This window comes from Carassius carassius, chromosome 1 (genome assembly GCF_963082965.1).
Source record: "Carassius carassius chromosome 1, fCarCar2.1, whole genome shotgun sequence".
NCBI lineage: Eukaryota > Metazoa > Chordata > Actinopteri > Cypriniformes > Cyprinidae > Carassius > Carassius carassius.
This window is the reverse complement of record NC_081755.1, coordinates 3547353-3691531: the sequence shown is the minus strand read 5'-3', so window position 1 is coordinate 3691531 and position 144179 is coordinate 3547353. Positions and strand designations below refer to the sequence as shown.

The following is a 144179-nucleotide window of genomic DNA, read 5'->3' as shown; positions in this document are numbered from 1 at the left end:
TATTGTCATGTGACCACGATAATATAGAGATGGTTTTTGCTAATGTGATATCACAATATTAGTACCCATTTGGTCTTGTGTTATTTAAATTGTTTTTTTCCGCCCTTTTTTCTTACTAAAGTGTTGATGGCAATAACAAAACAGGAAAATCAGTGCAGGAACAGATCGATAAATTCAGTATCATCCAAAGTGGCACTGCTTACTCACCATCTTCCATGCTATACCACATGGAAAACTTCATCAAAACAGAGGCGAGTTGTCTTTACTTTATTTAAAGTTGTCTTTATTATAGTTGTGTTTTATTTTATTCTATTTTATACTTACTTTCATCTACAGGTAACTATATTCCAATGAATGATTACTAATGTTCAAGCAACAGAATTTGTTATCTTTATAAATCTTTTTCATTGTCTCCAAAAATATCATTGTCAAGTTTCAAATGTCAAAATACAAAGGTCTTCTGAAAGCATAAAAGCTCTTTTCTGCTAAATAATTTCCTCTAACAGGTCACCCACTTCTACTGTGTTTCCAGTTCTCTATCTGTTGTTTTTTTCCTACTAAAATGGGATACTGTTTTAAATCTCATGTGAATTATTTTAATTAAAACAACAATGACAATGGCATTTATACTTACTAATATATTAAGCACATAATAATAATATGTATATGTATATGTATAACCTCCTCATAAGGAAACCAAAGTGAAGGCATTGCTCAAAAGAGAAGTTGTTGCGAGAAAGAAGGAAATCTACTCCTCAATCCAGAAAACAATTCAGAATCAAATGACTGCTGGCTATGAAAGTAAGGAAGCATTTAAAACAACACACACAGTTTTTCTCTCAGAGACATTCGATGTGTGTATTGTAATGTTAATGAATATCAAATATTAACAGAATATTGATGAATATTAAATGTAACCTATTACAGAAGCTGCAAAGTTGACAGGAGATAAAGCAATGGAGAGGAGGGAGAAACAAATAACAGACACAATTGAATTGTTAAAACACAGCATGTTCGAAGATGCAAAAATGGAAGTTCTGAATCAGTTCAAGGATTTAAAAGTATTTGTATTTCACAAATTCTCAATATTTTTAAACATATTTGCCACTTCTTTCTGAAGATACTTAAAGCAAGTCTTCTTTTCCTATACCTTTTCTGTTGTTTCTTTCTAAAGGAGCATATATGCAAGACCCTTGAATCTGAGCTCAAGAGATCAGTGGAACGCTCACTTTCACAAACCAGCAGAACCCCTCTGATGGGTAAGAGAGAATAAAATAACAAAATATTAAGACTTACTTTAAAATCAGGCTGAACACCCAGTGATATTTATTTTCTAGATGTCACTGGAAAGATTGAAAGGATGGAGAGTCTGTCAAGATCTGTCATCTGACTCGTCGTTTAAAAGCAGCATCTCAGCATTTTACAGTGAAAGTTCTTTTTAAGATAAATTGATTTCTATTATAAAGCATGCTTAAAGCTCTATTATTATTAATATTATTATTATTATTTCTAGTTCTTTAAATTGTTCAACTAAACTTTTGATTGTGTAACTAATAGTCTAAGAAAAACTATTTTTAGGTGTAGACTAATGCTGTTATTAATGAATACAACTAAACGTAGGCTGAAGTAGAATATGTTAGTTGTTAGGTCAGTGGACCCAATAAATATGGTGCACTCCCTTGACCAATCCCCAACAAGAAGCCTAAACAAAGAACCAGGTAAACTAGAAATTCATCTTGGATGATTTACATGTACAAGTTGTACAAAGAAAATGGGACAAACAAGAAACAAAAGACGGAAACATTAAGAAAGAAGAAGGACAAACCAGGACCATCAGGAGATCACTTCTAAAATAAGAAGAATGATAAGATTAATTAGACCACAAGAAAGAATAAATAATAAATTAATGAAAATGTTAAAAGGAATGACTGTGTGTAGTAGATTGTATTTTGAGATGGGAAGACGAGATTGACAAGATTTGTTAGATGAGATCGAGGCCCCAATGCGGTCTCTGGAAATAGCACTTCTTACCAGACCTCCAGTCAAAGTGAGAAAGAGAATAGGTGTCTCTGGCTTGAGGCTAACAATGGTTATAGAAAAATATGATTAAATGTATGTCTTGCTTTACAAGTAGTTAGGTGTTGAATTTGCAAAATGAAAGCCTTTGAAATTCCAACCTGCATATATATCTTGTGTTCTGGTGACTATAGCATCCAAGAGGTTACTGCAGAGTTAAAACTTAGTGGGTGTGTGTTAATCTTCTCTTTTATGTACATGTATGTGTCACGAGGTGACAAAATTCCAACTGTCAAGGCGGAACTAATGTTCGCCGCGATTGCCTCCCGCCGGACCAATAACAACGGAACACCGGGCTAGTTCCAGGTTAGCGAAAAATCCCCGCGAATGGGGTGATCAGCCGAAATCGCCGGCAGCTGTGCACGTTGGGACACGTTGCCATTAGGGTAGGATAAAAGGAGAGAGTATGGACCAAAGAGGGGGCTGTTTTTGGGGACTGTGTATCTCGGAGGAAGCGTGAGCGGTGGAGAAGAGGAAATGGGGCTGGCAAACGGGCACGCCGGATGTCCATTACTTACCTGAGTTTTCTATCACGTTCTAAGACGTAAGAAGAGGCTAACACTGTGTTACGACCACTAGGGGTCAGCCGTAACAGGACAAGGAAGAGAGTCTCAGAACCAGAGAGATGTTGAATAAACAGAAATTTATTTACAAGTTGGGGCTTAGCGTCAGGGGCAGACAAGGCCAAAATAACAAACAAAAATCCTCTTTGTTAACCCTCTACACTTCCTTAATCAAAATTAGAGAAACCAAAAGAAATAAAATACAGTTTCAACTTACCTGACTCCCTAAACCCAAAACAATGTGAAAAGTGATATCAAAATAAAATGGCGTCTAACCCCCTACGTCCCTCAACTTAACAAAAACTAAGATTAACAAAATGTTTACAAGATATATATACACGAGTTAACAGCAAACAATTTACAATCAGAATCCAAAATCGTAGTCAATCAGGCTTAGGTCAAGTTAACCGGGAATATCACAGAATTTAGGCAAAGAAAAAAACAATACAATATAATTATCACAGAACACAATCGCAATCTTATACACCAACACACTATCTCTCTGGTAAGACACTCAAAAATTCAAACAAACAACAATAACGAGGCAAACAGCAAACTATGGAGTCACACGCGATGGCACAATCATGGCCCCGATTGAGTATTTGGGGCAGTCCTTATATCTGGATCAGGTGAAGAGGAGAACCAATCGCAGCCTTCAATAAATTATCTCCAGGAACCGCCCATCTGAAACAAACATACACAGAGACTACAAGAGGGCAGAATGGAAACAACCAACAAATGACTTTAGCTCATAACTTGTACTCCACATATATTTGAGTGTATTACCTGACAGTCCATTGTGAAGAGGGACACATAGGTGAATGCTTTAACCGACTGCTTTGCAGTAAATTCCTCCAGCCGTAAGTTCTCTGTCTGTCATTCTGAAGAAGAGGATTACATACCTGTGTATTCACCTGTCTGCAGCGAATTTCTCCAGCCGTAAGTTCTCTGTCTGTCATCTGTAGAAGAGGATTACGTGCCTGTATACTTACCTGACTGCTTTGCAGTGAAGCTCCTCCAGCCGTAAGTTCTCTGTCTGTCATTTCTGAAGAAGATTACATACCTGTGTATTCACCTGTCTGCTTTGCAGCGAAGTTCTCCCGTCGTAAGCTCTGTGTCCGCCAGCCCTTCAAGAGGATTTCGTACCTGTATACTCACCTGACTGCTTTGCAGTAAAACCCTCCAGCCGTACGTTCTCTGCCTGTCATTTCTGAAGAAGAGGATTACATACCTGTGTATTCACCTGTCTGCTTTGCAGCGAAGTTCTCCCATCGTAAGCTCTGTGTCCGCCAGCCCTTCAAGAGGATTTCGTACCTGTATACTCACCTGACTGCTTTGCAGTGAAGCTCCTTCAGCCGTAAGTTCTCTGTCTGTTACTGGTAGAAGAAGATGATTAAGTGTCTGTATACTCACCTGACTGCTTGCAGTGTGGCTCCTCAGCCGTCAGTTCTCTGCCTGTCACCTGTAGAAGAGGAGGAGTGCCCGAAACACGCACCTTAACTGTTCCACCACAGTCCCTCTGGTCGTAAGTCCCGACCCGTCCTTCCTCTGGGAAGAAGGGAGTAGTACGTCACCCGAAAAGCGCACCTGAACGGTCCTATAGCAGCCTCCTCCCAGTCGTGAGTTCCGACTCGTCCCTTCCATTGGAAGACAGCGAAGCCACTCACCGGAGCACCCCCCTACATTGCACTCTGTGGGCCTCTCGCCGGGTCCGCTGGACGGAACGACCCTGCCCAGAAGACTCCCCATTTTAGATCCCCTTATTCATTTTTATACTCAATAAAATACTGTTACTTGAAGCCTTGTTGTCTGTCATCCTTGCCTGGCTTCTGTCCGACTCCCCAAGGGTGGTACGGGTCTTAGGGATGGGTGCAGCCTGATTGGCCCGCCCCAATCAGATGATGGTAAAGCGGTTAATAGGAACTGAAGTGAAAGTGTGAGCAGGCTAGAGAACACCTGTAAAAAGAGAAAAGACCATCAGAACAGCGTGAATTAGAAAAAGAAAGAAAAAAACTTAAAAAGCTAAAAGTGAGATATATAATTGGCCAATGGTTACTATTGATCTAGTTTCTCAGGATATGGGGGGGGGGGGACTATAATGGATTAATGGCATGCAGTGTAGATGCGGGTCCAGTCAGATACCCTGGAGAGAGGTCAGGGTGATCGCTTCCATAGTACATCTCAGAATGAGGGAAGGGGCAGAGGTCCCAACCTTCATTTACTCTAATAAAGGAGGCAAAGATGGATCTCCCAAAGTAAAAGATTTTGACAAAGCAGGGAGAGAATTATAAGGCATGCTAACAAGAGATTCGGCCACCTAAGCTGCAGTTGACCAGGGAGAAGGATCTGACAGGGGCTCAATAACTCCTATTGTTATACCTTGGAGAAAGGAAAACGAATATGCTGTGGATTCAAGTGCACCAGCAACTGATAACCCCAATAACTGATAACCCCAAGTGATGAATTTTCTCCAGAGGATGAAGAGCCACTAAGGATTCATTTTGAAAATGGAAACAAATGTATTATCCTAAAAGAAGAGTGTGTAGAGCAGGAGGAGGAAGCTTGTGTTTGGGTAAATCGCGTTAACGTAACGATGCATCTAGCTCAGGGAGTCCTGTACATTGGTTGGTTCCGGTAACAGATCCCCCGCAGCAGGGCAACTGGGTGACAGTGAGGCGGCATCGGCTCATTATTGTTATTCATGCCGGCGCTAATGATGTTCGACTTCGCCAGTCGGAGATCACTAAAAATATCATTAAAGAGGTGTGTGAACTTGCAAGCATGATGTCAGACACTGTAATATGCTCTGGTCCCCTCCCTGCTTACCGTGGTGATGAGATGCATAGCAGATTGTCATCACTCAATGGCTGGATGTCTAAGTGGTGCCCACAGAATAACATAGGTTTCATAGACAATTGGACGCCCAATTGTCACCCTCCTGGGGTGGCGCCACTCTTCTCTCTAGAAATATGGCACATAGTCTTTGAGTTTACACTTGACCAACTGAGGCCCAGGTCATGAAGCAGACAGACTGGCTAAACCGACCGTCTGCTAGCTGCCTCATGTCACAGAGGTCAATTAATACTTAGCACATAGAGACTCTTTCACTTAGATATCACACTATAGAGACTGTGTCTGTTCCCCGAACTAGAAAATACAAAAGACGTCCAAACCAATTTAAGAGTAACAATTTAATTGAGGCTCAACAAATAGAAAACAGATGCAATATGGATAAACAAATGTTAAAGCTTGGCTTATTGAATATCAGGTCCCTTTCTACGAAAGCACTTTTTGTAAATAATATGATCACTGATCTAGATGTGCTTTGTTTGACAGAAACCTGGCTAAAACCTAATGATTAAATTATTTTAAATGAGTCCACCCCCCAAGATTACTGTTATAAACATGAGCCACGTCTAAAAGGCAAAGGTGGAGGTGTTGCTTCAATTTATAACAATGTTTTCAGGATTTCTCAGAGGGCAGGCTTCAAGTATAACTCGTTTGAAGTAATGGTGCTTCATATAACATTATCCAGAGAAACAAATGTTAATGATAAATCCCCTTTTATGTTTGTACTGGCCAGGGCCGGCCCTGACCAATTTGCTGCCCTAGGCAAGATTTTACCTGGCGCCCCATGCATCACAGCCCATTTCACCCTGTCATTGTGTTCATGATTTAGCATATATATATATATATATATATATATATATATATATATATATATACAGTGTTGGGGAGTAACTAGTTACATGTAACGGCGTTACGTAATTTAATTACAAAATAAATGTAACAGTAATCAGTTACAGTTACTAAGAAAAAATGAGTAATTAAATTACGGTTACTTATGAAAATTTTAACGATTACAAAGAGGATTACATTTTAATATTTACATACATCCACATACAGCTTATTTCTTTATAATAAGACATATGGCCCATAATCTCCGAGACGCGGAAAACACATTCGTAGAATCGAGTCATAAAAATGGAATTCAGCCTATAACGCGGACGCAATATGCCACATTTTGGTCGAATAAATCAAAAGTAGGTCAGTACACTTGAATCAAAACCCGACATGGACTGATGTCTGTGAATATTAAGCCGCAAAAAAGACTGAATATGAATCCTGCACGTTCTGCGTGTCTGTGGAAATCAGGCGCTGACTGGACATCGGGAGAACCGGGACTATTCCCGGTGGCCTGGCAGACGATTTGGCCTTCTACTTTAATATTGTTGCAGGCCGAATATACTAAATCGATTATTTCCGAATCCGCCATTCGATTATTAAATCGATAATAAATCATGAATCGGTTAGTCGTGACTGGCAATGGTTGGGCTCGCGCGCTCTCCGCGCCTCCGCCGAACGGTTTGGATCAGACTCTGAGTAATCAATGCGAGAGAGAGACCGGAGTGAACTGTGTAAGCGCACAGCTGGAGCAGAGAAGCGACACTTCTGTTCAGGGTTTCAGGTGCAGGTCAGTTTCATCTGTAAATATGCTAATGTAGTTTTGTCTTTGTTTACTTAGTCAAGCAGCAGCAGCACATTGCTCGCAATCACTCAAAATACTGTATAAACGACGTCATTATTATCTTTTGTAATGTTACAGTAGTAATTTAGCAGACAAATCATCATATTTTATCTTAGGTTTAGGGGGAGCTAGTGGATACAAAAACACAACCCTTAGGAAAATTAATGTAGCCTATGATATGGCACTAACCGTGGTTTAACTATGGAATTTGTAGTAAAAATAAATACAAGTGGTAATTCATTTGCCAAAAAACAAAAACAAAATTGCACTAACAAAACATGGTAAAAGTCAAATAAAAATCTTCAGTATTAAAGTCATGAGAGAGATGGGTGGATAATGGAAGTGAAGGTGCAGTTCAGGAGAGAACTCTTAATTACGTTGCATGTCCCCCAACCTAAGGATTCAAATCTTTTTCATGTCAGGTCCAAAAAAAAATAGGGTTGTCCATGTTTCAGAATGGGTTGTGGGTGTATGAGTGTGAGATTTCCCAGCCTATTTTTTCCCCAGTCCGCCCCTCATGGAAATTAATCTCTAGAACAGTCACTTCATGAGCATTTTTTACTTATTTTGAGAAACTATCATCATATCATATACAAAGAGACAGCAGTGTTTCAAAAAGACACCAATGTTTCAGGAGTTTAGTACACAAAATAGGACACATGCTTATTAGATAACCGTATTTGAGTTGATGTATATGCTTTTATTTTTTTATTAACTATTTTCCCCAAACCATTGTTAGATGCAGTTAGATGCCTGTAGTTATGCAAAAATTTGGTTTCAAAAACAGTATCTATAAACTATTTCTTTTGATTTTAAATCTGCTTTGAACTTCAGATCAATCTCTAAGTAAAGTCTGATTGTGTGGTGGATGTGTTCAAATTTGATCATCTTAATTCAGGTGATGAAGGATGGTGAAAGTCTGACAGTATTGAGCACTACTGTAAGGTTAAACCTGCATGGTGTAAAATAGTTGAAGATGATTAACAGTTGCAAATTAACATTCATTAGAAATTTATAAAAGTAATCAAAATGTACTCAAAAGTAATTATTTACATTACTTTATTAAAGTAATTAAAAAAGTTACACTACTATTACATTTTAAATAGGGTAACTTGTAATCTGTAACCTATTACATTTCCAAAGTAACCTTCCCAACACTGTATATATATATATATATATATATACACACACACACACACACACACACACATTACAGCAGAACTGTTTCCAACACTCATAATAAATCATCATATTTGAATGATTTCTAAAGGATCATGTGATAGACCGGATGTCACATGTGACACTGAAGGCTGGAGTAATGATGCTGAAAATTCAGCTTTGCATACCAGAAATAAATTATAATTTAAAGTATAATAAATTGAAAACAAATTATTTTAAATTATAATAATATATAACAATATTACACTTTTTTCTGTATTTTTGATCAAATAAATGCAGGCTTGATGAGCAGAAGAAACTTCTTTCAAAAACATAAAAAATAGTAATGTTTCCAAACTTTTGGCCTGTACCGTATCCCCCCAAAACTGCACAACTGTAGAGTAAAACATTAATAAAAAAGTGATAATAAAAAATGCATCTTAAAACTGACATGATTGTACAAAATCACAGTCTGGGGACTCAGAACTCTATATATAGAATAGAATAACTGCTAACATTAAGTTTAAGGTAAAAATAACTGCCATGAAATTGTCATGTCCGCTGTCTGATCACCCCGTTCTTCGGTGTGTGCGTGTGTTTCTGTATAGGTCTGCAGCTCGTGTGCACATGGTGTTTTGTTTTGGTTTTGATCGTTCGTCTTGCACCTATCTGTGGCGTTCATCCCTCCCCCTCATCACTACTGTTTCCGCTTCTAATTGTTTGACTCCGCTCACCTGAATTCAATGTCTGTTCATCTCTTGCTCTATTTATTCTCGTCTGTCGCGCATATCGGTGCCAGATCGTTGTTCGTCAATAGTCCCGGTGTAGTCTTTCTGTCTGATCCTGTCAAGCCTTGTTCTGTCGTGCCATTGTTTGCTGCTACTGGTTTTGTTTTGTTTTGCTATTTTTCCCCTCCCTCATTTCCTAGACCGGGCACCGGCATACTTCTGAAGAGTTTTGTTTGCTCCGTCACTGGCTCTCTCGTGGCTTCCTCCCCTCACCGCTCTCTACGCGGCCGCGCCGTTGGGTGCCCCCTGCCGGGCATTTTTGCAAGGACATTGAAGTCTCTTATTTTTGTTGGACCTTTTTCCTCATTTCCCGGCCTGTTTTTGTTCGTTGGAGGGAGCTTTTCTTTTGACTTTTTGAATAAATTGGTCTCTCACTGTAAACCTGCATCTGTGTCCAGTTGTGTTCCTGACAGAAATTATAGTATCTTACTCCTATGCAATAAATTGTTCATTCACTACATCTCTTTACCTCTGTCTTTATCCTCTTCTCTTCTATTTTGGCACTGTATCTATCGCAGACTATGCTCATTTATAATGTGTCATGTAAATTCGGCCTTCCGTCACAATCAGGAAACTTTCACTGTGTCTAGAACTGGCGCGAGCTGCCAGGCCCGTTTCTACGAGCTGTGTGTTAACAAAAGCAGTGCTATCTACATTGGAGGTGGCGTCGGGCACGCTACACAACAAATTACCAACAACTGATCACGCGTGCTCTGTTTCTGACGCACTTCAAGCACTCGATGGGCGGGGGAAGATTGAAGAGCCGGACTTTTTTTTTTTTTTTTGCTTTATTTGTAAGTATTTCGAATTAATGGTTTTTAAATAGTAGCCTATTATTAAAAAAAATATGTAAAAAAAAAAAAAAATTCACTCGTTCACTCATTCTGGCGCCCCTATGGATGAGTGGCGCCCTTAGCATTTGCCTATACCGCCTATGCCGCGGGCCGGCCCTGATACTGGCTACTGTATACAGGCCACTAGGGCACCATGCAGACTTTATTAAAGAGTTTGGTGATTTTACATCCGAGTTAGTTCTGGCTGCAGATAAAGTCTTAATAGTTGGTGATTTTAATTTTCATGTTGATAATGAAAAAGATGCATTGGGATCAGCATTTATAGACATTCTGAACTCTATTGGTGTTAGACAACACGTTTCAGGACCTACTCATTGTCAATATCATACTCTAGATTTAATACTGTCACATGGAATTGATGTTGATGGTGTTGAAATTATGCAGCCTGTGATGATATCTCAGATCATTATTTAGTTTTGTGCAAACTTCATATAGCCAAAATTGTAAATTCTACTTCTTGTTACAAGTATGGTAGAACCATCACTTCTACCGCAAAAGACCGCTTTTTAAGTTATCTTCCTGATGTATCCGAATTCCTTAGGATATCCAAAACCTCAGAACAACTTGATGATGTAACAGAAACTATGGACTGTACTGTATAAACTTGTTAAATCATCTAAACCAACAACATGTATGTTAGACCCTATACCATCTAAGCTCCTAAAAGAGGTGCTTCCAGAAGTCATAGATCCTCTTCTGACTATTATTAATTCCTCATTGTCATTAGGAAATGTCCTCAAAACTTTCAAACTGGCTGTTATTAAGCCTCTAATCAAAAAACCACAACTTGACCCCAAAGAACTAGTTAATTATAAACCAGTCTCGAATCTCGCCCTTTTCTGTCCAAGATCCTAGAAAAGGTGGTATCCCCACAATTATATTCCTTCTTAGAGAAAAATGGTATATGTGAGGATTTCCAGTCAGGATTTAGACCATATCATAGTACTGAGACTGCTCTCCTTAGAGTTACAAATGATCTGCTCTTATCATCTGATCATGGGTGTATCTCTCTATTAGTGCTATTGCATCTTAGTGCTGCGTTCGACACTATTGACCACAACATTCTTTTGCAAAGACTTGAACACTTTGTTGGTATTAATGGAAGTGCATTAGCATGGTTTAAATCGTACTTATGTCATTAAAATTAACTGTAACTCGGTGAATACTCAACGAAAAGACATGAGAGATAAATCTATAGAAACCATGACATGTGTACTTTTAAACTAAGCAAGTGCTGCCAAAAACAATTATTCTGTGATAAAGTAAGCCATATGAAAAAAACGCGATGTCCAGTCTTTCACATCTCCCTTCATTATATCTAATGAGACCACGACCACGCGCTAAACACGCTATTGAGATTATAATGTTTCACTGCTTGTAAACGCTACAGAAAACAAAGCAGCGAGACTGTTCTTCAGGTTTTTTTATTTTACTGCTTGCTTCACGATGAGAGGAATAAGAAATAATTCACCCCAAGAAGATGTGATGTGGATTACCTCAGGATTTGAGTTTTGGATTTCCTCAGAAAAAAGAATGAAGCGCTTTATTCAGCAGAGATCATAAACATGAGTAAGTTTCTTTTTATTTATTTATATACTTGTATTAGGTTTTACATAATTTGTAAACATTTTACTAATTAGATTTTTTCAAACTATATTTTCTGACTAAAGGTATAATCAAGTGAAACATTATGAAGTTTCAATAACAATATACACTACTATACCATTCAAAGCTTGATGTAAATAATATTAATGTAGCAAATAAATATAAATGTAGAAAATATAACAAACAATGCTGTTCTTTCAATTTATAAAAAAAATATTCTCAGCTCTTTTCCACGCTAATAATAATAATAATGATGATGATACTAATAACAATAAATGTTTTTCTTTTTTTTTTGTAGAAAATCAGTGTGTGACTGGAGTAATCAGGTTATAAATTCAGCTTTGAAAGTCAGCTTGGATTGTTCCTAATAAACTGTTTAACTGCATTCACAAGTAAATATTACATTATTTTGTGGGATAATTAAATATATTTTAAATAAACATAACATAACATAACAACAACATAACAAACATAAAAATATATAGATTAATTTTGTCCTCACATTCTCTCTTGTAACTCTTCCCTCTCAGTCACAAACCTGACTGATCGGTTCATTATGCAGCTCATTATGCGGGTCTTTGTCTCCTTAGGTGTAAATCGCGACAAAATGCACGATAGTTCACGCCCTCTCGCACAGACCCTTTCTACATAAAAAGTGTCCTAGAAAAGTTAGATCAGTATATTGTTTTCTTTGAGTGGGGAAAACAAGATGATTTTCACATAATTTAGAAAGAAAAATTCTAGGCGACAAGATCCAGTTCTCAATAACCACGTATAAACCTACCTAACATTGTTCAGGAGGCAGACACACTCTTGCAGTTTAAATCTAGATTAAATCCAAATCTCTTTAACATGGCTTACACATAACATACTAATACACTTTTAATATTCAAATCCGTTCAAGGATTTTTAGGAGAAGAATGGCATCTACGCTAATATTAGTCTGTTTCTCTCTTATTCCGAGGTCACCGTAGCCACCAGATCCAGTCTGTATCCAGATCAGAGGGTCACTGCAGTCACCCGGATCCAGTACATATCCAGACCAGATGGTGGATCGCCACCTAGAAAGGACCTCTACATCCCTGAAAGACAGCGGAGACCAGGACAACTAGAGCCCCAGATACAGATCCCCTGTAAAGACCTTGTCTCAGAGGAGCACCAGGACAAGACCACAGGAAACAGATGATTCTTCTGCACAATCTGACTTTGCTGCAGCCTGGAATTGAACTACTGGTTTCGTCTGGTCAGAGGAGAACTGGCCCCCCAACTGAGCCTGGTTTCTCCCAAGGTTTTTTTCTCCATTCTGTCACCGATGGACTTTTGGCTCCTTGCCGCTGTCGCCTCTGGCTTGTTTAGATGGTGACACTTCATTTACAGCAATATTGTTGACTTGATTGCACAGATACTAATTTAAACTAAACTGAGATGATGACATCACTGAATTCAATGATGAAATCGAGCACAGCGTTAGTTCAGTCAGGCCACAGAGGCAAGGCTGTGAACAGCTGATGCGGTCAGCTGTCAAATCGCTCCAGTCACCACCTCTCTCCTATTAGACATGGGACATATATGTACGTGGCACTACTGGTATGCTCAATGACTCGCAACTTTGCGATACAGCTAAAACTGCATGAGAGTTAAGTTTATGTCATTCTTTTCACTTCTTACTTGCTGCTTCCTGGTCATGGATACTTCGTCATTTTAGTACAAATCTTTTCCGAAGAATCTCCGGACGAAAAAAAAAAGAGCAATTGCCTCTTTAGCTCCAGTACAAGGAGAAGAAGATTCTCTCAGCGCTGCTCTCAATTCAAGGAACCCTTTCCACCATGGACAACAGGAACCAGGCGCTGGAATCACAGCGCTCTTCTCCTGCACCTCAGGCGGCGGTCGACGGACAGACTTCCAGCTCAACATCTAACCGCGCTATTACCCCCGACTTAGCGCTTCCTAGTAGATCTCTTGGATCAGCGTTACCTACCGCTTCCACTGGACTGCCCTTCTTCCCCCCAGCAGCTGCTGTCTCTCCTCATCTGCATGCTCAAATCCTGTCAGGTAACGACATTAACGTGGCACCTTTTCGGGGTCAGGTGGCGAGAAAAAATTTATTTTTCAGTCAGACTCACCTTAGGGTGTAAAAGTAGTCCAAAGATTTTTGATACACTAATGGAAGCACTTTGGTGGATCCTACTAAATAATTTCAAACTACCATTCGTTCTTCACCTGCTGCATGACTTCCTGCTTATAGACTTCCCAGATGCCAACCCATCGTGCAGCATCAATTCCCTGGTCAAAGCATTCAACAAATTCGGCATTCCTCTCGCAGAGGAAAAAACAAAAGGCTCTTTTCGCGTACTCGATTTCCTTGGCATCACGCTAGATTCAGTGAAAATGCAAGCATCTCTTCCGCTAGACAAACTAGAAAGGATTATTCCTGTTCACCTACCCTTACAAAAAGGGATCTTCTTTCCTTGTTGGGCCATCTCAATTTTGCCATGAGGATTATTCCCCAAGGTCGTTCCTTCATTTCCAGACTTCTAGATCTGTCTTAAACAGTAGAGAGTGTGCATGACACGGTAACGTTAGACGAAGTATGCAGGTCCGATTTAAAATTCTGTTCAAAATTCTGAGACAATTTGAACGGTATTTTCTTCTACGAAGAAGATATCGAAACCTCAGTTAAACTGCAGTTCTTCACTGACGCAGCTCCTTCCGTTGGGTTCGGGGGAATTTTTAATAATCAATGGTTCGCAGAAAGATGGCCAAAAGAACTTAAGGAACTGGCTCCCTCTATTCAGTCGACAGCGCTTTTGGAACTATATCCTATAGTGATTGATTGTTTATTATGGGCAGATCAATGGTCTAGAAAAAACATCCTCGTGTTTTGTGATAACGAAGCCGCAGTCAACATCATTAACAAAGGTCGCTCCTGCCTTTCATTAACCGCTTCATTAGGCGTTTAACCTGGATCTCAATCATGAACAATTTTACTATTAAAGCTGCTCATATACCTGGGCTGGATAATAAAATAGCTGCTCTTTGTCTCTGTTTAATTTCCAGGAATTCAGACGCCTGTGTCCGGGGAGGTGCTCCTTCACGGCTGGGCTGCCCGAACTTCAGTCAAACAGTCCTAGAATGAATACATTATTGAAAAAATACCTTAATTCAGCCGCACTCTACATGAGAGCAGGGCTAGCAAAAACGACACTTAAAACCTACGACTCGGCGTGGTCGTCTTTTTCAGACTTCTGCAAAGCGTTCTCGGTGCCTAATCTTCCAGTTAACATACCAATTCTATGTGCTTTCATTACGCACTGCTTCGAATCCAGGAAACTTCAGCCTTCCACCATCAAGATATTGATATCAGGCATCCAATTTCACATTAAATGTTTAGATCCCTCCTGTTACAAAATCCTTCCATATGCCTTCTCCTCAATGGATTAAAAAAGGAAAGCCCCGCAATTCCTGACAAACGACTACCGCTCTCTCGCGCGCAAGTGCACACGATGGTAGATAAATAAAGATCAGGTCTGTCTACTCCACACTCAAACCTGAGATCACCCCTTGCCGCGAGGGACGAACTCCCCCCTCAGAAGAAAGGGACCTGCTGTTCTCTCCAGCTGGAGAGAACACTCTTTGCTACTATAGCTGGAGGAGACTGCTGTTCATTCTACAGCAGAGGATGAGCACCCCTGCTAATTTAATGGAGTAGAGAAAGTGGAATGTGGAGGATATATATATATTTTTTTTAAAAATTTAAAGGAAAAGGGGCTGCTGTTTTCTCTTGGGGGAGATCAACCCTTGCCGCGATACCTGAGGGGGCTGCTGTTATCCCTCAAGCGAGGGACGAACTCCCCTTCAGAAGAAAGGGACTTGCTGTTCTCTCCAGCTGGAGAGAACACCTTTTGCTGCTATAGCTGCAGGGGACTGCTGTTCATCCTTCGGCAGAGGATGCACACCCCTGCTACTTAAATGGAGATGGAGAAGGTAAAGTTGATTGAAAAAAAAAAATTAAAGGAAAAGGGGCTGCTGTTTTCTCTTGCGGGAGATCACCCCTTGACGCGATACCTGAGGGGACCGCTGTTATCCCTCAAGCGAGGGACGAACTCCCACTCAGAAGAAAGGGACTGCTGTTTAGGGCTGGGTACCGAAACCCAGTATTAAACTGGCCCCGGGGCTAAATTATGAAAGACCGTAGTATCAGTAAGATCTGACGCTATCGATTCTGCTTTTGGTAGGGGGAAAAAAATTATTTACTATATATTTTTGCTTAATAATGTTATTGTGCACATTTTATCTCACCAAACATTTCTAATGTGCGATCATATTAAAATGTTTGTCTGTGAGATCTGCGAGATCTCTCATGCACACCGCGGAGGCTGTCTGTCAGTCACACACACACACCACAACGAGCGCGGCGCACGCACACGCACAACAGTACGAAAACTCCCGCTTAATAATAAAGAGTGACGATGGCGAAGAGATTTGCTTAATAATGTTATTGTGCACATTTTATCTTACCAAACATTTTTAATTTGCGATATTATTAACCCTGGAGAACCCACGGGGTCAAATTTGGCTGCTATTAATTGCTGCTACCCATAATGAACCAACAAATTTTTTTTTGTCAAATTTAACTTCAAAAGCCCAGAGTGCCACTTCTGACCCCTGCATAGAGACACCTAGTGGATCAATATTGAACTCACAAGTGCCAGAGTGGTAGTAACAAGATGGCTGACCACATGCTGTTTTGTTGAGCTGGAAACCTAGCAAAAGAAAATCGTCTTCTCAGCAATCCAACGGTTGGTAAAATTGTGTATTTTTTGTTAATCTATTTAGTATTAGCTTGCAGAATGCCTAGAAGTAAGTTTAATATTGTTTTTGGTTAAATTAGGGACTCTGAGCTAGTTAAAAAAATGATGGGCCAAAAATGAGCCTCTGGGTGAACGGGTTAAAAAAATGTCGGGTCAAAAATGACCCTTTGGTTCTTTGAGTGACTTTGATGGAGAATGGTGACAGTCCTGTATTTGGCTAAAGCCTTGAAATAATTTCATTTGTATAATATATTCTAATAAGTAACCTCAGTAGTACAGGGCCAGAGACTAATAAAGTAGTATATCTTTTCAGGGAGTATGGCCACTCCCTTTTCAGGACAGGGAAAGCAACCGAGAAAGATCACTCTAAGACAGGTATTGGAGCAACTTGAAGCTGATGATAGTGACTTTGGCCTTTCTCTAGCAGAACACATTTTTGGATAAGCAAAGACCCATGTTGTTAGTTTTTTTCAGTTGTGATTTTGGCCCTGTGTTCTTGTTTCCATTGGCCAAAGTGTTTGTACATTTGAAATCCAGTTCTAATATGCAACAAATAAAGCAAAAAAACAAAAAACAAAAAAAACATTGTTAAATGTAGTTGTGTGGTTGACTGATTATTTCCTAAATTTAAAATAGTTTGCATTGACCGTGTTTGTTATTGTGATTCTTTGAAATGAAAGCCCAATGGGTCAAGTTTGGCCCTAATCCTAAATTAGGGAATAAAGGGTTAAAATTGAAAAAGTGGATATTTTGGTGTTCAGTGAACTTGTAGCAGTAATTTAATGCATAGTTCATAATTTTCCAAAGAAGAAAAAGGTTCTTGGGTTCTCCAGGGTTAAGGCGTTTGTCTGTGAGATCTGCGAGATCTCTCATGCGCGCCACGGAGGCTGTCTGTCAGTCACACACACACACAACAAGAACGAACGCGGCGCACGCACACGTATAACAGTATGAAAACTCCCGCTTAATATAAAGAGTGACGATGGCGGAGAGAGCAAAACGTTCCAAAGTGTGGTTATACTTCACTAGAGTTGATGCAGACAATGCTCGTTGTCATAAGTGCAAAAATAATTTTTGCATGTAAGGGCGGAAACACAAGCAATCTGTCAAAGCATCTTTCAAAAGTGCATTATGTGCAGACAGAGAAATGCAAAGTTTTCGACTGCCTAACTGCCAACTCTGGTTGTTGCCCCATCTACGTCAGGTATGTATACTAAAATCATGTTGAATCAACATTGTTAACGTCATTTAAAATAAATATTAAATGGTATGCTAACCTTACATAGAAATTCTGTTTTTTTCTTTTGGGAGAAATGAGAGAATGAAATCAACATATTTTCTACTTGTTTTTATAATTCCAAATAAAGAAAAATCAGTATGTAAATGTAAACATTTATTTGGCTAACTTAAATGCACAGCAGTTCAAGTTAGTTTACAAAATAGCCAATTATATATATATTATAAACACACACAACACAAAGTACCGTTAAGAATACCGTTAAATTACCGGACTGTTAAGCAGTATCGTAAGAGTAGAAATACTGTTAAAACCTTAACGATACCCATCCCTACTGCTGTTCCAGTTGGAGAGAACACCCTTTGCTGCTATGGCTGCAGGGGACTGCTGTTCATTCTATAGCAGAGAATGAACACCCCTGTTACTTAAAATAAGAGTGGACTTGCTATTCTCTCCCTCGCTTTTAGAGGGGAGAACACCCCTCTCCTACCATAGGCTGCTTAAGGACATCTCTATAACATTATCTTTCTCTTTTGCAGGAATGAAACAAGGAAACGCTACTCTCCTACCACTCATACCAAGCTCAGGGACATGCTGCTCGTTTACGGTTGTCCTGCTGGAGAAAATACCCTCGTTGCTTTTACCAGCTACCTTAATTATAGAGAGGCCCGCTATTTTCTGCCTCATTAGAAGGGAGAATACCCCTTCGCTAGCCAGTAGGTTACATTAAGGATATCTCAATAACACTGTCTTTTCTCTTGCAGGACTGGAACAAGTTTGATTTTGGGGGTTCTTCTTCAGGAAGTAATACTTCTCATTATGTTTTGGGGGTTAATTTTTAAAGCTCTTGTATGTCAATTATTCTGGGAGCAAGAACCCCCATAAGGAACCATACCGCCAAAGATAAATTGTGTTCAATAAACTCAAGTAAACTTGCCAAAGTGGTTCCTGTCTGAAATCGAGCGCAGCGTTAGTTCAGTTAGGCCACGGAGGCATAGGCTGTGAACAGCTGATGAAAAAGGAGAGGAGTGGGACAAGTACCAGGACGAGGGAGAAAGTGGCGCAAAGAAGAGGAAGACCAGTACCAGGGCCAGAGCTAGGGTTAACGATGAAATAAGAACTACTATAATAGATCATGTCACTCCATCGCCAATATATCCAGGTAAGGTTATGGAATAGTCATTACTGTACACTACATAGTGTTTTGCAGTGAACTACTCTATAAACCTGGAGTACAGTTGGACATACAGTAAAGTATTTACACACGCTGTGTCTGACTACTTTTTGAAAGTCATGGAGTTGTAAGCCAATCGAGTCCCTCTTGAAATGATCTACATTGACAAGGCTGGCTTGAACTTGGCGAAAAGGCATTGGTATGGAAGAAACATAATTGGCAAAAGGGCCACAGTTACTGTGCCGGGCCTGAGAGCAGCCAACATCATCATGTGCACCGCAATCTCCAACATTAGTGCACTCCTGAATAAATGTGCGATTGACCCATACAACACAGACAGGCTTCTCCTGTTTTTAGAAGACCTGCATAAAAGACTTGTGCCAGAGTTAGAAAGGGGACAGGTAGGAGACCGGTCAATATATGGGATCACATGGAACAATGTGGCATTCCACCATTCCTGTGGAGTCACAGCCTGGTTTGAGGCCCATCTGAGGATGATTGTCCCTTACTCCCCTTTCCTCAACCCCATTGAGGAGTTTTTCTCAGCCTGGAGATAGAAGGTTTTTGCCTGGAAGCCTTGGATGCTGCATGCCAAGACATCACAGCCGAACACTGCCAGGGGTGGACAAAGGCATACCGAAAGATTCTTCCCAAGATCCTTCCCAAGAAGATATCTGGTGTGATGTGCATGAGAACGTGGTCAAATGCAGAAAACTGTGCAGATTAGATTTTTTTTTCTTATTCTTCACTGGCTTTTTCTGTGTATATATTTTGCATTTCCACTTAATAAATGACAGCTATATTGCTTTTTTTTCTTGCAGTCAAGTTTTCTTTCTTGTTGTCTAATGTCCTTTTGCAAATTAAGCTTTTACTGCAGCAATTCTCTCTCTCCTCTTTTCTTTCATAAACCATTCTACAAAGCTACTCTGAGATGTGTCATTCAATTTTTGTATTGAACTTCTGCAGCAACATAAAAATTTAGTTACTAAACCCAACAAAACAAAAATGTAGAGAAGCTTCAAAAAGAAACTGTGGTGTAAAACACAATCTATGATCAATGATATGGTCAGACCTAACACCTAAAATAATGCAGTTTCTTTAATTCCATTTGATGTTAATGTTTTTATGATTTTGTGCTATGATTGACTAAATGTTACTGTTGGAAAAGCTCATAGGAAAGAAAAATCAAAAGTGAGATCTCTTTAAATGTTTGCTTCATGCAGGAACAAAACACTGTCATTTTGCTCAGACATGCAAAATAGATTGGCAACAAGATCTGGTGTAGGTGCCGGCGACTGTCATTTTCTTTTCATTGACTTTCACGCCTTGGAATTTTCCAACTGAACGCTGGGGGTAGCACTGGGCACGTCACTAGCCCCAGAGGTCGTGATGTCATTGAACACCAAAATTTAATTGGCTGATGATTCTTGTCACTAATGCTCATTTTGCGGACATTACACAAATGAAAATGATAACTAAATAATAATAAAAACATTTTTCACACAATTTTATGTTTATAGGGCCAGCAGAGAAGGCCCTGCTGACCCTGACAGCCCACCAATGATCATCAGTCAGACTCCCAAATGATCATCTTCTTTTGAAAGAGACACCGATTACAAATGTCTTTTATATGGAGTCAATATAATGCCACCTGTGTGTATATATATATATATATATATATATATATATATATATATATATATATATATATATATATAAAGAAAATATACAAACAAAAATAAAGAATTGCAAAATATAAATCAAACTGCGCAAAAGCAATGCTTTTGCAATACATATTTTTCCTGGCCATATCTATTAATTTCTTTGCAACAGTGCTTATATTTTGCATTTCATGTTGGATAATAATTAAATAATGGATCATAATGAAATAAATGTTTTCTCTAATACACATTGGCCACAATTAACGGCACTGTTTTATTCAATGCTTTTTGAAACCTCTTTTGCCAGTTTAACAGCTTTGAGTTTTCTCCTATAAAGCCTGATGAGGTAAGATTACACCTGACAAGAGATCAGAGACCATTCCTTCATCCAGAATCACTCCAGACCCTTTAGATTCCCAGCTCCATGTTGGTGCTTCTCCACTTCAGTTCACTCCTCTCATTTTCTGTAGGGTTCAGGTCAGAGGACTGGAATGGCCATAGCAGAAGCTTGGTTTTGAGCTTAGTGACCCATTTCTCTGTTGTTTTTGAGGTTTGTGTTTGGATTATTGTACGGTTGGAAGATCCAAACATGGCCCATTATAAGATTTCTAACAGAGTCAGTCCCTTTTTTTATTTTTATCTGTTGGTATTTGATAGAATCAAAGATGCCATGCATTTCTCCAGCAGAAATATAGGCCCAGAATATAAAAAATACAGCAGTATATTTCATTGTACACACGGGGTACTTTTTATCTCTTTGTACACCAAACCCATCTTGAATGTTTGCTGCTAGAAAGCTCATTTTTAGTTTAATCTGATCATAGAAGCCAGTCCCATTTGAAGTTCCAGTCATGGCTGATAAATGAATATGCTTTAGTTGGTTTTTGGATGAGCTAAGAGAAATTTTCTTGAAACCCTCCCAAACAACATGTGTCCTGACGTAGGTTCTGATGATCTTATGATCTGATCTGATGGTGAACATTACATAACAATATTTAAACCCATTTTAAATTCTTATTATCCAATGAATTTTTTTAATAATAGAACAAAAGGATTAATAATGCAGATTATTTTTCACAGCTTTTTTTGATTGTATTTAACAAGGGTGCCAATATTTTTGTCCATGACTATTGTCACTAAAACAAATTGTATGCACAAGCATACTTGACAATAAAGCTCTTTCTGATTCTGATAATACCAATGTAGTAAGTTCGTGGGAGGAAAGGAAGAGGACAAAGGGGTCGGCTGGACTGCTGACGAATTTATTAACTCAAAATAAAACTTAAACTTTACAAACACCAATGGTGGTGACTTTTACTCTGACATCAACACAGACATGATCGCACAACACTTCCGGTTTACTCGTTCCGTTTCCGGTTCACGTCAGCAGTCCGTCTCTCTCTCGACTGCTTCAGTCTCTCCTGGCGTTTTATACTCTCTCCGCGCCAATTACTGAAACAAGAAACAGGTGTTGATAGTTTTTGCCCAAACCACTCACTTACCGCTCGTCTCCTGGTTCTCTCTCCCGCAGCAGACTTCGCTAAACCACGCCCCCCCTACCACATACCCCCACCGCCCGTCTCAGGCCGGGGAGTCATCCGGCCTGCAGCCCCCCCCCCCCCCCCCCATTTCTGGAGAGGAAGTTGGCCACCGCCATCTGAACACCCGGCCTGTGGATCACCTTGAACTTAAAAGGCTGAAGAGCTAGATCACTCGTTGGTATCCTTCATGCGGTGGAGCCACTGCAGCGGAGCATGGTCCGAACAGAGGGTGAACTCCCGTCCCAGGAGATAATAGGGGAGGGTGAGGACGGCCCATCTGATGGCAAGGCACTCTTTCTCTATGGTGCTGTACTTAGCCTCTCTCTTCGAGAGCTTCCGGCTAATGTACAGCACCGGCCGTTCCTCCCCCTCTATCTCCTGGGACAGGACTGCACCCAGCCCCCTGTCCGACGCGTCTGTCTGCAACAGAAAAGGGAGAGAAAAATCAGGAGAGTGTAACAACGGCCTGCCACACAGGGCAGCCTTGACCTGGGTAAAGGCCTGCTGACACGGCTCCGTCCACTGGACCGTATCTGGCACCTCCTTTTTAGTAAGGTCAGTCAAAGAGCTGGTGAGGTCCGAATAATTAGGAATAAACCATCTATAATATCCCGCCAGCCCCAAGAACTGCCTTACCTCCTTTTTGGTCTTGGGACGTGGGCATGTCGCAATAGCGGCTGTCTTATCAATTTGGGGACGCACCTGTCCATGCCCCCACACGCCCAATCGCACACTTCTTTGGGTTGGCCGTGAGTCCCGCCCCCCTCAGCGATCTCAGGACAGCCCTCAGATGCTGCATATGCCGCTGCCAGTCATTACTAAATATAATGATATCATCTAAATAGGCAGCCGCATATGCAGCATGGGGCAGCAGAATCATATCCATGAGGCGCTGAAAGGTAGCTGGTGCCCCGAACAACCCAAATGGAAGGGTAACAAACTGGTGTAATCCAAACGGCATTGTGAAAGCTGTTTGTCCCAAATGGCCCGCCATAGGATTAGAATGAGCCGCATGGAAAAGCATTTCCCTGCAGCTCTTTGGAATCAACAACTGGGTTGTATTCACTTCTGTTCGAGAGTCTTGGGTCACTCGATACAACCGATCTTTTAAAATGGCAAAATACGGATAGGTGAGCGGGTGAGCAGGTTGGAGAGGCTGGCCATCGATGGAGTGGACCTGTTGAAACGCGAGTTTTAATATCTCATCCTGAGACTGCTCCAGAGGAAAGTCATCACGCTCCGAGAGAATCAGTCTCCCGATTTCGTTCGGTTCCTCTGAAGCAGAACCCAGCGGTCCTGGCTCAGTTTCTCCCACCTGCACCCGCGCGGTCTCCTTCCATGCCTTATTTCCCCAAGAGGCATCCGCACATAACGACCCCAATAAAGCCGTAAACGCGGGCCAATTCGTTCCCAAAATTATCAGATGCCGGAGGTGGGGACTAACCGCCACCTCCACACTGTGGGGACCCCGGAATTGAATAACAATTGGGACTACCGTATACTCCACCACATCCCCGTGTACGCACCGCACCTTAACCACGCGGCTTTATATCCAATGCCCCCAGTTGAATCAGGCTTTGATGGATTGAGGTTTGGTTACATCCTGAATCCACCAAGGCTGGATATGTACCCCCCTTGATACTCACAGGTATTTGGTACTCGCCAGCCTGACCGGGGGTGGCCTGTGGGACGGGGCCCTTGGATTCACAAAATGTCCTTGGTCAATGAGGAGGGCCGGGTGGACGGGACCTAGGGAGAGGGACAGGTCGAGAGAGAGAGAGATGTTAATGGTTCGCCGACCCCTGGGCACGCCACCATATGGTCCTCTGCTAGATGGATGGCCGAGTCCAGTGACGTGGGACGGTGGCACTGGACCCACTCGGCTGTCTTCTTCGGTAGCCGAGCGATGAATTGCTCCAGCACCACGAGGTCGATGACATGCTCCACGTCACTTCCCTCGGCCAGTAGCCACTTGCGGCAGGAGTCACGGAGCTGCTGGGCCATCACGAAGGGCCGACCGGATTCCCCCAGGTCCAGGGAACGGAAGCGCTGTTGTGCGGCCACCTGGGACTCGCCCAAGAGCAAGGGGATGAGACGGACTGGCCATTGGTCGCGGGGCCAGCCGCACGCTTCCGCTGATTTCTCAAACAGTTCTAGGAATACTTCTGGGTCGTCTTGTGGTCCCATCTTGTGGAGGGGTAAGTGAGTGGGAACCACGGGCGGTCCCGTGGCCTCGGCGCGAACCTCCTGGTCGATCCAGCTCCCGAACCTCTCGCGGATCCTCCTGCTGGGCTTGAAGGATGGCGTGGAATCGCCGCTCCTGATCCGTTCTCAAGTCCAGCAGGGCCTGGTGTTGCTCTTGATGTAGGGCCGCGAGGGGATGAAATAACGTCCGCAAATGGCGTAGAGGAAGGACTCTGCATAGTGGCGGCACTCCTTCTTCCTTTCCCGGGTTTCAGCACCAGTGTAGTAAGTTCGTGGGAGCAAAGGAAGAGGACAAAGGGGTCGGCTGGACTGCTGACGAATTTATTAACTCAAAATAAAACTTTACAAACACCAATGGTGACTTTTACTCTGACATCAACACAGAAACGATCGCACAACACTTCCGGTTTACTCGTTCCGGTTCTGGTTCACGTCAGCAGTCCGTCTCTCTCTCGACTGCTTCTGTCTCTCCTGGCGTTTTATACTCTCTCCGCGCCAATTACTGAAACAAGAAACAGGTGTTGATAGTTTTTGCCCAAACCACTCACTTACCGCTCGTCTCCTGATTCTCTCTCCTGCTGCAGACTTCGCTAAACCACGCCCCCCTGCCACAACCAATTCTAATAATAAGCACATTATGGATTCGTGAATATTAATCAGGTTGTGTGCATTCACTCCAACTGATTTGCTGAAATCAAAATATGGATGATAATAGGGAAGCACCAGCCAGTGAGATTGACGTTTGCGCATTAGCTCCATCCACTACCGGAAAACAGGACAGTTCTTAAGAGCTGAAAAAAAAATCATAGGAACTCTGTTATTTTGACATGAAAATAAATATATTGTTTACATGTAGCGCATCAATTCTGTATGCATGTAAGACTCTCGCACTCTCTCTGCTCTCACCAAAGCAATGGCGGGTGGTGTGCCTTTACACTAGAATTTACGGTACATCAAAGACAGGTAAGCTGTGCATCCATTGAAATGAACTGAAAAATATTACATCGCTTAGAGGAAAGAGAAACTCTGAAGTGCTCAGTCAGAGAGTGTTCAGCGAGTGAACATATATCTGAGCTAAACTTATACTTAGCCTCCAACTCACATACTGGTGAGTTCAATCTGAGAATTTATTAGCCATTGGCTAATATTAAACCTCATTTAGTCGCCCAGAGTGGAGATTTAGTCGTATATGCAATTGATTTACTCGCAATGTAGAGGTTTGTGCTTTGAGCTGCATGATAAACCAGTAACAGTCAGATGTTATAGAGATCTCTACTTTTCTCTTAATTACATTACAGTTTTTCTCGATTGCTTAGATAGTTATGGAAACAACTCAATTTTCAATTTTCTCAGATCTTCACACACACTTTCAAAATCTCACCCCCAATGGTCCAAACAGCAACAGACTACATGACTGTTTTTACACACTGGATTGATTCAGTCAATGACTGCAGCCACTAGCATCAGTCGCTAGTGCATGTCTTGAGATCAGGGGACTGCGGTTCACCTGCACAGCACCTAGTCGCTGGCCTCTGTTACACATAGGGGTTGCGGTCATACAATCTCCATCAAATTGCTAAGAAAAATTCCTGAGTCAGATTCAGAAATGGGGAATATGCTGGCAAAAAAAAGTATGGTGAGCCTGGGGTGTTCATTGAACCAGGTGTGAACCAGAGCAGCACGATGGAAACTTTTGAATGTCCCTCAAATGGATGGCATTATTTGCCGTTTGCAAATTCACCAGTCTCCAGCAAAGCTGTGAGAAGTCTTCACCTGTGTCCAATAGATGGCTGCCACTCAGTTCCGCAGGAATGAAGGCACTGGATACCGTGCCAGTGGGGTCCATCAAATTGGAAATCACAAATCAGGTCCTGTACCTAGTCAAAGACAGAACAATATGTTATAATGACATAAAGATAACTATTAAATTTGTTTCCAAAGAAAAGAAAAGTTTCAAAATAAACTTTTGAGACAAATATGAGAGATCCAGTGTCTTTAGGTAAGGAGAAAAATCTGACCACAGTGTGTGATGTTAAGATCTCTTCTAAAGCTTTAAAAGAGACCATTGTGAGAGTGTTGGAGTTTTTGTCTAAGGAGACAAGTTTGAGAAGCAGGAGACTCAAGCAAAAAATCTATATTCAATATTAAACTAACATCTTTTCTGTCTAGGAGAGATATTTGAGATGTTAAAAGATTCAGTTCAATCGCAATGACTTAACTTATTAACAGTGACTTGCTGCCATCTACTGGCGATTTTAATTTCACGTTTAAAGTACCTTCATATTATTTAAATAATTTTAAATATCAGTATTCATCGTTTTATGTTTAATATCTCAAAATATTATTTATGCATTTGTAAAAATAGGCTTTTGTGAAGGTAAATAAAAACACACATATTTGAGCATGTAAAAGCTGATAGAACAATTAGGAATATATTAATTTCATAATAAATTGTTACTGTAAATATGAAGATTGTACTGTATATTCAAGATTGTATTGTACAGTGTTGTATCTTCTGCCATAAATATGAAGATTTAATAATAAACAAGTTCTATTATGTGTTTTAACTACTTTTTGTATGTTGTATAAATAATATAATGACAGAATTTTCATTTTTGGGTGACCTTACCCTTTTAGTAGAATAATATAAACATATAATATAATGTATACATTCATTTCTACCCTGTCTCTGCTGTAGCTCCTGTGTCCTAATTTCCCAGAATGCACTGCTGCTGTGATGACACGTTCCGATTCTCTATACTGAAAAACTCTGACAAGGTAAACTTTAGGATGTGTAACAGCACTCTCTCTCTCTCTCTCTCTCTCTCTATACCAGAGATGGGACCAAGTCACACATGTGCAAGTCTCAAGTAAGTCCCAAGTATTTTTTTCTTGGGCAAGTCAAGTCAAGTCACAAGTTATGTCAAGTCAAGTCAAGTCAAGTCCTGTAGTAAGTCAAGTCAAGTCCAAGTCAAGTCACCTTATTATTGTAATTTTACCTGCAGAATCTGATCTTAATAAAGTTAAAAGACAAGATATAAGTAACTGTCAGTAAATTAAAATAATTTGGATTTGCATTGTAAATACTCATGTTCAGTAAACATGGAATAAAACAAAATTGTAACTTCATAAAATTATTTATTTTTCACTTCTGCCAACAGTGTTTGAAATGTTTTACATTTTCAACATTGAGTCCATAAAACAAATAACAGCTAAACATCCAACAGACTCCTCTCTGAACACCTCTCTCTCTTTCTCTCTCTCTCTGTAACACGACTGACATGACATTCAGCCAAGTATGGTGACCCATACTCAGAATTTGTGCTCTGCATTTAACCCATCCAAAGTGCACACACACAGAGCAGTGAACAAACACACACACACACACACACACTGTGAACACACACCCGGAAGCAGTGGGCAGCCATTTATGCTGCGGCGCCCGGGGAGTAGTTGGGGGTTCGATGCCTTGCTCAAGGGCACCTCGGTCGTGGTATTGAGGGAGAGAGCACTGTACATGCACTCCCCCCACCCACAATTCCTGCCGGCCCGGGACTCGAACTCACAACCCTTCGATTGCAAGTCTGACTCTCTAACCATTAGGCCACGACTTCCCCTCAAACACAGTTTACATACAACATTAAACTTTCTTACATTTCTCCTCTCTCTCTCTCTCTCTCAAGTTCAAGTTCAAGTTGCCTTATTGGCATGACATTTGAGTTACAGTATTGCCAAAGCATTTAGATACAGAATAAAATATAAAATATGATTACAATAAAATACAATCAAAATAGCAGCAGCAGATAATATTTCTAATATTAATAATAGTAATTATATAGAATTAAGAATATAAAATAAAACAGTTGAATACAATAAATGATCCCTTTCGTATGGTGTGTATGGTGTATAAATATTTAGCAGCTAGTGTGACTTCTGTCTCATTCTCTCCAAGTATATAGAGTAGTTTCTCTGAGACATTTAGAGACAAGAATGAACGATTCAAAGCTTCAAACTGTGGGAAGAATGTTTCTCTTGTAGTGCTGTATTTGTGTTTCTCATCCTCTGTTTGATTCAGCTCACAGTGTTTGCCTCTCTTCTCTCGGTAGCCAGGATCTTTTATGTCTACCAATCTCTATTTCCAAATCATGATCACTGAGTCGGTATTTTGAAAGGATTTGTCTTTCTTTTAATGGCTTTAGTGATAAGTAATTTGCCAGTTTTGTGGTTCTGTTTAGGGCCGAATAACACTGGAGTTTGGTTTGGAGCTCAAATTCATTTTTTCATTTTTCATCTCAATTATACTTCAGATTTTTGTCAATTAGTTTCTGAATGTTGGGGTTGTGATTGGAGTCAGACTCAGTTTGGGTTTCCTTTATCAGGTAAAGCACGAGTGTGTTTCTCTCTCTCTCACACACACACACACACACACACACACACAATCTCTCTCTCAGAGTATATCCGTAAGTCATTACCTCTATTACAAGGTATTGCACTTGCAAAATATAAGATTCGAGAGAGTCTTGTCTGCAAGCCGAGCACGATGTGGCCTATCCCACCATTTATGCGCCACCGGTATGCACGCTCATAATGGAAGCAACGCGGTCGCGATGCACACGCGGTGCGACACGCTCGTTTTTTCCAATCGCGTCCGCATCGCATCGAGTTAAAAACATCTCAACTTTTCAGAGAGCCGCGAGGGCACCGCTGGTCATGTGACAAGAACCAATCAAGCAGCTTCATCCTTTCCCGTAACAACGTTGAAAGCTCAGCCAAGATGAAGGAACTGCTGAACATAGCTGTATATGGATTGCCATTTTTAAATAAATTTAGTAGCAGAGCTACTGCAAGCGATTTTTAGTGCTGCAAATCCATTTATCCTTTGCTCGTCATGGAGAGAGCGCGTCATGGTTGCTTAGCAACGGCAGACGCCTCAGGGGCGCAACTGCCCGAGCGCTTTGGAAACAAGGAGAAAGCGGCGCGCCTAGCGATTTCCACGCGTTTTTAGGCGCGAATTATTGACGACAAAAGCGATGACCCTCGGTACCCCTCAAGCTGAGATGTTGATGTGATGTGATATCTGATCTAAGTGGATGTGGTGTGCGTAAGGTAGAGAGGGCATGACTGATGATAGTGTCCTGATCCAGTCATGACAACGCGATTCTCAGCCTGCGCTCCAGCTGAGTAATCAAATTTATTTTTAAAAATAATTTATATATTTTATATTCAAACTGAAAACATGATGTGATTAACACTCAAGTCATTCAAGTCATCCTGTCTCAAGTCAAGTCAAGTCCCGAGTCTTTAACTTCCAAGTCCGAGCCAAGTCTCAAGTATTTTATTTTTTGTCAAGTCAAGTCACAAGTCCTAAAAATAGCGACTCGAGTCGACTCGAGTCCAAGTCACCAAGTCACAAGTCCCCATGTCTGCTATATACTGTATATATATATATATATATATATATATATACATATACAGTACAGACCAAAAGTTTGGAAACATTACTATTTTTAATGTTTTCAAAAGAAGTTTCTTCTGCTCATCAAGCCTGCATTTATTTGATCAAAAATACAGAAAAAAATGTAATATTGTGAAATATTATTACAATTTAAAATAATTGTTTTTAAATTTATTATACTTTAAATTATCATTTATTTCTGTGATGCAAAGCTGAATTTTTAGGATCATTATCACATGATCCTTTAGAAATTATTCTAATATGACGATTCATTATCAAAGTTGGAAACAGTTCTGCTGCTTAATATTTTTTCAGAACATGTGATACTTTTTTAGGATACTTTGATGAAGAAAAAGTAAAGGAAAAAGAAGCTATGTTTTCAAAATATAAATATTTTGTAATAACAATATACACTACTGCTCAGTAATTTGGGGTCAGTAATTTTTTTTTCTTTCTTTTTAAATAAAATCAATACTTTTATTCAGCAAGGATGTGTTAAATTGATAAAAAGTGATAGTAAAGAAAATATATTATTAGAAATGTTTTTTTTATTTTGAATAAATGCAGTTCTTTTTAACCTTTTATTGATCAAATATATTAGACAGCAAAACTGTTTCCAACACTCATAATAAATCAGAATATTAGAATGATTTCTAAATGATCATGTGATAGACTGATGTTACATGTGACACTGAAGGCTGGAGTAATGATGCTGAAAACTCAGCTTTGCATCACAGGAATACATTTTTAAAAAAAAGTATGTTCAAATAGAAAACTATTATTTTATGTTGTAATAATATTTCACAATATTACTGTTCTTTCTGTACTGTATATATATATATATATATATATATATATATATATATATATATATATATATATATATATACAATTTACATATGATAAATGTATTTTCTGAGAAATGTAAGATTTAAAATTTGGAATATTTAAATGTATATTTTTAATTTTAAGTTAATATTTTATTTATATAATGAATTGTTATTTTATTCTTAGATAAAATCTGAATGATTTGAAACAAATCCTGGCAAGGACGTGTCCGGGGAAAATGGCACGTATTGTCACCTTAGGTAACAGCACCAAATAGCCTCTTAACAGCCTCTTATTCAGCTCTATCTAGATGAACATGCTGACATTCATTCAAATTTTTATCTTTGAATTAGATTCATCTAATGCAAACGGGGGACCGTGGTTGGGGACGTACCTTGGAGGTTTTCGTGTTAGTTTATTGGCTGGCTCATGGACTGTATTTGGGTGTTTTCACACACAGTCCTTTTCAATGGTCTGAGCGAGGTTCGCATGATTTTTGGTCCATATGTTGACACTCCAATCGATCTCAGACCCCTCAGAAGCAAACTGAACTGAGACCATCTCAGGAGGTGGTCGAGTATGGTTTGCTAATAATGTGCATTGTGAACACAACATCCCAGGATCGCTTAATTTTTCCATTCGCAAATTTCGATGTAGTTTGGTCATCATATGTCTTCGTTTGAATCAGCTCTTCATAATGGCTGCTGCTTCTGGCAGATCTCTACAAATTATTCACTTACAATGTACACTCGTTTATATTAACTTAAACTGCTTCCAAACTGGGTAAGAGAGAAACGACTCTGCGCCGTGCCAGTTTAAACTTTTTATGATGCAACGTTACGTTTTACGACCACACACTAAACTACACTCTCTTAAGCGTCTTTTGTGTTTAAAGTGTCAAAAACACCCATGGTTCACAAACAGTTGGTTTTGTCTCAATCATGTGAAAACATCATGGGAAAAATGCAAAATTACACTTCATCAGTCGCTTTGCGTATTTATGCTAAATCCCTTCTTATGCGCACCATTCAGTAGTGTCCTACATTGGCTACTCATGTGCTGGACTGTCATGATTTGGCTTATCCAATCGCTTTGATTAAAATAAATGCAGATATTTCCTAAAAACATCCAGTAAACACAGTGAAGTGGTCAGGACAGACAATAGTATCACTGAGACGTAAAAACTCTCATGCAGTGTATGTTTCATTCATTCGCAGACTTATCTGTGACTTATTCATTTCTAGACTTATCATTTATGACGTACAGAAATTCCTTAATATGGATAAAGACCTCCAGCTATCTGTAGTCAAAAGCTATCTCTGCTGTAGCTAAGCTGAATAAAAAGAAATGTGAAGACAGTAAACACATGATTGTGACAATAAATGGTTTATGAGTGTAATCTCCTGGTAACAAAAAAGCGTCTGAATAATTTAGCGCTAATTGACATAGCATTTATTACAGTTGACTGTATATACTATAAAATATAACTTCCGCCTTATAAAATTGCCACAAGGAAAATATGGGAAAATATTTGACAATACAAATTATTGGTTATTGTCCAGCAACGTATTTGATTTTTAATAGCCAAATGATTAAGAAACACAATTTTTTGTTTGTTTCAAATAGATATCACAATTCTCCCACTATTCTGAACAAACAGACAACTAAACAAAATAACATGTAATTTACTAAAATGTCAATTGCTGCAGTAAATGTATGGTGACAGCGCTCGTGTCCATTGTAGTCCGCAGTTTTCGTGTGGAATTGGGCTTCTTTTTCACTGTTGCCGGATGATGTTTTCATGTCCGCACTGTGGGTTGCGACCCCAGTAATTTGTATTTTAGCCCCCTACATATTTGTAATTAGGAATATAATATTACATACAACAAGAGTCATGACTTAACACTTAAGAGTTTAAAGTTTTTTTGTTTTTGCATACATGTAACATGTAAATAGTAAAAAAAACAAAAAAAAAACTTTTACACATTGAAATACAGTACTGAATACTGGTACTGATGTAAAAAGGTATATATATATATATATATATTTTTTTTTTTTACACTTTTACTCTTAATGGTTCACAACTTTATTTTGTAATAAGTGGTTACTTCAGTACTTTTTGTTCTTTTGTCTATCTCAAACAAGGTTATTGAACAATTAAACAACTAGCTATTATTTTAATTTGTCAACACATAATTGTTGCTAGTGTATCATGACACGCTGAATGATAAAAATATAAACTATAATTCGTATATAAATTATTCTATGAACACTATATATGCGCGTCTGTAATTTTCGCCGCGCGTTTGAACGGAACTTTTATTTTGGTGTGGCGCTGTGACGTCACAAGGCGGCGTCGCGCTCCTGCATTTGTTGTGATTCGACTGAAAAACGGTTTGTGGTTTTAAGCATTTAAACATTGTTTAAATCAATGCTACCCATACGGGTTTTTAAGGTGGTGTAAGATAGCTTAATAATTATTGCATGCAACACTGCAATGCTTTATCTAACATGTTTTAGCTTTACTCATGTGCGTAAACGCGTCTAATTTCGCTCCTTTAATCATGAATCATTATAATAAACACAAATTCAGACACCGGTAAGAGATGAATGAACAGCTTTCAGAAACTAAGAGGGAATTGAACCAAATGCACCGCGAAATGATTTAATGATTCAAACGACATTTGCTGCTCAAACCCTGTTAACACAATCAAACTGTAACGTTAGGTGTTTTTATTTAAAGTGTCAAATGCGTTCTACAAATGAATAAATGCCTAAAGCAAACCACTGCTGTGCGGATTGCTGAACACAGGAGCTGATTGAGAGTTTAATCTCGTTCAGACTGTCAGACCAAATCTGATTGTGTTTATCTAGAGTGAATCTGATTTGAGTGGCTGACTGTGCATTGCACCTTTTCATATCTGATCTGTGTGTCCAGAAGCGCTCTTTAGTTTTACAGAATGTACATTGGTTGCTTTATGCCTACCCTAAAACAACAATAACAGCAATACAGGGGTCTGTTTCATAAAACAAGTTTATCAAATATCCAGGCTTGAGTCTTAAGTTATTCTGACTTACTGTCACATGAATTGGTCTCATAAAGCATAATTACTATAGATCAAGATCAACAATGTTCTGTACAGATCTTTGCAAAGACGTTCATCATGTTTTCAAGTTTTACGAGGTGTGAGAATGTGAAAAAGCTTGTTCAGACTGAAACCGATTTCCAGGATTCGATTTGAATAGGACTCCAAACCACATACGAATGTAGCTCGAAACGGATTTGTACAAATCAGATTTCACTCCCATTCAAAATATCGTAATATGATCGGATTTAGATTGGATTAAATCTGACAGTGAGCAAGGCTTTAGTTTGGATTTATTTTTTATTTCTGTTAATTATTGTTATCTTAATCATGACAGAGTGTTGAAGAACACCGAAAGTAAAGATGGCGTCTATTAAAGAGGAGAGTGAAGACATTAAGATTGAAGATGCAATCAGTGTGAAACAAGAAGATACTGAGGAACAAACAGGTTGGTTTTCAGTCTCAAAGCTGAATGCACTTATTTGATCCTTATTAAAATGTTTCATTCTACAGAAATGAATGATAATTGAAAATAGGGCTGTGTGATTAATCAAAATCGTCATAAAATCACGATTTGGGCGTGCCCGTAGTATGCTATCTGATCCAATCAGAATGCAGCAACGCACCTAGCGCGAGAACAGAGCCGACTGGGCATCTGCCTAACTCCAGGTTCACACACTGTCTGTGATGCATCTTTTTCCGAGTCCATGTTAACGGATCAGAGCGTTCACACTGCACGCGGTAAAAGGCTAGAGATAAAAACATGGAAACATAATGAATATCTAGCACATGAGCGTAGAGAGAGTTGTGAGTGCACAAGACGCAGTTTAAGTGAGAGGAGACACGTTTTAAGTGCTATATATATATATATATTTACCATTAGTCTAAAAATTGTTACATTTTTACCTAGTGATTATTTTGACTTATGTCTGTTCCAGAGACATTACAACTTTTTGATAAAGCTCTAATTGGTTTTCTTTTGGAAATATGTTTCAAATTCATCCTGAATGCATTTATGACTGTAAAGCATATCTGTGTGTGTCACAATCGTGATTAAAATCGAAAAATTGATTAAAAGAAATCTCTTTTTTTTTTTTTTCGTCCATATCGCACAGTCCTAATTGAAAATTATCATGTGTGTGTTTTTTTTTATTAAAAAGTGGTTTTATTTGGTATGGAGTGGGTGGACAGACGTGTTGAGGTCACATGACCAGACAAACACTAATGCTGCCTTTGAGTACAGCTGAGATGATCCTACTGCCAGGTTAAAGGGATACTCCATCCTAACATTACAATTTAGTCATTAATCACTTACCCCCCATGTCGTTTCAAACCTGTAAAAGTCATTCGTCTTCGGAACACAATTTAAGATATTTTGGATGAAAACCGGGAGGCTTGTGATTGTCCGATTGACTGCCAACTAAATAACAGTGTCAAGATCCAGGAAAGTTTGAAAGACATCTTCAGAATACTCCATCTGCCATCAGTGATTCAACCGTAACGTTATGAAGCGATGAGAATACTTTTTCTACATGACAAATCTGAGCAGTACGCAGGCGGTTTACACTCTTCTGTATCAGACGCACCACAAGACACAGAAGAGCGTACGCCGCCTGTGTACTGCTCAGATGTGTCCAAATGGCGCTACGCTGGTTTGGAGAGAGACAGAAGAGAGGAACTGTTGAATAAAGTTATTTTTGTTTTCTTTGTGTACAAAAAGTATTCTTGTCGCTTCATAATGTTACGGTTGAATCACTGATGGCAGATGGACTATTCCGATGATGCTTGAAGCCTTGGTCCAAAATATCACATCACTAGTAGCAGGTATTTGCTCTGCATGAGCAACGATATACATTAGGGGTTCCCAAACCTTTCAGCCGACGACGCCCAAAATAACAGTCCCAATACCTCAGGACCCCCTCTTTCCTCTGAGGTGGTTAAAGTATACAAACGGTTTGGACGACGGCGCGCATAGACTTAAAGCATATGACAACACAAAGGAACACAACAGTCCAACAGCAACAATATTATTTTATTATAACTTAGTCATTACTTACATTTCAACATTAATCTTACCTAATTAGTTGGGCGGAATATGCAACTATATACGCAAAATACACAAGCTGCAAAGGGCCCCCGAAACACCAGGGGGCCACCTTGACCTCAAAGATGATTTCATTTCAGTTTCGTTTTTGAATTTGGCCAGGAAAACATCAATGATCATTTCTTTTAATGTGTTGAGCTGTCGCCTTTTCCACATAAAAATCAGTCAAATCATGTAGTGTGAATGTCGTACAGTCTTGGTCGAGACTAAAAAAGATTTGTTGAAAGTGTACCGAGATGCAGGAGTGACACATGTTTCTGTGAGCGCAATTCGAGACAAATGCCAAATGCCCTTCATTCATTTGTTCATAACCACTCATACCCCACTTCACTAGATTTGCATCTTTCTATTAACTTATTCCCTAATCAAACACCTGTATGTAAATTTCAAGCAGTTTTGAAGATATAGAGGCTGTTTACACCTGGTCATTTTCCGATCGTGAAAAGATCAGGGGTCTCATGTATAAAACTTGATTTAATCCTAAATGTGTGTGTGTGTGTGTGCACAGAAGCTAGATTTTGTGTACATACAAAAGTTTTCAGATTTATAAAGCCATGCGTACTTCAGAATCTGCGCAAAATTCCTTTTGTATTACCCAGTCAGCAGAAGATTGTGTGTGAATCTCCACCTCATCTCCTCCCCGAAATAACCATTTACGGAACTTACAACTCCTAGTTTTAATATGCATGTTTGTCACAATATTTGGAAGAGCACAAAAGGGCTGCTGACTGTGCGTGACACACCTGTGAACAGAGGTTTCAGACCTTTTCAAACCAGCTAATGGACTGTTTGATCAACGAGTGCATCCTTATGTCTGTCGTTACCATCTGTGTTTCAGAGCCATCAGACGAATAATGTTCACATCAGTGATTATTATTTGTGCAAAAATAGAAATTCTTAGAACATGAGTTTTGATATGTAGAAAACAATTTAAAGCGGAATTGTTATACACCAAGCAATCCTCACTGTGATTAAAACATTAAATCCCATACCACAGGAAAATAGTTCAAAAGCAGCTCATCCACTGCAAATATTTCTGTTAAAATGTATATAAATATATTGTAATTTCTAGATAATAATTCATGAAATTTCAATGCTTCATTATTCAAAGTGTTATATTAAATCTAAATGTGTGTCAAATGTAAAACACTGTAAAATCATTCCTTATTTGTTTCCTTATTTCGCTCGCTCCAGTAAAAGAGTGCGTACGCATGGCTTCGAGTGTCCGTATGATGTGCACATATTTAAGCCTAGTTTATTTTTTATAAATCCCAATATGTGCGTTGAAAATTGTGTATGCACATTTCCATGCCCATTTTGTGCGTATGAAACATTTACACATCAGGCCCCAGGTGTAAATAACCTCTGAAACGCATTTGAGATGGATATAAATCCGATCACTTAAACCACTTCAGAAGGTGGTCTGGGCCGCAATCCAGACAAAACTGGACAAGTGTAAATGCATCTGGTTGTTCAACCACAAATGTAAATTTTACTCCTCCAAAAATGTTAAAATATAATAATAATATTAATTAATAATACAAATTTCTTATAAATAATAAATGTGTGAGAGCGTGTTATAGGCTATATGGCATGTTATTGTCAGATATGACTGTGCTTATGCAACACGAATCACTGCCGACAAGTAGCTGAGCATCTTTTCAGCAAGCCGACGCGCAACCTGCCGCAAATGAAACAGAGTAAAATGCAGACGCTCAACACACAATCATCTTCATTGTAGTAAGACAAACTTATCTTGCCAGTGCTAATGCTATGCTCTCTCCTGTTGCGGCCTTTGATCTTGAAATGAGCTGATTAATTACTATTGTAGCATTTAGTTTTTGATTTCGTTGACTTGAATTATGTTAAACATAAAATTATTGTGGGAATTGAAGATCAGACTTTTATCCATTTTGCGACAACACATTTGTGTGGCCAAGTGTATATGGAAACATTTGAACAAATCAAGATATCTGATCAGCAAAAACGCATGAAATGACCAGGTATAAACAGGCCCATAGGCTGTGTTGATGGAGCTAAACTCATCCCTAAATCCCTCATGCTTTTTAAACACAATGGCCTGGGCCCGGTTTTTCAAAAGGTTTAATCCGGATAAAATTGATCCGGATTTAGTAATCCTTTTTTTTTTGCGATCCGTGATCACGTAATCCAGTTTACTTTTGGAGCCAGTTTTTTAAAGCAACATCGAATTGGATCAATCTGATCCGGATAGGAACTTTTCAGGATCACCAAATCTGGATAACCAGTGCTCAAAGATATGTAAAGAGCAACAAGTAGAATAGCCAGTGTGGGGTCAATATATACGTTTATTTTTATTTGAAATGAAAACCCACACATTTAAAAAAAAACTAAAAACAAGAAAAACCCCACCCCATCCTCTTCCAGCAGTCTGCTCATCTGAGACCTACAACACAAACACTACATTGAGGATATTTATAACAAGTATCAATTCTAGATGTATTGAATAAAAAAAAGACTTAATGTCAAATACTCCACAATAATTTCAGACTTCCTCATCTGATGTGGAGAGACCAGCTTGACTGAGCGTAGCCTTTAGGAGGCGGATCTCAAGTCTGGCCTTGGTTTGCTGCAGTTTGGTCAGAGTCAGTTGTTCCTCTGCCAGACGAAGCTGTGCTTCTGCCCTTTCAGTCTCTTTTTGCAAAAGTGCCTTGTAATCATCATCTTTGTTTGATGAAGGGTGCTTCAAGCCTTTCCTCAGAGATCCTGTGGCAACTACCACTGGCTCAACCAATGAGGATCCAGCTTCTTCCTCAGGAACAGAGCTCAGATTCAATATAAATACGCTCTCTGGATCAGCCTCATGAGGAACTGGCAGATTCTCCTCCTCCTCAATCCAAGGCTCGCCATCCCCTACAACACCTTGAACGCCATGGAAAGCTCGCGACTTCTCACCTCCAATGATGTCTAGGACCACATCTGTGTAATCTCCCCTCTTAAATGGCTTGTTGCCTGTTTGTGGCTTCAGCATGGTCCTTTGTTGCCCTGTGCCCGGTTGCATGAAACACCTTAAGTGAGGGTTTCCCTGAGGGAGAAAAAAATCCCTGAGGTAAGGGATTTCATTAAGAGCTTTGCAAGAAACCTCTTAACTGTCAACCTTACCTAAGTGTTTATACTAAGCGTTTCACAGTAGTTTCTGACAACATACGGCAAAGATCTACCTCTAACAGTAAACGGAACATAACAAACCACAAAGCCAAACCCTTGCTAAAATCACACCTGTATTAATATATTTTTGCTATGGAGAGTACAAACATAACAGAAAACCAAAAAATGTAAACCAAACTGGACAGAGGACAAAAAGGCAATTATTGTTTTCGTAAGTGGTTATAATAACAATACTTTTCAGCCTTACATCAACCATTCATCGTCTCCAAGGGATTATTACGATCATTAAAAACACGCCTTGGTATTTCCTACTCTTCAATTAACACTAAATCAGCCATCGTATTTTGAGTTTAAGTTGACTTAAAGGAGCTGTTTTGGTCCCTTAAATTTATTAAGGTGAAATGGTCACTAAGGACTTTGTAGAAACGCTTAAGGGAACACTTAGATAATTAAGGGGAAAAACTTAATAACAGCCTTAAGTTCCTTAAGGAAACCCTTAGGGTTTTTTCTTGCAACCCAAGTTTCACTAAGGGTATCCTTAACCTTATATCTAAGGGATTTCTTAGCTTAAGGAGTTTCATGCAACCGGGCACTGGCCTTAAGATTCTTCCACCGCAATTTGATTTGGTCTGTGGTCCTCCTCTGGCTAGACCCTATGGCATTCACATTTTCTGTGATTAAAATCCAAACATAATTTTTCTTTTTGTTGGTATCCTTAGCAGAATTAAACCTTCCCACTATTGTTCCATAATGGGACCGAACACCCTCTAGTAGTAGTGCATTGGTTTCAGCAGCAGTGAAGTTACAGCTTCTGGAGTCCATGGTTCCGTTGCTTTACTATAGTTAACAATGTTCATCAATTATAGGCCTTCGGTCCAATTGCCTCAATTGAACGCAAGCCAAAACTAATCAGTTGTAATAGGTGTGTTTGAAAAGACCAACTACACTGCCATATAAATCAGCCTTTCTCAGAGGATTCACAGAGAGACAGTGAAATGGCAGGTGTTGTCCACCGCCACCACCACTTTGCCAGGAGAGGATACCGTTAAAGGGTGTATGTTGAACGTACCAAGCCACTGGAGCAATACACCACTGAGGAGCTGTATGTCCGGTTTCGCTTTGGAAGGCTGATATAGAGTACCGTTTGAACCTTCTCAGGCCAAAACTTCAACACAGAACCCAAAGGAGTCACGGTCAATATGCCCAATACTATTGGAGCAATCGACTGCACACATGTGCATATACAAGCACCTCGTGAGAATGAATGGGAGTTTATAAACAGAAAGGGGAGGCACAGCATTAATGTCCAACTTGTGTGATGCTGACCTCATCATCACCTACTGCGTTGTCAAGTGGCCTGGGTCTGTCCATGATGCACGCATCCTGAGGGAGAGCGCTCTATATAGAGACCTCCAAACCAACCGACCGGATGGCATAATATTAGGAGACAGTGCCTACCCACTCCTACAATGGCTGATGACTCCTTTTCTAACAGCAAATACACCGGCGCAGGCACGCTTCAACACTGCTCATTGCAGAGCAAGATGTGCAATTGAGCGATTAAATGGAGTTCTTAAGAGGCGCTTTGCATGTCTCAACTACCTAAAGCATGCAACATAACCCTTGCCTGTATTGTCCCTCTCTGTGCTGACAATGATGCACCTGAGGCCCTTGGAGACCCTAACCAACCTCCTGCATTCTGCCAGAATGAGCAAACAGGCCGTGCAACAAGGGACGCAATAGTTAGACACTATTTCTGATTTGGATTTGTTTTGGATTTCAAAAAACAGTGATTGCCATTCTTTGCATTTTTTTGGTTATTCTGTAATCATTGCATGCATCACTAATAAATATTCTAAAAACAAAAATATTTTCGATTGTGATGAATATATATATCAATTAATTACAGAATAAAATTTGTTTTTGGTCAATTTTGACAGCTGTTTGGGGGATTATTTTATGAGGCCAAACTCTTTCTACTTTGCTGTAGGCCTATACAAAAAGGCTGAATATGTTAAAGCCTACCTAATCACTGTAGCCTGACAGATGAACAAATAAAATTAAAACCTTATGAATAAATAGGATATCTTGTAAGATACTGTATGATCCAAATATAGTATTGTTTGATACAGTACAGACCAAATTTTGGACACACCTTCTCATTCAAAGAGTTTTCTTTATTTTCATGATTATGAAAATTGTAGATTCACACTGAAGGCATCAAAACTATGAATTAACATATGTGGAATTATATATGTAACAAAAAAGTGTGAAACAACTGAAAATATGTCATTGTAGGTTCTTCAAAGTAAATGGTAAATGGATTGCATTTATATAGCGCTTTCAACAGACCACCCAAAGCGCTTTACAATTTGCCTCACATTAACCCATTCACTCACTCATTCACACACCGACTGCGGTGTCAGCCATTCAAGGCGCCATCCAGCTCGTTGGGAGCAGCTGGGGTTAGGTGTCTTGCTCAAGGACACCTCGACACTTGGTCAGGTGGAGCCGGGGATTGAACCACCAACCATCCGGTTTGTAGACACCCTACATGAACCACTGAGCCACTGCCAACAGTCTTGAAGGAGTTCCCCGAGAGATGCTTAGCACTTGTTGGCCCTTTTGCCTTCTGTCTCTGGTCCAGCTCACCCCAAAACCATCTCGATTGGGTTCAGGTCCGGTGACTGTGGAGGCCAGGTCATCTGGCGCAGCACCCCATTACTTTCCTTCTTGGTCAAATAGCCCTTGATGCCTTCAGTGTGCCTCTACAATTTTCATAGTCATGAAAATAAAGAAAACTTTTGGTCTGTACTGTACATTTTTAAAGTTTTCATTAAATTTTGGCCATGAAATCCACGCTGAATCCACCCTTCTGATGGGATCAGTTTAATCCAGATTTTTTGGATCAAAGTGATCCAAATCCTACAAAAAAGTTCTAAAAAAAAAAAAAAACTAAAGGTTTGATCTGGATCAAAACCAAGATTGGATTACGTGATCCGATTATGTAATCCTTTTTTCTTTTGAAAAACACATTTTCAAGATTTGATCCAATCCGTTATCCAAAATCCTAGTGGATTATTTTTGAAAAACCGGGCCCAGGTTTCACAGACAGGGCTTGGATTAAGCCAGGATTAGGACATAGTTCAATTAGGACATACAGGTCCATCTCAAAAAATTAGCATATTGTGATAAAGTTCATTATTTTCCTTAATGTAATGATAAAAATTTAACTTTCATATATTTTAGATTCATTGCACACCAACTGAAATATCGCAGGTCTTTTATTGTTTTAATACTGATGATTTTGGCATACAGCTCAAAAAATTAGCATATCATGAAAAGGTTCTCTAAACAAGCTATTAACCTAATCATCTGAATCAACTAATTAACTCTAAACACCTGCAAGAGATTCCTGAGGCTTTTAAAAACTCCCAGCCTGGTTCATTACACAAAACCGCAATCATGGGTAAGACTGCTGTCCAGAAGGCCATCATTGACACCCTCAAGAGAGAGGGTAAGATACAGAAAGAAATTTCTGAACGAACAGGCTGTTCCCAGAGTGTTGTATCAAGGCACCTCAGTGGGAATTCTGTGGGAAGGAAAAAGTGTGGCAAAAAAACGCTGCACAACGAGAAGAGGTGACCGGACCCTGAGGAAGATTGTGGAGAAGGACCGATTCCAGACCTTGGGGGACCTGCGGAAGCAGTGGACTGAGTCTGGAGTAGAAACATCCAGAGCCACCGTGCACAGGCGTGTGCAGGAAATGGGCTACAGGTGCCGCATTCCCCAGGTCATGCCACTTTTGAACCAGAAACAGCGGCAGAAGCGCCTGACCTGGGCTACAGAGAAGCAGCACTGGACTTTTGGACAAATTTTGCATGTCATTCGGAAATCAAGGTGCCAGAGTCTGGAGGAAGACTGGGGAGAAGGAAATGCCAAAATGCCTGAAGTCCAGTGTCAAGTACCCACAGTCAGTGATGGTCTGGGGTGCCATGTCAGCTGCTGGTGTTGGTCCACTGTGTTTTATCAAGGGCAGGGTCAATGCAGCTAGCTATCAGGAGATTTTGGAGCACTTCATGCTTCCATCTGCTGAAAAGCTTTATGGAGATGAAGATTTCATTTTTCAGCACGACCTGGCACCTGCTTACAGTGCCAAAACCACTGGTAAATGGTTTACTGACCATGGTATTACTGTGCTCAATTGACCTACCAACTCTCCTGACCTGAACCCCATAGAGAATCTGTGGGATATTGTGAAGAGAAAGTTGAGAGACGCAAGACCCAACACTCTGGATGAGCTTAAGGCCACTATCGAAGCATCCTGGGCCTCCATAACACCTCAGCAGTGCCACAGGCTGATTGCCTCCATGCCACGCCGCATTGAAGCAGTCATTTCTGCAAAAGGATTCCCGACCAAGTATTGAGTGCATAACTGAACATAATTATTTGAAGGTTGACTTTTTGTATTAAAAACACTTTTCTTTTATTGGTCAGATGAAATATGCTAATTTTTTGAGACAGGCATTTTGGGTTTTCATGAGCTGTATGGCAAAATCATCAGTATTAAAACAATAAAAGACCTGAAATAATTCAGTTGGTGTGCAATGAATCTAAAATATGTGACCAATCACGGAAAGTAGGGACACAAGTCGGTTCTAGGGCATTTTGAGTTATTCACAGATTCTGAAATTGTAGTCTCCAAGCTTTCCAACTATGTGTAACACATGGAAATCTGATAATATTTGGAGAAGTTGTGGCCATTTGAAGGTAGGCACTCAAAAAGCAGAAAATAGCCTCTAAAGATTTTGCAGTTCTCACCTGTTCCCACTGCTGCGAGTGACAATGGGGCTCATTTACATTTCATTTAAATAAGCCATACCCCCTGTAAAGCTCCCCCAATAAAGCTGCTTGGTTGCATGGCAACGACAGAATAGGACCGCATACTATTAATAATAAAGGAGAATGTGCATTGTAAATGTCAGTAATTTATCTTTTTTTGACTTTTATAAAAATGATTTAGAGGCTGAAATATGTGAGTTTTATCTTTTTATAAAAAAATCTTTAATCTTTAAAATGTGGGCATAATTTTTAATGTTATCATTTTAATGTTTATGTAAACAAAAAGTACATATTGATGCTAATTTTATTTGTTATTTGCTGGTTTTCTACATAAAACTTGGTGAATTGATTTCATTGTGTAGCATTAGGACTTTTTTAACAGGATTCTGTGATAACCGATGAGCTATGAGCTAGCTAATAACAATAGGTAGATATGGGAAGGTCTAAACATGGACTAAACATGAGATAAAGTGTACGTGTTCTTAGAATGAACACAAAATGACAAACTTTGATGTTTATGGAAACTCACCCCGGGGTCTTCTTTGTGGATGTAACCATCTCCGAAACCGAAGTTTGCACTGTCCGTCTGTTTGCCTCTAAATGTTACGGATTTTCCCCATTTCTCTGTCTTTATCCCCATCAAATGTTACTATCGATATAGCCTCTGATATCTTATGTCCGATATCTTACCTCTGATATCTCTGATATCTTACATACCTTACAGTCTTATTATGCCGCTTTCATCGTCGCTCAGATCGTCTTCAGGATCAGTGAGCGCTTGTTCATAAGCATCCGGCTTGTCGAAGAAGTACTTCAAAACATTTTCGTTGTAACGGCCACGGTTTAGCTCGTCTGCAATCATCTTTGCGGCGTACATCTTCATTGAATTTTGATATCAGCTAGAGCCGGCCAGAGCGCTGCATATTAAGTAGCCACGCGTCCCTCGGAGGGCGGGGGCAATAACAAAAGAAACAAAAGCCGGCTTATCCAGTATGGAAATACACAGACAATGAAACGCCCCTACTGCGTGCTAGAATCTCCGACAAACAAGCTGATTTCAACCTCAAAATGTACGCTTTTAAATATACCAATACTGCTATCTCAAACACGGAGAAGCTTCTTTGTGATCTCAACTAACAGATTCTGCAAAAAAACAAAAATCACCAATTTTGAAAAAAAAAACGCTTCTTTCTCATTTTGCTCGAAAGTTGTGGTGCCGACTTGTGTCACTGGTTTCCGTGACGGGTCACATATATGAAAGTTTTAATTTTTATCATTACATTATGGAAAATAATGAACTTTATGACAATATGCTAATTTTTTGAGAAGGACCTGTATAACTAGTTTTTATAAAACCAGACAAGACTTATGACAACTTTCACTCCACAATGTGACAGTGTTGGAACCCCAATCCACTCTGGGATCACGTTTGATTAACCAGGGGTGACCTAAAACAATGGGAGCTATAGGGGAGTCCATGAGGAAAAGGGATATGGTTTCACAGTGGTTGCCTGATGTGAGCAGAGTGATAGAATTTGTGCTCTGCATTTAACCCATCCGAAGTTCACACACACAGAGCAGTGAACACACACACACACTGTGAACACACACCCGGAGCAGTGGGCAGCCATTTACAGGGCTTAAAGTTCTCCGGCACCGTGCCGGATTTCCGGCGTGAAGCGTTTAATCCTACATTAAAAAAATAAATGAAATCTTGTTGATTGATATCACTTTTGAGTCCATGCGTTCGCTACCAATGTATGACATTAACTAACAGTAACTAACATTAGTAGCCAGTCAGAATGTTTTGCTTTTATAAACACGAGACGCGCATAATAGTATTCTATTGCAGAGTCGCAGCCCTGATGAATGGAGAAGCGCGACAAAAAGCTGTGAGGCGAAATGGTCAAATATATCCATCTAGCGCGTATTTACGTAGAAAAGCTCATTCTAAAGCAGCGGAGCTTTGTAAACAGCTCAGAGTAATCATGTCATCTCCATCTCCATACAGGCAGAAACTAAAATCAGCTAAACCTGTATTAAGGACTGTAAAAAGATGGGCTAATGAAACAGAGCAGGATTTACAATCTTGTTTTGACCTCACTGATTGGAGTGTTTTTGAAGCTGCTGCCACCGATCTGGATGAACTCACAGAGACCGTAACATCATATATCAGTTTCTGTGAGGATATGTGTATTCCTACCAAGACTCAACTAAATTACAACAATGACAAACCGTGGTTCACTGCAAAACTCAGACAGCTCCGTCAGGCCAAAGAAGATGCTTACGTGAAGGGGGACAATGTCTTGTATAAACAGGCTAAATACACACTGGAAAAGGAGATCAAAGTGGCAAAGAGGAATTATTCTGAAAAAATAAGGACTCAGTTCACTTCGAACGACTCCGCATCAGTGTGGAAAAGCCTAAAGAAGATCACCAATTACAAGACACCACCCCCCAGCACTGTGGAAAATCAACGACTGGCAGACGATCTGAACGAGTTTTACTGCAGGTTTGAAAGAACACCCATCACCTGCCCTGAACACCTCTCCACACAACCGTTCACACCAATAACAACTCCTGCAACCAACCCTGAATGCCTCTCCAAACAAACGTTCACACCATTCACAGCTCCTGCAACCAACCCTGAATGCCTCTCCACACAACCGTTCACACCATTAACAGCTCCTGCAACCCATCCTGATCACCTCTCCAATCAACCGCTCTCACCATTCACAACTCCTGCAACCAACCCTGAATGCCTCTCCAAACAACTGTTCACACCACTCACAACTCCTGCAACCCACCCTGAACACCTCTCCAATCAAGCGCTCTCACCATTCACACCTCCTGCATCCCCCCTCTCCCCCACACCTGCAATACAGATCAGCGAGGATGCGGTGCGCCAGGTCTTCAGGAAGCAGAAAAGGAAAAAAGCACCAGGCCCAGATTGTGTTACACCAGCCTGTCTGAAATCCTGTGCTGACCAGCTGGCCCCCATCTTCACAAAGATCTTCAACAGATCGCTGGAGCTGTGCGAAGTCCCTTCATGCTTCAAACGCTCCACCATCATCCCCATCCCAAAGAAACCCAAAATTACAGGACTAAATGACTACAGGCCTGTGGCTCTAACGTCTGTAGTCATGAAGTCATTTGAAAAACTGGTGCTGGCCCACCTGAAGGACATCACTGGACCCTTGCTGGATCCTCTTCAGTTTGCCTACAGAGCAAACAGGTCTGTGGACGATGCAGTAAACATCGGACTGCATTATGTTCTGCAACACCTAGACAGACCGGGGACCTATGTGAGGATCCTGTTTGTGGACTTCAGCTCTGCCTTCAACACGATCATCCCAAACCTCCTCCTGCCCAAACTAACTCAGCTCTCCGTGCCCACCTCCGTCTGTCAGTGGATCAACAGCTTCCTGACAGACAGGCAGCAGCTAGTGAGGCTGGGAAAATACACATCCAGCACCCGTACAATCAGCACCGGAGCTCCCCAGGGCTGTGTTCTCTCCCCACTGCTCTTCTCCCTGTACACTAATGACTGCACATCTAAGGACCCCTCTGTCAAGCTCCTGAAGTTTGCAGATGACACCACACTCATCGGCCTCATTCAGGACGGTGACGAGTCTGCTTACAGACAGGAGGTTAAAGAGCTGGCTGTCTGGTGCACTCTCAACAAGCTGGAGCTTAACACGCTCAAAACAGTGGAGATGATCGTGGACTTCAGGAGAAACCCCCCTGCACTCCCCCCACTCACCATCATGAACAGCACTGTGACTGCAGTGGAGTCATTCAGGTTCCTGGGCACCACTATCTCTCAGGACCTGAAGTGGGACATTCACATTGACTCCATTGTGAAAAAGGCCCAGCAGAGGTTGTACTTCCTTCGCCAGCTGAGGAAGTTTAACCTGCCACAGGATCTGCTGAAACAGTTCTACTCCACCATCATCGAATCCATCCTCTGCACTTCAGTAACTGTCTGGTTCAGCTCAGCTTCTAAATCGGACCTCAGAAGACTACAGAGGGTAGTCCGGACTGCTGAGCGAATTATCGGTACAACCCTCCCATCTATTCAAGAACTGTACTTATCCAGAGTGAGCAAAAGGGCTGTTAAAATCACTCTGGACCCCTCACATCCAGCACACTCCCTCTTTGAACTGTTGCCATCTGGTCGACGCTACAGAGCACTGAGCACCAGAACGACCACACACAGGAACAGTTTCTTCCCTCAGGCAATCCATCTTATGAACAGCTGATAATAACTGTGGGACACACTACACTATTTATATTTATATACACTACACTTTTTATCCAACACACATACTTAGCGTACACGTAAATCTTTTGCACATAATATACATGTACATACATGGAACACACTATACTACTTATATTTATATTTATATACACATACACTTATTTATCCAAACACACATACTTAGCGTACAGTTACAATTTTTCCACATAATATACACGTACATACATAAATGCTCTTTTAATATACCTGCCATACATTGTCAATTTGTATATTGTCAATCCTTACCCACCTATTTGTATTTTTTTGTATTTTTTATTCCTTATTGTGTTTTTTGTTCTGTCGCTGTTATGTTGCACTGCGGAGCTCTGTCACGAAAACAAATTCCTCGTATGTGTGAACATACCTGGCAATAAAGCTCATTCTGATTCTGATTCTGATAAGAATGATATGATTGCCAAACATATTTAAGGGGATTTCTGAAAAGGTCCTGTTCACACATGAGCTATTAATGATAACTTTACCAGTGAAGACTGTATGTGTGAAAGGGGCTGAACTCTTCCGCTGTGAATTTTTAATTGCTTAACGTAATCTGGAAAAACAGTGTGCATTATATCACTAGATCTGTAACGTAAATCATTAATAAACATTTGCCAACACAGAAGATATATCAACCTATGTCTAAATATGCCATTGTATTGTACATCGCGATTTCGAAATAAATGTTTCTGTACATGGCCAAATATTAAAATTTAATGGATCTAAACATTGTTTAATCAAGCTGTAAAGTGAAACGTCACCAGGCCGTTGGCGCCCTCTGCAGGTATTTGTTTTAATATATTAATGTACTTAAGTTATGTTCATGTTATATATGTAGGCATATTACATTATGTATTTTAACAGTTTTGTTCAATACAGTCTTGTTATTTCTTGGTTGTGATGTTTTATTTGAGCCAATTATTATTGCCTCATTGTTAGTTTATATATAAATAGTCATACTAAAGCCTGGTTTTCACTTAAGTCTGTTTGTGTTACAAAAAAAAAAAGGATTACTCAGTTGTCAAAATAATCAGTAGATTAATTGATTCACAAAAGAATCATTAGTTACAGCCCTAGATTAGTTAAAATATTTAGTTAAAAGAAAATCAGTTTGAATGAAGAAAGCAATAACTTTGCCATAGTATCCTTTAAAATGTTAAAGTTGTCACAGTCATTGCATGCTTTGCATGTGCTGCCCCGCCCCCGGAAAAAAGTTCAGGTTCAGGATTTTATTTTGCTTTAACCCCTGCATTTATGCTGCGGCGCCCAGGGAGCAGTTGGGGGTTCGATGCTTTGCTCAAGGGCACCTAAGTCGTGGTATTGAGGGTGGAGAGAGAACTGTCCATGCACTCCCCCCACCCACAATTCCTGCCGACCCGAGACTCGAACCCACAACCTTTTGGTTGCGAGTCCAACTCTCTAACCATTAGGCCACGACTTCCATTATGGAACATTATGATGCTGCCATCTTTCTAAAGTGAATGTACCCCAATGTAATTTGGCTCCAAATCCGAGATGCAGTATTACTCAGTAACTATGCATGACATTTAATATTCTGACGTTAATCACTTTGTCAATTTATGTTTGTCCTTCTTTAGAAAAAAAAATAAATAAATTCAAACATTTAAGCCTGGGTTGGTGTGACATGGAATGACCATTTTGAATGATTTAATCAAAAACTTGATTCAAAGTTAAAAATAAATATCTAATTAGAATAATGTTACCTTTATTTATTATTATAATATGGTTATTATACACTCACCTAAAGGATTATTAGGAACACCTGTTCAATTTCTCATTAATGCAATTATCTAATCAACCAATCACATGGCAGTTGCTTCAATGCATTTATTGGTGTGGTCCTGGTCAAGACAATCTCCTGAACTGAATGTCAGAATGGGAAAGAAAGGTTATTTAAGCAATTTTGAGCGTGGCATGGTTGTTGGTGCCAGACGGGCTGGTCTGAGTATTTTTACAATCTGCTCAGTTACTGGGATTTTCACGCACAACCATTTCTAGGGTTTACAAAGAATGGTGTGAAAAGGGAAAAACATCCAGTATACGGCAGTCCTGTGGGCTACAACAGCAGAAGACCCCACCGGGTACCATTCATCTCCACTACAAATAGGAAAAATAGGCTACAATTTGCACGAGCTCACCAAAATTGGACAGTTGAAGACTGGAAAAATGTTGCCTGGACTGATGAGTCTCGATTTCTGTTGAGACTTTCAGAATGTAAAGTCAGAATTTGGCGTAAACAGAATGAGAACATGGATCCATCATGCCTTGTTACCACTGTGCAGGCTGGTGGTGGTGGTGTAATGGTGTAGGGGATGTTTTCTTGGCACACTGGGGCTGTTTACACCTGGCCACTTCATGCGTTTTCTCAGATCGGATAGCTATCTGATTTATCAAAACGGTTCCATTTACACCTGGTCACATGAATGTGTTTTTGCGAAACGGATTTAAATCCGATCTTCAATTCCCGCGCTATATGCAGATTTAATGGAGTGCACGTCACCGAAAGCAACAGATATGAGCTGCATTTTATTGATCATCAGCTAAAATTTCAAAATCAAAGACTGTAATAAGAGAGAGCGGCAACAGCACTGGTAAGATCATTTCGTTTCTCTACTATTAATGATGATGATTGTGTGTTAAGCGTTCGCGACTTACTTTCACTTTGATTTGCGATAGTTTGCACGTTGGTTTAATGAATATATGCTCAGCTTCTCATCTGGTGGTGCGTGTTCCAGTAGCGTCGTCATATCTGGCTATAACATTACATATAGTTACACACGTTTATTTTTTTAGCATTTTGGGGAGGAGTACAATTTACATATGTGGTTTTAACAACCAGATGCATTTACACTTGTCTAGTTTTGTCTGGAATGCGGCCCAGACCACCTCCTGAAGTGGTTTGAGCGATCGGATTAAAATCCGTCTCAAATGCGTTTTGGAGGGCATTTACACCTGGTCTTTTCACGATCGGATAGCTATCCGATCTGAGAAAATGCATGAAGTGGCCAGGTGTAAACGGCCCCTTAGTGCCAATTGGGCACTTGGGCACAATTGTTTCTGACCATGTCCATCCCTTTATGACCACCATGTACTAGGGGTGTAACGGTACGCAAAAATCACGGTTCAGTACGTACCTCGGTTTTAAAGTCACGGTTGGTTCATTTTCGGTACAGTAAGGGAAAGAAATGCAAACATTAACTGCAGGTTGTTTATTACCATGAACTTTTTTTTACAATTTGTTTACACTTTTTTTAAATACTTTTTAAGAAAATATATATAAAATAAAAAAAGAATAAGAAATTAAATACTGCTGCAAAGTTCTCCACTAAATAAAATAATCTCAGTCTCAAACCAATATCATATAATAAAATATAATGAAAAATATAAATAAATAACTATGATTACAGTGCAGCATTACCAATCCCAGCTTCTAGGCCTGCTCATATTTAAAGAATATATATAACTTTTCCAAAGTGTAAAGTGCAGCATCAACAGTTTCAGTTGTTAGACCTGCTCAGATTTCGTTATTGCGTTGGCCCTATCAGAATTAAGAGCAAAGGTCTGTTTAAATGTCGACGGGAGCTGCGTTTCAATTACAATCGTTTTTTTTTCTTAGTTGTAGTGATGTTCACACTCGCGCGCTGCCTTTTGAAAACCTTAGGCCGGTGACACACTGGCATATTGCACCTGTCAAACATAGTCTATTTTGCCGTCAATACTGTTGACGGTGTCTTTTATCAGTAGGCTTTATATTTATGCTCAACATGAAGTATAGATATTGTTGTCGTGAAGACAAGAGCCTGGTCTGTCGACGGCCTCCCTCTATGTCACCTACAGTAGCAGCAGCGCGCTAGCGCTGCGTCAGGCACGATTCTGGTGTGTAAAGACACAGAAAACGCGAAGCAGCCGTCACGCAACTCACACGCAGCAGAAACGCCACGCTCACGCCACGCAGCCAGTGTGTCACCGGCCTTAGAATCAGCTGCAGAGCGGGATTTGCGCTGAACACGGAGACTTCCGCCACTTAACATGTTCGTTTGGAAACACGAAAATTTACCTATGTTCCGCACACAAAATATTGCATTCGGTCATTCGGTACACACTTGCACCATACCGAAAGTCCTGTACCGAAACGGTCCGGTACGAATACACGTACCGTTACACCCCTACCATGTACCCATCCTCTGATGGCTACTTCCAGGGGGATAATGCACCATGTCACAAAGCTCGAATTATTTCAAATTGGTTTCTTGAACATGACAATGAGTTCACTGTACTAAAATGGCCCCCACAGTCACCAGATCTCAACCCAATAGAGCATCTTTGGGATGTGGTGGAACGGGAGTTTCGTGCCCTGGATGAGCATCCCACAAATCTCCATCAACTGCAAGATGCTATCCTATCAATATGGGCCAAAATTTCTAAAGAATGCTTTCAGCACTTTGTTGAATCAATGCCACGTAGAGTTAAGGCAGTTCTGAAGGCGAAAGGGGGTCAAACACAGTATTAGTATGGTGTTCCTCATAATCCTTTAGGTGAGTGTATTTATTATACTATTCATAGCTTTCAGTCACATGACCGGCTAAAAGATCTGGAGGACAAAACATCCATAGAACTGCAGCATAAGCCTGTCAATTTTCCAAATATTTAGATCACCTCTCAAAAGAATAAAACAAAGGTATGTGAACAAAATGCTAGTTTTGGCCGTTTGCAATCCATATTAAGCACCCACTGTAATATTTCAATCATTAAACAGTGTGACAAAATGTTATAAAAACATATAAGTTCCTTGATGAATTTAAAACAGTAATATTAAAGTATAAAAATTTCAGGGGTGCCAACAATTTTAGCCATGACTGTAAACTATATTACAGAACTTTATTGTAATAATATATAATGTTGTGTGCAATGTCACACCAACTGGAGTTTTTTTGTTGTTGTTGATGTTTTACAAAAATAAAGTAAAAATTGTTGTCTCTGTTGCTTTGTGCCATTAAACTGGAGTTAACTTTTATTTGTCTCTTTTCACTTTAGATCTGATGCCGCAGAAAGAGGAGAGTGAAGTACTTGATGGAATGAAAGAAAAAGATCAGTGTAAGAACAATCAAGATACCGTAACTGAAGAATTATCTTATAAGACTTCCTCACAAAAAAGTAATTTCACCTGCCAACAGTGTGGAAAGGGTTTCTCTTTAAAGGCAAGCCTGAAACGCCACATTGATGCTCACTCTGGAGAGAGGCCTTACGCCTGCCCGCAGTGTGGAAAGTGTTTCAATAAAAAAGCAACCCTACAAGAACACATACGTATACACACTAGAGAAAAGCCTTATACGTGCCCTCAGTGTGGAAACTGTTTCACTCAGCAAGGAAACTTTAACAGGCACATGAGAGTTCACACTGGAGAGAAGCCTTACGCCTGCAAACTGTGTGAAAAGAGCTTTACAACAAAACTAAACCTTAAGGATCATATAAACAGTCACACTGGTGAGACGCCATTTACATGTGATCAGTGTGAAAGGAGGTTCCGATATAAGATAACCCTTAAAAGGCACATGAAGGTTCACTTAAGAGAGAGCAGTTTTACATGTCCTCAGTGTGGAATGAGTTTCTCAGACAGCAAAAACCTTACGAATCATGTGATTACTCACACTGGAGAGAAACCACACATGTGCCTTCAATGTGGAAAGACTTGCTCAAACAATACAAATCTTGCTGTTCACATGAGAGTTCATACTGGAGAGAAGCCTTTCACTTGCCCTCAGTGTGGAAGGAGCTTCAGATTCATTGGAAACTTTCAGACTCACATGAGAGTTCACACCGGAGAGAGGCCTTACATCTGCCCTCATTGTGGAAAGAGCTTCAGATTTATTGGAAACTTCCAGACTCACATGAGAATTCACACAGGAGAGAGACCTTACAAGTGTCTTGAGTGTGACGAGAGTTTCTCATATCAGAGAAACCTGAAAAACCATCTGTTAACTCACTCTGGAAAGGAATTCTAGTGTTTCCTCAGTGGCAAGAGATTTACAAAATAGAGCAATTTCAAAAATCAGCAGCTCATTCATTTTAGAGAATAGCAAATTTTTAAATAAAATTTGGCTCTGCAATTTAAATGGGACTAGAGAATACTAGTAATGGCGTGAAATTTCAACAAGTTTCAAATATGAATAGTTGCGAGTAGGGATGCACAATATAGTTTTTTTTTAAACAATATTTTTCAACTAAATGTAGCCAATGCCAATATATTTCCTTTTGTTTGTAAACAACACTTAAGCTGCGTTTCCACCGCAGGAACTTTACCCAGCTAAACTAGGAACTTTGGGCTGGTACTCGGTTTGTTTCCACCACAGGAACCAGGAAATAAATAAAGTTCCGGGTAAAAAAAATGCCCCTCAGAAGGTCCCTGCTGGCGAGGTGGTACTTTTTCAAAGTTCCGGAACTTTCGGGGGCGGGACTTGGTCACCAAGTTTATGCAGCATTGTGATTTCAACCACCATTTATACAGATCATTTCCAAAATTTTACTGTTAATGTGTCATGAAATGTAATTTTAAAAGTATTTCAGGCGAGAATGTAGTTGTTTAAAACTCAAATCTGCTGTGTATTTATAAAGAGAACCTATTTAAAAATGTGTTTTGCTGATTTCGGAGACGGTCATGTATCCTTCTGACATTTTGTTGCTTGCTCTGATGTCTCTTTAATGGTTAAACATAAAATATAATTAGTTTTGGGTAAATCTAAAAGGTAATCTTTGGTCTGTATTCAGTTTATATGTTAAATTCAATGTTAAAATGAAAATAAAAAGAAGCAATTGGTATAATATTTTGTTTAATTGTAATGGCTGAATCTATACACATTTCCCTGAACTAAGTACATTTCTGCGGCTATTATGTTTAAATGAATAGGAAAGGAGGCAGTGGTATTTGATATTCCATTTCGAGCTGACTGATGTTAACAAGTACGCTGCTGTTAGCAGAATTACCGGATTTGCGTTGTGTACATCACACTCCCGAGTCGAATGAGCAAAGTCCGAAATACAAAGGAAGCAAGTCCGAAATTTCTGTATTTGTATTGAGAAACGCGCCCAGACCTACGTCACCAGTCTATTTGCGTAATCTTCACAGTAATGTAGACCGTAGTGGAAACACAGAAAGCGACAGGTCTGGGGGGAATATGGTTCCTGGGGAAAAAAAGTTCCAAGTACAATTGTTCCGAGTAATTTCGTTGGAAACACGGTATTAGTCTCTCCTGTGCAGATTATAAACAAATGATTCCCTTTTTTTTAAGTAAAAAACTAAGTGAAGTTCTTTTATAATTACAGTACATTGAAAGATTTAAAAATGGCTACAACTAAATCAACCCCGCTGCATTGGGTTTTTTTTTTTTTCGGAGGCAGTGGTAACCCTAACATTTTGGGCACAAACAACTGTTTGATTACCATTATTCTTCAAAACATGTTGTTTGGTTTTCAACATAAGAAAGAAACTTATACAGGTTAGGAATGGCTGTTAATCTGTTTAAAAAAAAAAAAAAAACCAAACAAACACACATTATTCATCAATGAACAAATCTGTATATATCATAAGTGTCAGATTTTTATTCACGTAAGCTATAGCTACTGATATTTTATGATTTCAATTAGGATCTTAATGTTGTTGCATTTTTTTTTAAAGTAGGCCTATAGCGCCCCCAAAGTAAATAAAACACCTTAGCGGGCATTAACTACAGACAGGCAAATTTTGTGTATGCATTCTCAAAATAATCTAATCACCATTCAGCAAAATGTTCACTTCAAGAATTATCACACTGCTAATATGATCTTATCGCTAGCACACTCTGAGCATGTGACTTATTTGTCTTATCAGCAAGGTATATCGCCATAATTTTTCATACCAGGCCGATGCCGATATTTACATTTTAAGCCATTATTGTCAAAGTCCGATAACATTCTGATAATATCGTGCATCCCTAGTTGTGAGATTCTGTCTTATTGTGATTGTAAAGAGGTGTCTTTCATATATTTGATTCAGTTTAATATTTTGGAATAAAAAAAATAAAATAAAAAATGTTGCTGTGAAATGTAAATAAACATAAAAAAAATGAATGAACATTGCAGTGGGTTATTTTAGCGAGAGAGTGCAAACATAAGCACATGTTGTCAGTCTGGACTTTAATATGGATATTGTTGGGGCTCATCTGAGGTGTATTCCATAAAGCAGGGTTAACTTACCATCTACTAAACCCTGAACTTTCAGTTGATTAACCCCAAATCTTCCAAATCCAAAAACGCATACAGGTGTAAAGCTCCGTTCACACCAAGAATCATAACTATAAGGCTGACTATAAAGATAACGATATTAGCGTCCACACCAGCAAACGATATCGTCTGTTTCTTCTAAGCGCACGTGCGTCGTTATAGCAGGATGGATTCTGATTGGATGTCAATGTTTGTATCGTTCATCAGCTGAAAAAAAATCATTCTGAAAATTATTCCAACGATACCGTTTCTCTATGCCTTTATTGTTATAGTTGTAGTGTGGACTCTGCTATTCTTTAATATTGAAAAAGATTTTTAGAACTATATCTTTATCGTTATCTTTATAGTTATCGTGCTTGGTGTGAACGGGCTTTTAGTTCATTCAAACCAGAGTATGTTCCTAGTTAACACGCAAAACATTCTCAAAAGAGTGATGAATCGACGAGTCGTTATTTTCTGTAAGAATATTTGCATTTGTGTTATATCTCGCCACCTAACTGATGGTTGTGCAATAGTTTTTATTTTTTTCCGCATTTATTCTTTAATCCTCCAGAATAAGAATTACAGGTGCTTCTCACTGAATTAGAATGTTGTGAAAAAGTCAATTTTAAGTAGTTAAACTCAAATTGTGAAACCCGAGTACTAAGTACACATTTAACAAAAACCCACCAATTCACCATCTCAACAAATTAGAATATGGTGACATGCCAATAAACGTATCAATTCAAAACACCTGCACCAGGTTTCCTGAGCCTTCAAAATGGTCTCTCAGTTTGGTTCACTAGGCTACACAATCATGGGGAAGACTGCTGATCTGACAGTTGTCCAGAAGACAATCATTGACACCCTTCACAAGGAGCCACAAACATTCATTGCCAAAGAAGCTCGCTGTTCACAGAATGCTGTATCCAAGCATGTTAACAGAAAATTGAGTCGAAGGAAAAAGTGTGGAGAAAAAAAGATGCACAACCACCCGAGAGATCTGTGATGATTTGGGGGCGCAGTGTCATCTGCTGATGTTGGTCCATTGTGTTTTTTGGAAACCAAAGTTACTGCACCCGTTAACCAAGAAATTTTGGAGCACTTCATGCTTACTTCTGCTGACCAGCTTTTTGTAGATGCAGATTTCATTTTCCAGCGGGATTTGACACCTGCCCAAACTGCCAAAAGCACCAAAAGTTGGTTGAATGGCCATGGAGTTGGTGTGCTTGACTGGCCAGCAAACTCACCAGACCTGAACCCCAGAGAGAATCTATGGGCTATTGTCAAGAGGAAGATGAGCTGAAGGCCACTGTAAAAGAAACCTGGGCTTCCAGACCACCTCAGCAGTGCCACAAACTGATCATCTCCATTCCACGCCGAATTGAGGCAGTAATAAAGCAAAAGGAGCCCCTACCAAGTATTGAGTACATGTATAGTAAATGAACATACTTTCCAGAAGACCAACAATTCACTAAAAAAATTGTTTTCATTGGTCTTATGAAGTATTCTAATTTGTTTGAGATTGTTTGTGAATTGGTGGGTTTTTGTTAAATGTGAGCCAAAATCATCACAATGAAAAGAACCAAAGACTTAAACTACTTCAGTCTGTGTGCATTGAATTTATTTAATACACAAGTTTCACAGTTTTGAGTTGAACTACTGAAATAAATGAACTTTTTCACAACATTTTAATTAATTGAGAAGCACCTGAATATTGTTGGTTTGTTTCCAAATTATATAACAAATCTTATATGTATTTTTATTATTGAAATACATTATAGAAAATGCAGATACATAATTTGAGTGGATAATATAAAATAAATATTTTAAGGATAATAAATATATTACCTTATATAACATATACATGCACACAAAAAATATATAGCCTGAATGCACTGTAAACTGCTTTGGATAAAATAAAGCTGCTTTATAATTAAATGTGTGTGTATAGTATATTACATAATTATGTTGTAAAAATTACAATAATATTTCATACTGTACATGATCTGTCATGCCCACTGGAGTCTCATCATTAGGTGATGCATGTTGATAGCACTGAATTGAACTAACCCTGGAACATAACCTACTCCAGGGCAGATTATGTTCAGAGAATAACTTGCTATGGCTACTTGCATACGCTGGACGTTACCTCTGTTTTTGGAACCGAAATCTGAGTTTATCCGCTTGCTTACCCTAACCTTGCTTACTCGAGGTATGTGGCTCCAGAAATGCATCCAGGAGTAAGTTGGGTGGTGATGGCACAGTGGATAAGACAAATGCATTTGGTGTGAGAGACCCGGGTTCGAATCCACTGTGAGACACCAATGTGTCCTTGAGCAAGACACTTAACCCCTAGTTGCTCCAGAGGCGTGTGACCTCTGACATATATTGCAATTGTAAGTCGCTTTGGATAAAAGCGTCAGATAAATGTAAATAAATGTAAAGTTCATTCAACTCAGAGTATGTTCCTGTTTAAGACTCAAGACATTCTCTAATTTCTCTAAAATATTCACAAATCTGTCTAAATCTGTGTGAGTGAGCACTTCTCCTTTGCCGAGATAATACATCCACCTCACAGGGGTGGCATATCAAGATGATGCTTAGACCGCATGATTATTGCACACGTGTGCCTTAGGCAGGCCATAATAAAAGGCTACTCTAAAATGTGCAGTTTTACTGTATTGGGGGGTCCGGGGGGTCAGTACCTGGTGTGCCTCATGCAGTGGAACTCATCTCCGTTGATCAGGTTGTTGATTGTAGCCTGTGTAATGTTGGTCCACTTCTCTTCAATGGCTGTGCGAAGTTGCTGGATATTGGCAGGAACTGGAACATGCTGTCGTATAGGCCGATCCAGAGCATCCCAAACATGATCAATGGGTGATATGTCCGGTGAGTATGCTGGTCATGCAAGAACTGGGATGTTAAGTAGCACAGCAGTGCATACCTGTTTATATTTTAATAAGGTGGACTAGATTCGACTGTAATACAAATAATTGAGTTTGCCAGGTGCATACTGTCAGTCCTGTGTCTTGTGTTTTCCTCCCCCATGTGCTCCATTTACTAGTTTCTCCCTCGTGCCTGATTATGTTAATTAGTTCCAGATGTGTCTTATTTCCTTAATTAGTCCCATAATTTAAGCCCTGTGTGTTTCAATGTCCAGTGTCTGGTATTGTTTGTCTATCCCCTCTGCTACGTGTGCGTGCTTTGTTTTGGTTAATAAACACCTTTTCTTCACGTAATCCTTCTGTTTCCTCGCTCCTTCAAAGTAGCAGCAGCACTGTGAAAGAATACCTGATCTATGAAGAGAAGGATGACAGCAGTTGAGGACAGGCTTTGGCGTTTGCACCAGGGTGGTCGGGGGTTGGAGCGATATGTGGAAAATTTCTCGAGCTTGCTAACTGGGTGAGCTGGCACGATGCCACTCTAGGTGCGTGTTTCCAGCTGGGATTGATGACGAGACTATCCACTTTGATCCCCCCCCCCCTTGATCAAGCTGATTAACCTTGTTCTCTATTTAAATGGTTTCCGAATTAGAGGTAGAGGCAGTAATGGACCTTCCTCATCCAGCCCCTCCTGAAAACCACCGGGCCTCGACAGCTCACCCCATGATCCTCCACATGCCTGGCCAATGGCTTCGACCACCCAGATCCTCCCAGCATCATCCCAGTACTCAGACTAGAGAAAGTGGCCGTTCCTCAGTGAAGCCTGCCGGCCACGCTGAAGTCAAGACCGCCAGCCACTCAGCAGTCAAGCCCACTGGCCGCTGCACTCTCAAGCCCGCCAACTGCTCTGAATTCAAGCCTGCTGGCCATTACTAGGACAAGCCCACTGGCCAGTTCACTCCCAAGCCCTCAGCTGACAGCAGCCCGATACTTGACCCCAAACCAAGGGAGGAATCTAAGGAGGAGGGGACTGTTGGCTCCAACCCCTGAGGCCACTCCAGTGTCGGCTCCAGCCCCTGAGGCCACTCCAGTGTCGGCTTCAGCACCTGAGGCCACTCCAGTGTCGGCTCCAGTCCCTGAGGCCACTCCAGTGTCGGCTCCAGTCCCTGAGGCCACTCCAGTGTCGGCTCCAGCCCCTGAGGCCACTCCAGTGTCGGCTCCAGTCCCTGAGGCCACTCCAGTGTCGGCTCCAGTCCCTGAGGCCACTCCAGTGTCGGCTCCAGCCCCTGAGGCCACTCCAGTGTCGGCTCCAGCCCCTGAGGCCACTCCAGTGTCGGCTCCAGCACCTGAGGCCACTCCAGTGTCGGCTCCAGCCCCTGAGGCCACTCCAGTGTCGGCTCCAGCCCCTGAGGCCACTCCAGTGTCGGCTCCAGCCCCTGAGGCCACTCCAGTGTCGGCTCCAGTCCCTGAGGCCACTCCAGTGTCGGCTCCAGTCCCTGAGGCCACTCCAGTGTCGGCTCCAGTCCCTGAGGCCACTCCAGTGTCGGCTCCAGCCCCTGAGGCCACTCCAGTGTCGGCTCCAGCCCCTGAGGCCACTCCAGTGTCGGCTCCAGCCCCTGAGGCCACTCCAGTGTCGGCTCCAGCCCCTGAGGCCACTCCAGTGTCGGCTCCAGTCCCTGAGGCCACTCCAGTGTCGGCTCCAGCCCCTGAGGCCACTCCAGTGTCGGCTCCAGTCCCTGAGGCCACTCCAGTGTCGGCTCCAGTCCCTGAGGCCACTCCAGTGTCGGCTCCAGCCCCTGAGGCCACTCCAGTGTCGGCTCCAGTCCCTGAGGCCACTCCAGTGTCGGCTCCAGCCCCTGAGGCCACTCCAGTGTCGGCTCCAGTCCCTGAGGCCACTCCAGTGTCGGCTCCAGCCCCTGAGGCCACTCCAGTGTCGGCTCCAGCCCCTGAGGCCACTCCAGTGTCGGCTCCAGCCCCTGAGGCCACTCCAGTGTCGGCTCCAGCCCCTGAGGTCACTCCAATGTCGGCTGCAGTTCCCACGTCTAGCCCAAGGAGAGCTCCAATCACCAAGTTAAGCCCAGGGAGGGCCACTGCACCTACATCATGTCAATGGAGGGCCTTAGAAGCCAAATTTTGGCCGGGCCGAACTGCCTGCTCCGCCATGGCTCCCCGGTCTGCCTGATCTGCCATGGCACCATGAGCTGCCTGATCCGCCATGGGTCCCGGAATGGGTCCCATGTAAAACTGCTGCTGTCACTCCCGTTTACAAAAATCTAAACTCTGATGTGAACATTCTTTGATTTTCATCTGATCTCAAATCTTCCATTCCTGCCTAAAATCTCATAGGTTGTGGTTGCGGCCCAACTGAATTAACACTTAATTGAAAAAAAAGAGACTGGCTGGTTAAGGTCCTATCTTACTGAACTCAGTCATCTGTGTGTCTTCTAAAAGCATTCTGCTTTAAGATTGCTTTTACTTTATTATTCAATTTATTTTGCATTGTTTGTATATTTATTGTGTTTAAAGTGTATTATTATTATCATCATTAAGAAATCATAAAATTTCTGTCCTCTAGCATGTGATCAAAGGAGCACTGAATTCTGTTGTTTTATTTGCTCAAGTGAAACCGAAAATAAACAGAGCTCTGCAGAAAAAAACCCCACATTACAGGAAAAGATATCATGGGTGGGAGGATGTGTGTGTATGAGAGAGAGAGAGAGAGTTGTTAAAAATGACTAACTCAATACTAACTTACTTTTTCTTTTCATTTATTTAGATAGATTTTATTCATTATTATTTATGTTGTTATTATAAATAAATGTTAATGCTTTGGGAACATTGTGTTACACAGTCATGCTAATAAAGCCTATTGAATTGAGAGAGAGAGAGATTGTTTCTTTTGAATATATTGTGATAATATAATGTGATGTACATTAGCCTACTCCACTCCATTCTTTGTGCTTTTGTTGCTGTTGTTTCCAATTCTGTGACACTTAAACGGTTAATATATAGATCTTGGCCATGTTGAAATCATAAAGAAAATGAATGCTGCCCAAGAGTTGCAGCACATCAGCTATGGTCCCTATATCCATTAAGTCCGTAGAATGTTTACCTGCTCAGTGTGACCAAGTTAAGTGTTAAGTTAGTATATTTACATACTAGATTCACATATATCTGTTATGTTTAGATGACATAATCTTCTGTATTTATTTGTTATATGGTTTATCAAATATACATTTCTAAGAGTCAAAGTACTTATCTGGCACAAGCGCGCTAATAGACAGCAGCTTCATTTCTGTCCAGTTTTCCCATCTACTGTATTAACCATTGCATATGTATTATAGTAAATTCACTGTGGGATTGTATTTGTTGTGGTAACTGTAATTTGTTATACTTGTATATTATTTGTATATCTTTATTTTACAGGGAAACCACACACACACACGCGTAGCAGAATTTCTTCAGTATACTGAGTTGCGGTGACAATAAATGGGTTATTCCCGCATACTTGATGCTTCATAGCGTGTGTGTTATCAAACATTTAATTCACATAAAAGAAAGAAGAGCTAGCAGTAGCAACTCATTTTGACATTTTCCTTTATTGTTGTTCTAGACTTGCCTTTACAGGCACAACGGTCACACTGGTAAATTCCAGAAACATTTTGCCTCTTCTGTTATTGAGCAAGAGTGAAACTTGGAACGTTTGATAAGCTCAGCTTGTTGCGCAAGGGTTAAATGTAATATTGAAAAAAAAAAAAACAGCCTGTCTTGTTCTTGTTTCCTCAATCTGCATACACTGCTTCAACACATTAACTTCCACCAGGCTTGGAGCTGGTGCAGCTCGTCCTCAAAAGAATATTTCTTCAGCGAATAAAACATTTCAGAAAAAATAAATATTAAAGCTGCAAGGAAAAGGAACGCTGTGATTTGTTTTTACGACCACATTTGTGTATGAGTGTGTATGAGACACACATCTTTCTGCACATGCTCAGACCTGAGAGACCTTGCCTTCAAACCACATCCTGATTCACACAAGATCTGCTGTAAGATCTGAGGATTTTACCAAATCAGCTCACCTGTTCAAACAGATCACTTCAAACTCATAGACAAGCCATGGATTTTGAGAACAGCAAAGAAGGATGTAAAAACTGCCAAAAGAATTGTAATAACAAATGCCAATGTCATTGTCATACAATAACCCAAAGTCCTAAACCTAAGCAAAGGACTGAGGAGAAGACGTCTGGAGGGGCTTCAAAAGGGTCCAGCTGTGATTGCGGCCACTGTTATCCCGTCCCCTTTGACTGTGGCTCCTGTGATTGTGGCTCTGGTCATGGTGGCTCTGGTGGTGCTGGTGATGGTGATGGTAGCTCATGTGATTGTGACCCCTGTGATTGCGTCTCCTGTGATTGTGACCCCTGTGATTGTGGCTCCTGTGATTGTGGCTCCTGTATTATTCAGTGAATATTTGCAGGATGTTAGTCAGACGGGTGAGAACCATTTGTCTCTTTAATAACAAATTCTAAAAATATGGACATTTTACAATTTGTGTCTAATTGTGGCTGCAAATGTGCTCTGAACATTGTAATCATAATATTAAGATGATTATCCATTTTTATGGTTGTTTAGATTTTTTACCTTGTAAAAAACGAAACTGCACTTTTTTAACCCCCTTTTTTGTGTGAAGGTATAGCAAATATCAGCTCCAGTGAAGAACATTATCAACACAAAGACAACAGCACTATGATCTACAATAAACATCAAGACATCTGTAGTGCCATCGTGGATGTTAAACATCATAAAGACAATATTATCTATACATATAAATACAGTTCCAACCAAAATATCAAAGTCAATTAAATAGCAAATCAGTTAAATGCTTAATGTTTTTTCTGTATTTATTAATAATATTCCTAAATAGGTTAACTATATCCTGAAATATCTTGATTTCTAAAATATGAGTAATAGGTATTACATCTTACTTATTCTTTAAAAGTCTTACAATGCAATTTGCCTTATACATTTACAGCAAAACCAGAGTACAGTTTAAAACTAAAACGATTATAATCAATAATTATAAAATTGTAATAGCCTATTTGAAAAATAATGTTAGCTGATGCTAACTGGCTAGCTAACTAGCTACATGATGCTAACTTGAGGTAATTTTAAATAACTACGGTAATTGCCCAGACTATCTGAGAAAAGAAAATGATGTCATTCTAAATATAATTATATGTTTCTTAAATAACATGTTCTCCCTATCTACGGACCTACTGTTTTCATAACATATACATATATAACTATGATTTTCTACAAAACAAACTTTAAAACACTTTTTGTTTCTTACTCCTGAAAATTAATTCATTTACTGTGAAATGTATTGTCTCTCAAGGTACTTCACCAGTGTAAGCTGTCGTGAATACTTCTACGTCCCTCTTGTCATTGCAGTACATAGTGACAATAAAATGTATCTTGACTTGATTTTGTGTTTATTGTTGGGGGAAACAAAAATAGGGAGGGAAACGTTTTACCCCACTTTACACTTTAGAAAAATTCAAGCTGCTTCAACTAGTTGCACAGAAACTTTACATTCAGTAAATTTCTGTCTTCAAAGTGTTATCTGAATTGTAATTTTTTAGTTGGCTCAACCTTTACTGAACTAGTTTTATAGTTGATTCAGCTAAAATGTTTTAATTGGCCAAACATTTAAATGTCAATAAAAAAGTAACCATTTACTCCATGCATTTTATATATAACCTCGATTGAGATTTATTATTTAGGCATCATAATTTGCTATGAAACTATGTTTAATTGTATATGTTTTAATAGTTTAAGAAATCTATTGAAAATGATTAACTGTTGTCTGTCAATCAATAAAAATACACACATTACAACAAATAATAGCCTTTATTTAATAATAATCTGCATTTATAACATTTTTCACACAGACTTAACATACAGACTTGAAGAAAAAAAGTCACCAGCATCTTGGATGGCTTGAGGGTCAGTAAATTAACAGCAAATTTTCATTATAGGGTGAATGTCTTGGTTACGTTTGTAACCCTCGTTCCCTGAAGGTCCCTATCAGTCGGTCACGTTTGACGTTACTTATATACCCACTTTGCGGGGCTCGCGATGCAAATTCCGCAGACCAAGGTACTTTGTGTAACATTGGCTTGGGTTTTGGCAGTTTTCCTCTGGCCAGTCGAAACCAGCATGGCTTGGTTTATTTTCAGGCTGCAACACTGGTCAGATTGAGCAGAGGACTCATCTGGTTCCCATGGTCCTGTCCCGATGGCCGACGGGGTCTTGGAGAGGATTGGTCTCTGGGCCTCATCTAGTTGTCATGGTCTTCGCTGACATTCAGGGCTCTAGGTGCTGATCCACCATCAGATCTGGTACAGACTGGAACCGGATGACTGCAGTGACCTCTGAATAAGAATGACACTGACTAAGGCCATGTCCACACGTACACAGGCCTTACTATTTAGCAGACCAAAACTGGGGAGTCCCGCAAATATGAGAACAAACGCCACTTCAGCATGTATTTACCACAGTAAAAAACACAGTAAATGAAACAAAGTTTCCTAGCAATGACGATCCGCGCTGTAGTATAATAAGAAAACAGGGCAAAACACTTACAAACAAACTGCTGTCTTTTTCTTTTGCTAGACTGTTTCTTCTGAAAATATGTCAGTAAATGCAAGTAAAATATTTCCTGAATTCCTGAATAGATTTCAGTTTATTACAAGCTAAACGTGTTATTGCTTTAGTATGGAAAAACATCCAAAGACCTGTTCTTTCACAATGGCTTAAAGAAATGTCTGACAACCTTGTTCTTGCAAAATTAACATATGTCATAAGAGGTAAAGCAGAGGTTTTTAAAAAGGTGTGGTCTTCTTTTAGGCAATTTGTAAATAGATAGATAAAGTGGAATTTTATATAATGATGAGTGTCATTTGAAATCCAATGTAATACATATATATATTATAAATATATATATATGTATATATATATAAATATATATATATGTTTTTTATATATACAAATATTTGTCAGTCCCTATCTTTTATAGAAGTATTAAATTTGCAAAACACTGTAGGGTTTCAATTTATATACAAATATATATATTATACTTATTATATTATATATAATATACTTATTTGGCACAAGCGCGCTAATAGACAGAGCAGCTTGATCTCTGTCCAGTTTTCCTATCTACTGTATTAATCATTGCATATGTATTATACAGTACATTCATTGTGGAAGTTACTCTGATTATATTTGTTGCGATTACTGTTAATTGTTATACTTGTATATTATTTGTATATCTTTATTTTGTAGAGAAACCACACACACATATGCATAGCAGAATTTCTTCATGACATTTTCCTTTAGTGTTGTTCTATGATTAGACTTGTATGTACAGGCACAACAGTCACACTGGTGAATTTCACAAATCTTTTGCCTCTTTTGTTATTGTTATTGAGAACTGGTGCAACTCGTGCTCAAAAGCATATTTCGTAAGCTTCTAAAACATTTCAGAGAAAAAAAAATTATACTGCAAGGAAAAGGAATGCTGTGAATTGTTTTTTTTTTTTTACCTTTTAGCCACGCCCCCCATTATGGGACTCACAGCTGAAAGTGCTCTACCTAACTTATAATTGTAACAGTTTCCTACTTCAGTGTGTTACAATTATGAAACTTTTACAATTTCAGAACAATTTATTTTAAAAAAAATTAAAAGTTACATGTTTATGGCCTTATGAAATGTTATTTTTTTTTCTTTCCCATATGTTTTATTGTTACTTAATTCTGTGCCAAGTAACTTATGGGGTGCTGGCACTGGATGGTCAGGCACGGCAAAGCACTTTGGAGATGGCAGGCTTGACTGAGGAACTGTCGGCGGGCTTGCCACATATTCGGCTGGCAGGCAGGCTTGCCACACCACGGGCAAATAGGAGCCCTCCCTGGGCTTAACTGGGGGTGTGGATAGCACTTAAAAATTGCTGGCACTGGAAGGCACTCTGGAGGAGCAGACAGAGCAAAGTGCTTTTAAGGAGCTGGCACTGGAGTGAGCTTTGGGGTTGGTAGGCTTGACTGCCGGTGGGCTTGCCACATAAATGACTGGCTGACTTGACTTGGGAACAGCCGGCAGGCTCGAGTGTGGATAGCACTTACAAATTGCTGGCACTGGAAGGCAGGGAACGGCAGGCTGATTTGACTGGTGAATGGCCGGCAGATGGGTCCTTCATCAGAGGCTTTCCAGACACCGGATGACTGCCTCCTTCCAGCCGAGGATTATGGTTCGTTCCTTTATTTCAACTGGGAGGTATGAACGGGAAAAACAAAACACTTTAACAAATGAAAAAAAAAATGGGGAGAAAATGTGCAGCTTAATTTCAGTTTGTGTCGGCTGTTCTTTCAGGATACACAGGAGCAAGGAACTAGGAGAAGCAGGAGTATTACCGTCATACAGTCTTAAACAACAGATGTGGAATCACATGGAGAGTGGGGGGAAATTACGTATATAATAGCCGACAAAGGAGCTCTAATCTGGGAACACTTTCTGCCAAAGTCTTTCTGCTGGTAGAAGTTGGGCTATACATTCTGCAGGAGGGAATCTGCATTCTGGAAAAAACAAAACAAGAAGTTTACTTAGAATGGCTTACATATAATTGTCTCTACGTGTTAATCTGGGGTAGAATGGCACAGAAAAAGGGGTAACACTTTAGAACAGGGAACACATTCACTATTAACTACTAAATTTTCCTCAATAAATTAGTTGTTAAGTTTAAGTATTGGGTAGGATTAGGGATGTAGAATAAGGTCATATTGAAGGCATTAATATGTGCTTAATTAGTACTAATAATTGGCTAATATTCTAGTAATATGCATGCTAATAAGCAACTAGTTAAGGGATCCTACAATAAAGTGTTGCCGAAGAAGTTATACCTTGGATTTAATTCTTAAGATTAATTCTAGACACAGGTAACATTTTAAAGACAAAAAAAAGAAAATTAAGAGAACCCAACATTAGAATAAAACCAATAGTTTAAACAAACTGCAATTTTTCATAATTAAAATTTTACAAATTGGCATGCTATCATTAAATAGTTGACAATTTACCATCAAAAGAAAAATGCCACAGCTTGACCCATCTGTTTGGATTGTAACATCAATCAATTCCATCATCTAATGATCCACATACATCAGTACTCGACATACAAAACACTATAATGTTGAGAGTCAACAAATAATAATATTATAATAATATTTAAAAAATCTTAACATTACAAAATAAGCAACACAACCGGGTAAAAGTAGACCAAAAATAAGTTCAGCAGCACCGATAAAACCAAAAAGAATAAAGAAACTCCACTGCATAAGCTATTCATGCCGCACTGCATGCAGGGTACCTTCAAGTCAAGTCACCTTTATTTATAAAGCGCTTTAAACAAAATACATTGAGTCAAAGCAACTGAACAACATTCATTAGAAAAACAGTGTGTCAGTTAAAGGTAGTTCATCATTGAATTCAGTGATCTCATCTCAGTTCAGTTTAAATAGTGCCAGTGCAATCATTTGCAATCAAGTCAACGATATCGCTGTAGATGAAGTGACCCCAACTAAGCAAGCCAGAGGCGACAGCGGCAAGGAACCGATACTCCATCGGTGACAGAATGGAGAAAAAAAGCTTGGGAGAAACCAGGCTCAGTTGGGGGGCCAGTTCTCCTCTGACCAGACGAAACCAGTAGTTCAATTCCAGGCTGCAGCAAAGTCAGATTGTGCAGAAGAATCATCTGTTTTTTGTGGTCTTGTCCCGGTGGTCATATCTGGGGCTCTAGATGTCCTGGTCTACGCTGTCTTACAGGGCTATAGAGGTCCTTTCTAGGTGCTGATCCACCATCTGGTCTGGATACGTACTGGATCTGGATGACTGCAGTGACCTTCTGATCTGGATACAGACTGGATCTGGTGGCTTCGGTGACCTCGGAATGAGAAAGAAACAGACTAATATCTCTCTCTCACACACACACTCACTCAATCTCTCTCTCTCACACACACACACTCGAGTATATCCATAAGTCATTACCTCTTTTACAAGGTATTGCACTTGCAAAATATAAGATTCAAGACGGTCTTGTCTGCAAGCCGAGCACGATGTGGCCTCATGATGATCCCACCATAGGGTGAGCTCGCGCAAAACAAAACACATCTTCAGCACAGCGACTCAAAGTAATCAACTTTTTTTTTCTTTAAATAATTTATATATTTTATATTCAAACTGAAAACATGATGTGATTAACACTTAAGTCATTCAAGTCATCGTGTTTCAAGTCAAGTCAAGTCTCGAGTCTTTAACTTCCAAGTCCGAGTCAGGTCTCAAGTTTTTTATTTTTTGTCATGTCAAGTCACAAGTCATAAAAATAGCGACTCGAGTCCAAGTCACAAGTCCCCATGTCTGGGTAGAAGTGATACTTGTAACAAAAAGTAGAGTTTACAATTTTGGCTATATAAAGTTTGCACAAAACTAAATAATGATCTGAGATATCATCACAGGCTGCATAATTTCAACACCATCAACATCAATTCCATGTGACAGTATTAAATCTAGAGTATGATTTCGACAATGAGTAGGTCCTGAGACATGTTGTCTAATCCCAATAGAGTTCAGCATGTCTATAAATGCTGATCCCAATGCATATTTTTCATTATCAACATGGATATTTAAATCACCAACTATTAAATCTTTATCTGCAGCCAGAACTAACTCGGATGTAAAATCAGCAAACTCTTTAATAAAGTCTGTATGGTGCCCTGGTGGCCTGTATACAGTAGCCAGTACAAACATCACAGGGGATTTATCATTAACATTTGTTTCTCTGGATAATGCTATAAGAAGCACCATTTCGAGTTATACTTGAAGCCTGCTGTCACGAACGAGACTCCCGTAGTTCTTCCCGCTCGCCACCAGAGATAACTCTCGCCTGAGTACTGATCTTTATTCGGACTAATCACATACACACACCCATACACCTGGTCCTGATTACTCCTACATCTGACACCCATTAGGTGACTATATAAGCATCTCCCAGATCCTTCCTCATTGCGAAGACCTTGCCTGTTTACTACGTTTTGGAATAAAGCTGCAGGATTCTCACTCTGTTGATGCTTCGTTACAGAAGACTTTGCCTCAGCACAATCCAGCAGCTCTGGCTCAACTTTCCACGGAAGTGTCAGCTCAGGCAAATCAACTTGCTGTTCGTCAGCAACAGCTAACTTGACTAACAACACTATGTAGGAGCTAGTGAGTGCACTTCGGAGTATTCATATGTCATTTTCCACGTCAACTCCACTCATTCCTTCAATGAATCCTCGCCTGGCTCTCCCCGAAAAATTTAACGGAAATCCCATTAGGTGCAAGGGATTTCTACTACAATGCTTTCTGTATGTTAACCAGCAGCCAGCGATGTATACCAAAAATTACCATCAGTAAGATTTCATTCGAATGCTCTTTACTGACTGACAAGGCTTTGGATTGGGCCACGGCAGTTGTAAAGAAGGATGGATCAACTTTCCCCTCTTTCAGCACTTTCCTCCAGTGTTTCTGGGAAATATTCGACCATCCTGAAGGAGGTAAAATTGCGGATGAACAGTTACTTGCTTTATGTCAGGGCAGAAACACCGCAGCTGAATATGCCTTATCTTTTCGCACTCTTGCCGCTCAAACGGATTGGTTTGAGAGTATGCTTAAACTGCTTTTCCGCGAAGGACTCAGTCTGGAAATTCAATCTGAACTGGCATGCAGGGACGAGGGAAGATCGTTGAACCAATTCATTGAACTGGCGATTCAAATTGACAATCTGATTAGATCTCATCGCCCTGTCAGAGCAATTCCAACTAATCATCTGGTTGTAAACACTTCAACATATCCTTCCGAAGAACCCATGCAACCCATGTGGGATCCCTCATGTCAGGCCAGATGTCTGAACAACAAGCCAGCAGTCACAATTCAAGCCATCAAGCTCACAGACTCATCGGAGCAAACAACCACACTTACCTCAAAATACACCGATCTTGTAGAGGCCTTCAGTAAGGTCAAGGCCTCAGAGCTACCTCCTCACCGGGCTAACGACTTTGCCATTTATCTACTACCAGGTAGAGGTCTTCACAGTGCACCCGAGACCCGTCAACCCGGGACCGTACGGGTTCGGGTCTATATTTTAAATGATCTGCCGGGTCCGGGTCTGGTCTGAATCTATTACTTCGGGTCCCGGGTCTGTTTAACATTGTGTGTAATACCCGTGCGATCGGAGTCTTCGGACTCGGAGAACATCCTGCCGTGATCAGACACTGCTTGTGTTTTTTGTAACTTGCAACTTGTAAAATTAGGAAAAGAAAAGTGTGAGCCAAAAAAAAAAAAAAAAACGATCTCTCTCTGCCGTTAGAAGCAGAGCGCGCAGACTCAGGGTTAATGCAAGTGGATGCACGGTAATAATGGATACGTTCATGAGCGATGTGCGAAAAAAGCTAAAAAACAACGAGTATAAAGAGGTAAAACCTACGGGCACCTCTTCTGTCTGGGCATCCTTCATGCATATTGTAGACGAACATCAGAAAAAAAGTGAGCGCAGTTAAGTGTAATACGTGTGACACACTGTTGAAGTTTGATACAGCAAAAACTGGCACATCGCATCTTTTAAAGCACACCAGGTCGTGTGGTAAAAAAGTTTTGACCCAATCTTCAGTGGCGCCTTTTCTTAGATTGGGTGTAGTACCAAAAAAAGCAAAGGATGCGATTTTGGAAAAATGCACTAAAGTCTGCGCAAAGGACTTAAGGGCCTTCAGCATGTTTGAAACTCCGGCGTTCAACGACTTGGCGCAGACGATATTAGAAACGGGAGCAACACATGGCCGGTGTAATGTGAAGGATTTACTTCCATCTGGTGTGACAGTATCTCGTTTCACACAGAAGAAATATGAAAGTCTCAGAACAGAGCTCCTGCCAACAGTTTGGAAAGCCATAGCTGAAGGACTGGCATGTGGAGCATCCACAGATATGTGGACAGATGACCATAGGAAGGTTAGTTACACCTGCATCACATTGCATTATATAGATGATGCCTGGGAGTTTAATACCAGGATCATATATACATGTGCATTTCCATCCGGGGCAAAGAAAACGGCTTTAAACCTGAAGACAGAACTGCTCAAGCAACTAGGTGAATTTGGTCTGGTCCCAGATGAGATTGACAGGCGTGTGTTTGTCAGTGACCAAGGTGCAAATGTGCAGGCAGCGCTCTCCCGATGGGTGCACAAAAGCTGTATAACACACGTACTGAATACAGTGCTGAAGCACACCTTTAAGAAGTCTAAGGAAGGTGATGGTAAAATGGTAAATGGACTGCATTTATATAGCACTTTCAACAGACCACATGGCCATCCAAAGCGCTTTACAATTTGCCTCACATTCACCCATTCACACACCGACTGCGGTGTCAGCCATTCAAGGCGCCATCCAGCTCGTCGGGAGCAGCTGGGGTTAGGTGTCTTGCTCAAGGACACCTCGACACTTGGTCAGGTGGAGCCGGGGATTGAACCACCAACCTTCTGGTTTGTAGACAACCTACATGAACCACTGAGCCACTGCCGCCCCATTATGTGATGAAGAGCATGATGGAGATGAGGAAGAAGTACTGCAAGACGTAAGGAGTTGCATTGAGCAATGCAAAACCCTGACAACATTTTTTAAACACTCTGGATTACAACTACGACTTAAGCAGTCTTTGAAACAAGAATGTGAAACAAGATGGAATACTAAACTGGAGATGGTCAAATCTGTGCTTAATGCATTTGAAGACATTCAGTCCATTCTGCTTGAACGAGGAGAGATGCATCGCATGAGTCACATATCCAAAGACATTCTTCAGATGCTTGTCCAATTCCTGCAGCCTTTTAAGCAGGCAACTGAAGAGCTCAGTGGCTCAAAATATTGTACAATCAATTTAGTGGCCCTCTGGAAAACCACGCTGATGACACACTGCCAAATCTCACAGTCCCAAGCTGATCCAGTGCCGATCAGGATACTGAAACACAGGTAAGTGTCTAATAATTACTCTTCTAATTTTCTAACAGATTGCCTGCTAATGTACATGTGCTCTATAAAAAAAGAATTATTATTATTATCCTTAAAAAAATTTTTTACAGTTTGCTATAGTTAGGACTAATTAAGGTTTTTTTTGATGGATTATTCAACTAATTCTATTCTATTCTATTTAATAGGTGCATGGGACTTTTGGCTGAACGGATCGTTCTGGGACACCATGAAAAGCTTGCCGTGCTGCTCTGGCCAAAATTCAAGCAGCTTCAGATGTCCACCGCAAAAGAGAGGGAGGAAATATATGAAAGTGCACGTGGAGAGTTGGCCAGCTTCCCTAAAAGAGCTACAACTGAGGTGAATGCCCAGCAGATGCAAGAGGAAGATACAGAGGAGATGGCTGGGCCAGCACCTGGACCAGTGCAACACTTTAGCCAGTGGGCTGACATCGAGGATGCTGAACTGGATACCGGGGTCGATGAACTAGAACAATATTTGAAGCACAAGCCCACAATGGAAAATGATAGAGACATTCTTAGTTTTTGGAAACACAACCAAAATATGTTTCCATCAATGGCACAACTGGCAAGAAAAATACTTTGTGTGCCTGCATCTAGTGTGAGTTGTGAGTCAGCCTTCAGCATCTCTGGTCGCACGTTGGAGAATCGTCGGACCTGCCTCAGCACTGCTAGTGTAAATGCTTTGCTGTTTCTGAATAGCAACATGTAGGCCAAACATGAAAATTAAAGTAGCCCTACTAGACCTCTAAGCACCACTTTATTAAAGATAAGGACAAACACAGCTTAGAGAGCTGCCGTTTTTTTTTTGTTGCATTGCATATTTAGCATTTAATATTTAATTTCTATTTTTTTTTAGGGCAAGGCAAAGATTGCACACTTCAAAATGTTTTATGTTTGTTTAATTAAGTCAGATAGCCTGCCATGCATGGTTTTGTGTTCAGCGGGGAATCAGTTCATTTTTCTCTATATAAGTTTATTTTATTTCTATGTTTTGTTTTAAGTTTCATTTTGAGTTCCTGTTCCTACTATGTGACAGTAGGAAATAAAAGTTCAAATCTCAAAAATGCTTGCAGACTTGTCACACTCATATTTAATATATTTCAAATCAGCAACAAAATCTGAGGTGAACTGTCACATGAATGTTTTCTATGATGCTCAAATTGCGTTAAAAAGCATATTTTAGGTTGATCCAGCTAGCACGCATGTGCAGTCTCCAGCGCGTGTCATGTTTCTATGGCAACCAGTGAGGGACTTCGACCACAAAACCGCACTTTACATTTTCTCCCATTTTTATAATAATATTAATGAACCGTTTAATCTTAAAGTTTTAGTGATCAGATTCAGACTCGATGCAGAGCAGAGAGCACAGAGATCAGATGATAGCAAATAAATAACGTCAGCGGCCATGGCATTGCATGAGCAATCGTTATTATAGTTCAAAAGGGCCAACAGTCGAAGTTATTATGCGAGTTAACTCGAGTAATCCGTCACCGTGACATCAAGAGGACTTTTGAAGCTGAAATAATGAGTGGATTAAGCTTGGACTTGGAATAACGAGAGGAATAACATGGATTCTTGTCGGAGGATTTTAATGCATCACAGACAGTCAGGTACAAGGAAGAGAGACTAAGGCTCCTTAAATTAGGTAAGAAAAAAGTTGTATTTTTCGCAACAGGTTTATTGACTTGTAATAGCAATTTATGGTGGAATATGTAACAATCGGGTCCAGTCGGGTCTGTGTTTTCCCGGCAGGTTCGGGTCCAGCTTTCAAATAATAGACGGGTCCAGGTCGGGTCGGTTTGGTGTAGTACATTACGGGTCTCTTTCGGGTTCGGGCACGAATTTTTGGACCCGTGAAGACCTCTACTACCAGGTACCACTCCCCCTAAGGGCCGTATTTTCCCGTTATCTCAACCAGAGTCTGAAGCCATGAGAAAATATATTGATGAGGAGCTTTCCAAGGGGTTCATCAGATCATCAACCTCACCTGCATCAGCAGGTTTCTTTTTTACCCGGATTTGTTCATCCGTACTGCATCTGTTTTTTATATGTTGAACCTCAATTAAATTGTTACTCTTAAAGTGGTTTGGACGTTTTTTGTATTTTCTAGTTCGGGGAACAGACACAGTCTCTATAGTGTGATCTAGATGAAAGAGTCTCTATGTGCTGAGAATTAATTGATCTCTGTGACATGAGGCAACTAGCAGACGGTCAGTTTAGCCAGTCTGTCTGCTTCCTGACCTGGGCCCCAGTTAGTTAAGTATAGTTTCACAGGGGGAAGTTAGAGAAATTTCTGTTTCACAGACGTACTTTAAAAGTTTAATCCCGTCCGAATGCCATGTCTGTCTTTTTCTCACACGACCTCTGTAAAAATTCCAGAGCAAATTACCTACTGTTTTTCGTCAAACTCGGTGGTCCTCCGAGAAATCTAATCCCTTCCCAATGCGAATGTCTGTGATTTCTGAAAATGTTTTTTCCAAAACGCTTTTTCTTGTGTGTTTTGGTCATAGTGAACTACCGTACAATCTCTCACTATAGCGCCAGTATTCAAGTTTCTGCTTTTGTGCACCAATAATGGATGTAGATGTTTGTTACATTGCGAAAAATTAAAAATTAATTCAACAAGAAGAGCCAAATCACATAAACTGTTAAGGCTGGCTACTGTCATATCAGTTTCAGGTAAGATTACTTGAATTTCTGCACTTAATTACAAAACGTGTAAATTATAGAAGTTAAAGCTTTTTATTCCAGTGGGTTTATTATAAGAACCCAGTTCTATTAGATCATGATGATAAATGTATGCTTCGTTTTTTTACACTAAAATGTTTATAAAATGTTTACAAAACACTAAATGCGTTGGGACGTTTTACTTTATATTTCAAAGTGCTTAAATTTAAAAGTACTTAATTTCAAAATACATTTGAACAAATTTCATTAATTGTGTTCAATGGCAGTTTTTAAGTTATATTCCTGAAATGTGCTTTAATATAGTTTGCAGCATGACAACTGTACTAAGTGCTAAGAAGGAGCGCTAGGGAGACAGATGTGCTGCAAAATTTTGGGGAAACTGAGTGGTACCTCAACTTCAGAATGCCAGAGGAGGCCTTCTTAAATCTCTGTGACCTTCTTCATCCTTACATACCAAAGCAAACCATGAAGACCACAGTGAGTTTGGAAAAAAGGGTTGCTCTGACACTTTACAAGTTAGCAAGTAACACTGAATTCAATGATGTTGCAAACCTCTTTGGAATTGGGGTGAGCACTGCCTGTGATGTGTTTTGGGAGGTTTGTAAGGGTCTCTGCCAACTGAAAAGGAAGTTTATTGGAATGCCAAAAAGTGAAGAAGACGCGTAGACCATAATCACAGGATTTAAAGAGAAGTCAGAGTTTCCCATGTATGCTGGGGCCCTGGATAGAACACATATTCCCATCCTAGCACCCTCCCGCATTAACTAGGATTACATCAACATAAAGGGGTGGTACAGCGTGATACTACAGGGCTTGGTTGACCACCAGTACATGTTTCAAGATTTTGATGTTGGCTTGCCATGGAAGTGCCATGACTCTTTTGTTTTTCAAAACTCAAAACTACATGCAAAGCTGGAAAATAGCTCATGCTTTCCACCACTCACCAAGACAATACAAGGTGTTGACATAACTGTGCTGATTGTGGCTGACTCAGCCTATAGCCTCTCTCATAATGTCATGAAACCGTTCCCAGAAGGAGTTGCAAGATGCATGTCTGAATAGGGCAAGAATTCATGTGGAACATGCTTTCGGCCGTCTAAAGGGCAGATGGCACTGCCTAATGAAGCGCAATGATAGTCAAACTACAAACATTAAGTTTGTTGTTGCAGCTTGCATTGTGCTGCACAACTTTTGTGAGACTTGAAAGCTGGATTTCCCACAGGAGCAGAGCACAGTAGAGATGCCTGAAGAGGAAGACACAGAGCAGGAACATGCAGATGATGAAGGTACCTTTATTACACCCTAGCAGCTTGACCCGGCCAGCTCTACTGTAGAGCAAATCTGTAAAGTATTAGTATGGTACATTTCTGAAAAGCAGTGATTGCTGATGTGTGCGATGTGATTAAATGTGGTTTTATTAACAAAGTTTGGGAGGAGCACGATCAGATAATCATCCAATTTGGCACAGGTGCATCTCGTTTAGCTAATCATCTTAACTAGCACACAAGCGTATATATATCCAGTCTTCCTACCTCCTGTCCCACGACAGTTTTTCGGCATGGACGGTTTGTCAGCATTTGGTTCGTTCGTTCTGTCTGTCATCTTATCACAGGCCCAATCTTCCTCCCGATGAAGATATCTATACCGGGGATTTTTTCAGATCTGCCACTTTTTGCACTCCTACCCCGCTGAACACATACAAGCGTCATCGCGTCAGCTGCTCTTCTCGCCAAGCCACACATTGTGGCCAAAAGATTGTGCAATTCCCCGAGCTCGCCTCACTCGTCAACACGATTGTCCCGCCAGGACCGGGCTCTGTTATAGTGCTGGATCGCACCAGCATCAGGCTTTCAACCAACCCGGGCCGTGCCCCAGTTCTCACCGTAGCTAGCCTCTCTTTTTTGGCCGTGGCGCAGTTCGATGTTGCCTCCACTAGCGGCGAAGACCGTGCGTTGTAGTGATGTGTCGTACGTGAAAGAATCTTTTTTTTTTTTTTGAACGAATCTTTTAGGCGAACGAATCGTTCTCGGTTTACTCTCATTTATGAAGAGTTTTCCAGAGTTGTCATCCACACTGAGCGAGTTTCATATGAGTCTCAAAGAGATCGAGAGCTCTCATTCGTGAACGAAAGGACTAAACCGGTATACATGTCGAGTTGATTAAACGGATACATGTCGTTCGTAAATGCCATGAACTGGTACATATCTTATCTTAACAAAATTGATGAGAGTAAACCGGATCAGTTAGCCATTTAGCATGCCAATCTTGCAAAATGCAAAGCGCAGTTATAGGTACTGTGCACATATGCTTGTTTACATATTTAGCATACAAAATATAATTCCACGTTTAATCCCCGATTTATGAACGTGAATATATAGACCCATATATGAACTGTCTGACCAAACAGTTAAAATGCTAATTATGCAAGAAAACCTCGTGCTTTACTCATCTGAACAATTTAAATAGACTTTATATAAAGAATGCGATCATGAAGACGCTAAAGTTTGTTAAACGACATTATGACTTAACTCTGTCGGATGACGATGCCACTTTTTAACCACGAAGCAAAGGCATTTTTCCAGTTGATATCCACACTGAAATGTCTAAAGACATTACATTTGCTTTACTTTGCATGTTTAAACCTCACTGAGATGACACAGACATAAGTTTCATGCAATTATTCTGGCAGGATCAATTATTTAGGGACATATTTCACCATTTACTGGCATGATTACTCCACTACAAAAAACGCAACTACCCTCGTGTTTGGCCGCAGGACAGCAAGTGTGAGCAAATTTTCTATTGTCTTTTTAGGACTGTAATATGAAAAGCATGCAAAGTAAATAGCTTTAAAAACCGCTTGAATTTGAATATCACATTAATGCAATTAACGTTACTGCTATAGACATGTCTCTTGGTAAAATGGTTTACAAAACTAAACATGCTACATCGTTTCAAAAGCCTCTGTTTCCGCAGTCCATACTACAACGGGAAAACAGCATCCCAAATTTATCTGTTTTGGAGGCCGTTTAAAAAGGCCTGAAGGCCAAAACGAGAGGAAAAGATGCTTTTCCAACAGGATCATATTAATTCAGACAAGGTTTGAGCAATTGTCAAATCAGCCAACAACTACAGCAGCCAAAGCTAGCACGAAGCTACTTTTACTTGCAACACGGGCCTGCACATCCCAGTATTTCCATCCTGTTACTTCTAACCCCCTTTTCTTTTCAGCGTCCTCCAGCTCACGTAGCAGCCATTAGCATAAGGCTGCCTCTGCTACAGTTGTGTTCAAAATTATTCAACCCCCTTGACTTGCAAGACAATTTGCTGTGGAGGATAACATTTTATGAAATCAATTTAACAAAGGCATCAGTAAAGTATTAGAGAAAGTTTGTTAATACACTTTTGAGTGATTCTGAGAATGGAACATTGATGAATCATGATAAAATTCGAATTGGCTCTAAACATTCATGTTCAAAATTATTCAACCCCCTTTGTGCCGAATCTTTTATTCTTTAAAATTACCTATAAACGCTGTCTGTAAGTGTTTACAAGCTTCTATCACCTCTCTACTACAGTTTTGGCCCATTCCACACCTGAAAAAGCTTTCAGATCACTGATAATCTTTGGTTTTCACATTGCCACTGCTTTCTTCAAATTCAACCAGATATTTGAAATGAGAATTAAGCCTGTAGACTGAACAGGTCACTCAAGTACATTCTTTTACTGATCCCTGAACCAAGCAGTAGTAGATTTGGATGTGTACTTTGGTATGACTGGCCTGCAGGAAAGTCCATTGATCATCAGCTTCAGTTTTTGCACCAAAGGCATCACAATTCTTGTCAAAATGGCCTGACACTTTAAAGAATCCATGATGTCCTTCATACAGTCATGATTTCCACTTCCTTCTACAGTAAAGAAACCCCATAACAGGACTGATCCACCTCCAAGTTTGATGATGGAGATGGTGTTCTTCTGCTTATGAGCTTTGCCTTTTTTTTGCAGCAGACATACCGCTGATCCATGGGTCCAAAAAGTTCCAGTTTGGTCACATCACTCCATAAAACATTCCTCCAGAGCTCCACAGGTCCACACAAATGAATTTTTATCAAGTTCAAGTTGGCTTTTTGTTCTTCTTGATCAAGAGTGGTATTTATCAAGATGTCTCAACATGAAGGCCATACTTGTCTAGTGTTCTTCTTACACACTGCATTGAAATGGTTTTCCTCCTTTCATTGGGTCATCTTGCAAGTCTTTGGCTGTTCATTGCAGGTTTTTTCTCAGTTGCTCTGATTAAACATTTTATGATATTGTGCTTTTTCTTCCACAACCTCAAAGATTTTCTGGTAAAACACACTTTAAGCTAAGGAATAAGGCTGAGAGCTGTGTCTCTAGGAACTTTCAATGTCTTGGAAATCTTCATATAGCCTTAGCCTTTCTAAAGTACTACGATATTTATTCTCTTTAGCTTTTGTGAGATCTCTGTTGACATTTTGCTACTCAACTTCAATACATGCATGGGCCAAACTGTATGTGTAACAGCTCAAACTAATTCTGTTTTTAATAGAGTTTCTAAAGGCTTAATTGTGTTTTGAGACTGTTTTATTCCCCACCATGCAAATAAGTGATTTAAAAACAGCAATGTTGAATAGGGGTTGAATAATTATGACATAGCAGTATTATTAAAAAATCTTATAACTCAAATATATTACACTTTTAATATGCCAGTGAACTGTTATAGATGCAAGTTTTATTAGATCCTGGATCTTCAGAAAAGCTTGTATTTGTAAAGTACTGCAGTCTCTAGGGGGTTGAATAATTTTGAACACAACTGTAGCAGTGCAGGCTACACAGGTTCTTCAAGACATCACACACCCCAGCCCCTTCCTACGACCCACAGCTACAGCAGCTGAAGAATCAGAATCAGAATCAGAATCAGAATGAGCTTTTATTGCCAGGTATGTTTACACATACGAGGGATTTGTTTTCGTGACAGAAGCTCCGCAGTACAACAGAATGACAGCGACAGAACATAAAACACATAATAAAAGAATATAAAAATACAAAAAATACAAATAAGTAGACAAGGAATGACAATATACAAATTGACAATTGTAGGCAGGTATATTACAAAAATGCAGCAAACGTGAGGCCGCCTCCATTCATAAACGCGCCCTCAACTCTTCCGCTCCCTCATGCTACTAACCATTTTTCTGTTCAGTGGCCTCCAGCTCCAGATTTGCCAGAAGGCAGAGGGTACCAAGACCTATTAGTGGTCAGACCGATTTTATATATATATATATATATATATATATATATATATATATATATATATAAACTCTAACCCCTCTAACGCCAGCCCATCCCATTTCACTCAAACTCCTTATCTACCATAGCTAACTCTCCTAACATGCCCTATCTATCTATAGCGGTCAATCCTCACTTCAGCCATCCCAGCAGTGCCCGCCCCTGCAGGAGCCTCCCCACCGCCGCAGCATTGTCCGCTCCCGCAGGAGCCTTTTCTGTTTTTTCCTCACTGCCGCAGCAGTGTCCGCTTCCGTAGGAGCCTCTACCTATATTTCACCACTGCCGCAGCAGTGTCTGCTCCCGCAGGAGCCCTTTCCATCCTTCCCTACTGCCGCAGCAGTTCTCGCTCCCGCAGGAGCCTAAAAATATATATATATAATATATAATATATATATATATATTTAAAAAAAAAAATAATAATAATTTTATGTCCATTCTCCAATTCAACCTCATCAGGCTCGCTTTTATGTCCAACTCCGGAACGCTCAATCTAAATTCGCGCTGGACCCTCTCTTCGTCAACAACTTTGGTTAAAAAAAAATGTTAATCGAGTATTCTACCAAAAATTCCATCGATTAATCGAGTAATAGGATAAAATGTGTTTTTGCTTAATTATATTGATGCGATATTGATGTGCGCATGCGCAGTAAATCTGACGGGTAGGATAAAATGTCAGGACACCGGACTTTTATTTCGATGGGTTGACGTACCTTTTCAGTTCATGTGATGTGACGCTAGTTTTACTTAAATCAAATGCTCAAATGCTCATGAAGTGACTTTCAGAGCAGTTCGGGAGATGTTGTTCATGTGTTCAAGTCCTTATTTAGCGAGACAGCAGACGCAGAAATTACTGCGAGCATCACGCGCGCTTCTGTGTGTGTGATAAAGGAAGTCGCGCTTCTGCTCCATTCATTAACAGAGACACAAAGAACATGCAGGATTTACATTTAAATAGAATGTTCCAGCTTAATATTTACAGATATTAGTCAATATCGTGAATTTTGATGTAAGTGCAATTACCTATTTTGATTAATTCATTCAAAAAATTAGCATATTCAATGCCATTCCGCGTTAAACTGTAAATTCAGTTTTTATGACTGGATTCCGCGATTCCCTCCACGTTTTCTGCGTCGCGGCAATCATAGGGCCCTAGTCGTGGTATGCCAGCTCTATCTTGCAATGGGTCGTGGTATGCCAGCTCTATCTTGCAATGGACACATTCCACGATGTTCTCTGTACGCCCTCAAATCAAAACACTGCTGATTACTTGCAGTATGCGATTTCGGACGCAGCGCTTGTCTCCTTCAGCCAAAAAAATTATTGCGAAGGAACCTGACGTGAGATTTAAAATAAATTAAAATAGTTTTCGAGGCAGAGGAATTTGCCTACATCATTTTTTGTAATCGAATTACCTGAGGAATCGTTTAGCCCTAAACTTAAGCAGCTCAAAAGGGGCCTCTATCGGACAAAAAAAAAAATCTGCATTTTAAATCATGTTGTTTACTTGATTAATCAAAGCCTCTCAGTTATCGTTTCTTCGGCCAAAGTAAGGGCCCTCCAGCCATCATTACGATCTCTTTGCCTATTCAGCATTGGACAGGGCTCTCCCTTCCGGGGCAGCAGGGCAGTGGCTCCCTTCGGTCGCAGTGTGAGCCTTTCGTCTGTCATTGAGTTGCGCTGTGTGCTCAGCGGCGGACGGGGTTCTCCCTCCCAGTGCAGCAGAGCCACAGGCCCCCTTCAGTCGTTGTGACAGCCCTCCATCCGATGCATCAAATTACGCCTTGTATACAGTCGCAAGGGGGACTCTCCCTTCCGGTGCAGCAGAGCCGCAGCTCCCTTCGGACGCAGCGGGAGTCCCTCCATCAGTCGCATCTCTTTGCCTTCTCAGCATTGGACTAGGGCTCCTTTTCCGGTGCAGCAGACCCACAGCTCCCTTCGGTCGCGATGTGAACCCCCAGTCCGAGTTATGTTGCATACTCGATGGCGGCCAGGGATCTCCCTCCCGATGGAGTACAGCCGCTGGCTCCCTTCAGTCGCAGTGAGAGCCCTCCATCAGATGCAACAAACCGCGCCTCGTACTCAGCCGCAAGAGGGACTCTCCCTTCCGGTGCAGCAGAGCCGCAGCTCCCTTCGGAGGCAGCAAGAGTCCCTCATTTTTTGATATCCGGCATCATGCTCCTCTCATAAGCGGCACGGAGGGCTCGCCGGTAAGATGTTGCGAGCCGCAGCTCTCGTCGAACACTGCACGGGTTCTCCTGGTTGCTCAGCATTTTTCTTCTCAACACGCATATTTTGGGGGGCAACTAAATTTAGCTCTCTGGCTGCTGTACTATGCCTTTAAGCTTCTTTTGGGGAGTTATTTGGGTTCAGGCTATGCTCCGGGCCCGGACCTCTCCTCCTGGACAGCACGCCAAAATATGCCTACTATTCGCCTTCAGATTAGATGTAAGGGTGAACTTGTGAAATGTGGTTTTATTAACAAAGTTCGGAAGGAGCACGATCAGATAATCATCCAATTTGGCACAGGTGCATCTCATTTAGCTAATTATCTTAACTAGCACACAAGAGTTTATATATATCCAGTTTTCCTACCTCCTGTCTCACAACAGTTTTTCGGCATCCCTCCTCCACCCCAACTCCTCACTTATAATCTATTTATCCCAAATTAGCAATAGGCAATAGGGCCCGGACCCCTCCCCCAGGACAGCACGCCAAAATATGCCTATTATTCGCCTTCAGATTAGATGTAAGGGTGAACTCATGAAACATATTCGCTTAATATTTTGGTAGTTATTTATTTTTGTAATTTCAAGCACCTTTGTAAATGGTTCTTTGGTAAGATCAACACAACTGTTTGTTCGAACCAAAACAGATACAATCTATATGTCTAATAAAACTTATGACATGTATTGAATATTTGTCTCTTTACTTTTAACGTAAACTGGATTTTAACATTAAAGTTTCACCATTAGGCATTAAAGTGCAGAAATCTAAATGTAATGTAGAGTAAAAAAACTTCCTACATTTTCACAACATTTTTGTTTCTTGAACAGTTCTTTAAACTTGTACAAACAAGTGCAACTGCACAATAATGTATGCAAAAAAAAAAACAATGCCCAGTAAATCTAATGGTCATTTCTTTGGTCAGACAGTGAATGTTGATCTTGTACAACAGATGTTGACAGATTTTGATGTGAGGCTACACCAGGTGGAAAAGCAAATGGATCAGATGGATAATAGTGCTGAGCTGGATGTTGATATTGTGCAAACGAAGTTGAGGTTCCATACTGTGGCATTGCAGGTCTAAGCACTTGCAGAATCTAAACCATGAATTGCTGGGTATCTTGAGCACGCCTGTCTTCAGCTTCATCTCAAATTCAAGACATGCTCTTTCCAGATCCAGTCTGGCCTGCTGGAATTGTCTCTCCCAGGCCATGTGCTCCTTGTCAAGATGCTTTTCAACCTCTGCTGCTGTTGTATCTCTGTCATGTTGTATTAACATGTGTAGTGGTATTGCCCTTTTAATAATGGTCTGCATGGCCCCTTTAAAAATAGCACATAAGAGGAATGCATAAGGTGGATGGGTACGTGAGGAAATCACGTAGCTATATAGACACCGGTGTAGGTTCCTCATGACATTGTACCGATGTGACCTGTTTGCGTAGGTCTTGTATCTCCTTCACTCCTCGGTAAAGGTAGGTTTTATTCAGCTGGAGAATTATAGACTGGAGCGAATTATAAACCTAGAATATGGGTGTTTGTGGGAATTTAACTTAATTCACATACTTGATTTTAACGTGCTTGTTTGGTGTAATTTTAGATTAGTCGGTTACGTTCGGGTATTGTTTGTAAACATGTGAGTGTTATGCAAATCAAAGGTAATTTTATTTTTCCCTTACCCTATTTGGGGAGTGGGGAGGGAGAAGCATGTAAACAAAAACATGTTTATTTGTTTTACAGAAGTTGCTAGCTGCTGCTTTGCTGTGGCTCAAATGTCATTTCCAGTTTTGGGACGCAGGATTTTTGTGCGCACGTGATCGCATTGAACGTCTTCGCTATTGCCTGTATAACTTCACGTTGGATGAGCTGTAAAACCGTGGCCTTTGATTCTGGTGCCACCTGGTGTTTGCTGGTGTAATTTGCTTGTCTTTGTCTTGTTTTGTGTATTTTAAGTATGTGTACAATGGAGTCTGATTGAAGTTTATTTTTTGTTTTGTTTGCTTTATTGTATTTTACATATTAGGTTTTGTTTATTTTTTACTATATTGTTATTTGGGGTGGTTGTTTTTCTTTTATCTTGCTTTTACATTGGTACTGTTTCATTATGGAGCTGATAAATTCTGGTTTATCTGTTTTTTTGTAGTTTTTCTGACTTTGGTTTATATGGTTGGTGTGGAGTGGGTTTAAATTATCATACTTTTGGTTTTGGTTAGGTTGAAGTGTTTTTTTTGTATTTTTGGAGCGGTGAAATGTTTTATGCAAGACATAATACCAAAGGAAAAAACCTCCTTGTTTAGTCTGTTTTTGTGAACTGTCTCTTTGATTATTTCTCTCCTTTTTTTGTGTGTGTCTTTGGACCGTGTAGAGGTTGCTGGCTCATGTGAATTGATTAACGAAGCCCATTGGGCTGATTCATTCACATTGATCAACGGGTAATTATTAATTATTGATGGTGAGCCCAAGGTGTTTTAATTATTAAGTGATAAATAAAAATTGTAGCCTGTGGTTTGGTCTTTGCTCATCCTTTTCATTTAGTTGAAAGCCTGTTATCGGGTCTTAACTAGTAAGTTGATCGAGTCATCCGGTCACAAGTGGCGTAGTCAGCAGGGTTTGTGTGAGACTGCCACAGAAGAAAAAAACTCTGTATGTTAAAGTGTGGTTTGTTTTGATTTTGTGTTTCCTTTACAGCAAAGCAGCTGGTGAGATGCAGACAGGAGTGTGGTAGTGGACGAAACTTAAGTTGTCGATCTTGTTAAGTTGTAACGTTTACGGTTCTCCCATTTATTTAATTTTTTTGTGAGGGGAAGCTTGTAGACATGGAGGTTGAATTGGAGGAGTTGCGAAGACCAGTGCAGTCATTGAGAGGAGAAAATGAGCGGTTGCACCAACAACAAGCAGGCCAGGCTATGGGAGATGTGGGCCCTTCAACTGTGAATGTTCTACCTGCTCCTAGCCCCATAGTTGAACAAGTGGTTTATTTCCCTAGGGAACAGAGGGGCCGTATGTTTAGCGGTAGAGGGGAAGACAATAGCTGTGTCCCAAAGTTGAGTGTACGCACTTCGAAGGCCACGGACTTCGAAGACAGGTCTCCGAAGTACACGAAGGGCCCTCCAAAGTGCGTGTGATGCTCCGCATTCGCAGGATTTCCTAATTCCTCCACCAGGTGTTTCCGATTAGCGCTCTGTCGCATAGCAACTGTGTGAGCGGAGCACTGACGAGAGGACAATCCTGCCAGGAGAGGTGGAGCCAGAGCGGTTTTTGTTTTTATGTTTTAAGTCAAAGTGGGGAAGCCTCCGGCATAACCAAAACCGAGGCCAAGTTACACTGGTTTGCTGCGTCCTTTGTCAGATAACAACTTTAAATGCAGGTACTGGTTTAGAGCTTACTTGAATAATGTAATGTTAATGATACATATGAAAAACTACAAAATACACTAACACACATATCAGTTAAAATGCTTACTGATATCTTACAAAGGTGTGATTTTTTGTAATTTATTGTCTTGACCATGGTGATCATATGTAGACATGTTTGCAACCTGTTTTTATTAAGCAGTTAAGCATGAAAATAAAACTGAAAAAAGTGCATAGTATGAACAGTGCTCTGTTTGATTGTAATATTCGGACAATAAATGTTGTTACTTTAATCAGAGGTGGACTGTAAGGAAGTACATTAGATAAGTTTACTCAAATATACAGATATAAAGTACTATGTTTTGTTTTTGTTTTTCTCACAGACAGCAGCACTACAAAAATATGGTATTTTACAACATGATGCATTGTTGTAGATTAAACTACCCAACAGTGTATTAGTAGGCAACTTTAAATTGAATAACACTGAACATATTTAGAAATTAAAATAAATTATTTTTCAGAACAATACTGTACATACCTTTACTTTTACTCTCAATACCTTAAGTATATTAGAGTATGCAAGATAATACAGTCGTGGCCAAAAGTTTTGAGAATTACATAAATATTGGAAATTGGAAAAGTTGCTGCTTAAGTTTTTATAATAGCAATTTGCATATACTCCAGAATGTTATGAAGAGTGATCAGATGAATTGCATAGTCCTTCTTTGCCATGAAAATTAACTTAATCCCAAAAAAACCTTTCCACTGCAATTCATTGCTGTCATTAAAGGACGTGCTGAGATCATTTCAGTAATCGTCTTGTTAACTCAGGTGAGAATGTTGACGAGCACAAGGCTGGAGATCATTATGTCAGGCTGATTGGGTTAGAATGGCAGACTTGACATGTTAAAAGGAGGGTGATGCTTGAAATCATTGTTCTTCCATTGTTAACCATCGTGACCTGCAAAGAAAGGCGTGCAGCCATCAATGCGTTGCATAAAAATGGCTTCACAGGCAAGGATATTGTGGCTACTAAGATTGCACCTAAATCAACAATTTATAGGATCATCAAGAACTTCAAGGAAAGAGGTTCAATTCTTGTAAATAAGGCTTCATGGTCTCCAAGAAAGTCCAGCAAGCGCCAGGATGGTCTCCTAAAGAGGATTCAGCTGCGGGATCGGAGTGCCACCAGTGCAGAGTTTGCTCAGGAATGGCAGCAGGCAGGTGTGAGCGCATCTGCACGCACAGTGAGGCCAAGACTTTTGGAAGATGGCCTGGTGTCAAAAAGGGCAGCAAAGAAGCCACTTCTCTCCAAAATAAACATCAGGGACAGATTGATCTTCTGCAGAAAGTATAGTGAATGGACTGCTGAGGACTGGGCAAAGTCATATTCTCCGATGAAGCCCCTTTCCAATTGTTTGGGGCATCTGGAAAAAGGCTTGTCCGGAGAAGAAAAGATGAGCGCTACCATCAGTCCTGTGTCATGCCAACAGTAAAGCATCCTGACACCATTCATGTGTGGGGTTGCTTCTCATCCAAGGGAGTGGGCTCACTCACAATTCTGCCCAAAAACACAGCCATGAATAAAGAATGGCACCAAAACACCCTCCAACAGCAACTTCTTCCAACAATCCAACAACAGTTTGGTGAAGAACAATGCATTTTCCAGCATGATGGAGCACCGTGCCATAAGGCAAAAGGGATAACTAAGTGGCTCGGGGACCAGAATGTTGAAATTTTGGGTCCATGGCCTGGAAACTCCCCAGATCTTAATCCCATTGAGAACTTGTGGTCAATCCTCAATAGGCGGGTGGACAAACAAAAACCCACTAATTCTGACAAACTCCAAGAAGTTATTATGAAAGAATGGGTTGCTATCAGTCAGGATTTGGCCCAGAAGGTGATTGAGAGCATGCCCAGTCGAATTGCAGAGGTCCTGAAAAAGAAGGGCCAACACTGCAAATACTGACTCTTTGCATAAATGTCCTGTTATTGTTGATAAAAGTCTTTGAAACGTATGAAGTGCTTGTAATAATAATTCAGTACATTACAGAAACAACTGAAAGATCTAAAAGAAAACTAATATTTATGTAATTCTCAAAACTTTTGGCCACGACTGTACTTCTACTAAAAGGATAGTTCAGCGAAAAATGACAATTCTGTGATCCTTTGCTCACCCAGTTGTTCCAGATTTGTAATTTTCCTTTTTGGGTTAACAATCCCTTCAGCTAAGGTTTTAAACATGACTAGTAGATTTTAGCCAATATGGTATTGGTAGTTACTAAAAGTAGTTTACTTAAGTATCTCAATATTTCTTCTACTAATTACGTTGTCATGGAGCTAAACAATTTCTCTTTTCGTTCTTTCGCTAAATCAGAGCGGACCCCTGTACTGCAGGATAAAGCTGAATGTGGCAGAGCTGGACAGATTTTAATGGTTTTGTTCTGAGCAGGAGGCCCTGACAGTGCTGCTGGATCTTCTGAGAAGTGAACGACAACAGTGATGGGTGCCACAATCCAGACCCTGGTGTTTCTCTTCTGTCCGCCAGTGGTACATCATAAAGATGGTCTCCAGAGTGTTTGACATGTGCCTCGTTCCACTGTCAATGCATTGTCCTCTGAGTCTCTGCTTCACCAAGAGGTTCACCTCCTGAAGACCCCAGAACACATGGAAGCAGCGCTGGGCTCAAACTGATGTTGTTTTTCTGATGTTAAACCTAAACTATGCTGTAAATTATTGTAAAAATTACTTTCAAGTATAGAGCAATTTGTTTTAATGTGTAAAAAAATATTGACAGGATGAAAAAATAAAAGAATGTTTTGAGAAAAAATGTATAAGCTGCATTAAACAAATGAACAACGTACATAAGTACATCTTTTATTTACACGTGAATATGCAAAAAAATAATAATAAATAATATACAAAATGTACAAAAAATACTTATTTACAAACAAATTATACACAAAAAACGAATAATGTATACAACTTGCACCACAAAAATAAACTACAGAAATTAGGTTGTTTCATTGACAATATGATATTTTAAAAAAGATACTGAAAAACTGTAATGTACTTTTTCCCCACTGTTTTCTCTTGACTAATGAAGAATATATTTGTTAAGCATTCTCTCAAGAAGAGAAACTTGTGCTCCTCCCTCTCTCTCTCTCTCTATCGAGTTTGATGTCCTCCCTGAGCAGCTCCACTTGCTCCCTCACCTGTCCCAGGACACTTCGCAAATAAACCATGCCTGTTAACAACAACAGCACAATGAATTTCAGCTAAAAATTGTCTATTAACTTTGTATTAAGTCGTTCCCCAAGCAGGCTCACTTTCTCCAGAATAGTACTAAAATGAGAAAATGGAGACTCTTGTAAAAAAAAAAAACTAAACAAAGAGATCTTAACATTAGAAAATATGACACAGCAGGACATGCATACAAAATACTGAAGTGCTAAAGTTTGGTTAAAACATTTGTAGACATCTCTTGCATGACAGCACTTCAAAAACACAACAAAGGGAAAGACAATTGCCTTATAATATATATAATCTTGACTTGACTGTCTTATTGTTTGTGGGCTTTATGTAAAAAAAGGGAAAAAAAACTGGCTTTTAACACTTTGGCTAGATATTTGGGTAAATGAAAACACAATACTTACATTTCAATGTGAAGTCCCCCACAGAACTCTCACCTACCTTGTTATTTGAATATAAACACCGTCGTCGTATGCACGCAAGTGATTCTGGGATATGGTAGGGTGTGAAGTGTCCATAGGATGTACACTTCATTTTCATGGGAACTGAAGGGCGCATTTCAAGTCGCTTTCGAAATTCGGCAGCCTTCGTCGTGCCGCGGTGACGCATTCGCACTTCAAATGCGCCCTTCCAAGTGCGCATTCTGACTTTGGGACAGCTTACGTCGTGACGCTGTGACGCAATCATACTCCACATCCGCACTTCGGAGTCCACGCACTTCACTTATGGACACCCTTCGTCGCGCTGCTGTGACGCATTCGCACTTCAAATGCGCACTTCGGAGTCCACGCACTTTACTTTGGGACACAGCTAATGTGTTTGAGTGGGTGGAGGAGATACAAGCTTGCTTGCGTGTCCGACATCTGCCTCCGGTTGAACAGACCTTATTTATTTTTTATCATCTAGAGGGTCCTGCCAAGAACAAGATTAAGTATAGGGCAAGGGAAGATAGGGAAACACCAGAACAGGTCTTTTCTATCTTAAAGGAACTTTATGGGTGTCCACAGTCCTATATTGCCCTGCACCAAAACTTCTTTTCCCGTAAACAGCTTGAGGGGGAGTCTTTGCAAGAGTATTTCCATGCCCTATTTGCACTAATGGATAAGGTGGTATGGCAGGCTCCAGGAGGTATGACTAATTCAGTGGTTCTACTGAGAGACCAGTTTGTAGAGCATGTGCTGGATAGTGGTTTGCGGCGGGAGCTCAAACGTTTTGTTTGATTGAACCCTGGCTCCACCCTCTTGGATGTTCGTAGAGAAGCCATTAGATGGGTGAATGAGGGGTTTCATTATGAGATGAAGGAGAGGAGTCATTCGGTCCCAGCTTCCTCTGCTCTTCAGTATAGAGTACAGGGACAGACCGATTCCTCTGGCCCATCGGAAGTTAATGTTTCATTGCTCACAGAACTGAAGAGAATGATGAGGGGCCAGTAGGAACAACTTATTGAACTGATACAAAGTTTATGCCAACTACAATCTCAGAGTGTAGGAAGCCATTCTAGGTGGCTTGGCCCTATCATTTGTAGGCGATGCAATCAGCCTGGACATATTGCTCGGAATTGTACATTGGGACGGACTCAGTTTCGAGATCAACAGGCTCGTTCATCACATGTTAATGTCTTGTCTCCTAATGGGCAGGTGGAAAACTGCAACCCTCTGAACTGATGAGCCACAGTTCAGAAGGGATAGGGCCTGGCTCAGTGGCTCATGCCCCCATTAGAAATGGAACTTCCACTTTGTTGGGTCAGTGCCCCTCCGTCAGAGTCAATATGGGTGTGGTTAATGTTCCATGTTTATTGGACATCAGGCTCCATGGTAACCACTATCACAGAGAGCTTTTTCCTGGCACATTTTGAACCCTGGGGTAAGGATTGGTTGAATGATTGTGGATGGTTGCAGCTTCGGGCTGCTAATGGCTTGTCTATTCCTTTTGTAGGATACCTGGAGATAGATTTTGTTATATTGGGTAGACACATTCACAATAAGGGTGTCCTTGTTGTTAACGGACCCTCCTCAGGTCCTTTCAACATCAGGGTTGCCAGGTTTACTGGGGATGAATGTTATAGGTGAGTGTTTTCAGGAGCTGTTTGATTAACATGGCCCAGAGTTGTTTGATCTCCCTATAGTTAAAGAAGTTCCAGCATGGACATTGGCAATGCAGTATCGCCAGACTGGTTGTTCTCGTAGGTCAGAATTTAGAGGGGGGCCTGTACGTGTTAGGGGTAGACATGTGATCCGCATTCCGGCCAACTCTTTACAATTTGTCCCAGTTACTTGTACTGCACAGTGTGGGTCCTTGTCTAAGGCTCTTTATGAGCCTTTGGATAATGGGAATCCTCTTTCCTCTGGCTTGTTGGCATCTGTATCCCTGGTTTCAGTGAGAGGTGGTATCACTAAAGTCCTTATGGTTAACATGGGTGAATTTGATGTCTTTTTGCAACCAAGGCTAGTGGTAGGAACATTGTGCCAGGTCCAGCCTATGAGCTTGCCAGGAGAGATTATTGCTATTCGTCCAAGTGCTACCAATGACCAACAGGCTACAGTTTCCTCACACGGTTATCCAGCAAATGGATCTCTCGCACCTCTCTGTAGAGGAGCAAAGTCAAGTGAGGGGATGTTGGGTTAATACAGATCTGTTTTTTCAACAGATGATTCTGATTTGGGGTGTACCAACCCGATTACACATAAGATCCCACTATTGGATCCTGTTCCTATACGACAGGTATCGTCGCATCCCTCCTTCTGACTATGTTGCGGTTAAAGAACATGTGCTACAATTGCTTGCAAGTCAGGTGATTAGGGAAAGTAGTAGTCCCTTTGCTTCTCCCATAGTTGTTGTTAAGAAAAAAGATAGCAGAATACGGCTGTGTGTTGATTACCGACAGTTAACCCTCTGGAGTCTAAGGGTATTTTTGGGGCCTGGAGAAGTTTTGTCAGGCCCTGACATTTGTGCTTTTAGGGTTAGGGTTAGGGTTAAAAATCATCTTGTTTACTCACTTACAGAAAACAATATATTGATTTAAATTTTCTAAGACACTTTTTGTTGGTAAAAGTCATATGCGAGTAGGCGTCAACTATCATGAATATCATTGTGATTTACACCTGAGAAGACAAAGGCCTGCATAATGAGCTACATAATGAACCTTTCAGTCAGCTGTGTCACTGAGAGGGAAGAGTTACAAGAAAGAATGTGAGAACAAAATAAATGTATATAATTTTATATTTGTAGTTTATTAGGAATATATTTAATTATCCCACAAATGTTTTGGCATCATTACTCCAGTCACACAATCCTTCAGAAATCCTTTTAACAATCTTATTTTCTACAAAAAAAAACATTTATTGTTATTATTATTATCATTATTATTAATGTTGAAAAGAGCTGAGAATATGTTTCAGGTTTTTTAGGGGGAATAAATTGAAAGAACAGCATTGTTTTTACATTTGTTACAGTTATCTATTCGTCACATTTATATTATTTACATCAAGCTTTTGAATGGTATAGTATTGTATATTGTTATTGAAACATCATAATGTTTCACTTGATTATACATTTAGTCAGGAATTATAGTTTGGAAAAAGTCTTTGGAAAAAGTCTAACTAGTAAAATGTTTACACGTTATGTGAAAACTAGTACAAGTATATAAATAAATAAAAAGAGACTCATGTTTATGATCTCTGCTGAATAAAGTGCTTCATTCTATTTTTCTGAGGAAATCCATTTCTCAAATCCTCAACCACATCACATATTTTTGGAGTGAATTATGTCTTATTCCTCTCATCGCGAAGCAAACAGTAAAATAAAAGAACTTGAAGAACAGTCTGGCTGCGTTGTCTTCTGTTATGGGCATATTCAAGCCGCGCGCTTCAGTTTGAATCTGAATAGAGCGTTCAGCGCGGGGGCGTGGTCACATTAGATATAATGAAGGGAGATGTGAAAAACGGACATTGCGTTGTTTTCATATGGATTACTTTATCACAGAATATCTGTTTTCAGCGGCACTTGTTTAGTTTAAAAGTAGACATGTCAAGCTTTCTATAGATATCTCTCTCATGTCTCTTCGTTGAGTATTCACAGAGTTACAGTTCATTTTAATGACGTGTGTCTAAATGCAGATCAGCGCAGATAAAGGCTGTGACAGCACACTTTGTTTGTTATCTTTATTTTATAAGTGCACAAAGTTTTGTTGTTATTATGTCTGTATCCAAAAAAAAGTAGACCCTTTACAGATTCGATTGATGTATTGCGCTTATCTGTACAATTAATACTGAAAGTGTAATTTAAGTTATTTTTGGGGTTATCAGGAGAAAATGACTCATAACGCGTATCCCCGTTAATCGACTCCAGAGGGTTAAATCAGAGGACTAGGAAAGATGCCTTCCCATTCAACTGGTTTTCAACTGTTGACATAGTAAGCAGCTATAACCAGGTTCCTGTGTCAGAGCAAGACAAGGGTAAGACCACCTTTTGCACACCATTTGGGCTATTCGAAATTTAATAAAATGTCCTTTGGGTTGTGCAATGCCCCAAGTACATTCCAGCGGTTGATGCTGTTGTAGTTGTACTTTGATGACGTCATTGTCTTCTTGACCAATGTAGCCCAACATCTTGTGCGATTGGAGTTGGTTTTCAGCCGTTTGCAGCAGAAGGGCTGGAAGGCCAAACTGGAGAAATGCAGTTTTTTTCCATCAGGAGGTCCACTACTTGGGGCATGCTGTTTCAAAAGTAGGAGTTTCTACCAATCCCAGTAAAATTAGCACTGTGGCAGAATGGAGACGGCCTGGCAATGCTGCAGAGTTACGATCTTTCTTGGGATTTGTGAGTTACTATCTGCGTTTCGTAGAGGGGTTTGCCAAGTTGGCTGCTCCTCTGCATCGCCTGGTAGCAGAGTTGGTCGGCACAAAGTAAAAGAGAGGCTCAGGCAGACCTATAGAGAGCTGCTGGACCCAAGAGTGTGAGCAAGGGTTCCAGTCTCCCAGGGAGAAATTGGTGGCCGCTCCTGTGTTGGCCGTGTAGTAGTTCGTGGGAGGAAAGGAAGAGGACAAAGGGGTTGGCTGGACTGCTGACGTATTTATTAACTCAAAAAGTAACAAACTTTATAAACACCAAATGGTGACTTTTACTCTGACAACAACACAGACGCGTTTGCACAACACTTCCGGTTTACTCGTTCCGGTTTCGGTTTCGGTTTCCAGTTGCCATCAGTAGTCCGTCTCTCTCTCGACTGCTTCTGTCTCTCCTGGCCTTTTATACTCTCTCCGCGCCAATTACTGAAACGAGAAACAGGTGCTGATAGTTTTTGCCCAAACCACTCACTTACCGCTCGTCTCCTGATTCTCTCTCCTGCTGCAGACTTCGCTAAACCATGCCCCCCCTGCCACATACCCCCACCGCCCGTCTCAGGCCGGGGAGCCATCCGGCCTGCAGCCCCCCCAATTTCTGGAGAGGAAGTCGGCCACCGCCATCTGAACACCCGGCCTGTGGATCACTTTGATTAAAAGGTTGAAGAGCTAGATACCAACGAGTCATCCGCGCGTTGGTATCCTTCATGCGGTGGAGCCACTGCAGCGGAGCGTGGTCCGAACAGAGGGTGAACTCCCGTCCCAGGAGATAATAGCGGAGGGTGAGGACGGCCCATCTGATGGCAAGGCACTCTTTCGGCTTCCGACTAATGTACAGCACCGGCCGTTCCTACCCCTCTATCTCCTGGGACAGGACTGCCCCCAGCCCCCTGTCCGACACGTCTGTCTGCAACAGAAAAGGGAGAGAAAAATCAGTAGAGTCTAACAACGGCCCGCCACACAGAGCAGCCTTGACCTGGGTAAAGGCCTGCTGACACGGCTCCGTCTATAATATCCCGCCAGCCCCAAGAACTGCCTTACCTCCTTTTTGGTCTTGGGACGTGGGCAGGTCGCAATAGCGGCTGTCTTATTAATTTGGGGACACACCTGTCCATGCCCCAAGTGGAAGCCCAGATACCTTACTTCCACACGCCCAATCGCACACTTCTTTGGGTTGGCCGTGAGCCCCGCTCCCCTCAGCAACCTCAGGACAGCCCTCAGATGCTGTATATGCCGCTGCCAATCATTACTAAATAAAATGATATCATCCAGGTAGGCAGCCGCATATGCAGCATGGGGCCGCAGAATCTTATCCATGAGGCGCTGAAAGGTAGCTGGTGCCCTGAACAAGCCAAACGGAAGGGTAACAAACGGGTGTAATCCAAACGGCGTTGTGAAAGCTGTCTTTTCTCTGGATAATGGAGACAAGGGGATCTGCCAATAGCCCTTTGTTAAGTCCAATGTCGAATAAAAACGAGCCGTGCCTAGCCGATCAAGCAACTCGTCAACCCACGGCATTGGACACGCGTCGAATTTCGACACAGCATTCACCTTGCGGGTAATCCACACAGAACCGGACTGAGCCGTCCGTTTTCGGAACTAAAACTATCGGGCTCGCCCAGTTACTATTGGATTCTTCTATTACCCCCATGTCAAGCATAGCACCTAATTCAGCCTGAACTACTTTTTTCTTGTGCTCAGGTAAGCGATACGGCTGGCTGCGAACTACCACGCCCGGCTCGGTCTCGATATGGTGCTGAATCGGGTTAGTATGGCCCGGTAAGGGTGAGAAGACGTCGGCAAACTCTGCCTGTAATTTTGTTAAATCAGAGAGTTGGGACGGCGAGAGGTGATCTCCACCTGGAGCCAGGGCGAGGGATTGTGGTTTGATATTCGCCTCTGGTCCGAGATCATCCTCCCCCCAATCACCGTTGCCAACATCACTGATTCTGCCTCATTCCATTTTTTTAGGAGGTTGAGGTGATAAATCTGACGGGACCCATTCCTATCGGACCGTATTACCTCATAATCGAGATCTCCGACTTGTCGTGCGACCTCAAATGGTCCCTGCCACTTAGCCATTAATTTAGAGCTCGACGTTGGAAGTGATACAAGTACTTTCTCTCCCGGTGCAAATTTGCGTAATCTAGTTCCCCTGTTATACAGCTGGCTCTGGCGGTCCTTGGCTTGTAACAAATTCTCCATTGATAGCCGCCCCAACGTGTAGAGTTTTGATCTCAAGTCATGGAAAAGCATTTCCCTGCGGCTCTTCGGAATTAACAATTGGGTTGTATTCACTTTTGTTCGAGCGTCTTGGGTTACTCGATACAATCAGTCTTTTAAAATGGCAAAATATGGATAGGTGAGCGGGAGGGCAGGTTGGAGAGGCTGGCCATCGATGGAGCGGACCTGTTGGAAAGCATGTTTTAATGTCTCATCCTGAGACTGCTCCAGAGGAAAGTCATCACACTCCGAGAGAATCAGTCTCCCGATTTCGTTCCGTTTCTCTGAAGCAGAACCCAGCGGTCCTGGCTCAGTTTCTCCCACCATCGTCCCCACCTCCATCACTGGACACCTGTCCACCAAATGCTCCGGGTCCCCGCAACGCCATCAAGCCAGCCCAGACCCTACCCGCCGCCCCAGTGGCAGGGAGTGGATTGGAGAGTACAGGGACCGGAAGCACTGGCGATGTTGCTCGGGCGACCGGCCGACCCGCTGGATGATGGCCCTCTTCAGGTCGTCGAAGACCAGGGCATGATTAAAAGGGGCATGCGCAGCCACCTGGGCTTCGCCGGAGAGCAGGGGGATGAGGCGCACCGGCCACTGCTCGCGGGGCCACCCGCACGCCCCCGCCGACTTCTGGAAGAGCTCCAGAAACGCCTCCGGATCGTCCTGGGGCTCCATCTTGTGCAACGGCAGGTGCATGGATGCGGCAAGCGGCCCGGCGGCCTCGGCGCGAACCTCCCGATCGATCCAGCTCCGGAACCTCTCGCGGTCCTCCTGCTGGGCCTGGACGATGGCTTGGAAACGCCTCTCCTGGTCGGTCCTCAAGTCCAGCAGGGCCTGGTGTTGTTCGCGGTGCAGGACCGCGAGGGAGGCGATGATGTCCGCAAGCGGCGTGGAGGACGGGCTTTGCATGGTGGCGGCGGCGGTCCTTCTTCCTCTTGGGTTTCGGCACCAGTGTAGTAGTTCGTGGGAGGAAAGGAAGAGGACAAAGAGGTCGGCTGGACTGCTGACGTATTTATTAACTCAAAAAGTAACAAACTTTATAAACACCAAATGGTGACTTTTACTCTGACATCAACACAGACGCGTTCGCACAACACTTCCGGTTTACTCGTTCCGGTTTCGGTTTCCAGTTCCCGTCAGCAGTCCGTCTTTCTCTCGACTGCTTCTGTCTCTCCTGGCGTTTTATACTCTCTCCGCGCCAATTACTGAAACGAGAAACAGGTGCTGATAGTTTTTGCCCAAACCAATCACTTACTGCTCGTCTCCTGATTCTCTCTCCCGCTGCAGACTTCGCTAAACCACGCCCCCTGCAGCAAGCCTATTCTGATTTTTCTAAGCCCTTTGTTCTTGACATTAATGCTAGCCACTTGGGACTGGGGGTAGTCCTTAGTCAGGAGCAAGGTGGGACGTTATAGCCAGTGGCCTATGCCAGTTGAGGGCTTAGGCCTACAGAGAAGAATATGGAGAATTACAGTTCCATGAAGTTGGAACTCCTCGCCCTTAAATGGGCGATGGCAGAAAAATCTCCTGGGCCACCAGTGTACTGCTTTTACAGATAAAAACCCACTGAGCTACCTGAATACAGCTTAGCTGGGTGCTATTGAGCAGCGTTGGGTGTCCCAGTTGGCAATTTTTGATTTTGAAATTAAGTTGTCACCCTGGTTGGGTTAATGGTAATGCTGACTCATTGTCAAGGCAGTATTCCTCAAAGTCAAAGTCAAAGTACTTTTATTGTCCCACAAGGGGAAATTGGATTTGCAGCAAATGCTCCACATAAAACAAATGAACATACAACAACACTCACCAACAAAGACTAACCAGCAGAGAAGGAATTCACAGTAACGCCCAATTTACATAATGTGCAAATAAATAAATAAGTACAGGACACAATCAAGTGCAAAAATGCAACTTGTGCAAGTTATTATAAAGTGCTAATTGCCATTAAGGTGCCTCACAGCTGACAGAGTAAAAGATATTTGCATCCTCTTTGTTCTGCATCTAAGAACTCGATTGTACCGCTCAGAAGGGAAAAAGCTCAAACTCTGTTCTAAGGGGATGATCCTGTGAATGAGCTATGACTCTAACTTTCCTCTGGACCTGTTTTATGTATAACTCCCCAGGTTGAGCCTGACTTCTCCTGGAAATCTTGCTCGCCACTTTGACCAGACTTCCAAGTCTGTTTTTATTTGTCAGGGAGAGGCTGCTTCCAAACCAAGCTTCTATACAAAAAGATAAAACCGATTCAATAAAAGCACAATAAAACAGCCATCATTTCTGAAGAAACATTAAAAGTGTTCATTTTCCTAAGGAAGTACAGTCTTTGTTGGATTTTCTTTGAGACCGCGTCAACCAAAGGTTCAAAACACAGTTTGTCTAAAATGACTCCCAAGATATTTATATGTCTCCACAAGCTCAATGTTCGTGCCTTTAATAACCGTGACTGTAGGGGGAGGTGGTGTCCTGCTAAAGTAAATGACCATGTCCTTAGTTTTAGATACATTCAGCTGTAAAAAGGAACTATCGCACCACTCTACAAAGTCACTGAGGACTGGCCCATGGTCCTGCTCATCCCCTGATAGCAGCCTGACAATGACAATGAATCATCAGCGAACTTAAGTATGTATTTATCCTGGTACAAACTGCGACACTGGTTTGTGTGCAGGATGTACAGGAGAGGAGACAGACAGCAACCTTGGGGGGAACCAGTGGATGAAAAAGTGACTTCAGATAGGGTGCTGTTGGCCCTCACACTCTGGGATCTGTCTGTTAAAAAATCCAATAACCAGCCCACCAAATTCAAATCAAGGTTAAAATCCGCAATCATTCTCTCAGCGAGCAGAAAGGGCTGAATGGTGTTAAAAGCAGAAGTAAAATCAACAAATAAAAGTCTGACATGAGTCTTTGCTCTATCTAGATGGCTAAAAATAAAGTGCAGTAGTGTGATCACAGCATCCTCCATGCCCCTGCCAGACCTGTATGCAAACTGCAGTGGTTCTAACTTATCTCCAACCTGCAGTAGGACAGCCTCTTTGATAATTTTCTCAAAGCTTTTCATAACCAATGAGGTCAAGGCTACAGGTCTAAAATCATTCAAGGATTTTGGGGAGCTACACTTGGCTATAGGCACAATAATAGAATGCTTCCAACTTCTAGGGACTCTATGTTGTGATAAGGACAAATTAAAAATGAACTGAAAGATATAAGAGAGTTGATCAGCACTGTAGCAAAGTTCGTGGGAGGTGATTGACACCTGGGAAAGCGAAGACGCTGCTATTGCAAGGGAGAGACTTTTTGTTTTTATTTCGCCTTGTGATGTGGCCTGTTTTGCTTTGTTTGACTTAGTTTAGTTAACTGAGTTTGTCATGTGAATATTGCCTGTTGTGACTGCCCTAATAACTCCTTATGTGTGAGCTTTGAAAGTTTTAAACAGCTCTTTAAAGCTGGGAGGAGAGGGGTTTAGATAAGCATGTCACGTGACATACATTTACACATTTTAGATGGAATGCACACTAGTTTAGGGATTTGTGCCACCCTCTGTATTTTTGGTTTGGTTAGTTAGAGCAGTTTAGATTTTCTTTCTTTGATCTCTTCGTTTTAGTTTAGGAGTAGATGGAAATGGTTTAGTTAGTTTCCTTTTTGATTTTGTTGTTTTATTTTGTTTGGCACTATCCAGGTTTCCCTTCTGTTCTCCTCGGTTCCTAAAAAATATTTGTGTAAATATTATTTTTCTTTATTCCTGTGTAAAATAGTTGTTTTACATTTATTAAATTAACTTTATGTGACTATCTCGTGTCTCTCGTTTTTCTAATTTCACAGCCGAAGAAGGGTCGTAACAGTAGGCATAAACAATAAAGTAGGTTCTACACTATCAAGTCAACCCCTGAATATTGAATCAGTTTATAATAACTTGAAATAGCCAGTTAGTAATCATTAATATTCAGTAGGAATATAATTGTCTAGATTGGCAATTTGTTGGTAAAAATGTTATTTAAACATTACTGTAAAAGTACATTTAAAAAATATCTTGCAAAATGAGCCATGGTTTATGTCACTTGGTTGAAAACAAGCACACTTCTAACATAAAAATGACATGAAATTACCACAAGAGATTTCCAGTAGATGGCAGCAAATTACCAATCATTAGCTTATTTGCAATTTCCACTCCCTTTTATAATTCTTTTAGTGTGTTTTAGAAATTTTATTGGACTTAAGCTTAGCAAGAGTGTGAAAAGTCATTAAATCTCATGATATTTAGATTAACTTTTAGATGTATTTACATGTACTTCCGGATGATGGCAACGCGTTCACACGCAATGGCTTCTCTCTGTCCCGTCATGGTGTTTTTTTGTTTTGTGAGTCGCAGTGTTTTTGTATGTCTTCATCACATCTACTTGTATTTACGTGCACATAGAGCTGTGATTTTCTGCTCGATGGCAGCAGAAAATTCTGCACACGCCGAAGAGCTGCAGGACCTCAGTCTGCTCCGGAGGCCTTCACCATCACCGATCCCCGCTTCTGCATCTCGCCCACAGCAGAAGCGCCACAAGCGGCTTGAGAGGAAGCAGAAGAGGGGTAAGTACGGAGGTATCTGGACTAGGCTAACGGCTAACCCACACAAGCCAGCTATCCCCACAATCGTACTGGCTAACATACACACTTTGGAAAATAAACTGGATTATATCTGATTACTTCACTCAACTCAGAGGACTGTAAGAGACAGCGTTCCAGACTGCGCTATTCAGCTTGACCAGCTGATGTGCTATCGAGCAGACAGAGCTCTCATCGTGGGAGGTAAGACCCGCGGTGGTGTGCTTTGTGTTTACATCAATGATGCGTGGTGCCACGTTGCTGTTGTGGTCTGCAAACACTGCTCACCCCTGGTGGAGTTAAGAGCTGGCCGTTCTATCTACCAAGGGAATTTACAGCCATACTGCTCATTGCTGTTTACATTCCTCCGAACAACAGCAACGATGTTCTAAATGAACTGTACCAACATAAGTGAGCAGCAGACAGACCACCCAGATGCTTTTATCATCATAGCTGGTGATTTCAATCATGCAGACCTAAAGAGTGTGTTACCAAAAATACACCAACACATTAAATTTCCAACACAAAGGTCTTCCCCTCCCCCAGCTTTGTCCCTCAGACCACATCACTTTCATGCAAATGCCTGCATACAGACCACTTGTCAAAGTCGCCAAACCAATACTAAAACAGATACAAGTGTGGCCGGTAGGGTCAGTAACATACAATACAACACAGACCACATACAATAACAACACAGACCTCCAAGAGCACTCAGAGACTGTCACTGCCTACTTCACCAAGTGTATTGATGATGTAACAGTCACAAAGACCATCACTGTCCGGGCCGTGGATGACAGGGGAGGCATACAGACTCCTGAAGATGCGGAACACTGCCTTCAGAGCTGGAGATGAGTTGGGCCTGGGGGCAGCCAGGGCCAACCTGTCCTGCAGCATCAGAGAGGCTAAGAGACAGCACTCCAGGAAGATAGCCCATCAATTCAGCAACAGCAGAGACACTCTGAGTCTGTGGCAGGGGATAAAGACCATTACGGACTACAAGTCCCCACCATTGACCTGTAACAGCAACATCTCTCTGTTGAACGAGCTGAACACCTTCTTCGCTCGCTTTGAATCAGAAAACAGCATGGCACACAAGAGTCCACCGCCTCCCAGCAAACAGGTGATGTCGCTGTCCCCAGACAGTGTGAGGAGATCCCTCAACAGGATCAACGCACGCAAAGCTCCAGGTCCTGACAACATTCCTGGGCGTGTACTGATAGACTGTGCAGTGGAACCCACTGATGTCTTCACAGACATTTTCAACTTCTCGCTTAGTCAGGCTGTCGTTCCCACGTGCTTCAAAGCTACCACCATCATTCCAGTCCCGAAGAAGCCATCTCCATCCTGCTTCAATGACTACCGTCCAGTTACACTTACCCCTATTCTCATAATGTGCTTTGAATGGCTAGTCATGCACCACATCAAGTCCACCCCCCTCCCTGGACCCCTTCCAGTTTGCATATCGGTCCAACCGCTCAACACTTCGCTGTGCAACTGGCTGTTGGACTTTCTGACTGGAAGACCTCAGGCAGTACGGGTTGGCAGTAACACATCTAACACCATCACACTGAACACTGGGGCCCCCCAAGGATGTGTGCTGAGCCCTTTCCTCTTTACTCTGCTGACCCATGACTGCACACCATCACACAACTCCAACCTCTTTTTTAAGTTTGCAGATGACACGACTGTGGTGGGTCTCATTAGCAACAAAGATGAGACAAACTACAGGAGTGAGGTGAGCTGCCTGGCTGTGTCGTACAGTGAAAACAATCTCTCTCTGAACGTGGAGAAGGAGATTGTTGTTGACTTCAGGAGAGCACACACTCAGCACGTTCCTCTGACCATCAACAGTGTGACTGTGGAGAGAGTGAGCAGCACCAAGTTCCTGGGTGTGCACATCACAGAGGACCTCTCCTGGACTGAAAACATAGCAGCACTGGCCAAGAAATCACAGCAGCGTCTCTACTTCCTCCACAAACTGAGGAGAGCCAGAGCCCCACCCCCCATCATGTACACCTTCTACAGAGGCACCATCGAGAGCATCCTGACTATCTGCATCACTGTGTGGTATGGCGCCTGCAACGCGTCCTGCCGAAAGACTCTGCAACGCATAGTGAGAGCAGCTGAGAAGATCATTGGTGTCTCTCTCCCCTCCCTCCAGGACATTTACGGAACCCATCTCAACCATAAAGCCCTCTGCATTGCAGGTGATCCCACACACCCACCACACAGCTTCTTCAGTCTGCTGCCATCAGGGAGGAGACTGCATTGATATTTGTTGTTTTTAGGTTGTGTAACCAAAATCCAATGTTAAGTCAAGGTCAAATTGGCATCAAATACTGACGTCCAGTTGTGAAGTGCAGGCTATACACACTTCTTTTTCAGTCGGCTTTGTGTATACCCTCTGCTAAATCCCTTCTGATGCACATCATTCAGTAGTATTGGCCAAAATCATGACAATCCAGCACATGAGTAGCCAATCCAATCTCATGTGAATTAATGCAGATATTTCCTAAAAACATCCAGTTAACACAGTGAAATGATCAGGACAGGCAATAGTATCACTGAGACGTAAAACTCTCATGCAGTGTATGTTTCATTCATTTGCAAAGTCGGAGGGTGCCCTCGCACAGAAAGTGCAAAATGGACTTGTAGAAGTAATAATTTATGGCGTGCAGGAATTGCTTAATATCTGTAGCCAAAGCTATCTCTACTGTAGCTAAGCTAAATAAAAAGAAATGTGAAGACAGTAAACACATGATTGCGTCAACTCCAGGTAATAAATAAGCATTTAAATAATGCAGTTGGTTATAGATAAAATATATGTTCTGGACTTTTCTATGATAAAAATTAAAGAAAAAATAAAAAAGTAGTATATAATCATTAAATCATAAAACTGCCATTAGGAAAATACAGGAAAAAATATAAACATACAAAATATAAACTATACAAATTATTGATTATTGTCAAGCAGTGTATTTGATTTATCAGGCAATTAACAGTATTAATAATTAATAATACTAATAAAACTTGTCAATTAGACAAAGTTATTATATTTTACATTTCTGTCCCCCCACTTCTGAAATGATTGAGAATCACAATTTTTTGTTTTTCAAATAGAGATCACATATCTCCCACTATTCTGAACAAACAACATACAACTATTTTCTTACATAATTCGATTCTAGTTTACCACTGCACCACTGCCAATGTCAACCCAATTTTCATTCTCAGTCAAAATGCAACGTCTGTTTTGACGTCATGATCCAGTGTGCTCAAGTGTCTGCTGCTGACACTGTGGCTCCACATTTGTTTGATTATGATTATTTGTAATTAGAGATATAATTATATCACATACATTTACATTACATTTATATTTAGTTATTTAGCATACACTTTTATTCAAAGCCACTTACAAATGAGGACAAACAACAAGATTACTGTCTAGACAGCTTTATTTATTTATTTTTGCAGCAGTAGGTCTGTGCATACATGTATATGATGTAAATAGTTTAAATTTACAAATATATTAACATACATTAAAATAACAGAAGTAATTGCTGTTAGTGTTGTAGTTTTATTTAACACTTAAAATGATTTACGACTTTACTTACATTGTTTTAATGTGAAATGTAATATTGGTTACTTCAGTACTGTTGTACTTTTGTCTATCTCTAACAAGATTTAAAAGTGAGCCAGAAAAATGCTTTTTATTTGTCAACACAAAATTATTGCTAGTGTACCATGACACGCTGAATTATAAAAAAAAATGATTAAAAAAATTAATTTGTATATAAATTATTCTATGAACATTTCTATGCTGTGAATGATAGACGCTGAACGGGACTTTTATTTTGGTGTGGCGCTGTGACGTCACAATGGTGCGCCGCGCTCCTGCATTTGTTGTGTTTCGACTGAGAAAACAGTTTGTGGTTTTAAGCATTTAAAACGTTTAAATCAATGCCCCCAGACGGACTATTTATGTTTTTACAAGTGATGTAAAATGACTTAATTATTATTGCATGTAACACTGCAATGCTTTTATCTAACATGTTTTAGCTTTAGTGAGTGAAGCGCATCCACACGCGTTACAGAAAAGACGCGTCTCATTTCGCTCTTTATATCGTGAATCAGTTTATAATAAACATTAATTCAGTCACGGGTAAGTAGAGATGAATGAATTGCACCAAATAATGCATTAATGTAACACTAGAGCGATAAGAGAGCACACGGATCCAATGCATTCGAATCACTCTCACGGTACTTTGATGTCAAACAAGTGATCATTCTGTGCAGCGCTGCTTCAAGTCGAACGCGTCTAATATAACTGCTCTCCCTCTCTTATAACTGCATATAAAATATTGATACAACAATAACAGCAATACAGGGGTCTGTTTCATAAAACAAGTTTACCAAATATCCAGACTTGAGTCTAAGTTATTCTGACTTACTGTCACATGAATTTGTTTCATAAAGCATAATTACTATAGCGCAAGATCAACAATGTTCTGTACAGATCTTTGCAAAGACGTTCATATGTTTTCAAGTTTTACGAGGTGTGAGAATGTGAAAAAGCTTGTTCAGACTGAAACAGATTTCCAGGATTCGATTTGAATAGGACTCCAAACCACATACGAATGTAGCTCGAAACGGATTTGTACAAATCAGATTTCACGTAGTTCACTCCCATTCAAACTATCTAAATATGATCAGATTTAGATTGGATTTAATCTGACAGTCTGAACGAGGCTTTAGTTTGGATTTATTTTTTATTTCTGTTAATTATTGTTATCTTAATCGTGACAGAGTGTTGAAGAACACCGAAAGTAAAGCTACTGAGATCCATGCGACGTAAAGATGGCGTCTGTTAAAGAGGAGAGTGAAGACATTAAGATTGAAGATACTGAGGAACAAACAGGTTGGTTTTCAGTCTCAAAGTTGAATGCACTTATTTGATCCTTATTTAAATGTTACATTCTACAGAAATGAATGATTATTGAGAATTATCATATGAGTGTTTTTTTAAGTAGAAACTCATATGATAAAAATTATACATTAGTAGCCCAGACGCAAAACATTCTCAATTCCCTCAGCCCTCCAATACTATTGTCATGTCAAAGTCACCTTTATTTATATAGCGCTTTAAACAAAATACATTGCGTCAAAGCAACTGAACAACACTCATTAGGAAAACAGTGTCAATAATGCAAAATGATAGTTAAAGGCAGTTCATCATTGAATTCAGTGATGTCATCTCTGTTCAGTTAAATAGTGTCTGTGCATTTATTTGCAATCAAGTCAACGATATCGCTGTAGATGAAGTGTCCCCAACTAAGCAAGCCAGAGGCGACAGCGGCAAGGAACCGAAACTCCATCGGTGACAGAATGGAGAAAAAAACCTTGGGAGAAACCAGGCTCAGTTGGGGGGCCAGTTCTCCTCTGACCAGACGAAAACAGTAGTTCAATTCCAGGCTGCAGCAAAGTCAGATTGTGCAGAAGAATCATCTGTTTCCTGTGGTCTTGTCCTGGTGCTCCTCTGAGACAAGGTCTTTACAGGGGATCTGTATCTGGGGCTCTAGTTGTCCTGGTCTCCGCTGTCTTTCAGGGATGTAGAGGTCCTTTCTAGGTGCTGATCCACCATCTAGTCTGGATACGTACTGGATCCGGGTGACTGCAGTGACCCTCTGATCTGGATACAAACTGGATCTGGTGGCCACGGTGACCTCGGAACAAGAGAGAAACAGACAAATATTAGCGTAGATGCCATTTTTCTAATGATGTAGCAAGTACATAGGGTGTTATGGGAAGTGTTTCCGGTTCCGGTTTACCTAATTAATGCAGCCTAAAAATCCTTTAACGGATTTGGATATTAAAAGCATATTAGTATGTTATGTGTATGCCAGGCTAAAGAGATGGGTCTTTAATCTAGATTTAAACTGCAAGAGTGTGTCTGCCTCCCGAACAATGTTAGGTAGGTTATTCCAGAGTTTAGGCGCCAAATAGGAAAAGGATCTGCCGCCCGCAGTAGATTTTGATATTCTAGGTATTATCAAATTGCCTGAGTTTTGAGAACGTAGCGGACGTAGAGGATTATAATGTAAAAGGAGCTCATTCAAATACTGAGGTGCTAAACCATTCAGGGCTTTATAAGTAATAAGCAATATTTTAAAATCTATACAATGTTTGATAGGGAGCCAGTGCAGTGTTGACAGGACCGGGCTAATATGGTCATACTTCCTTGTTCTAGTAAGAACTCTTGCTGCTGCATTTTGGACTAGCTGTAGTTTGTTTACTAAGCGTGCAGAACAACCACCCAATAAAGCATTACAATAATCTAACCTTGAGGTCATAAATGCATGGATTAACATTTCTGCATTTGACATTGAGAGCATAGGCCGTAATTTAGATATATTTTTGAAATGGAAAAATGCAGTTTTACAAATGCTAAAACGTGGCTTTCTAAGGAAAGATTGCGATCAAATAGCACACCTAGGTTCCTAACTGATGAGGAATAATTGACAGCGCAGCCATCAAGTCTTAGACAGCGTTCCAGGTTATTACAAGCAGAGTTTTTAGGTCCTATAATTAACACCTCTGTTTTTTCAGAATTTAGCAGTAAGAAATTTCTCGTCAACCAGTTTTTTATATCGACTATGCATTCCATTAGTTTTTCAAATTGGTGTGTTTCACCGGGCTGCGAAGAAATATAGAGCTGAGTATCATCAGCATAACAGTGAAAGCTAACACCATGTTTCCTGATGATATCTCCCAAGGTTAACATATAAAGCGTGAAGAGTACCGGCCCTAGTACTGAGCCTTGAGGTACTCCATACTGCACTTGTGATCGATACGATGCATCTTCATTCACTGCTACGAACTGATGGCGGTCATATAAGTACGATTTAAACCATGCTAATGCATTTCCATTAATGCCAACAAAGTGTTCAAGTCTATGCAAAAGAATGTTGTGGTCAATTGTGTCAAACGCAGAACTAAGATCCAATAAAACTAATAGAGAGATACACCCACGATCAGATGATAAGAGCAGATCATTTGTAACTCTAAGGAGAGCAGTCTCAGTACTATGATACGGTCTAAATCCTGACTGGAAATCCTCACATATACCATTTTTCTCTAAGAAGGAATATAATTGTGAGGATACCACCTTTTCTAGTATCTTGGACAGAAAAGGGAGATTTGAGATTGGTCTATATTTAACTAGTTCTTTGGGGTCAATTGATGTGGTCGAATACATAGGTCTTTAACCATACTAATGCTTGTCCACAAATGCTAGCATAATTTTTAAGCTATTATCCAAGATAATATTGTGTTGCATGTTGCCAAAAGATGTAACAGCACTAGATGAGAGAGATAACTTTTAGCACATTTTCTGTGTAAAGATGGAGATTAAAATTTGACTGAAATGACAAATACAGTTTCTTTGCAGAACTGAACAGTGACACTGTGAAACAGAGAACTGAACTGTGAGATGTTACTTTTTTGATACAAGGTTTGAAGCCTTGGTGCAAAATATCACATCACTAGTAACAAATAACGATTTTCACAAGTCCATATGATGGGCATAAAATTTTTATTGTCTTGCTTATGACACCCATTTCAGATTCTGAAGCGTCTAATTATGAAATGTGGACTTGAATCAGGTATGTTTGATTAGAGAGACAACCAGGCTAATATACAGTGTTTGAGCTCCAGGATCAGTTTTGGGAACCGTAGATCTTACATATTGTAACATAACCATGTCAGTTAACTAGATTTGCATTTTCCAAATAACTGAACAATGACAGCATAGCTTTAGCACATCAAAAATAAAAAATAATATTTATATACTATTGTTCAAATTACACATTTTCAAATAAGCTGTACAGGAAGTTTTATTGTAACACTTATTAAATTCATGTTTATTTGTATAGCTCCTTTTACAATGCATATGTATTTACTGTAAAGCTGCTTTGAAACTGTTTCAAATATGACAATCAAGAAGCCCGCAGTGAATGTGACAAGAAAAAAATTTAAAGAGAATAAAAAAAAATCTGAGTCCAGTCCATCACTAATCAGACACACCTTCATGTAATCTTCAACCAGTCCCAAAGATAAAGGGGCTGTTCACACCTGGTGTAAATGCTTTCGAGACTTCCAGATTAAACTGGACCAGTGTAAATGCATCTGTTTGTTGAAACCACATATATACATTTTACTCCTTACAAAATGTTAAAATAAATGTGTGAGAGCGTGTTATAGGCTATATGGGATGTTATTGTGTGCTTATGAAACACGAATCACTGGCGACAAGTAGCTAAGCATCACTTAAGCAAGCCGATGAGCAAACTGCCGCGAATGAGACTGAGAGTAAGATGCAGACACTCAACACACAATCATCTTCATTAAAAGTAGTAAGACAAACTTATCCTGTTGTGGCTTTTGATCTTGAAATGAGCTGATAATTAGTTATATTGCAGTACTTATCTTTTGATTTCATTGACTCTGTTAAATTTAAATATAGCAAAGTGTAAGTGAAAACATTTTAACAAATCAGATATCTGATCAGTAAAAACGCATGAAATGACCAGGTGTAAACAGGCCCATAGACTGTGTGGATGGAGCTAAACTCATCCATAAAACCAATGTGATTGGTTAGCTGGGCCAGTGCGTGCTGTGATTGGTTAGCTGGGCCAGTGCATGCTGTGATTGGTTAGCTGGGCCAGTGCATGCTGTGATTGGTTTGCTGGGCCAGTGCGTGCTGTGATTGGTTTGCTGGGCCAGTGCGTGCTGTGATTGGTTAGCTGGGCCAGTGCGTGCTGTGATTGGTTAGCTGGGCCAGTGCATGCTGTGATTGGTTTGCTGGGCCAGTGCGTGCTGTGATTGGTTTGCTGGGCCAGTGCGTGCTGTGATTGGTTAGCTGGGCCAGTGCGTGCTGTGATTGGTTAGCTGGGCCAGTGCGTGCTGTGATTGGTTAGCTGGGCCAGTGTGTGCTGTGATTGGTTAGCTGGGCCAGTGCGTGCTGTGATTGGCAGCACTCTTTGCCTCGTCAGGAAATGTCATGCCTCTTATCATAGTCGCCTGTTGCGAGCTTCAGTTTAAATATTGCATCAAAATCAAATTTTCATCAAATTAAACCCGGACGATTGTAACTTATCTAAACTCATCTGGCTTGGGAAAGCTAGCGTGTTTCCGACTTAGTGATAACACTTGTTGCCTTCTCTAGTGCAGCTCAACCAGGTCTCTTCCCATTCATCGATCTTTGTGATATCACAAATCCCAGAAAATATGCATTGTAGTCCAAACGAGTCATTGGTTGTAATTTTTGAAAGTGATTTCTGTTAAATTAAATATCTCCTTTTGAATCTGACTTTGAACTTTGTAACTGCAGATCTTTTTTATGCTCAAACAGCAACATTACAGACTAAAAGTTGAAAAAGTGAAAAAAAAAAAAATAATAGGACCCCTTTAAGATCAGTCAAGTTTCTTCCAATTGTAACAGCTCAGACATACATTTTAATATTAAACCTAGTATGTAAAACCTGAAGAATAAATATCAACTGTATGCAAACCACATTTGGTTTTTGTAGTCACAGTGAGTAGGGCTGCTCCGATCACGATCGGCCGATTGTTAATGCGTATCTTGTCAGTAAAGCCGGTTCGCTAATCAGCGCTAAATTCCCTCAGGTGCGTGATCATGATCGGAGCAGCCCTAACAGTAAGATTCCTGTATCTCTATTTTTTTTCCATAAAATTTCACTATTGGCAAAGATTTTGCTAAAAATGTATTGATCTCTGTGTAAAATTAACATTATGATGCTGCCATCTTTCTAAAGTTAATGTACTCCACTGTACTTTGGCTCCAAATCGGAGATGAAAATTGTCATTTTGACCCCCCTCTACAAAATACACTATTAGTCAGTAAGTACTTATGCATGACATTTAATATTTTGACATCCATCACTGTTTATGTTTGTCCTTCTTTTAAAAAAAAAAAAAAAAAAAAATTCAAATCAAACATTTAAGCCAGGGTTGGTGTGACATGGAATGACCATTTTGAATGATTTAATCAAAAACTTGATTTTGAAAACTTTTTCGATTTTTCGAAAACTTGTTTAAATGTTTTGTCGCTTGCTTGAGCAGCTTATTATAGAAACCTAGAAGTCAAATGCATGAATATTATGTTTATGTTTATTGAGTTTAAATTAATATGATTATGAAAGATTGTTACTGTTCTTTTATCGTTTTTCAACCGGCTCGCGGTTAATCGTCACATCCCTAATGTATATAAAATATATTATAGAACATTATCGTGATAATATATACTATTGTGTGCATTCTGTCATGCCCACCAGAGGTTTTTGTTGTTGGTGTTTTACATGTCTATACATTTTGTTGTCTGTTGCTTTGTGCCCATTAAACTGGAGTTAACTTGTATTTGTCTCTTTTCACTTTAGATCTGATGCCGCAGAAAGAGGAGAGTGAAGTACTTGATGGAATGAAAGAAGAAGGTCAAAGAAAGAAAAATCGTGATATCGTAACTGAAGAAATATCTGAAAAGCCTTCCTTCCAAAAAAGTAATTTCACCTGCCAAAAGTGTGGAAAGGGTTTCTCTTTAAAGGCAAGCCTGAAACGCCACATTGATGCTCACTCTGGAAAGAGGCCTTACGCCTGCCCACAGTGTGGAAAGTGTTTCAATAGAAAAGGAACCCTTGAAGACCACATGAGTATTCACACTAAAGAAAAGCCTTATACGTGCCCTCAGTGTGGAAACTGTTTCACTCAGCAAGGAAATTTTAACAGGCACATGAGAGTTCACACTGGAGAGAAGCCTTACGCCTGCAAACTGTGTGAAAAGAGCTTTACAACAAAACTAAACCTTAAGTATCATATAAACAGTCACACTGGTGAGACGCCATTTACATGTGATCAGTGTGAAAGAAGCTTCCGATATAAGGTAACCCTTAAAAGGCACATGAAGGTTCACTTAAGAGAGAGCAGTTTTACATGTCATCAGTGTGGAATGAGTTTCTCAGACAGCAAAACCCTTACGAATCATATGATTACTCACACTGGAGAGAAACCACACATGTGCCTTCAATGTGGAAAGACTTGCTCAAACAATACAAATCTGGCTGTTCACATGAGAGTTCACACTGGAGAGAAGCCTTTCACTTGCCCTCAGTGTGGAAGGAGCTTCAGATTCATTGGAAACTTACAGACTCACATGAGAGTTCACACCGGAGAGAGGCCTTACATCTGCCCTCATTGTGGAAACCGCTTCAGATTTATTGGAAACTTTCAGGTTCACATGAGAATTCACACAGGAGAGAGACCTTACAAGTGTCTTGAGTGTGACGAGAGTTTCTCATATCAGAGAGACCTGAAACACCATCTGCTGACTCATTCTGGAAAAGAATTCTAGTGTTTCTTTAGTGCCAAGAGATTTACAAAATAGAACAATTTCAAAAATCACCTGCCATTCAGTCTAGAGAATAGCAAATTGTGAAATACAATTTGGCTCTGCAATTTAAATGGGACTAGAAAATACTAGTAATGCTGTAAAATGTCAACAAGTTTCAAATATGAATAGTTGTGAGTAGGGATGCACAATATTTTATATTTGCCGTTATTTTTCAACTACCGTATTTTCCGGACTGTAAGTCGCACTTTTTTTCATAGTTTGGCTGGTCCTGCGACTTATAGTCAGGCGCGACTTATTTTTCAGAATTAATTTGACATGAATCGAGAGAAATGAACCAAGAGAAAAAATTACTGTCTACAGCCGCAAGAGGGCGCTCTATGCTGCTCATTGCTCCTGTAGTCTACACTGAAAACATAGAGTGTCCTCTCGCAGCTGTAGACGGTAACGTTTTCCCTTGGTTCCTGGTTCTAAATAAATGCGACTTATAGTCCAGTGCGACTTTGTATTTTTCCTCGGCAAGAAGTATTTTTGGACTGATGCGACTTATATTCCGAAAAATACGTTAAATGTAGCCGATGCCAATATATTTTAATTTGTTTGTAAACAACACTAAGGCTCTCCTGTGTATTATATACGAATTATTCTTTTTGTTGTTGCTTGTTTTTAAAAACTCCTACGGCTCTGTGTAGTAACTGCCGCTCCACCTGAACCAGTGTTGCCAAGTCTGCGGCTGTTTTTCATGTCCGCGGTTTGAAGCAACCCCAATTCAAATAACGTGATATATCGCCCCTAAAATGCGAATTTTACCAAGGCAACCCTTCCAAGAAATGTATATTTTGTGATGGTCCCAAAGCCGGATGGCACCCTCCGCTTTTGTAACGACTTCCACCGCCTGAACGAAGTCTCCGAATTCGACGGGTACCCCATGCCTCGGGTTGACGAGCTCCTGGACCGCCTAGGAAGGGCCCGGTACATCAGTACCCTGGACCTCATCAAGGGCTATTGGCAGGTACCGCTCTCCGAGGCCGCCAAGCCGAAGACTGCCTTCTCCACTCCCAGTGGCCATTGGCAGTACCGGACCCTTCCCTTCGGCCTGCATGGGGCCCCCGCGTTCCAGCGGATGATGGACATCCTCCTGCGGCCCCACCTGGCCTACGCGGCCGCCTACCTGGATGACGTCGTGGTCCACTCCGAGGCATGGGAAGAACATCTGGATCGTCTGCGGAGGGTGCTCTCGGAACTCCGGCGGGCTGGACTTACTGCCAACCCCCGAAAATGCCACCTAGCCCTCTCTGAGGCCAAGTTCCTGGGCCACAAGTCGGCTGAGGACTCATCCGGCCGCAAGACAAGAAAGTCGAAGCCATCCACGCCGCCCCAAGACCCCAGACAAAGATCCAGGTACGAGCCTTCTTGGGGTTGTCGGGTTATTACCGATGTTTTATCCCCAACTTCTCCTCTTTAGCCGCCCCCCTTGCAGGCCTGACCAGGAAGGGGCAGCCGGAGAAAATATGTTGGACCCCGTCGGCGGAAGAGGCCTTCACCCAGGTTAAAGCAGCACTTGCGTCCTCGCCGGTACTCCGCACCCCGGACTTTAGCTGCCCCTTCCTGCTGCAGACGGATGCCTCCGACACAGGACTGGGAGCGGTTCTCTCCCAAATTCAAGAAGGTGAGGAGCATCCGATCATTTACATCAGCAGGAAGCTGTCCCCTGCCGAGAGGAAGTACGCCGCCGTGGAGAGGGAAGCCCTGGCCATCAGGTGGGCAGTCCTGGAGCTCCGGTACTACCTCCTGGGCCGCAAGTTCACCCTGGTAACCGACCACACGCCCCTACAGTGGATGGCCCGCGCCAAGGACACCAACGCCAGGGTGACTCGCTGGTTCCTAGCGCTCCAGGACTTCCACTTTGAAGTTCGCCATCGTGCCGGGGCCGCCAACGCGAACGCCGATGGCCTCTCCCGGATCTGGACAGCTTACGCAGGTCTGTCAGGGGTCATTCCCCACCCTCCCCTAATTTCACCCCTACTCTCTACATGTCTCCACAGGACCAGAACGATGCTTAGGGGGGGGAATGTGACGAGCGCTCCCAGAGGAATCGGCGTCGCCCTGGCAACCAACAGAAAGCACCTGCACATCCTCGTCACTGGCTGATCGGCAAATTTTGTGTATGTATTCTCAAAATAATCTAATCACCATTCAGCAAAATGTTTACTTCAAGAATGATCACACTGCTGATATGATCTTATCGCTAGCACACCCTGAGCATGTGACTTATTTGTCTTATCGGCAAGGTATTTCGCCATAATTTTTCATACCAGGCCGATGCCGATATTTGCATTTTAAGCCATTATTGTTCAAGTCCGATAACATTCTGATAATATCGTGCATCCCTAGTTGTGAGATGGTCTATAATTGTGATTGTAAAGAGGTGTCTTTCATATATTTTATTCAGTTTAATATTTTGGAATAAAAATGTTCAAACAAAAACTTTGCTGTGAAATGGCAATGTAACCTGAATTAAATAATGAACATTGCGGTGCGTTATTTTAGCGAGAGAGTGCGAACAAAAGCACATGTTGTCAGTCTGGACTTTATTATGGATATTGTTGGGGCTCATCTGAGGTTTATTCCAGAAAGCAGGTTTAACTTACCATCTACTGAACCCTGAACTCTCCGATTAACCCCAAATCTTCCAAATCCAAAAAAACATCTGTGTGTAAATTAATTCAACCCAGATTATGTTCCTAGTTAACGTGCAAAACATTCTCAACAGAGTGATGAATCGACAAGATATGTATTTTTATTGTTGAAATACATTATAGAAAATGCAGATAATCCATAAAGTGAGATGATAATATAAAATAAATATGTATAGGATAATATATATATATTACTTTATAAAACACATACTGGTTTAAAAAAAGAAATGTATAGCCTGAATGCACTCCAAGTCGCTTTGGATAAAAGTGTCTGCTAAATGCATAAATTAAATTAAAATATTACATATATTAGTGCTTTATAATTATGTGTGTGTGTGTGTGTATTGTATAGTATATTACATAACCAGAGGTGGAAAGTAACGAATTACATTTACTCGCGTTACTGTAATTGAGTAGCTTTTTTGTGTACTAATACTTTTTAAAGTAATTTTTTTAATCTGTAATTTTACTTTTACTTAAGTATATTTTGTTTGAAGTATTGTACTTCGCTACATTTTAAAACACATTAATTACTGAGTAAAAAAAATAAAAAAAATAAAAATAAATAGCTCCCTGGAAACTACGGCAGTAAATAATGGGCAGGAGGGCAAACTGGCGCTAAAATCACAAGAAAGTTGCAGACGGACAAAACAGGCGTTAGTGGTGCAGACACCGCTGAAAACGAAACCCCGTCATATTCTGAAGTTGAACTCGAAGGAAATGAAGTGAACCCCTGGCAGTGTTGGGGAGTAACTAGTTACATGTAACGGCGTTACGTAATTTAATTACAAAATAAATGTAACAGTAATCAGTTACAGTTACTAAGAAAAAATGAGTAATTAAATTACAGTTACTTATGAAAATTGTAACGATTACAAAGAGGATTACATTTGAATATTTACACACATCCACATACAGCTTATTTCTTTCCCAAATTGCACTAAGACATATGGCCCATAATCTCCGAGACACGGAAAACACATTCGTAGAATCGAGTAATAAAAAATGGAATTCAGCCTATAACGCGGACGGAATATGCCACATTTTGGACGAATAAATCAAAAGTAGGTCAGTACACTTGAGTCAAAATCCGATATGGACTGATGTCTGTGAATATTAAGCCGCAAAAAGACTGAATATGAATCCTGCACGTTCTGCGTGTCTGTGGAAATCAGGCGCTGACTGGACATCGGGAGAACCGGGACTATTCAAATAAAAATCTTCAGTATTAAAGTCATGAGAGAGATGGGTGGATAATGGAAGTGAAGGTGCAGTTCAGGAGAGAACTCTTAATTACGTTGCAAGTCCCCCAACCTAAGGATTCAAATCTTTTTCATGTCAGGTCCAAAAAAAAAATTGGGTTTTCCATGTTTCAGAATGTGTTGTGGGTGTATGAGTGTGAGATTTCCCAGCCTATTTTTTCCCCAGTCCGCTCCTCATGGAAATTAATCTCTAGAACAGTCACTTCATGAGCATTTTTTACTTATTTTGAGAAACTATCATCATATCATATACAAAGAGACAGCAGTGTTTCAAAAAGACACCAATGTTTCAGGAGTTTAGTACACAAAATAGGACACATGCTTATTAGATAACCGTATTTGAGTTGATGTATATGCTTTTATTTTTTTATTAACTATTTTTCCCCAAACCATTGTTAGATGCAGTTAGATGCCTGTAGTTATGCAAAGATTTGGTTTCAAAACAGTATCTATAAACTATTTCTTTTGATTTTAAATCTGCTTTGAACTTCAGATCAATCTCTAAGTAAAGTCTGATTGTGTGGTGGATGTGTTCAAATTTGATCATCTTAATTCAGGTGATGAAGGATGGTGAAAGTCTGACAGTATTGAGCACTACTGTAAGGTTAAACCTGCATGGTGTAAAATGGTTGAAGATGATTTACAGTTGCAAATTAACATTCATTAGAAATTTATAAAAGTAATCAAAATGTACTCAAAAGTAATTAGTTACATTACTTTATTAAAGTAATTAAAAAAGTTACACTACTATTACATTTTAAATAGGGTAACTTGTAATCTGTAACCTATTACATTTCCAAAGTAACCTTCCCAACACTGACCCCTGGCCATATGTATGCTCTATTATGCAGTTTAAGCTGTACTTGCCTAGGAAGACCAAACTAGCAGCTTATAAAATCTCGACAAGACATCAACCCTTCGCAAGAATGTAGAGGTAAGCTAAATAATTGCATCGGTGCATTGGTGGTTAAAATTAAGCTTTGACATTTTAGCAAGAGGTTTTGCACAAATTAGCCAAAAAGACTGGTGAGGAGTGTGCTATTTTTGTTTTAATGATGTGCGCGCGCATTTATAGTGCGTTCTTTCACTGTGTGATTCAGTCTCCTAAATGCATTTAGAATGATCACAAAATATAAGATATAGGGGCAGAAAATTCACATGCTGCGTTGCAACGTGATCTCATGAGAATACGTGTCTATTTTTACGTTAAATGTGGTTCTACCACACGTACATTTACTTACGTTTTCATGCACATAAAAACGTACAACTTAGACGTATATTAAATCAAAATCACACAAAGAATGCCATCTTTTCCTCCAAAAATCATCATGAATATATACATACATATATATTGTTCAGTAAACAAGTTAATTAAGAGACTTGCGTTTTAGACACCATATTGCCTTTTTTAGCTCTATTTCTACAACAGAAAATAATTCCAAACACAGCCACCAAAGCACAGTTTTGCGTCTCTGAGCAACGTGACAGTGTTTCGTTCCTGAATGAATCAACCGTTTAAATGATTCGGTTCAATCGCAATGACTCACTTATTAACAGTGACTTGCTGACACATACTGGCCATTTTAATTTCACATTTAAAGTATCTTTTGATTTTTTTTTAAATAATTAATTTCTTATAATTTCAAATGAGTATTCAACATACTTCTGCATAAAAAGATGAGTTTGTTGATACTGATTTGCCTGGTAACAGCCCAAATGTTTTATTATTCTAAATAACTGATTCCTTTAATTAAAAACAACTAGTTCGAGATTAATAGACCTATCCCAGGGGTGTCAAACTCAGTTCCTGGAGGGCCGTAGCCCTGCAGAGTTTAGTTCTAACCCTGCTCCAGCACACATATCATGTAGTTTTCAAATAAACCTAAATGATTAGATTAGCTGGATCAGGTGTGTTTAATTAGGGTTATATCTAAACTGTGCAGGACTGTGGCCCTCCAGGAACTGAGTTTGACACCCTTGGCCTGTCCCATTTTGACTCCCTCCCACTGTTAAAATGTAACTAAGTAATTTTTACTCTGAGTAAATTTTAAATGAGCTACTTTTTACTTTTACTTGAGTAGATTTTTAGACTGGTACTTTTACTTGTACTTAAGTAAAATTTCATTAATGTAATGGTACTTTTACTTGAGTAGAATATTTTTGTACTCTTTCCACCTCTGTACATAACTATATTATAATAATTGTAATAATATATAATACTGTCCGTGATCTGTCATGCCCACTGGAGACTCATCATTAGGTGACGCATGTGCTGATAGCACTGAAGTGAACTAACCCTGAAATATAACCTACTCCAGAGCAAGTCATGTTCAGAGAATAACTTGCTATGGCTACTTACATAGCGTTACCTCTGTTTTTGGAACCGAAAGCTGAGTTTATCCACTTGCTTACCATTAAACATACCCAGGTATGTCACATAACCTGCTTTCGGGAACACCCCCTGGGGTGTATTCCAGAAAGCACAGTTAAAGGCGCAATATGTAATTTTTCTGCTTTAAAAATAGCAGATATCACTATGTCTATGTTATATATATTTTTTTGTTGTGTACTTACATTATCCCGACAGTTTCCACGAACGTTCAAATCCGGAGAAAATTATAGTTTAATTAGAAGACACGGCACGTTTCTTTATTTCCGTTGTGTCGCCCGTCTATGGCGTCATATAAACTTTGACCCCTCTAGTTATCTAACTTCCTGCAGAACCGCCAAATACAAAGGTGAACAGAAGCAAAGACGAGACGAAGAAGAAAAAGTAGTAGCTAGCCTTGATCGAGACTATTATATTTTATATTTATATTGTTTATATTCGTATTTATACCTCAATCAATAACTTAGTTATGGATCATGATTATGCTTTGCCTGCACGTTCTGTGAAGGGCAAACGTTCGGGTGAAATAAATGACCTGAGAAGGTTTTGGGACGAAGAAGAAAAAAGACACGGGTAAATGTTGGAGTTGCATTTCCAAGATAGAGAGAGCTTCGTGACAAGCTGAAACTACAGAGAGATGCTTGCATTCTAATAAACAGGTATGCATCCATTCAGCTAACTATATCTATCCGTATATTTTGTGAAACGATGATGTCTTGTGTAAAACGCAGATGGACTAGCTCTCATGTAGAGTATAATGTAAATCTACATGTGTTCTATATCTAGCTGGATAAAGTAGCTTCAAATGCAGTTCACTATCTTGTTCAATATCATAGTATAAACGTAGCCTAATTATAATTATTAACGAAAGGCAACCGTGTTTTTTTAACATATATTACTACTAGCTAGATGGAATATTGATTTGATAGGGGTCTGATAATTCATATATCTCTCCGTTCGAAAATACGTGATTGTCAAAATACTAAGGCTGGTGACACAGTGGCTGCAAGCTGCTCTGCTGCGTGCCAGAAGCGTGGCGGCTGCTGCTGCTGTAGGTGACATAGAGGGAGACCGCAGACAGACCAGGCTCTTGTCTTCATGACAACAATATCTATACTTCATGTTGAACATAAATATAAAACCTACTGATAAAGGACACCGTCAACAGTATTGACGGCAAAATAGACTATGTTTGACAGGTGCAATATTTGAAAATCGATAATTATTTATTTATTTTTTAAATTACATTTGTATCTGAATCTATGTCAACCTATAGACTTTCAAACATCAAAATGTCATGAATTAATATGTATTTGTGTACAAAATTACATATAAACATATTTTCCTATTATATTTTGCCTGGAAACGCTTCCAACACGCGTGCGTGTCGCGTGAAAAATAGGTGTTGGTTCTATTTCTAGCATGCACACGTTTTCCGCGCAGCTCGAGCCGCGCCTGTGACACGCGTCTCACGCATGCAGTCTGCAAGCTCTTATCTATTAACATGGGAGCCGAATTAAAAACTGACACGCCACGCAGCTGAGACGCTTGTGCCACGCATCCAGTGTGTCGCTGGCCTCAGTTAAAATGAGTGAGGAATGTAGGCGACAGAGCGCATGTTCCAATGAACAACAACTCCCATGAGCCTACGCTCTTTCCCAACGTCATCAAAGTACGTCTCATGTTATTATTTTGATTGAGTGACCCCTGGTGGCCAAAAATTTCATACTGCACGTTTAATGTTGAAAGCTGTTCTGTGAAAGAGTTGGTTGGTTGGTTATCTTGCTTGGGACTTGTGGCACAGAATGATTTATGACTTCCTGTTGCCTTTCTGAGGAATTCGGCTCGTGTTTCAACCACAGTCCTGATCGACTCTTTAATTTGTCTGGTTCGGGTCAGATCGGCTACAATACATTTTCAATGGAGGGACAGAAAGCTCTCGGTTCTGAGGTCTGAAGATGAACGGAGGTCTTACGGGTTTGGAACGACACGAGGGTGAGTCATTAATGACATCATTTTCATTTTTGGGTGAACTAACCCTTTAAGCTTTAACATGAGCTTGTCTTTTGGATAAGTAAATTAATCATTCACTTGTCCGAGTTAAAAGATTACTTGTCCGGGGCAAATTATTTTTATTTGGCACAAATGTAATTTATTCTGAAGCAGTCTCATCAGTGCTCTATCAGGTATTACTTTATCAGCATATTTTATATTTGCCTTAAATTGATTGTTGTTACACTTTTTAACTTTATGAAAGACAATATTTTCCTAAAATGATTAAATGTACTGTACGTCTCCATTTACGTTGAATTATTACATTTGATCAATACATTAAGTTAGATTAATGAGACACTTTATGGTTGTTATGATTTAAATGAAATCAGTATCAACAAACTCCATCTGTCCACTGCAGATAAAACACAGAAACTGTGCCATTTAGAAGTATTTACTCAGACTGTTGAATGAAGATAGGTTCCATAAATTAATTATCTCAAAATTGCAAATGCATAAATAATGTTATTAGATTAATGTTTTACCTTTTTGACATACAAATATGAAATGTTGGCAAAATTCAATGATACTTTTAAATATGAAATTAAACCACCAGTATGTGGTGACAAGCCACTGTCTTTAATGAGTGAATTAATGATTCAACCGATTCATTCAAATGGCTGATTCATTCAATAAATGAAGCAAGTAACCATTTTTATAAAATGGCTCACTGACTCGTTCAAAAATGCTGAATCATTTAGGAACGAAAGACTGTTGTGTGTTGCTCAGAGATGCGCGATTGTTCTGCTGTGGCTTTGCTTAATCCATAATGTGTCTAAAATGTAAGTCAGTTAATATTAGGCTACTTGTTTATTTAACTAAAGTTGTATAAAATCAATATCACATTTGCAATCGAGCTGAAAATCGGGAAAACATCACCCCTGGTCGTGTGATGTTGCATACGTTATATAGATTTTTTTTTCTACCACAGTTTTGTTGATGTTTGTTTTTTTGTGTGTGTTATATAAACAGTTATATCAAGTACTCCTGCCCTGAGAGCAGCACATAGTTTAGTAAAGTAACAGTAATATGAATATTGAGTACTCCTGCCCTGAAAGCAGCACATAGTACACTTAAAACAGTAACATGAATATTGAGTACTCCTGCCCTGAGAGCAGCACATAGTTTAGTAAAGTAACAGTAATATGAATATTGAGTACTCCTGTCCTGAGAGCAGCACATAGTTTAGTAAAATAACAGTAATATGAATATTGAGTACTCCTGCCCTGAAAGCAGCACATAGTACACTTAAAACAGTAACATGAATATTGAGTACTCCTGCCCTAAGAGCAGTGCATAGATCAGTAAAAATAACAGTAATATAATTGAGTACTCCTGCCGTGAGAGCAGCACATAATTTAGTAAAATAACAGTAATATGAATAGAGTATTCCTGCCCATGAGCAGCACATAGTACACTAAAAACAGTAATATGAATTGTAAGAGCCATTTTGGTCTTTACTTTGAATGATTATGTACAGGTATGTCCTGTAGGGGTCACTCTTGGTTGATCATCAAATATAGGTGGGAACCTTCCTTCAGGAAACAGGTGTTGCTGGAGGGAAGGTGCACACAGCTACGCTAGGTTGTTTGTACCATGCAATGCAAGTCATTGTAAAGGTGAAGGACCGATGGATTTACTGACTGTTTATTTGGATTCTGGCCTATATGAAAATGAAGTCCAGTAACAGTAAAATAAATCTACAACAATAAGCAATTTTAACATCTGGTGTGGACATTCCAGTTAATAGTAATGCAAGCGTGCACATCCATTACAAGCACCGTCCTGCATCCCTAAGCAGATTAAAGTACTAGACTAGTATTAGATATTACTCCTGCCCTGAGAGCAGCACATAGTTTAGCAAAGTAACAGTAATATGAATATTGAGTTCTCCTGCCCTGAGAGCAGCACATAGTACACTTAAAACAGTAATATGAATATGGAGTACTCCTGTCCAGAAAGCAGCGCATAGTACACTAAAAATAATATTAATATAAATATTGAGTTCTCCTGCCCTGAGAGCAGTGCTAATGTTAATGCTAACTGACTGATGAAATGTCACAGGAATATGAACGAGTTCTGTTATTGCTCATATCGATTTCACAGACAGCGGGGAAGCATTGGAAAAGCACGTTTTACTCCAGTTACCACATAAACAGCTTTGGTGCAAACAACTGATGAAGGAGTCAAGTGATAATGCATGCTATATGATATTTAGTCCATGGTTATTTGTTCTGTGTATATATGTTTGCCAATTATCTTACTAAATGTTAGAGAACTGGTGTCTTGTACAGCTGGTGTGTTCATCTGCTGCTGCTTTTCTGTCAGCTTAGTATGGGCCAGTTCACTTCTCTTAAAATGTTCCACCAAGGTCCTTGCAGCTCCCAAAGCTTTGCTGACACTGGTCTCTATAAGAGAAATTTGACAATAAGCTGAAGTGTGTCTACTACAATGGACAGAGACCCAATTATGTTTCTCTGCCAGCACTTTCACTGCAGCCACAACATTTGATCCATTGTCATGAAGAACTGCTTTAATATTTTTCATTGAAATGTTGAATTCTGTGTCAACGTCTTCCAGCCATGTTGCATATCGTTCATTAAGAGGCATTGTTACAAGTGTGAGTCTTCATTTTCCAGTCCTAAGTGATAATGTGCACCAAGGTATGCTTCTGTTGCAAGGCTAATCCAAATGTCAACTGTCAGTGCAATGAAGCTTTTTCCTTCCTGAATAGTTTCCTTATCTTTTAAAAGACATCAGAATATTTGTTTAAATGTTTTTTAATTTTCTTTTATTAACTAACAGTAAGTAACTAAGCAGTACATTTGTCACAGTATTTATCCTTTTTTAATACAAATAAATTAAACACATGTTTAAATTAACATTCAGATTAATAAATACTGTAGACGTATGGTTCATTATTAGTTCATGCTAAAAAATGTAGTTAACTAACGTTAACTACCGAACCTTATTGTAAAGTGTAACCGTAGATTGTTCCTAAAACACTTTGTCATAATCACTTTGCTCTCCTATAATACCTAAAAGTGTTACGATAATCAAAACAGTCATGAATCCTAAGCTCGATAAAGCTTTATTCTATGCAAAAAAACCAACTTTTTTATTTTTTGTTTTTTCACACCTTTCCGCCTTCGCTCTGTGGCCAAAGTATTTTTATTATGTTTAAAATATCACAATTCTTTTCATAATGTTGTTTCATTTATCTTGCACAGATTACTGACATGGGAACTCCGTTTCACATGCTATATGAATTTTTTTTTGTTGTTCTTTAACTATCATCACCACAACATTCTTCATTCTTCATTCATCTGTTGTGACGTGATGAAGTTCTGGTAGGGCTGTTTTGACCTTGGTTCGAATGATGGTGGATGGAGTTAGTGCAAATAGCGTCTGCCAACAAGGCGGGCTATTTACACAGACAGATTTGTTTATCATGATCTGACTCCAAAACAATCTACATTTTTTTCCCCTAATTCTTCTGCTTCTGCTGCTAATTCTTCAACTTTACATTTTAACCAGAATTGGATTTTCTATGCCTTTTGTTTATAGTTGGAATCTCTGTATGACATTAATGAATGTTATATTCAGGATGAACAAGCTCTGAATGAAACATGTAAACACCAGATTACAAAGAACAATTATGAACAGTTATCATTCCACAACAGAGTATGACAATTTTTCAGTTTGTTTATAACCTTGTAATAAAGAAATGTCTTTGCATTTAGTTCAGAGCTACAGATAATTATCTTTAAAACAGCAGGCCGCAAATTAAATAAGAACTTATATCCAACATCTACCATAATTTAAGTTATTATTATACTGTCAAGCTGTCAAGATTTTCAGTAGGAAAAGCAGTTCGTCCACATGTTCAGGAGTAAGTGCTCCACTGTGCTGTAACAATACACTGTAAAAAGTGCTACACCCACAAAGTAGGTTTTATATATTTTAAATAGTTGTAATCTCGTTTATTTTATTTGTTTTATACTAAAAAGTATAAATATACTTCCTCTTTACTTAAAATATATCACTTTTTATATAACAATATATTTTAAATAAAACAATTGCAATTTATTTGGGTAGCTTTTTGTATGAGTTTGTTGTGTACAAGAAATGTTATAAAAATGAGTTGACATACACAATTTATTTGAGCAGCTGTCGATGTTGCATGTGTGTTCATCAAACTTAAATATTTAAAATAAAAAACACATAAAAATTAAGTTGGATTTATCCCTTTTTCACTGGCGGGGACTTTCTGAGGCAGAGGCAGATGCTCCTCGGCACTTCAACTGTTTGCACGCTGCAGCGGATCTAGATTTCAAGGACTGATTAACACGGTAAGTTGAGCAATATTAGCCGATTTACTGGTGATGTACTGTCACGCGAAATCATTTACTCAACTAGGGAGCTGAGGTAAGGTTTGCAAATTGTACTGTATAGCTAGCTATCCTGCACACATGGCAAGTTGGCTGCACAGTGCTAAGCAGTGAGGTCTTGTAGGCAACGATCAGCAGACAACAGCAGTTGAGACCGTGTTGTAATATGAAATTAAGTAAGTGCTTTAGTCATGCCTATTATGTTTTAAGACTACTTTGGCTTTATTTTTACCAATAATATCACTTTTAATCGTTAGTTAGCGTTTACTTAACCTGTTAACTGCCATTCACATTTTTGAACATAGACTTGAAAGTGCATGATCCAAACCTATAATTCACGACTGAAAACATTTTGTAGCATGATTTTGATGTACAATTTTCATGGTAGATGAATTTAAAATGGGTTTCAAAGGATGAATTTTGAGATTTTATGTTTTCAAGTGATATATAATTTCTGATGTTTTCTAAAGTGTGATAGAGAAAAAGGCAACAATGAAGACTTTTTTTGACAAAGGTCAGAACTCCTGTTATAATGTAGGTTTTTGGGGTGCACTCTTGCCATAAATTAATCTATTACTTTTCCTATAATTTTTAATAAAAAAGATTGGTAAAATATCTATTTAGCAGTCTTAAACCTTTCCAACAATATATAGTTTGTCATGATTAGATTAGGATTTAATTGTAATATAGTGAAATAAACATAGGTGTCCCACCGAGGGGCCGGGTGACAGTTAACAGAAACTAATATTTGACATTCAACGGTAAAGTAAAAGTTCTAGACAGCACATGTTAACATTAGTAACTGGCTACGCTAGTTTAAGTTAAGGCTAACAAACGATTATATTATTAAGTTATATTATTGTTCAAAATGAATCCCAATTAAAGTAGCCTTAAAACACATAGAGGCATGAGTACAGCACTTATACACAATCTAATACTGTCATCAGGCAGTGAATTTTGATCAGATTTTACTTGTTAACAGGATCCGTCTGCCTATGTGTAGAAAAGGAAAGAAGTGGTAATACTGAGATGCCTGATTGAGTACATGGGGGAGAGAAAAGAAGACCTATTAAGGTGTCCACCATGTATGTACTGGGCTTAAAGCTACTTGTCTAATTTCTGTCTGTATGTATTACTATTGTGAATATATGGGGTAATTACTTTGCTCTTGAAAGATATTTAAAACAGTAATGTGATGACCAATAAGGTACAGGCAAGGAAAATTGCATTGTTTTATTTTAATGTATCCTTTGAACCAGAAAAGACAACACTCATGCTACAGTAGATCATGATAGTATAGTACCCACACTCAATGACATGGTCATGGTAGACTTCACTCTGGTCACATGCTCTAGTCAAAGTATCCGTCTAGTATCCATCACCTTAAGCAACTAAAAAGTAAAATTTTGACTTTGTGTCTTATCTGTCTTCTACCAGTCTGCTATATTCATCTCATTACCTGTTTGTCTGACCAAACTCTTGATTCTTTTTTGTCTCCCCAATAGTCATGATGAAAGAGAGGTGCACGCTGAGCTTGGCAGTTGCCAACTGAAAATATACACGTGCCATCAGCCAAACACGATTAATCCAATTGGAATTATCATACAGTAGAAGGACAGCCCGTGGTCAGAGGTGTGCCAAACCTGTCGAAAACATGCTGCCTCCTGTTTGGACTTGCCTATGGCCACAACCTCAAGTATCCCTCAAAACTGGTGTATATTTCTGAGATATATCAGAGGCTCTTTGTGGGATTGGACCCCATGCATCCTATTGTGTATCTTTTGTAGGCACTGTTAAAAGTGACACTAGTTGACATTGAATAAATTTTATTGTCTTTAATCTGTCTTCCCATCTTTTTCTTCTTCAAATTAATTTGTAATTGTTATTGACAAAGTCTGTTTATGTAAAGTGATTTACTGTACTGCTTAGAATATAAACATTTAGATTTATTTTCTGTGGTTATAGCCAGGACTTAATTAAAATGTTTATACACATTTGATTAGGTTAAATTTACTATGAACATAAAGTTCATAAAACCTAACTAAAATGAGTACAGGTTACTTGTAGCAACACATAAATACGTTACATGTACCAAGAAAATTAGGTTTATCTAACTGAGTAATATAGCACTTATTAGTTAACTCAACTTGATTTTGTTGTGTTTAAATTAAGTAATGTTACAGAGTTTATTATACTTGAAAAAGGCTGCAAGTTGACTCAACTTAAAACATCCAATGCAGCCACTTGCCTCACTTTTTATAAGTTAGATCTAGGTATTACTTTTTACAGTGTATCTCCTGCAGTGGAAAAGACACTCTCTGCAAAGACACGTTGCAGGAATGCATAAATACCATTTTGGAGAGTAATGACACCTTGTTTAGATGCCACCAGCAAAGGGGTTCATTCACTGTGCCATCTTCTGGATTTTCATGCCCCATCTTTCTACTTTTAGGCAATAACAAGAGAATCAAATAAACAACACACTGTAGATCAAAAATAAGTACTCAGGTAAATTAGTCATGCAATATTTAAATTTATTGTATACATTGATAGTATTGATATTGATAATTGTTAGAGATTTAGAAAGATTTATTGAATAGATTTAAAAAACTGACACGTAATAAGTTACATGAAGAAAGCCTTGTAATAATGCGCTGCTGTAAATGGAGTAAAATCATAAGCTAAATTTTGTAATTTATTATCACAGATATTGAAGAATAACCTCTTGTAATGATGAAGCTTCAATAATCACTGTTTTGTATGTTTCCTCTCTCCTTCAGAAAGAAAAAGGAGTCCCTTAAAGCTTAGGTCAAGAGCTGCAAATTTTTGAAGAAGACTTGTTTCCTGCTCAGTGGTGTACCTTTTGCTGATATCCTCACTGATGACCCTCTTTATCTCCCTGATCACTGATGTCCCCTCAGTGTTTTGATGTCCTGGATCAACTCTGCATGCAATGGAGCAATCAGACATATTGTGGAACTGCTCTCTTCTGACATTAGAAGTGTGGCATCTTGAACAAAACAAGTCACAAGCTTCCACTCACCAGTAATGAGATGGCACGGAGATAGAACCAATTGCAGGTAAGTCATTTATTACAGGGTAATCCAAAGGGGTAAACAGTCCAGGCAGGGGTCAAAACCAAACATAATCCAAACATGAAAACAAGACAAGAAGACAAGGCAAGGGCAAGACTGATTTGACGGACATGAATTAACAACGACTCCGTGACACATACTAAGACAGACCGGGTTATATACACAAAAGGATAATGGGGAAACAGGAGACAGGTGGGGAACAATCAATTAACTAAACAAGGAGGAAGGTGACCAAATAAGGAGACAGGAAGTGATAATATGATAAACACAGTGGGAACTGAGGACACCTAGTGGAAACCCAGGGAACACAACCCAGACACTGTGACAGTACCCCCCTTCTACGGAGCGGCTCCCAGACACTCCAAGACAGACACAAAACAGAGACCAGGAGGGATGCGGACAGGTGGAGGCTCAGGGGGAGGGACGGAGGGCCAGAAAAGAAAAACATGGGGAACAGGCACCAGAATGTAAACACAACACAGAAAGACCAGGAGGGAGGAGGTTCAGGGGGAGGGACGGAGGGCCAGACTAACATAAAGGAACAGGGACAGACATTAACACAAAAACAAAAGGAAAAAACAACATAAAGCCCCCCAGGGCGGAGCAGAAGACCACCACATCCTTGTGGTCGAGGCTGGTGTTCCCCAGGGCGGAGCAGAAGACCACCACCACCATGTGGTCAGGGCGGAAGGCCCCCAGGACGGAGCAGAAGACCACCACCCCCCTGTGGTCAAAGCGGAAGCCCTCCAGGGCGGAGCAGAAGACCACCACATCCCTGTGGTCGATGCACAAAGCCCCCAGGGCGGATCAGAAGCCCACCACTTCCGTGCGGCCGGATCAACGGGAGGACGAGACTCTGGTAATTCCATGGTGTCTCTACTGGACTCCAGAAGATCGGTGCTGGCCTGACACTGCTCATGAAAATCATTGGTGACTTGCATTTGCTCATGAAGATCAGTGGTGACTTGCCTTTGTTCATGAAGATCAGAGGTGACTTGCCTTTGTTCATGAAGATCAGAGGTGACTTGCCTTTGTTCATGAAGATCAGAGGTGACTTGCCTTGACTCTGAAAGGTCAGAGGTGACTTGCCTTGACTCTGAAAGGTCAACGGTGACTTGACTTGACTCTGAAAGGTCAACGGTGACTAGCCCTGACTCTGGAGGATCAGCGGTGACTAGACTTGACTCTGGAGGGTCATCTGGAACCCAACTCGACTCTGGAGGGTCATCTGGAACCCGACTCTACTCTGGAGGGTCATCGGTGACTAGCCCTGACTCTGGAGGGTCATCGGTGACTAGCCCTGACTCTGGAGGGTCATCGGTGACTAGCCCTGACTCTGGAGGGTCATCGGTGACTAGCCCTGACTCTGGAAGGTCATCGGTGATTAGCCCTGACTCTGGAGAGTTCCCTGGCACCTGACTCGACTCTGGGGAGTTCCCTGGCACCTGACTCGACTCTGGGGAGTTCACAGGCACCTGACTCGACTCTGGGGAGTTCACAGGCACCTGACTCGACTCTGGGGAGTTCACAGGCACCTGACTCGACTCTGGGGAGTTCACAGGCACCTGACTCGACTCTGGGGAGTTCACAGGCACCTGACTCGACTCTGGGGAGTTCACAGGCACCTGACTCGACTCTGGGGAGTTCACAGGCACCTGACTCGACTCTGGGGAGTTCACAGGCACCTGACTCGACTCTGGGGAGTTCACAGGCACCTGACTCGACTCTGGGGAGTTCACAGGCACCTGACTCGACTCTGGGGAGTTCACAGGCACCTGACTCGACTCTGGGGAGTTCACAGGCACCTGACTCGACTCTGGGGAGTTCACAGGCACCTGACTCGACTCTGGGGAGTTCACAGGCACCTGACTCGACTCTGGAGGGTCAACTGGCACCTGAATCGACTGGGGAGGGTCAGCTGAGACTCTCATCCTGTGCAGCGGCGCTGGGCAAGCAGCCGTCTTGGGCCATGACTCTGGACAGGCGGCCATCTTGTACTGTGGTGCTGGGCTGGCGGCCATCTGGGGTTGTGGCGCTGGACTGACGACCATCTTGTACTGTGGCGCTGGACCAGTGGCCAATTTGGGCATTGGCGCTGGGTTAGCGGCCATCTTGTGCAGTTGCGCTGGACTGACGGCCATCTTGTGCTGTGGCGCTGGACTGACGGCCATCTGGTGCTGTGGCGCTAGGCTGACGGCCATCTGGTGCTGTGGCGCTAGGCTGACGGCCATCTTGGGTTGTGGAGCTGAACCGGTGGCCAATTTGGGCATTGGCGCTGGACTGGCGGCCATCTTGGGCTGTGGCGCTGGAACGGTGGCCAATTTGGGCATTGGCGCTGGGTTAGCGGCCATCTTGTGCTGTGGTGCTGGACCGGTGGCCAATTTGGGCTGTGGCGCTGAACCGGTGGCCAATTTGGGCATTGGCGCTGGGCTGGCGGCCATCTTGGGCTGTGGCGCTGGAACAGTGGCCAATTTGGGCATTGGCGCTGGGTTAGCAGCCATCTTGTGCTGTGGCGCTTGGCTGTTAGCCATCCTGGGCAGTGGTGCTGGACTGGCGGCCATCTTGGGTTGTGGCGCTTGGCTGGTTGCCATCCTGGGCAGTGGTGCTGGGCTGACGACCACCCCGCCGGAAGAGACCGAAGTGGCTGAGGCATCCCACCGAAGCCGATGCTGCAGGTAGCGCACGAATTCCCAGAATTCCAGTGTCTCTAACTGAGCCATCTCCTCATGAGACACTGGATCATCCAGCCCGCCATTGAAATAGTCCCTGAGGGCCGCATCGTTGTAGCCCATGCCCTCGGCCAGGGACCAGAACACCTGAGCCAGGGCACCCACTTCATTGCCCTCTTGGCGGAGGGCGATCAACCGGAGGTACTTGGTTCGCCGCTCCGCCATCTTGGCTGGGGAACGGAAAAATGACATACCGCTGGTTCCTAGTGTGACGGAGTTGTTCTGTCACGTTCGGGATCCAATGAGGCACGGAGATAGAACCAATTGCAGGTAAGTCATTTATTACAGGGTAATCCAAAGGGGTAAACAGTCCAGGCAGGGGTCAAAACCAAACATAATCCAAACATGAAAACAAGACAAGAAGACAAGGCAAGGGCAAGACTGATTTGACGGACATGAATTAACAACGACTCCGTGACACATACTAAGACAGACCGGGTTATATACACAAAAGGATAATGGGGAAACAGGAGACAGGTGGGGAACAATCAATTAACTAAACAAGGAGGAAGGTGACCAAATAAGGAGACAGGAAGTGATAATATGATAAACACCGTGGGAACTGAGGACACCTAGTGGAAACCCAGGGAACACAACCCAGACACTGTGACACTATAATGGTGACATACTATTCTGTTGTAATCGATGTCCATGCATCACATGTTATTGCCACCCTGTCTTTTGAGAACTTTTGAGAATCGATTCAGAATAGTTAAAGAATCGTGATGAATATTTTTTTTTCAAGCGCAAGTGCCTTCAGCGCAGCTCTATGAGTTCTGTGTTCAAACGCAATAGGCTAAAGCTTGCTGCAAAAACTCAGCAAAAGTAATTATCATGAATGTGTCTGGGGAAAAACAGAAAACTGATATTTCAATTGTTTATTAAGTAGTGTTTTCTAAGTCAGAGGCGCAAGGATGAAGTTGCCGATCCTGGCTATCTCCTCATTGGACACACCTTTAGAGAGAAATGCATGTTTACGGAATGCATAATGAAAGAATTTTTGTTTTTGATTTTTGTTATTTTTCTAAGATGTAATTTAAAGCTCTCTCTCTCTCTCTCTCTCTCTATATATATATATATATATATATATATATATATATATATATATATATATATATGTATATATATATATATATATATATATATGTATATATATATAAATATACATTATGTCTGTGAGGCATGTATTCGTTCAGTTTCGGTTCATTTTGTGATGCGCTCTTGTTCAAGAATGAGATGGCAGAAAGTGCATCATGATTGTTTTCTTTATTTTACAAAAGCACAATGTTTTGTTGATTATTGTGAGGGCATACAAATAAAAGTAGGCCCTTTACAGTTCCGAATGATTTATTACTCTTACGAGCAAAAAAAAAAGTGATTGCGCTGGCGCCTCCATGTCCTGCAAAGTGCGCTTCAGCTTCCACTCTCCACACAAACGATTGGATATGTGCCTAACAGTGCACATTTATCTAGGCTTAACATTTAAACTAACATCGTTATATGCTTGAACTGTTTTATATCTATATTATTTTAGGCAAGTTGTGATCGTTTGAGAAGGCTAAATTGATCAAACATAGGCTGTGATCAACTTACTGTCTGCTGGTTTTTTCTAAATGACACGGGCCAAGAATTCTGATAAGGTGTCAGACACGTGCCTGAGTGTCTCAGGCTAGGGCTTATGTTTGAGTATTGCAGGTTTAAATAGAATTAGTATTGTTATTATCTTATTCTTTTTTTTTTTTTTTTAAATCTACTTTAGTTTTTTTTGATAATTTTTTTTAAAACTCAGACTTTAGATCACAAATTGCAATTTTTCTGATTATTTGTGTGTGTGTGTGATTTGAAATGGATCATTTTCCCCAAATCACACCTGTAAGTGCTTTCCATCAGAGCTGCGAGCGTTTTTTCTGAATAATTTCTTGCCATAATCTGCTATCTGTCACACAGTATTTCTGAGAAAATGCTTCTGTTATTGCAATGCTAAATTTGTTGCAATTTTGCACTTTGACTTTTGACAGTCTGAGATTTTTGAATATTGTGTGTAATAAGACAACGGTCTTTGACAAAATAATTGTATGGCATTGTTGTTTTAAATATCAAACATTCCTCATAAATGCTTATTAAGTTATTTTAATATAGGTCGTTGTGGGAAAAAAAGTACTTTTAATGTCACTAGCTACTTTTTGGTAGTAACTTTCCAAAAGGGTAGCTTGACTGTAGCATAACTGCTAGACTTACTTTAATTTATACATCTATTCCATGCGGGCCAGATCTGGGCCAACACTATATTTCTGCCTAGGTTGAAGCTTATCAAGCTACAATTTTAGAATAGAATGGCTTGAATGGTCACCCTAGGTAACTAAATATGCAGTGGTAAATATTGCCATGCTTCTTATTCAGCTCTATCTAGATCAGGGGTGTTTAACTCAGTTCCTGGAGGGCCGGAGCCCTGCAGAGTTTAGATTCAACCCTAATTAAACACACCTCATCCAACTAATCAAGTCCTTGGGGCTTATTTGAAAATGACATGGTATATGTGTTGCAGCAGGGTTGGAACAAAACACTGCAAGGCTCCAGATAAGCCTTTATAATAGGAAGTTACGGAACTGTGTGTTTAGGCACTAATCTGGAAAGTGGGTATGCTTTTAGCTTTTTCAGGCATATACCAACCAGTTCATGCAGCGCTGCAGGATCAGAACAAATCCAAATGATCTAAAGTGGTTCATTCGGAGTGATGACCTGATTCTATCGTCAGGTAAGTCTTTTCCTGATTGGGTTGAGATGCTGAGATGCTGCGGGCTTCAGCCAGGAATCCTCCCTTGTTTTCTCCAAGTGTTGGTGGTGGTTTGAACACTGGGTGCTATGTGCAGTGAGACGCGCAGATTTTGTGTGTGAGTGATAAGAGTTTACTCCAGTGTCTGGTTGTATTTCTTTAGCCCTCAGCCAAAGCTTTTGAATGTAGTGTTTTTTGTATGTTAATTTTGTTGTGACTGACTGTTGAAAGTATCTCTTATATGATAACATAACATTATTTTAAAGGGTTAGTTCATCGAAAAATCTAAATTTTTATTAATAACTCACCCTCATGTTGTTTCAAACCCGTAAGAGCTCCGTTCATCTTAGGGACACAGTTTAAGATATTTTAGATTTAGTCCGAGAGCTCTCAGTCCCTCCATTGAAGCTGTGTGTACGGTATACTGTCCATGTCCAGAAAGGGAAGAAAAACATCATCAAAGTAGTCCATGTGACATCAGAGGGTCAGTTAGAATTTGTTGAAGCATCGAAAATACATTTTGGTCCAAAAATAGCAAAAACTACGACTTTATTCAGCATTGTCTTCTCTTCCGTGTCTGTTATAAGACAGTTCAAAACAAAGCAGTTAATGATATCCGGTTTGCGAACGAATCATTCGATGTAACCGGATCTTTTTGAACCAGTTCACCAAATCAAACTGAATCGTTTTAAACGGTTCGCGTCTCCAATAAGCATTAATCCACAAATGACTTAAGCTGTTAACTTTTTTAATGTGGCTGACACTCCCTCTGAGTTCAAACAAACCAATATCCCGGAGTAATGCATGCACTCAAACAGTACACCGACTGAACTGCTGTGGAGAGAGATGAACACCGAGACGCGCCAGATGATGAACAAAAGATCGACTTGTTCTCGAGTCAAGAACCAGTTGCATCAGTTTTCGGATCACCAGTAGTTCTTTCGGACAGTTCGATTCAGTAAACCGGTTGAAGAAAACGGTTCACCGGTTCTTTTGCGCTCGACGTAATGGCGTCATTGGTGATGATTGCCCTTGATTCGAGCCTTCAGTTTACCCGCGCTCATAACACTAGCACAGAATCAGTTCAGAATCAATCATCAAAAGAATCAGTTCGGTTCAGACGCTGTGTGTGTTGGTCTGCTTCACGCTGAATCACAGATGCGCAGTATCATCAGCTACTCGGTTCTCGAATCAGACGCGTCTGACAGAAACGGTTCTTGACTCGTGAACGAGTCAATTTTTTGTACGAACTTGTAGAAGTAATAATTAATGATGTGCAGGTAATTCTTAATATGGATAAAGACATCCAGCTAAATATAGCCAAAGCTATCTGTAATGTTGCTAAGCTGAATAAAAAGAAATGTGAAGATGGCAAACAACACACAATTACGCCAATAAATGATTTATGTGTGCCATCTCCTGGTAATAAAAAAGCATCTGAATAATGCAGTGCTAACTGACATAGCATTTATTACAGTTAGCTATAGATGCTATAAAATATATCTTCTGCCTTTTTCTGTGATAAAAGTTGGGGGGGAAAAGTAGAATATAATTATAAAATCACAAAATTGCCATTAGGAAAATTATAGGAAAAAATACAAATACAAAATATAAACGATACAAATTAGCAGCAGAAGTTAAGTGACAGAGTGCAAACACTTCTGGCCCATTTTAGAGTGAACTAAATATGCAAGACTGGTTTTACATGTCTCTGTTTATAACAGGGTGTTCATCCTTTGCTGGACTGTTTTAAAGATAAATGGGGGCATAAATTAAGAGTATACCCATTTCTCCAGGCACCACTGCTAATGTCAACCCAATTTTCATTCTCAGTCAAAATGCAACGTCTGTTTGACGTCATGATCCAACGTGCTCAAGTGTCTGCTGCTGACACTGTGGCTCCACATTTGTTTGATCATGATTATTTGTAATTTGAGATATTATATCACATACATTTACATTACATTTATATTTAGTTATTTGGCATACACTTTTATCCAAAGCCACTTACAAATGAGGACAAACAACAAGATTACTGTCTAGACAGCTTTATTTATTTTTGCAGCGTAGGGCTGTGCATGCATGTATATGATGTAAATAGTTTAAATTTACAAGACATTTACATACATTGAAATAACATTACTGATTGCTGTCAGTGTTGCAGTTTTTTTTACACTACATGATTTACAAGTATACTTACATTCCTGTAATGTGAAATGTTATATTGCTTTAGTACTGTTTCTATCTCAAAATTTTGAACAATTATAAAGTGGGCCAGAAACTGCCTATTATTTTCATAAATGATTTTTATTTGTCAACACAACAGAATTGTTCCTAGTGTACCATGACACATTAAATGATTACAAAAATGTAATTTTTGTATATACATTTTATTCTATTAACTTTTCTACCCAGCTAACAATTTTTGGTTCCCAGAACGTTAATTTTTGGTTCCCAGAACGTTAGTTTTTGGTTCCCAGAACGTTATTTTTCATGATTTGTTTTTGGTTAGCCAGGAAAGTTTTCTTAACATTCTCAGAACGTTAGTTTTTGGTTCCCAGAACGTTCTCAGAACGCTAGTTTTTGGTTCCCAGAACGTAAGTTTTTATGGTTTGTTTTTGGTTTGCCAGGAAAGTTTTCTTAACGTTCCCAGAACGTTAGTTTTTGGTTCCCAGAACATTCTCAGAATATTAGTGTTTGGTTCACAAAACGTTCCCAGAACGTTAGTTTTTGGTTCCCAGAACGTTATTTTTTATGGTTTGTTTTTGGTTAGCCAGGAAAATTTTATTAATCCCAGAACATTATTTCTAACGTTCAACTAACAATTTAATTTACTTTAATAACATACAACTGTAAATCTACAGTTATAAATAATCAGTCTACAGTCCATGTTCTTGTCATGTTTTTATTGTTGATTTAAAAATAATAATAAAAACACAATCATAGGGTTGTAGGCTGTGCATCACATTCAAAACATGGCAAAGCGAAACAAAATCAAACTAACTACTTCAAACATTTTATTATTAGTGTAATTGTAGATCCTGCACTCCAACTTCCAACTTCACCACAGTCATCTCTAAGTATAACAAAGAATAGTAATATTATAACAAATAAAAGTGATATTCTTGTTTCAATCAGTCATTGCCATTGCCTAGTACCTCAATTATAACGTAATAACAGTTTCCCGCTAGATGTCACTGTTGAAGAGGGTATTCAAAGGGGCGTTTGTTGTAAAATATAGATGTCAGCGAGCAGCGAGATAAAAATTAGAGATAGATGCCATTTACACAAAGTAGGCTATATCAGATAGGTTTACATTAACTGCAAATAGCAATTGATTATTTACGCTAAAAGGGTTTTTGCAACAAAAAACCTGCCATTTTATTGGAACTTCTGGGAAACAGACTGTAATATCAAGATCAATCGTACCGCACTCTTACTGTGTTTTTGTGAAATGCTGCATGTAGCCTTCGCTATATGTGTTAGTCACAGTAGTATCACTGACATAGTTAATAGCAATTTCAAAATGCATTTAAATACTGTCAGGGTTGTGTCACAGGGTTGGGTCTAGTTTATTTCTTAGTTTTGTGACAGACTGTAATGTCTGGTGTTTGTGTGAGCGGACAGTCTCTTGGCTGCATGTCTTGTTTCATGTTGGGTGTTCTATCTTTAATCAACAAATACAGTGTGTTTACCATTTTAAATTCCTATGTGGAGCGAATTTCAGGGCCTGTGAGATAAGATCATCCACTTCTGTTGACTTCATTGATTTGAAGTTCCTCTGTGTTGCTCCTAAAAATTAGATGAAATAATCTGACTTCAACAAATTGTCTCCGAATTGTAACAACTTTAATTGACAATCAGTTTTTTTAAGGATTATGGAATTAAACTTCCCTATGATAAGAGAGCAAATCCTAAACTCCTGGAATGCCATTTTAGTTTTCTTTCCTCTCATGCTGTAGGCACCCAGTGACCCAGGACTTCATTGGTGGCCACTTTACGTAGCATCTTACGCACAACCGCCTCTGGATTGATAACCCCGATGGAGCGTAGGTAGTTAGTCTAAAACAAAACAAAAACATCACAGTTATGTACCATAAAAACATAGAAATTAACCTAAAGGGATATTTACCCCACAAATGAGCATTGGTGTTATTTACACACCCTCATGTTTCTTTAAACCTGCATTAAGTTTTTTTTTATTTTATTTTATTTTATTTTTTAACATGAAGGAAGATATTTTAAAGAGTGGTGGTAGCCAAACAGTTTATTTTCCCCATTGACCTCCATTTTCTACACTGTGGAAGTTAACGGGGAACAGCAACTGTTTGATTACCAGCACTCTTTAAAATATGTTCATGTTAAAAAAAAAAAAAAAACTTCATGCAGGTTTAAAGAAACATCTGTGTGAGTTATTAACAGTTCACCCACAAATGAACAATCCTTTTAAGTAAAATCATTGTAACAGCTGAAAATTATGTATGAGTGAGCATTTTATTGTTAATGAACATTGACAGCTTATTTAAATTGCTGTATTTATTACCATCTTTATCCTAGTCTCTTTATTTTCTAATGAGGTGTCAAAATGTGGAAACTGGATATTTTTATGTTGGAATTTTACAAATCAACGTTGCTATAATGTTGAATTTTAAATCAAAATTAAGTTGAAAGAATGTTTGAGGAACATTATACCTTTTAAAACACATTCCTACCATCAAGAAAAGTGGAAATTTTTCACGTTCCCAGAACCAACACTGAATATTTGAAGAACGTTCTTATAACAAAAGTCTGTTAGCTGGGGCAAAGCTGAGATGTAGGATGACTGATATGTATGACTTACAACAAGCAGATCGAAGAATACAAGTACTTCTGTCAAGTAATCGAAGAAGCTGAAAAAGAGAGAAGAGAATAATTATTTTATAAATCATAAAAAGGTTCAAATGTATAAATTGTATGATAACATCTGAAAATAAGAAAAAAATAAGCTATATGAGTTAACATTCCAAAATCTAATAAAGGCTCTTGATTTATTAATATATTAATAGCATCTAAAAATGCACAAGAAGAATGAATGAAATAAACTTTTTATTGTTCTCATTATTGTGAATAGTATTAATAATACTAATAACTTTTATTTGTATTTTAATTATTATTATTTGAGTTTATCTTTTATTAATAGTAGTAGAAGTAGTAGTAGTACTAATATTATTAACAATGTTAACAATAATGATTGAAATAATAATAATTATTGTTGTCAAGAAAACAATAGTAATATTATTAGATATTTAAATGTTATTAAATGAAGTGGTATTAATAGTATGACTGACGGATGGCCGATTTCATTATAAATCTGATCTCATCTTTACAAGACACGTCTCGCTCTCTTTAGGTGCACGGCCAGCACTCACGCGCTCACGCTCACTCGCAGCCAAGCCTGTGAGACAACGCGCTTTCCAAAGTAACATAAAGATATTATTATTAACAATTGTATCATTTATTTATTTTAAAGTAACGATATAACATCACAGACATGACTGAAATAAACGTTAACATAATAGACATGACTGATGAAACAAAAATTTTTCAATCTGAGCGGATTTTCTCACAAATGACGTCACACAGATTTAACGACATTTAACGGTATTTAATTGTGACAGTAGACTGTGGGGGAAAACCCCGGAAAACCATTGGTTATGTGAAAATTAGTGGTACATTTCCTGGAAAAGATAGTTAATCAATTTTATGACAATTATGACAATTTTATGACAATTTTTATGCAATTGACCTGCAAAGCGTTAGCACTCGTTAGCTTGTCATTAGCGTTTTCATTCGAACCTATCGCTGTTTTCTTTTCTCCTCTCCCTCGCTCCAGTTTTTCACAAGTTCATCAAACAACCGCAGTAAGAATATTTCATCAAGCACGGTGAGTAATAGCTTCTCCCGTCATTGTTACTTGCACCTCTTGCCACATGTACAGTTCATCTATCTCTGTCGCAGATGAGGGATTCACATGTGATAAATGCAGGGAAATAGTTAGGCTGACAGAGAAGAATTCAGAATTAGAGACACGCATCCAAACTTTAATTGAGGACAGTAAAAATGTTAGGGCTCTAGATACGGCTTTGGATGCGTCTAGCTCAGGGATTCCTGTACATTGTTCGGTTCCGGAAACAGAGCCCCAGCAGCAGGGCAACGGTGTGATGACGGTGAGGCAGCGTAGTCGTGGGTCAAAACACCGCTCTTCTTTTCCGATCAAAACATTAAACAGGTTCTCCCCACTCAGTGATGCACCCTCTGAGAAACCTGATGAAAGTGCTCTAGTTATTGGTGATTCTATTGTACGGAACGTGAATATAGAGACACCAGCCACCATAGTCAAATGTTTACCGGGAGCCAGAGCGCCTGACATCTTGGCAAATTTAAAAGTGCTGGCTAATGCTAAACGTAAATACAGTAAGATTGTTATTCATGCCGGCGCTAATGATGTTCGACTTCACCAATCGGAGATCACTAAAAATAACATTAAAGAGGTGTGTGAACTTGCAAGCACGATGTCAGACACTGTAATATGCTCTGGTCCCCTCCCTGCTTACCGTGGTGATGAGATGCATAGCAGATTGTCATCACTCAATGGCTGGATGTCTAAGTGGTGCCCACAGAATAACATAGGTTTCATAGACAATTGGACGAGTTTTTGGGGCAGACCTGACCTGTTTAAAAGAGATGGTCTTCATCCCTCCTGGGGTGGCGCCACTCTTCTCTCTAGAAATATGGCAAATAGTCTTAGTGTTTATACTTGACTAACTGGGGCCCAGGTCAGGAAGCAGACAGACTGGCTAAACCGACCGTCTGCTAGCTGCCTCCCGTCACAGAGGTCAGTTAATTCTCAGCACATAGAGACTTTTTCACCTAGGTATCACACAATAGAGACTGTGTCTGTTCCCCGAACTAGAAAAAACAAAAAACGTCCAAACCAAGTTAAGATTAACAATTTAATTGAGGTTCAACAAATAAAAAACAGAAGCAATATGGATAAACAAATGATAAAGCTTGGCTTATTGAATATCAGATCCCTTTCTACGAAAACACTTTTTGTAAATAATATGATCACTGATCATAATATAGATGTACTCTGTTTGACAGAAACCTGGCTAAAACCTGATGATTACATTATTTTAAATGAGTCCACCCCCCAAGATTACTGTTATAAACATGAGCCACGTCTAAAAGGCAAAGGTGGAGGTGTTGCTTCAATTTATAACAACGTTTTCAGGATTTCTCAGAGGGCAGGCTTCAAGTATAACTCGTTTGAAGTAATGGTGCTTCATATAACATTATCCAAAGAAACAAATGTTAATGATAAATCCCCTGTTATGTTTGTACTGGCTACTGTATACAGTCCACCAGGGCACCATACAGACTTTATTAAAGAGTTTGGTGATTTTACATCCGAGTTAGTTCTGGCTGCAGATAAAGTCTTAATAGTTGGTGATTTTAATATCCATGTTGATAATGAAAAAGATGCATTGGGATCAGCATTTATAGACATTCTGAACTCTATTGGTGTTAGACAACACGTTTCAGGACCTACTCATTGTCGAAATCATACTCTAGATTTAATACTGTCACATGGAATTGATGTTGATGGTGTTGAAATTATTCAGCCAAGTGATGATATCTCAGATCATTATTTAGTTCTTTGCAAAATTCATATAGCCAAAATTGTAAATTCTACTTCTTGTTACAAGTATGGAAGAACCATCACTTCTAACACAAAAGACTGCTTTTTAAGTTATCTTCCTGATGTAACCAAATTCCTTAGCATATCCAAAACCTCAGAACAACTTGATGATGTAACAGAAACTATGGACTCTCTCTTTTCTAGCACTTTAAATAAAGTTGCTCCTTTACGCTTAAGGAAGGTTAAGGAAAACAGTTTGACACCATGGTATAATGAGCATACTCGCACCCTAAAGAGAGAAGCCCGAAAAATGGAGGGCAGCTGGAGGAAAACAAAACTAGAGGTATTTCGTATTGCTTGGCGGGAAAGTAACATATCCTACAGAAAAGCATTAAAAACTGCTAGATCCGATTACTTTTCTTCTCTTTTAGAAGAAAACAAACATAACCCCAGGTATTTATTCAATACAGTGGCTAAATTAACGAAAAATAAAGCCTCAACAAGTGTTGACATTTCCCAACACCACAGCAGTAATGACTTTATGAACTACTTTACTTCTAAAATCGATACTATTAGAGATAAAATTGCAACCATTCAGCCGTCAGCTACAGTATCACATCAGACAGTGCACTATAGACCCCCAGAGGAACAGTTCCACTCATTCTCTACCATAGGAGAGGAAGAATTGTATAAACTTGTTAAATCATCTAAACCAACAACATGTATGTTAGACCCTATACCATCTAAGCTCCTAAAAGAGGTGCTACCAGAAGTCATAGATCCTCTTCTGACTATTATTAATTCCTCATTGTCATTAGGATATGTCCCCAAAACCTTCAAACTGGCTGTTATTAAGCCTCTCATCAAAAAACCACAACTTGACCCCAAAGAACTAGTTAATTATAGACCAATCTCAAATCTCCCATTTCTGTCCAAGATACTAGAAAAGGTGGTATCCACACAATTATATTCCTTCTTAGAGAAAAATGGTATATGTGAGGATTTCCAGTCAGGATTTAGACCGTATCATAGTACTGAGACTGCTCTCCTTAGAGTTACAAATGATCTGCTCTTATCATCTGATCGTGGGTGTATCTCTCTATTCGTTTTATTGGATCTTAGTGCTGCGTTTGACACAATTGACCACAACATTCTTTTGCATAGACTTGAACACTTTGCTGGCATCAGTGGAAGTGCATTAGCATGGTTTAAATCGTACTTATATGACTGCCATCAGTTCGATCACAAGTGCAGTATGAAGTACCTCAAGGCTCAGTAGTAGGGCCGCTACTCTTCATGCTTTATATGTTACCCTTGGGAGATATCATCAGGAAACATGGTGTTAGCTTTCACTGTTATGCTGATGATACTCAGCTCTATATTTCTTCGCAGCCCGGTGAAACACACCAATTTGAAAAACTAATGGATTGCATAGTCGATATAAAAAACTGGATGACGAATAATTTCTTACTGCTAAATTCTGAAAAAACAGAGGTGTTAATTATAGGACCTAAAAACTCTGCTTGTAATAACCTAGAACACTGTCTAAGACTTGATGGTTGCTCTGTCAATTCTTCGTCATCAGTTAGGAACCTAGGTGTGCTATTTGATCGCAATCTTTCCTTAGAAAGCCACGTTTCTAGCATTTGTAAAACTGCATTTTTCCATCTCAAAAATATATCTAAATTACGGCCTATGCTCTCAATGTCAAATGCAGAAATGTTAATCCATGCATTTATGACCTCAAGGTTAGATTATTGTAATGCTTTATTGGGTGGTTGTTCTGCACGCTTAGTAAACAAACTACAGCTAGTCCAAAATGCAGCAGCAAGAGTTCTTACTAGAACCAGGAAGTATGACCATATTAGCCCGGTCCTGTCAACACTGCACTGGCTCCCTATCAAGCATCGCATAGATTTTAAAATATTGCTTATTACTTATGAAGCCCTGAATGGTTTAGCACCTCAGTATTTGAATGAGCTCCTTTTAC

General features: G+C 40.2%; 3 protein-coding genes across 6 annotated transcripts in view; all 3 read left to right on the top strand.

Moving 5' to 3' along the window:
* Positions 1-2275, top strand: part of LOC132101941 (nuclear GTPase SLIP-GC-like) — a 13609-nt gene extending 11334 nt beyond the window's left edge. The window contains 5 exon segments of the mRNA XM_059507183.1: positions 122-251; positions 693-801; positions 928-1061; positions 1175-1259; positions 1338-2275. Coding sequence (XP_059363166.1) covers positions 122-251; positions 693-801; positions 928-1061; positions 1175-1259; positions 1338-1390 — 511 coding nt within the window. The 3' untranslated portion in view covers positions 1391-2275.
* Positions 2276-32761: 30486 nt separating this feature from the next.
* LOC132139706 (gastrula zinc finger protein XlCGF8.2DB-like) lies at positions 32762-113519 on the top strand. Of its 4 annotated transcripts, none has more exons than XM_059548279.1 (3): positions 32762-32878; positions 106506-106617; positions 112154-113519. In XM_059548279.1, the coding sequence occupies exons 2-3, from the start codon at positions 106557-106559 to the stop codon at positions 113119-113121; spliced, it is 1029 nt and encodes a 342-aa protein (XP_059404262.1). In that variant the 5' UTR covers positions 32762-32878; positions 106506-106556; the 3' UTR covers positions 113122-113519. The 4 variants fall into 4 exon arrangements, with proteins under 4 accessions (XP_059404262.1, XP_059404278.1, XP_059404271.1 ...); XM_059548295.1 differs by lacking the exon at positions 32762-32878 and adding an exon at positions 33216-33328; XM_059548288.1 differs by lacking the exon at positions 32762-32878 and adding an exon at positions 105537-105624.
* On the top strand, positions 33934-54182 carry LOC132139673 (gastrula zinc finger protein XlCGF8.2DB-like). The gene is made up of 2 exons (XM_059548207.1): positions 33934-34018; positions 53019-54182. Exons 1-2 carry the CDS (start codon positions 33934-33936, stop codon positions 53984-53986), a joined length of 1053 nt encoding a protein of 350 aa, XP_059404190.1. The 3' UTR covers positions 53987-54182.
* Positions 113520-144179: the final 30660 nt, after the last annotated feature.

What these genes read in the sequence shown, in the direction of transcription:
- LOC132139673 (XM_059548207.1), top strand. Translation starts at nt 33,934, where the DNA reads ATGGCGTCTATTAAAGAGGAGAGTGAAGACATTAAGATTGAAGATGCA. An exon ending in AGATACTGAGGAACAAACAG is followed by an intron (nt 34,019 to 53,018) that starts GTTGGTTTTCAG and finishes TTTTCACTTTAG; the next exon opens with ATCTGATGCCGCAGAAAGAG.
- LOC132139706 (XM_059548279.1), top strand. Translation starts at nt 106,557, where the DNA reads ATGGCGTCTGTTAAAGAGGAGAGTGAAGACATTAAGATTGAAGATACT. An exon ending in AGATACTGAGGAACAAACAG is followed by an intron (nt 106,618 to 112,153) that starts GTTGGTTTTCAG and finishes TTTTCACTTTAG; the next exon opens with ATCTGATGCCGCAGAAAGAG.